The 140,545-nt window shown below is 45.3% G+C and overlaps 8 protein-coding genes and 1 pseudogene across 9 annotated transcripts; 3 read left to right on the top strand and 6 right to left on the bottom strand.

The window, feature by feature from the left end:
* Window positions 1-22,347: 22,347 nt before the first annotated feature.
* On the top strand, window positions 22,348-30,202 carry TAF8 (TATA-box binding protein associated factor 8). Of its 2 annotated transcripts, XM_077839288.1 has the most exons (9): window positions 22,363-22,407; window positions 23,152-23,402; window positions 23,707-23,863; window positions 24,804-24,902; window positions 25,557-25,619; window positions 27,286-27,410; window positions 27,758-27,905; window positions 28,243-28,385; window positions 28,848-30,202. In XM_077839288.1, exons 2-9 carry the CDS (start codon window positions 23,358-23,360, stop codon window positions 28,989-28,991), a joined length of 924 nt encoding a protein of 307 aa, XP_077695414.1. In that variant the 5' UTR covers window positions 22,363-22,407; window positions 23,152-23,357; the 3' UTR covers window positions 28,992-30,202. The 2 variants fall into 2 exon arrangements, with proteins under 2 accessions (XP_077695415.1, XP_077695414.1); XM_077839289.1 differs by lacking the exon at window positions 23,152-23,402 and having other exon boundaries at window positions 22,348-22,407.
* Window positions 30,203-36,805: 6,603 nt separating this feature from the next.
* LOC144278038 (acidic mammalian chitinase-like) lies at window positions 36,806-44,025 on the top strand. The gene is made up of 11 exons (XM_077839163.1): window positions 36,806-36,830; window positions 37,057-37,086; window positions 38,066-38,270; window positions 39,123-39,179; window positions 40,100-40,265; window positions 40,617-40,741; window positions 41,089-41,212; window positions 41,312-41,494; window positions 42,355-42,471; window positions 42,800-42,935; window positions 43,757-44,025. Exons 1-11 carry the CDS (start codon window positions 36,806-36,808, stop codon window positions 44,023-44,025), a joined length of 1,437 nt encoding a protein of 478 aa, XP_077695289.1.
* A 3,748-nt stretch (window positions 44,026-47,773) lies between these two features.
* On the top strand, window positions 47,774-56,341 carry LOC144278044 (acidic mammalian chitinase-like). Its single transcript, XM_077839175.1, has 10 exons — window positions 47,774-47,810; window positions 48,235-48,264; window positions 49,543-49,744; window positions 50,915-50,971; window positions 53,401-53,566; window positions 53,837-53,961; window positions 54,415-54,538; window positions 54,687-54,869; window positions 55,328-55,444; window positions 56,207-56,341. The coding sequence occupies exons 1-10, from the start codon at window positions 47,795-47,797 to the stop codon at window positions 56,339-56,341; spliced, it is 1,155 nt and encodes a 384-aa protein (XP_077695301.1). The 5' UTR covers window positions 47,774-47,794.
* A 5,083-nt stretch (window positions 56,342-61,424) lies between these two features.
* On the bottom strand, window positions 61,425-67,590 carry CIMAP3 (ciliary microtubule associated protein 3). The gene is made up of 6 exons (XM_077839026.1): window positions 67,566-67,590; window positions 67,066-67,208; window positions 65,897-65,995; window positions 64,457-64,590; window positions 62,069-62,186; window positions 61,425-61,493 (listed from the first exon to the last, which is right to left on the bottom strand). The coding sequence occupies exons 1-6, from the start codon at window positions 67,588-67,590 to the stop codon at window positions 61,425-61,427; spliced, it is 588 nt and encodes a 195-aa protein (XP_077695152.1).
* A 2,144-nt stretch (window positions 67,591-69,734) lies between these two features.
* Window positions 69,735-77,915, bottom strand: LOC144278026 (acidic mammalian chitinase). The gene is made up of 11 exons (XM_077839142.1): window positions 77,891-77,915; window positions 76,966-76,995; window positions 74,915-75,116; window positions 73,926-73,982; window positions 73,654-73,819; window positions 72,617-72,741; window positions 72,025-72,148; window positions 71,694-71,879; window positions 71,039-71,158; window positions 70,775-70,916; window positions 69,735-69,973 (listed from the first exon to the last, which is right to left on the bottom strand). The coding sequence occupies exons 1-11, from the start codon at window positions 77,913-77,915 to the stop codon at window positions 69,735-69,737; spliced, it is 1,416 nt and encodes a 471-aa protein (XP_077695268.1).
* A 3,694-nt stretch (window positions 77,916-81,609) lies between these two features.
* LOC144278300 (acidic mammalian chitinase-like) lies at window positions 81,610-83,482 on the bottom strand (annotated as a pseudogene).
* A 12,561-nt stretch (window positions 83,483-96,043) lies between these two features.
* On the bottom strand, window positions 96,044-105,078 carry LOC144278299 (acidic mammalian chitinase-like). Its single transcript, XM_077839569.1, has 7 exons — window positions 105,046-105,078; window positions 104,598-104,719; window positions 104,345-104,468; window positions 98,604-98,789; window positions 97,632-97,749; window positions 96,842-96,989; window positions 96,044-96,176 (listed from the first exon to the last, which is right to left on the bottom strand). The coding sequence occupies exons 1-7, from the start codon at window positions 105,076-105,078 to the stop codon at window positions 96,044-96,046; spliced, it is 864 nt and encodes a 287-aa protein (XP_077695695.1).
* Window positions 105,079-112,983: 7,905 nt separating this feature from the next.
* Window positions 112,984-124,840, bottom strand: LOC144277981 (chitotriosidase-1-like). The gene is made up of 10 exons (XM_077839035.1): window positions 124,708-124,840; window positions 124,100-124,129; window positions 122,811-123,012; window positions 122,150-122,206; window positions 121,648-121,798; window positions 120,594-120,718; window positions 118,556-118,682; window positions 116,377-116,559; window positions 116,035-116,151; window positions 112,984-113,984 (listed from the first exon to the last, which is right to left on the bottom strand). Exons 1-10 carry the CDS (start codon window positions 124,730-124,732, stop codon window positions 113,841-113,843), a joined length of 1,161 nt encoding a protein of 386 aa, XP_077695161.1. The 5' UTR covers window positions 124,733-124,840; the 3' UTR covers window positions 112,984-113,840.
* Window positions 124,841-125,733: 893 nt separating this feature from the next.
* LOC144277979 (chitotriosidase-1-like) lies at window positions 125,734-135,100 on the bottom strand. The gene is made up of 11 exons (XM_077839034.1): window positions 135,076-135,100; window positions 134,004-134,033; window positions 132,776-132,977; window positions 132,016-132,072; window positions 130,769-130,934; window positions 129,932-130,056; window positions 129,668-129,791; window positions 129,225-129,407; window positions 128,883-128,999; window positions 127,689-127,821; window positions 125,734-126,288 (listed from the first exon to the last, which is right to left on the bottom strand). The coding sequence occupies exons 1-11, from the start codon at window positions 135,098-135,100 to the stop codon at window positions 126,005-126,007; spliced, it is 1,446 nt and encodes a 481-aa protein (XP_077695160.1). The 3' UTR covers window positions 125,734-126,004.
* Window positions 135,101-140,545: the final 5,445 nt, after the last annotated feature.

Here is a 140,545-nt window from a genome sequence, read left to right as displayed (position 1 = left end):
CTGGCTTTTTTAAGAGCTAAGTATTATTTACATTTGTGGGTTATTAATTTCCAAGTGCAGTATAAATACAAGTTGCTTACGTCTTTAGTGGAAAGAGTCAAAGGCATCCAGCATTGGTCTATGAATCCTTTATCCACTCTTCCTCCCTACATTCCTCCTGTAGTTTCCATTGGAAAAGCCTCTTATATTGTATTGCCGTGAACTCTTCAACAACTGCCACTTTTTATTCCCGTTACAGTTTTCACAGTGGACGAAGAGAGCACCGTGTACAGTTTGTGCTTCATTGTGTTGAGCTGCTCGAGTGCTTTGGGATACAAATTGAATTGTGCAAAGGTGACAGATAATTACAAAACACTATGTTTTATTTAGTGAGAAGATTACTCATATGGTTTTGTTCGTTATAGTGGTGATAAGCTTAAAAAGGACATTACACAAAATAATGCAGAAACAATAGGGGAAATCAGCATATATAAAAGGAAAACAGTCTTGCTACACAAAGCCCCATCATCATACCACACAGTGGGCTAAATGCACACTGGAACCCCAACCCTTTGAGTCAAGTGACACTGCCAGTTACCCACAGGCAGATAATATGAGAGGAAGGATGGTCCTGTGGCCTAGACTGGGACTCAGGAAATTGGGGTTCAAATCCCAACTCTGTCTCAGGCTCCCTGTGTAAATTAAATAATCTCTCTGTGCCTCAATTACCCATCTGTAAAATAGACATCATCCTATCTGATATATTTCTTCTGCCCTTTGTCTGTTTAGATTGGAATTTCTTCTGGGGACTCTCTCTTACTATGGGTATGTGCAGCACTTTGCACAATGAGACCCAGATCTTGGCTGAGGCTTCTAGATGTGACTGCAATTTAAATCATTAATAACAACATATCTCTCAAAGTTTGATGTCTGCAGTCTGTAAGCTTGGCTGGTGAAATCCTGTGGAGTTTCTAATCTCAACAGCAGAAAGCCTTTTCTGCAGAGAGTAGATTTTTGCATATTCTTGCCAGAGCAACCAATCCCCACCTTCTTCAGTACCCTTAGGAAACAAAATGGCCCCAACAACAGTTGGATAATCAAGGTTTGATTATCCTTGAATTGTTTCAGCTTCAGCCTTATATCAGATGCAATAGTAAGTCTGAAAGGTAGGACACAGATACTCATCTAAATGTCATCTATAAGCACATACTCATCAAGTCAGAGACCTCCTGAAAGACCAACCACGTGTTTTGGAAACCCCCAATAAGTCATTCCACCAAGAGATGATTCGGTTTAGACACGCTGGTTTACTCAGATCATTATACTAATTTGATATGTCAATGGACAGTGTATTTCCATTTTCAGGCATACTCTTTGTTAACTACCTTCCTTCATAAGTAGTTTATAAGCCCTCCAGGGCAGGAAGATCTCTTCCTATGTGTTTGTGTAGCACCTACCACAGCAGGGCCCTGATCCTGACTAAGGCTTTTGCGAGCTACCGGCAATATAAAAAAGAAGAAATATTAATGCATTGTTGGGTTTTTTTACACCCAATGGCCACCAGACTCTCAGATGGGTTTTGCTTGATACAATTTTGTCATTTCTTTTTAGCCTGTGGCTTTTGGACCAGATCCTCATCTGCTGCAAATCTGTGGGGCTTTGTTGACTTCAGCAGGAGCGAATGCCCAGCGCGTCTCAAAATCCAGCCCAAATCAGAAAATGTGGGCTTCAGTGAATGAATCCCAGCAAGCACAAAGAGCTGAGTTTGCTTTTCAGTGTCCCATGCCTAATTGTGAGTGCCTTTGTTTGCTAGCAGCAGATAGTCAATACAAATAAGACACAGAAGAGGAAGACCCTGGGCCAAAATCTGCTGTCAGTTCTACCCAGGCAACACCACTAATCTCAACTGGTGTGTATAACTTTTAAAAGAATTCAACTCACTTGGCCCCAGAATATGCAAACCTATTTTTACCACCCGTTAGCCCAGGGCCGGTGATTATATTATAGCTACACATAACTGTTTGTTTACTTCCTGCAGGGTGTAAATGAAGAAATGGAAAATAAATGCTCAATAACGATTAACTCAGTTCACCTGCACAGATTGATGGTTGGGTGCACAGCTGACAACTGCTGTGGTGCCCTACACACAAATAGCTTTCTACTCCCCTTCTCCCATCACTTTTTGCATGTGCAAATCTGGCTCACCCAAGACCTTGCACAAGCAGCTACGGGCTGGAGGAAGATGTATCTGGCTGCACACACTGATGCTTCTTTAAACTAGGTTTGCAGACTACTGCTTTGGAGGTGCTAAGCAAATGCAGCATCTTGAAAATTGAGTTTGCGTTGGCTGTCCTGAGCCACCAAAGGGGTTTATTTAGGTCTGGCTGAGGTGCATTCTTTTTTATCAATTCAGTCTGTGCTCAGATCATAGAGAATTTTAAAGAGATTCAACAATATTGGCAAAGGCAAACACCAAATGCAATGGAGGAGAGGTAAGTGACCGAAACACAATAGTATGAAACGTTGCGCAAAACATATAAATATATAGGCCTACATGAACTCACATATCAGTGTACAGTATAAGATCTTTCTAATCCTTCTTATGGCACGTCAGCTTCTGACATGCAGGGATCAGGTAAGTGTGACTGGCTGTACATAATGCCTGTATCTTTCCGCAACAGATTTTGCAGAGATAATGGTCAGGTTCTCAAATAGCGCTGGGCAAATAACACAGTTTTGGTTTTCTGGCCATTTGAAAAACTTGAAAAGGAAAAATAAATTTCAGGCTGAACCACAACCACTGTTTTTCAAAATTTTTGGCCAATCAAAAAGTTAAAAAAAAAAAATCCATTCTGGGTAAAAACAAGCAAACACATTTCATTTCAGTTTTGAGCGTTTTTAATCAAAAATTAAAATAAAATAAAAGGAAATTTCAACCCAAAATATCAAAACATTTCCTTTCAAAAATGTCAGAATAAAATGTTTTGAATTTTTTCAGAATTTTTGCTTTAGGTTTTTTTCACTATTTGGTGAATTCGACACGCATCTGCAAACCGCGTTGGTGCTGCTGACTCTCCATTGTTCACCGAACAAAAGCTTAGTATGAAAACTTTCACCGAGTTCTACTCACTGATTTTTTGGAACATGCACGTTGGCAAATGACCAGCAAAGGGGAGGGGGAAGAAGGAAGTTCCATGAAACGCAGGTCTCTGGTATTAGTGTGATCGATATATATGGCACTGGTACCTAGAGACCCCAGGCAGGATCAGGGATCCACTGTGCTATTCCCCTCCCTGGTTCTACTTGCATTGTTTAATTTATTGGGGAGCCAGACTGGCCAATATTGGGGTTACAGGGTACCCCCTCTGCATGGATACACCCTTCCCACATGGAAATTAGGGGGTCAGGTGCCTCAGTAGCACCACAGACTCCAACAGGACTGGGACTGCAGGAGGTGACATGCATACTTGCCTCGAAGCCACATGGAAGAGCTGACATGCTGAGGAGGATTCTGGCAAAGCCCTGAAGTGCCAGCCACTGGCAGAATAATTTGGGGAAATGTCCACAAAGGGGCCCCAGCTGGGTTTTCTGCTTTCCTGGGGTTATTCCCAAGAAAGTGGTTGATCCCGGCCTTGGCGGTTAATGAAATTAAATATACCAGACCAATAAAGGCCAGAGCTTTCATCTTATCCTTTCACTGGCTTGGTGAAATCTAAACAGGGTTGGTTTGAAAGGTACTTTCCACAAGCCTTCCCTCCACCTGCGCTTGCTTATTCCCTTCCTTCCCTAAAGTAAGTGTGAGAGTGTGTGTGTGTCCACATATTTGAGTTTAGGATTAATTAGTCATTTTTTAATTAAAAACTCTCCCAGAGCAAAGACCCAGCAGTGCTTCTCTGTGAGGGAGCAATCCAAAGCATGCGTACGTCACTGAATCTCTGGGCAGGTGCACATTTATGTTTCCGTGCCTGCAAAGTGCCAGTTGAAGGCAATGGCAACTGTGGCTGCACAATTCATTGCATGATGGAGCCCATAAGGTGTGGACATATTGCATGTCGCCACTCGCATGTATAATGCTGGCCTGCAAGCCCACCACAAAGACAATTTAGCTCTTGTCTGTTCCTGAGATTAGCCCTGATTCAGCCACCAGTAGCCTGCTAATAATGTAAACCCTATGAGTAGCCAAGGAAAGATGCAATTTGTACCAATTGAGCTTACTGTCTGGTTGAGCCTTACGGGTGCAAATAGCGGCATTGTCTGACTGCACTAAGAGTTTGAACCAGTGCAGCTACATCAGTCGCTGGTTATTGATGGCTTATTCCCAAGTATAGACAGTGCTAGAAGATAGGCAATACTGCTACTAACTAAAGGCTAGGTTATGTCATGTGCAGGTGCATCGGGGACAGAATTCAAGGATCCAATAAAGGGTGTAGCAATGAGTGCTGGAACATGTGCTCGCCCATCCGCCTGCTCTTGCTCCCATTTAAGTTCATGTTTTTGAGACTCCCATGTGGGTGCTATGTTAGTAATAAAGAATGACAGAGCTTGCAAAGGGCCCAGGCGGCAGACCTGCACCAGCTCCCACTTCTGCTCTCAAATAGGAAGTTGATAAACCTCACTCAGTTGCAAAAAGAAAATCAGATTTCAAAACCTTTCTGAAAAGGGCTCCAAACCTCCCAGCCTTCCTCTCGTTAACCCTTTCATGAGGCCAACCTCCTCCCAGCTGCACCTGAGCGCTGGCGAGCGGCCGGGCCTGGGTGACATCCGACACCCCTGCGCTGTCTTGCTCAGATCTTTGGCTTTTTTTTTTTCCGAGCCGTTGCTTATTTTCTCTCGTAACGTTGCTTTTATCTCGGGGCCTATCGCATGTCAAATCTGCTTTCATCAATAATCAGGTTGGGGGTGGGAGGGAGGAAAAACTGCTGTCTCAGTTAACATGCATGCACACACACACAAAAGTAACAAGAAAGTAGAAACCTGATGCCACTGTAACCGATCGCATGGCAAAATTTGTCACCTTTTGAGTTACACATGCTCGACCCCTGGCAGGTAGATCCCAAACATGTAGGGCAGCCTGGTTTTTATCAGCATTTATCTCCCCACCCCGAAACCCCAATTCTGAGATGCACGTCCTGAGCCATACATCTCAGGAAGGAATGGTTTTAAGCTGCCGTTGAGCCTTCCATACGTTGGGCCTGTCCACCTGCTGGCATAATTTAGAGGAGCCCCAGTGGCTTCTCTAACTTACCTTATGGTAAGTATCTCCCTATGGATAGCTCCATCAGATGAGAATAGTCAGAGTGTAGTTCTCTCTGGCCACATTCCCTCCAGCTCCCGACATGCCTCTATCACCTGGCACTGTCAAGAGGACACGACATAGAGCTTTTATGCTAGACTAATGCTGCAAAATTTCCCATCACTGTGGGAATCTGATAATAGAGGGTTCTTCAATCTAGCTGATGAAGGTATAACAAGATCCAATGGCTTGAAGTTGAAGCTAGACAAATTCAGACTAGAAATAAGGCGCAAATTTTTAAGAGAGGATATTTAGCCATCAGAACGACTTACCAAGGGTCGTGGTGGATTCTCCTTCACTCTCAAGTTTTACCTCAAGATTGGATGAACATAACATAAGAACACAAAACGGCCATGCCGGGTCAGACCAAGGGTCCATCTAGCCCAGTATCCTGTCTTCCGACAATAGCCAATGCCAGGTGCCCCAGAGGGAATGAACAGACCAGGGAATCATCAAGTGATCCACTCCCTGTCGCTCATTTCCAGCTTCTGGCAAACTATGGTTTTCTAAAAGACAAGCTCTAGTTCAAACAAGAATGAATGCAAGGAAGTCCTATGGACTGTCTTATGCAGGTGGTAAAACTAGATGACTACAAAAGTCCGATCTGATTGTATAATCTATGAATTGGGGGAGACATGCCTAGGTTCCAGCCCACTTATATTGACAGTGTGATATAAACGGCTCGATCATGGTTCACAATATGGTCTGGGTTGTTCTTGCTAGACAGTGCTATGGAGTTATGATAACACTGCAACTGGTTCCAGGTGATATACTCTAAAGTCTGTTCCAGGTGGGCACAGAAAACCCACCCAGGTGGGAAGGATTCCATGTGAGCATGGGAATCTGGTACACATTTTCCTCTCCCTCCTTATCACCAATGAAAGAAACATCAGTGCAGGCTTTTGCGACTAATGCTTTTCAAATAGGATGACTGCAAGCAAGCCCCAGCTCGGATTGTTGTGCTAACTTGAATGATATTCAGTATCAGTGAATTCATCACTATGACTAATTTATATTTATAGGCTTTTCAGCAGTATTTGTGAAATGTTTCCAGGAGAGATACCACCTTCTCCCTTCTCTGATCAGCTCAGTGCCTGCCGCCGTTTCCTTCTGGTCTGGGATTGGCACCTCTGATATAGGGCTGGTGCAGAGAGACAGTGGGGACACAGCGAACAGACACAATGGCTCAGCCATTGGAACATAGGAACAGGGCAGCTGCCCTCGGTGTCAACTTTTGTGGGCGCCGAATTGCTGTGCCACCTGGCCCTAGTGGCAAAAAATGGCAAAACACCTAGGGCAGCTGTGCAGAGGATTTGCAAGACCAGAAATCCACACGGTCTGTTATCCTGTCTATACCAATGGCGGGTGCCAGCTGCTTCAGAAGAAGGTGCAAAGAAACCCATAATGGGCAATTACAGAATAACCTGCCCCGGGGAAGATTGTTCCTGTGTCCAGGCAGACAGTGGTTGGTTTGGAGCCTGAAGCATGAGGGTTTATCACACTTTTAACAATGTCTGCACCATCGTGCTGTCCAAAAACAGCATTCATGTGTCCCCAGATCCTGCCTGCCCCATACTCCCCTTGTGCATGCCGTTCCCAGCAGGAATCATTTGCCCTCGGGTGGGGAAATGTGCACGGAGGCCAATGCTGGCTCAGCATGGCTGCAGACATGCATCAGCATGCCGATCGGGCCCCGGCTCCCCTCCACCTGTGATGTAATTTGCAGTGGGCCTCTGCAAGAGGTGCCTACCGTATGACTTTCCATTCCAGGCAGACTCTGGTCAGCTAACTTCCGCCCTGTGCCCTCACTGCTGGCTGTGGTTTTCCTGGAGCACTCGCATGCGCAGCACAAACCTGAACCTGGCCCATTGTGTCTAGGTGAACAGGTGTTCGGTGCTCCCCCCCACACTCTTTCCCTCTGCTCTGTCTCTTGTATCTTACTATGATTAAATCGAACCTGTTCAACCGCCGAGCCAGATGTGGGGACCCTGCTCATTTGTTACGAAAAGGAAAAGAAAACGAGATTGCAAGTGGTGACAGTTGTTCGCAGGTGAAGTGTGACCTGCAGCCCTTCGCGTACCCCCAAGCCACAGGCTCTCTGCCGGGTGCCGTGGGAACTCTGTGCACTCACTGCAGAGAGAGCCTGGGAGCCCACCGAGCGAGTTAGGAGTCAGTTGCCATGTTAGGAGCTAGCCGCCAAGCACAGACGCCAGGCTACGCGCAAGAGAGTTGGTTTGGATAAAAGCTGTACCCCAGAACGTGAACAGACCCCCCAATCCTCAATATTCACCCAAAAGCAGACCCCATTACACCCCAGACTGAGGGACAGCTCTGCCCCTTCTGACCCTGGCACAGACCTCATCACCCCAGCCCCAGAGAGCCCCCATCTCCATCTGACCCCAGCACATATCCCATTACCCCAGCCCCAGGGAGCGCACATCCCTGTCTGACCCCAGCACAGACCTCATCACCCCAGCCCCAGAGAGCCCCCATCCCCGTCTGACCCCAGCACAGACTCCATTATCCCCAGCCCCAGGGAGCCCTCTCCCCATCTGACTCCAGCACAGTCATTATTCTCTGCCCTCTCTCTGTTAGACCCTGTCAAGCATATGCTTCATTGCCCCAAACCCCAGGGGGCTCTCTCCCCCTCTGACCCCAGCACAGACCCTGTCTCCCCAGCCTGGGAAAATCAAACTCCTCAACCGACACCAGTTCACACACTGAGGGAGCCTGTCTTCAGGGACACTCCACCTCACCCCCTGCCCCAAGCCATCCCGCTTTCACTGGCCTTCCTTTGCCTAAGCATGTTCTCACCTTATTTGAACTCTTTTAAATTCACTTTTAATGTGATAGAGAGCACCGTGGGATTTCCCAGAATGCCACAGCCAGCCAGCCTGGTCAGCGAGGTCCCTCTGAGTGCAGCCCCCCTGGGGACCAAAGCCAGATGTCTGTTTGGGGTGGGCTGGTTAGGGGAATGAACAGACTAGAGGGGAGGAGAGTCAGTAAATCTGCTGAGGCGAGTTAACAGGGGTTAAAGAGACAACTTTAGACCTAAAGAGGAAGAGATGGAGACATAAGGGAGGAGGGGAGGGAGGGAGGAAGGAAGGGAGATTATATCCGACCCCATCCCCAGAGCTGGGAGCGTGAAAAAACAGAGCGAGCAGTGAACCCTATCATTGTCTCCCAGCTGGTGCAGATCCCCAGAGACGGGCTGCGGGTCGCAGCCCTCTCGGAGCACGGCTGCTCGTCTGTGCGAGGCTTTATCAGTAGCTATTTCTCTCTCTCTCTCCCCCCGCTTACTGTCCATTTCCAAAAAGGCGGGAGATGGGCTACGCAGAATCAGCAGCGTATCCTGAACAGCTGCCAGCCACCGGCCCCTATCTCTGCCTGTCTGTGTCTCTCCAGCTTTTGACTGCTGCTGATGATGCCCCACGAGAAGCAAAACTCCTACTGCCTGGTTAACGAGTGGAAATGGGCCTCAGGCATGAACTTAAGCCCTGTGTCTAAATGATCTTGGATTTCAGAGGGGCTTGGATTCATGGTTCCCGTTAGTCCCCAAAGACTCAAGACTTCCATTGACGTCAATGGGCTTTGGATCTGGCTCTTAACAAAGATGATTGGGTAAAGGCCCTGAGCAGTCATGGGGCAAAGGGATGATGACCCAGGTCTTAGGCATATGTCCTGGAGTCTGAAGCCTCCTTTCCTCCTAAGAGAGGTGCGTGGGAGACAGGGGGCGGGTAAGGTCAAGGTCTCATTAGGGAGCACTGTGAAGGGGCTACCTAGTGGATGGAGATGGAGCCTGGATTTCCTTCTTGCCCTGGGGACAAAGGCAGGGCAGTTGGGGAAGTCAGGGCTGACAGATTACAGAGGCTGCATGGTCATCTCACTCCAGGAGAGAGGTGAATTCTCTCTGAAGCAAAGTGAGGCAGCCCAGGGTCGAGACCCACTTTTCCTGTCGGCAAATATGATGTGTGACAAACGCCCATGAAAATGCCCCATTTGTATAGACCCCCCAAGGTTGCTGGCTGCTTACGTCTGTGCTTGCCAGCGTTATCTCAGGGCTACTGCTTCCCTTATAGCAACCTATTACCTTTGCCAAAGTCCACCAGCAGCTTTGGAAACTTCTTGCTTCCCACTAGCCAGAAACTTAACTCTAAGCTTCGCAGAGGGACCCTTTTGTGCCGTAAAATTGAAATCCTGTGAGTTCCAAGTCAGCACCAGGTTTATATACAGGGTTCCAAGCATTTTGCTCATCAGCGGGTGTTATTTTATTCTTTGCTTTTATTCTTTGCTTCTTCTATTCATTTCTAGGATGAAATCTGACTGAGTAACCCAATGGGGAAATCAAACATTTGCAGGTGTGCCTTGGGGATGAAGGGTCTTTGGAGATGCTTTATTCACTCGCTGTAACACAGAGGGGTCTTTACAAACAGCTGCATGTTTATTTTCGAGGTGCTGAGCAACCAGAGCGCCTGCTGAAGTCAACGAGTGTGGCAAGAGCTCAGCTTGTTTCAAATCAGGCCACGAAGAAACAACAGTGCTGATCAAGGGGCTTTTAAACCCTCTCCACCTTAGGGTTTCCTACTCAAGCGTCTTTTCCATGAGGCCCCTTTCCTGATTACAGTGAATAAACCCCAGCCTTTGTCCTTTGTGGGATCTTTCTTCCGCTGATGGTGAAAATTCAAATGCCACCTGAAAGTTGGGGGCGGGGGAGCTGGATTTGATCAAATAAGAATCGGCCCAAACCTTAGCCCCAAACTCCAAGTGAACCTGTTTGGAAGTTTTGATAAGTTTACTTTTGTCATTATATTTCATATGTTGCTGTTGTCTCTGCATTTCCAGGATCCAGCCGGGAAAAAGACAGACCCCTCTTAGGACATTCCCAGTTCTGATTTGCAGATTTGATAATAACAGCTCTTCTCACCCACAGATCTCAGCGTGCTTTACAATGGAAGGTCAGGATTATTATCCCCATTTTATAGATGGGGAAAACAGAGGTGAAGCAACTTGCCCAAAGTTACACAAGAGGCAGAGCCAGGAAGAGAACCCAGCTCTCAGTCCCAGCCCAGTGCTCTAGCTGCTGGACCAAACTTTCCTCATATGACATAGGAGGTTCAGATTGCGCAGATAAGGTTCTGTATTGGGGTTACTTTTCTGACTCTTTAGAGGTTCACCCATCACTCCTGGAAGTGTCTCCAAACGCTCATAAAGCCTCTGGATTCCACCTCTGACAGTTCTGGCAGTGAGCCATGCTTACACTGGGCACCAACATACTAAGGTCTTGAAGTCCAGTTTACTGATATCCCTTGGCTGCTCAGAGCCCCATTGAAACACACAAAAAACTTCCTACGGCCCGGGCCTTATGGAAGAGCTCAGAAAGGCTCCTTCAGTCCAAATCAAATATATAGCTTTGTGCCGCCAAAGTTCAAGCACTTAATCGGGGAGCTTTTCCAACTAGAGTGCTCCTCCTTTGGTCAAGGAGGGTATGACTCCACGTACCAGCCACTCCGGACCACTCACAACACCCCCCGTAGTATGCTGAGGGAATTATTTATGCTGGCCCAGCTCTGCTACCCTGACTACCCCTGCATGGGAAGGGCAGGCACCTCTGCTCTGCTCAGGCAGAGAATATTAACACTTTTCCCTAGATCAGGTCACTGGGATCCCAAACCCAGCTAAATTCCTGAAGCCATGCAACCTGGAGGAGTAGGATTCCCTCCCCCAGCCCCACCCAGCAAGGGCACCACCCGCCATGTGGTTTCCTGAAGACGATAGGCAGCTCGTCAAAAGCACTGGCAAGAAACCCAAATGTGGTAAAGTGCTGAGATAAGCGGCCCCTTTCGAGTGAGAGAGCTGTTGGCGCTGGGCCTTGGGAGCAAGGCTGTCACTGCACAGGGCCGGCAACACCTTGCTCTTTGCAAAGCGATCAAAGGCACATGCAATGCGGCACCGTGGCTTGGGTGCACCTCTGGCTCAGAAGCAGAGATGGGCTTCCTCTGGCAAGCTGTCAGCCACAGGGGGAGGTGCACAAGTGGCTCAGACATGAAAGGATGCAGACATAGTCCTGTCCTCCCTTTCACTCCAGCGCCAGGTTTATCAGGGAGATGATGCCCATCTTACTCCGCATTACTCACACTTGCAGTCTGAAGGTACTTTAAAGGCTGTTTAAGGGCTGGGCATGCGGCTGAAGTGAGGCATGGGGGAAGCTGAGCCCAGCTGCAAATCTGCTAACCACAGACAATCTTGAGTCTGGTTCAGTAGACATGGGGTTAATTCTGTTCACCTCCTTGGTGTCATGGCAACAGGACATCACATTCATAACTTCACAACCAGGTATGGGCCTGGACCAGAGTCTCAGATCCAAAACTTGAGGAGGGCTGGATCCAAAGGCAAATTGTATGGCTGCCTCTCTCCCCAGTCTCTATCGTGGTTTACATCAAAACCCTGGATCCGAGGAACCTCAGACTTTGGATGGGTTCAGATCTGGGTCTAAAGGCGGCAGTTCAGGCCCATCTCTCGTCATGATACATGAGAAGAGATCTGGTTACATGGACATTTTGTCTGAGGGCTCATTCCCACAACCCAAGTTGCAAGGGGGGGGGGGGGGGAAGAATCCTGCACTGCAGCAGCCAGTTTCTGGAATGAAGAGGAGTTTGAGTCTGAATTTTCTGACCCAAATGTCTCCTGCTTACCCTGCCCCCTAATGTTTGGACCAGAAACTGTTAATAGAACATGGCCTTGAGCTCAACTTCCTCTTCTATTAACATCAGCCTGGGAGGAAATTGAAGTCTGTGATAGATGGCAGGAAGACAGAGGTATGGATCTTTGCCCAAGTGGGGGATGTGGAGTTGTGTCCCGAGTGGCCACGTGTGGACCTGTGCACCTTGTAATAAAGTTGTGACACACAGGAGGGTTGATAAGAGACAGAACTTTATTTCCTGGCCAAAGTCACCTGACATAGGTCAGACTTACTGACAGTTAAATACCCTTGTCACGTGAGAGAGGTTGGTATCCACTGACATGCTCCTGAATGGCTGCATGGAAAAGATTCCATGCCATTGAGAGGGGCTATATAGATCTGCTATGGGATTGCAATCTCTCGTCCTTTCTCAAGCTCTGCACGGTCAGCATGCTGCAGACCAAAGAAGCTGGATACAATCCCTTGTATAACCAAGACTGCACAGCAACTACTCCTACCTTTTAAAAAACAGAGGTTCTCCTCCTCTCCTGTTCCTGGGTGTTGGGTTGGACGTTGTATTGTATGGGACCAACAAATAAGTTAATATCCCAGCTCTCAGGCTCACCTCAAAAGCCAGATGACGTGAATACAGCGAATCCACAGCAATCACTGCTTCTGACAGAAACAAGAGTACTCAGGGGCACTCGGAAATCAATGATGCTTTTCAAGGCCAAATTGTAGCACGTGGGACAGTGCAGTTGAGATTTCCTTCCAGAGTTACTGTAAGAAGAATAAGCCTGTGGTTGGCCCAGTTATCTGATGGTGATACCACACATAATGGCTGAGCCACTGGTGTTTCCTGATGTCCACGAGAACTAGGGACAATTGGAAGCTAAGCCCCTCTAGCTGGAACATGTTGATAAATGAACCAGAATGGCGTCCAATTCCTTGCAAGTGGAGAAGAACAGATAAAAGATCATAGAATCCCAGACATTAGAGACAGAAATGGCCTTTATTAGGTCATCTAGTCTGTTATTAATTATTAAGCATCAGCAACTCACTCAGTGCTGTATAGGACACAAAATGCACACAGTCCCTGCCATCAAAGAGCTCAATAGCTCCCCCCCGGGAGCCTAGTGGCCAGATCTTTTTCCAGCCTTGTTTTAAATGTCCCAGGTGATGGGGCTTTCCACCAAGCCTTGCCATGCCAAAAGAAAGGCTAGGCCATGGACATGTTGACTGTTTCACTGTCAGTTCTCTGCTTCAGCTTCTGGGCTGAATCCTCCACTCCCCTGCAATCCCAGTGGGCTACTGCGATTCACAACATACCTGGTAGCAAGCCGAAGGGTTGTTTTGGGCCAGTGTCTCTGGAATGCTCTGCAGCTGTGAGACAAGAGAGACCTTTTGGTGAGGCGAGCTGGAGGAGGCTTTCCCGAGCCAGGGCGGGAAGGCAGAATCATGACTGTGATGTTGAGGATGAGGAGTTCTATTTGATGAGGCAGAGATTATAAAGATCTTTCCCATTAGAGGGAAGACACAGAGTGGGGACCACATGCCCTCCAACTGGTGCTAAGCATCTGTGATGGAGAGACTCTCCCCACTCCTCGGCTCCCTTCACTGTGTATTGTGCAAACTGATCAGAGCAAGCTGGTTGTTCCAGCACATCCACTCCTTTGCCTTTCCAAGAAGGAAAATCTTGCATCTGACCAGTGATAAGACCCACTGAAAGCTTCTTTTCCCGGTACAGCTGAGCTGATCTCATTGTAACCTTCAAACCCTAAAGCTTCAGTCAAATGAAGAGAGAGAATAGAACAGAGCACAAAACCCAGTGAGTCACTGATTAGGCAGGGCCAGCTGACCAGAGATCTGCAATAGTTCTCGGCAGTAGAGACTTGGGACAGCCTGTAGGTATGGGTTTACATGCCTGGCCGATTAGATAGGCCACTGTGACTCAGAAGCAGAGCCATGCGCTGCTTATAGACCAGAAATGCACAGCTTTTAATGTGGGAGTCATCTAAAAGATCCAGCAAACAGCAGTATCCCCAGCACCCCTTTTAACTCACAGATGCACCCTGGGGTTCCAATCTGGCCAGCTGCTGGGTCTTTACAGGGTGCTCCAGGGTCATCCTGGGAGAGTGGCGTGAGACAGCTAAGAAACCCTGGATTTATCATCTCTGATGCCTCAACAAGAATGGAGGAGAGGGGGAGTGCAGGACTGGGAGCTAGGAACACCTGATTTCTAATCCCAGCCCTGACATTGCCTCCCCTTTGTGACCTTGGGGAAATCACTTCTCTTCTCTTCTTGGTTCTTCATCTGTGAAATTGGAAGTACAATACCTACCTCACTGTGAGTATCTAGTCCATCCTCCAGCATCATACAAGCCATAAAACTTCAGCCATGCATTCCTGCATGCAGCCCAATAACTTGTGGCTGAATTAGAGCATTACCTTTTAGAAAGATATTCAATCTTGATTTAAAGACTCTAAGTGATGGAGAATTCACCACTTCCCATGGGAAGCTGGTCCAGTGGTTAATTACGCTCCCAGTTAAAAATGTGGATTCTATGTCCAGCTCTAACTTTATTGGCCTAAACTTCCAGCCACCGGATCTTGTTGTGCCTTGTCTGCTAGATTAAAGAGTCCTCTGTGTAGGTATTTATAGATTGTGATTTAATTACATCTTAATCTTTCAATCTAAAAAGACCGAACTCCTTAACTCGCTCATTTTAAGGTGTGTTTTCCAGACCACAGATCATTCTTTTAACTTCTCTCTGGATCCCCTACAATTTTTCCACACACTTTTTTTAAGTGTGAACACCAGAACTGGAGACAATGTCCAACAGTAGTCTCACCAGTGCTACCTAGAGAGTCAATATCACATCTCTACTCTTGCTCAATATTCCCCTGTTAAAACATCCAAGGATCATGTTAGCCCTTTTTGCCCCTCCACCACACCGGGATTTCATATACAGCTGGATAACAAAGCTGTGGCCAACATATCAGTGAGAATAAAAGCTTAGTAGGTTTAAATAAAAAGCTATTGATATGAACAATTAGAGCATTCAGTTACAGTAGATAGGATTAATATAATAAAAATAACAATGACAGCATGACGGTAAGTCCCCTGCTTTATGGTTCTCTCTCCTCCACGGCATAAGCCAACCACTGATTGATAGGGTTAGGAAGAAACTTTCTCTGTGGACAGGTTTCAGAGTAGCAGCCGTGTTAGTCTGTCCGCAAAAAGAAAAGGAGGACTTGTGACACCTTAGAGACTAACAAATTTATTTGAGCATAAGCTTTCGTGAGCTACAGATGAAGTGAGCTGTAGCTCACGAAAGCTTATGCTCAAATAAATTTGTTAGTCTCCAAGGTGCCACAAGTCCCCCTTTTCTTTCTTCTCTGTGGATAGGCTATTCCATACTTGCCCACTTGCAACATACTCTGAACATCTGGTATTGATACATAACTAGATGGACCCCGATCTGATCCAATCTGTCAATTCCTATGTTTGTAAAAGGTTTTCAGCAGCAGAAGGCTGAAGAAAGGATTTTTCCCCCCTAGGTTGTGCAAGGCTGGAGGGTAACAATGTCTTTCAACAACTCCAGAAGGAGCCTGAAAGTATTCTGGTAACACGCCGCCCTCTCGTGGCAAAGGTAATCAAAGTTGTGTTTTGTTGGGTTCCTCATTAGCTAGGTAAGGAAGGTGGGGCAGAGATGGGGCTACCCTGCCCCATATCCTAGTACTTGGGAAATAAAAGTGCTTGTTTTGTAGGAGATCTTACTCGATGAATACAGATTGGGACTGGACAAAAGACAAAAACAAAGGGAAGGAAATTAACTCTTTTCAGCGGCTGGGACCACAAGTCTAGCAAAGCATGCTTTTCAAAGTCTGCCTATCTAGCTATAGATTTTGAAGCCAAAAAGGACCACAGATCATCTAGCCTGACCTCCTGTGTATCAAAGGCCACAGAATTTCACTCAGTTACCCCTATATTAAGCCCAACAATTTATGCCTGACTAAAGCATATCTTCCAGAAAGCCATACAGTCTAGATCTGAAAACATCAAAGTTATCCTTCCATGTTTCTATGTGGCCTCCTTCATCATAACACCTGAGTGCTTCCCGAGAGTAAAACTGACAATGTCATGATCTAGTCACACCTAATGAGCCTGGAATCACTGTCATCCTTTACACATATGAATTGAAGCTTTACCGCTCCTCCTTTGAGATCAGTGAGCATCATGTTAACCGTTCAGCTGAAGCACAGGGAGGTTATATGAGCTTGCGTGCTGTCAACAACAGTTCAATGAACACAACCCAGGAATCTTGACTCCCACTCCTATCTCTGTCTGACTAAATCATGCAGAATATTCCCAACACAATTCAAAACATCTGACACCAAGGGTTTTTTTTTTCCTTTTGCCACAAATTAGAAAGTGGTTCCTTTTTAAATAACATTTCCCTGCTAAAATGAAAAACACTTAGGGATGAAAATGAAAAGTTTTTGAGAAAAACAGATTTTACCAGAAAAACATGTGAAAGGTGAGAATCCTGCTTTTCCCCCCTTCCAGCTAGATTACCAATTTCATAAGATTCTGGGGAAAATGGAAAAAATGACAGCAGCCAAATGCTTCCAGTGAAAACTTAGTTCACAATTTCACATGACTCTAAGTAATATGAATTTTAAGCTATGTACTTGCTTTGCTCTAATTAGGAACATACAAACTGCCATTCTATACCAGACATGGGGTTCTTCTAGTCCCAAATCCAAGACTGGCCAGTACCAGCAGCTTCAGAGGTAAGAAACTCCGCAGTGAGAATTTATGGAATAACTTGCCTATAGCGGAAGTTTTTTCTAAATCCTTATCAGTTAGAGGTGGGTTTATGCCATAAAGCATGGATAAGCTTTGTTTTTTACTGTACCATGGGGATGGATCTTGTACCTATAACACTGGGACTGTTTGCTCATAGCTCTGGATTTCAGTTGGGTCATTCGATAACTTGCTCTTCACAGAGCAAGACATGAGCAGTGAGGCCATGAAACACTACATGGGAAAAGTTTTCCAGGGCTCCTTATCCATCAACTTGCTCGCAAAGCTGAATAACAGGGCTGCATGGAGGTTTTTTGGGGGGCCCCATTCAAAAACAATTAGAAGTGGAGGAGGCTCTGGCAGCAAGCGGTGTGTGCTGGTGAGTGAGCCCACCCCACACTCACCGTGCAGCACTGGTTCCTGCCCATGGGGCTAGACCTGGCTCCCTGTGGGCAGGGGACGAAGGGTATCATGACGAAGGGTATCATGATGAAGGAGTGGCTGGGACAAACCTGAGTGTCACTGCAACCCTGTGTGCCAGGTTGCAACAGCACTCGGTTTGGGAGCCCTCTCAAACGGGGGATGAGGCAAACTGCCCCTTTCCCCCGCCAGGTGGTCTTGCTGAAGAATAAAATACCCAGTGTTTATCTAGTGCTTTTTATAAGTGGATCTCAAAGCACTTTAAAAAGGAGGTCATTATCGCCATTCTACAGATGGGGAAACTGAGGCACAAGGAAGGGAAAGTGACTTGCCCAGGTTCACCCAGCAGGCTGGTGGCACAACCAGGAATTGAACATATTCTCCCAAGTCCCAGTCAAGTGCTCTACCCACTAGACAACACTGCCTTAACCAATCACAACTTTTTTCCACGGTTTTCCCCCCATCTCTGAACTAGTGCCAAACAAAGCCACTGTAATATAATGATCTACATGCTTCGTTTCAGAGCGGGGTTTGTTTCCTGAGTTGGGTCTGGAAGGTAACTTGGGAAGGAAAGAAAAAGAATACCTACCCATGGACAGAGAATAAAGTAATGCCAGCAAACCGCACAGATGAGACTTAACTGGGACAGTCCTGTTATTTGCCTAACAGCTCCCCACAGTGATTCAATATGGTATTGCGGTTTGCGAAGTGAAAAGGTGCAGATCAAGGCGTGCAAACTGTTGCTCCAGAGAGTCAAACCTATCAAACGGGCACACAAAGGATGAGTCATACTGGCAGCATGTCAGGAGCAGGGAGGTTGCACCTAAACTGAAATTTAAATAGTGGTGATCACAGCAGCCCTCAGTCTGTGGAGTGAGCACAAGAGAGGGAGGCTGTGTGTGTGTTGGGGGGTGGGGTGACAGTTGTGGATGTGGAAGGATTCATGTGAGAGTTGTGAGCACCGACGTATTAGTGTGAATGTGCAAAAGTGATGGGCATCACTCTGTGCATGCAGACTCACGCAACAGCGTGTGCGCGCGGGAACCTCAGTACACGTGTGATGGCTTTACCAGTGTCCTTGCAGCTGCTGTCCTCAGCTGAGAAAGGAAGGTGGGGTCTGGAAGAAATACTACCTTGAGCTGTTAACAATGGCCCAGGTCCCTGGGTAAGGCTCTGCCTACTCTGCATAGCCTTCTGTTCTCTGCTATTGGTCAGAACTTCGGGTGGGGTGGGCTGGGGGAGCCCTGTTCTCTTGGTAGACAGAAGAGGCCACCAATTGTAAAACACCAGAAATGTTAAGGGAAGGCAAACAAACCAGCAGCAGGCAGCTCTGCTCTGGGTTCTACAGATACTGTGCGGAGAGCACTAATAATACTGTTGACCTGACAAGATGCCGTGTGAGTCACCAGCTTACTTGGCACTCCATGATCACCAGGGCAAAGCTGGCACTACCTGTCTAGGCCAAGGTTGCAGCCTAGGGAGCCAGATAGGAACTCAAGGACATCTGGGTATTTTCTTAAATGCAATTCACCCTAATGCTCCCTGATACAGATGGACCCGTTCTATGCAGATTTGTGCCTCTTGTGGTTACTGTAAGGAAGGTGGTACTGTCTAGTAGTCTGAGCAAGGAGTGGGCCAGGACTCCTGGGTTCTATTCCAGGCTCTAAGGAAAGTGGGTCTATTGGTTAAGCCCTGGGGATCTGGAATCCTGAGTTCTATTCCTGGTTTTGAGAAGTATTGTTGACAAGTGGCTTTATTTATGGATGTTTGTAAAGTGCTTTGAGATTCTTTGGTGAAAGAGGCAATGGACATGATTATTAAGTGTCACTCTTGGTTATTGGTATGGAATTTTTTAAATATTATAGTGGAGTTTCTCTCCCCCACCCTTTGTTGTTGTTGTTGCAGGGGATTGTTTTTGTTTTGTTACACAGAGTTTGTTGGGGGGTCCATACCAAACTGCGGTGAAGTGGTTTCCCCTTTGTGTGTCAAAGAGACTAAATGTCTTCAAACAAACAATAAAACCAGGCCTTAAGAAGGGAGGACAAAGGTGTTCACAACAGATTTCAGTGATGAGCTACCCAAACAGAGCCCTCCCTCTGCTTGTTTTACAAGACTCAGAGTAGTCTTCCTGTTTGTCACAGGGTCTGATGATGCCCTACATTTTCCTAAAATTCCCCTTTATCATAGCACTCTGGAATACTAGATATTTCAAACTATGGGAAGGCAGGCTACCAGTCTTGAGGACAGCAAAAGTTCCAATCAAGTAGAGGGAATTCTAAGGCCTGAGATAATAAATAAATAGCAATAACAACAAGAATAATTAATAATGCTTTGCATTTATATCACACCTTTCACACAAGGTTCTCAGTGTAAATAACACAGGTGGGTAGATAATATTAACATCCTTCCTGTTGCATAAATGGGGAATCTCAGGCACAACAGTGCCTTGCCTAAGGTCACTGAGTGAATTAGTGACAGAGCCGAGACTAGGTCCTAAGCTCTAAGCACTAGATAACACTCCCTCACTCTGTACTGTACCACCACCTACTTATCCCTCACAAGGGCTCCCTGTTGCATGAAATGTCTGAGTTTCTGGCCCTAATCCTCCAAGGATAAGGAGAAGCTGAGCTATTTTTTGTGGGATATTTCTCTTGGACTTAGAGACAGTTGATGTATTTACACGGAGCAAATGCACCACTGCTCAATGCTCTGGTGTGGTGCTTGATGTTCATATGCTCTCTCAGCCATCACTACTCCCATCTCGCCATATTAGCATTTCACTTCCATGCCTAACCTGGGTTTCACATGATGCTTGACAGATATATGACACACAGTGCATTAACATCCTGGCACCCCAGAGATGCGTCACTTTCTTGCTATGGATTCAGGTGTGCCATGTTACAGGTAGGTACCAGCTGTTCCATGTTATGGATGGATATCAGGTATGCCAAGCTACAGCTATGGATTCAGACATGCCATGCTAGGTACCTCATAAGCCAAGGTGGAGGTAGGGTATGAATTCAGATATGCAGATACTAGGTATGACATGCTACCTCTTGGTTTGATAGTCAGCTATTACTCTTATAAACATTACTGGCTAAGCCTGACCCTGTGCTTTAGCTCCAGGCGGTTGCAGTGAGTTGAGGTTTTCAATCCAGACTACCTAGAGCGCTCCCTCCCCAAACTGGTTCAGACCCATGTCAACAGTTAACCAGCAGATTCCATCATAAGGTACCAGCGCTAAGTCCTCTCACAAATAGCTTCTCCCATGTCCACCTGTAATCTTGGTTTATTCACGATGGTCCTGCTTTGCAGAAGTGCTGGGCCACTGCAACTCCAATTACATGATGCAGGAGCTCAGCACTTGTGAAAATCATGCCCTGTGTCTTTTGCAAGAAGACACAGACATCTCAGCTCACCAATGGGCAGAAAAGTTTCTACGCCTCCACTCCAGCACTTCTGGCAAGGCCACATACACCTGCCGTGGGCTACAGAAGTTACGGCGTCACTGGTTTGTTGGGTTCTGACACCATCTGCACAACAAGGGGATATATATCCATAATCAACCCTGCACCGAGATCTACCTCCAATAAACAATCACTCCCTGTCAAGCAACCACTTTGAAGTGTCTCCGAGGTTCTTATGTTCGGCCAACCTCTTTGGCACCAATTTTTTCCTGGTCCTTTGTTGTTTATGACATGAGATCTCTCTCTTTCTCCTTTTCAATCTACACTTTACAGTAAAAATGCAACTAAATTGCCTCCTACCTTTCTTGACGATCAAGAAATTTGCTTCACCGGACATGTTTCCTTTCAGCAATCCAGTCTGTCCTCTCCTCCACCCCCTTCTTTTTCCATGGGTTACTGTTTTCGCTACCATCGCTTCTGAAAAACAAGCGCTGCGTGGAAGCTGCATTGCAATCTGAATTGACCGAGATCAGGACCTTTAATTTCCAGCGTGGCAGCTGTTGTTTACATTTCTTTTTTGCAACAAAGTTATTGGTTCCTAACATGCTTCTCTCCCCCACACATGTAGTTAAACAGGAAGCAAGAGGTGGGAGCTGTAGAAGGGGGGTTTCCTGTTCTGTAGTTTCTGAAGCACACAACCGACTTCTGACATTCACCAAAGTTTTGATCACAAGATCTGAACACCCTAGAAGGGAAATTGAAGCTGTGCTCAGAAAGCACTGCTTACTGAGAAACAATCCAATTAATATTATGACAACCCGGCCAAGTGATTTAGGCCCTTCATATGAGCTTAATAAGAGACCTTTTTTGTAGATTCAAACTTTCCATCCGTTGGACACTGAAACTCAGCAGCATCCTTTGAGATGAAAGGTTCTGCGTAAATGTCAGATGTTTTATTGTGGTTGCAAAAGTGGTAAAGAAATGAAACTATTAGCCAAACTGAAATAAAATAACTGAAATGGCATCAACAGGGCTAACAGCAACTTCAGCTCTTTCCAGTCCAACATAAATAGCAGATTCCCTTAAGGACAACCCAACTATTCCTTGACCCCTTATGTCAGAAAGGCAGAGAGCTCCTTTCTCATGGGGGTCCTTTCATTTGTACTGCAATTAGAGAGAATGGATAGTTTCTAGACAGGTACCGCATCTCTTGCACTGCACTGCTTTCTGGCGCCGTTGTACCATCTGACTAGGGTACAGATTGAGTGGATCTTTAACACATTTGGGGGTAGATCCTGGGGTCACACCAATTTGGGGAACAGTATTTTGGGAGAAGCAACGGAGAGAAGGGCTACGGCAGAGGGTTTCCAGGATTTTCAGTAGCGCCCTGGACCAGTCCCACACAAAGTCCTGTCTTCCTGAGACTGGCCCAGGCTGTGAACTGGAAAAATAAATGAACGGTGCCCTCGCAAATTCCACCCCTAAGCCAGGCTCTGCCGTCCCTTGATCCGCAGTGAAATAGTGAACAGTGATACCCTTTAAATCAACGGGTCTGTGCAATTCACACTCCTTAGAGCTGTTTCAGGCTCTATCCAGACTCAGGTAGACAGCTCCCGCTCAGGTCCCCAGCCCTAGGGCTCCTCTGCAGCCCAGACTCAGCACGAGCTTCCCCATCGCAGCCCCTATGCCGCTGGCTTCCCCCTGCAGCCCCAGCCTCTCGTCAGGACTACAACTCCCATAATGCCCCGCGCGGCCACGCAGGCGCGTCGTCGCCCATGGATTCAAGATGGCGGACACGGTGTCCAGCGGCTCGGGCACGGTAACGGCGGATACCGGGGGGTTAAGTTTCTTGGGGAATGGCCAGCGCACGGGTCAAGGTGGCCGGGGGACCGGCTTATCCGATGCGCGTTGAAGCGGCTGCGGCTCGGGTGGGCGGCTTCGGGGCCTGCTGGGCCGAAGAGAGGGAGGCTCTGATTGGCTGACCTGCTGGAGTAGGCGGGGTTTGGAGCTGGCCTTCGATTGGCCGAAGTGCCTGTAGCCTGCTTGACCGCGGTCGCTGCCAATCACATGAAGATTGGCGTGGGCGGGTCTTAAAGGGACAGTGCATGGGTGGCTGCGAGGCGAGCCCCAGAGTGTCTAGTGCCCTGGCAGGGCTTAGCCCAGGGGTGGGGTCCCGTTGGTCGGGCAGAGCCTGGCACGGGGAGGGGATGGAGCAGAGGAGGGGGCACGTGGGGTGCCGGGGCGGGAGGACTGGGCCCAGCTCATCTGGTTTGCTGCGGACCTGCTTTCTCCTCCCTGGGCTGCTGTTTGCCCCTGGGCACGAGGGGGCTAGTAACATGCTCCTGTGGAAAAGGGGGGCTCGTTTGTCTTTGAGATCCTCCCGCAGGGAGGTGTAGAGAAACAGGAAGTGTTCTGGCAGTATGGTGTCAGGGCTGTTTTACAAGTGGGTGACTGAGGTACAGAGATATGAATGGGCGACGCACCCACAACTGCCAGTGAATCAGATAGGAGGTGCTGTTGCTCCTTACTGCTAATTTATTTCTATTATGTATTTGGATTTCAGTAGCAGCCAAGTGCTAGGTGCTACCCTAATGTACAAGACGCTGGCCCTAACTCCAGGAGCCTACAATCTGAGAAGACAAGCAAACTGAAGGAGAGACTCGTGGTTTATTTTATATTTGTTAAGTCAAGGCAGAGCTGGAGGCCTGGCTCCTAGTATCCTGCTGTAAACACTACACCGCACTGCTTTGTTAAAGTTCCACTTGCAACATGCTCACAGTTCTGCTCCCGAGCACTCCAAATTGCTCCAGTGCTGTGAGTCTAATTCTAGTCCTGTCCCATCTGGTGACTTAGCCTGACAATGCAACAGAATCAGTGTGATTCCTAATGCTTGTTTCCAATCAGTTCTTTTGCCAGACTGGAATAGGAGGGGGTGTTGAAGTCAGGGCTGAGGTGATATTGGCAGAGTTGAGGTTTGGGGAACTGGTATTAGACTCTTGCATGATATCCTTCTGTACCCTACTCCTCTGTGATCAAGTGGTGGTGTTTTTCACTTCGTTGAAGTCATTGTTGACATCTCCTGTTTTTGTGTGTGTGTGGGGGGGATCTGTTTCTATAGAGATCAGGAGGCAAACACTCAACAACGCCGGCAGATAATTATTACTTGGCTCGGAGAAGGACTCTGCAGGTTGTGGTCAGCTCCTTGCTGACAGAGGCTGGGTTTGAGAGTGCCGAAAAGGCAGCGGTGGAAACCCTGACAGAGATGTTACAGAGCTGTAAGTATCTGTGTCACAGGTGCAGCTATTTCAACCAATAAAGCAGAGATTTGAGAGGCCAGCATAGTTTCTGAAATAAAATACAGTGGTCTTAAAATCAGGTATTCCCACTGGAAATAGAAATGAGCACCCATGATACAGCAACATTGCTATAATGTAAACAGACCTGACAGATCACCAGTAGTTAATTGCTTCTTAATTACTGAAGCTTTACATTGGTCTCTTTCTAAAGTTTAGGGCAACATTTTCAAACAGGCTTCCAATCTTAAATGTATATATTTTGCAATCACTTATTCATTTGTGTAAATGAGGTAACTAGAGAATGAAAGGATGATCCAGTAGTTAAGGCACTAGCCTAGTACTTAAGAGACTTGAGTTCAGTTTCCTGCCCTGCCCCGGACTCCCTTTGAAACCTTGAGCAAGTTACTTAGTGTCTCTTTGCCTCTGTTCCCAATCTGTAAAATGGGGGTAAATAGCTCTGCCCTGCTTCAAGGGTTGGTTTGAAGATAAATACAGTAAAGTTTGTGAGGTGCTGATGCTCTAGTAAAGGGGACCGTAGACGTACCTAAGATAGACAGCTATGCACCTAACTTTCTGATTTGTGCACTCACTGCTTAGCACACATGTTTTTCTGAGTTCACAAACCTGGAGTTTTGCATGCTTGCAAATGAATGTGCTGCAAACTTGGTAGACGCTGTCTGATTATTTGATCTTAATGTCTCCATTAAATGATGCAAAGCCATTTTTTTACAAAAGAATTACAAATCCAGCATAAGACTTTGTATTCCAGAAGACCTTTTCTTTCCTTTCTAACCTCAATGAAAGGGCTCATTGAAGCTCTCATCAGGTATAAGTGTCAGAAATCAGGATTAGTCTGATATAAATCTGTAAGCCATGGTCTGTTTCAAATGTCCGTGTTCTGCTGGACATTTCTTTCCAGATGTGTCAGAAATCGGAAGGAGCGCCAAATCCTACTGTGAGCATACAGCAAGAACTCAGCCGACCCTTTCGGATATTGTTGTTACCTTAGTCGAAATGGGTGAGGATCAGACTGGTTCACAGCAAGCTCCAATGGTTGCATCATGAAGGGTCGGGTGGAGGGTTGTTTTGCTACGCTTGCTCCTGCTGGTATTGGAACATGGCTTGTTTGGCATCTTACCAGCCTGACTAAGAATAGCATTGCCTTTCAGATTGGGGCTAGTGAGATCGTGAGAGAGCTTCCCAGGGCTTACAAGGTCCATTAGTGTTACAGCAGCAGAGTGCTAGTTTCTGAGCAGTTGAGATCGGGTTGGGAGAGTAGTTTATATCTTTCTGGATGATGCTCAGTGGTATTAAATTCCTCCAGATTTCTCTGCGTCTAGTCGTCTTCAGCTGGAGAGAGAGTTACTAAACATTGAGGGTTCTGGAGAGAAAAAAGATAGACAATAGAACAGGAGGAGAGGGTGGTCTCAATGATCCAGGTCGTAGTGGAAAGGCCTCATTTTCATGCTCAGATAGGTATAAATATAGATTGAGATCATTTGGAGTTCTGTCCTATTCCCATTGAAGTAAATAGCAAAATTCCTATAGACTTCAGTGAGATCAGAATTGAGCCAAGAAGCAGTGTTTTCTATATGGGCAAGCACCCCCGTTCGTTAGTCCTTGTTTTGTTGATACTCACGTGATTTCTGTTTCCCCATCTCTTGTGTTTCAGGGTTCAATGTAGAAACTCTCCCTGCATATGCCAAGCGCTCCCAGCGGATGGTCATCACTGCACGTACGTGGGTTATCATCTAGCAAGGGAATTAATTTGTACTAAGCAAGTAAATTGGTGCCATGCAAAACAATAGTAGATAAATAATTCAAAGTAATATAGATAGATTGAAATGGTTGTTAAAGGGATTTTGTCAGGTGATGTTTGGTTGAAAACCTACGTATAGTAAAAAAACCCAGATTTTATGGATCCTGAGACCAACAGACTGTTTCCGTGGGACTTTATTTTGTTTAAAGTAACATTTTTAACAAATAAAAATCCCTCTTGAAGTTTTGTATCCTAAACATTGCAGAGTCTGGCTAGTGCACAACAACCAGAAGGTGAAATTGATGACAAACGGAAGAGAAATTGACTAACCTGTGAATCCACCAGTAATTCTGTGCCTGTAAATGTTTTTGGCCATTTCTAAAATTTTGTGGACCGTAAAATCTTAGCTTGGGGGTACGCCCACCAAATGGGTGAATGCACTTGTATTCCGCACTCCACCAGCCCCTCTGCATGCACCTGTCACGACTTCAGTGGGCGATGCTCTGGAACTACTCCCTACAAAGCCAGTCAGGACTCTGGGGGAGCCTCCTCTGTGTGAGCATACTGTCTCCGGGGCAAAAAGCTCACACAGCTTCCACCTTTCTGGGTCTGACCTTGGAGTGTTCAGCATCCCCTTCCACACAGTGTGCTCCCCACAGTGAGTCCGCACAGGCAGGGCTCCTGGGGAAGCCAGAGGGTCTTGCACCCCAATTCCACAGTCAGACGTTATAGCCAGTCAGTAAAACAGAAGATTTATTAGACGACAGGAACATTGTCTAAAACAGAGCTTGTAGGTACAGAGACCAGGACCCCTCAGTCAGGTCCATCTTTTGGGGGGCAGGGAGGCCAGAGGCCCATCTGGCCCTCCTTCCATTTCCCCCACCAGCTCCAAAACTGAAACTCTCTCCAGCAGTCTCCCCCAGCCTCCTCCACCCCACCAACTCCTCCTCCAGCCTTTGTCTCTTTCCCGGGCCAGGAGATCAGCTGACCTCTCTGTTCTCCAACACCTTCAGCTGGCACCTTTGCAGAGGAGAGGGGCCCAGGCCATCAGTTGCCAGGAGACGGGGTGTCAGCCATTCTCTGTGCAGCCCCTTTAGGGCTCTGCAACAATCACATCCCCTTATTCCACCACCTAGATACTGAAGAACTGCATAGGGGAAACTGAGGCACCCACACAGTATTCAGAGAAAACATTAAGAACATTCCCGCTTCGTCACAGCACCCAAAGAGTTTCTGTTCTTTTGAGGCACGATGGAGACGACTACCTACTGGAAGAACAGTTTGTATTCAGATTTTCTGTAACTGACAAATGATAAATGAAGGAATAGGGCCCCATTTGTCAAAATAGTTGGTACTGTTCCAGTGTTACCTCATTGTCCGTTGAACTTCTCTATATGGGGTTTGCTGTCCACATACTTATGTGGTGGGCTGAGTGCAGTTCATTGTCAATTTCAACTAATCATTGTTCCTTGGAGTGATCTAGAATGGAGTCTGAAATGGTTGCCTAGGGGAAATGGTCTGTCCCTGGTTATACTATAGATGGTCTATAGATAGAGAGATCAGCTCCATTTCTGCTTACACTCCTCTTATGCTGGGGATTGGGCTGAAAAATGAGGACTAAGTTTTTATTATTTAACTGCAGCGCCTGTGACAAATCAGCCAGTGACTCCCAAAGCCCTGACGGCGGGACAGAACAAACCCCATCCATCCCACATCCCCGGCCATTTTCCTGAGTTCCCGGATCCTCACACCTACATCAAAACTCCGGTGAGTGGAAAAGACTTTACAAAATGTCATTCATCGTCTCTTTGGCTCTGCAGCAGCAGCAACATAAGCACTGTTAATGTAAGCCTGGTACCCATTTATCTAGGATACTTTCTCATTTACTGTGAATCATCTCATTTACTGTGCCACAGGTTTCTGTATTTCTGAGCTCTGCAGCTCGCTGCAAGACATTGTTAGTTGAGAGCTCTATGTTTTGTTGTGTCATCCACTCACCAATAGTGTCTTTAACTTGAGCTGGCTGTCTTGCATCCGGTAACTCTATTACAGAGCTAGTACCTGCAAGTCCTAAGTCTGCACATCTCCTTGTTCTCTCCCTCCCTGCCCAACAGACGTACCGGGAGCCAGTTTCAGATTACCAGATACTACGGGAAAAGGCAGCGTCGCAGAGGCGTGATGTGGAAAGAGCTCTGACTCGCTTCATGGCAAAGACGGGAGAGACGCAGAGTCTCTTCAAGGATGATGTCAGCACGTTCCCATGTAAGAGCTATCTAAGATGCCCAATGCCAGACACTAAATATAAATGATTTCTTTATCTATCTTGGGTTTTTGCATGGCCCCCATGTAATATCGGAGTACTACAGACTCTTTCATGTATTTATCCTCACAACAACCCTGTGGAGTAAGGAAATACTGTTAGCCCCATTTTACAGATAGGGGACTGAGTCTCAGGAGAGGTTAAACACTTTTTGGGGCTTTTTTAATAGTATGTTTGCTTCAATGCTTCCTGATAGTTGTTGGCTTAGAAATAACACACATTTAATTGAGAAGCAAGTCTCCTAAGTTGCTAACCGCGCCCTCCTTTCCCCATCCCTAGTGATTGCTGCCAGACCTTTCACAATACCGTACCTGACTGCTCTTCTCCCCTCTGAGCTGGAGATGCAGCAGATGGAGGAAACGGATTCATCCGAGCAAGATGATCAGACGGACACGGAAAACCTCCCCCTCCACATGAGCACGGTATGCCCAGGATCAGAAACTTGGAACTCTCCATTGTGATCCTCCTTGGGTCTGATTATCCTGTCTTGCTCTTTGAATCATCATTGACATGCCTGGGCAGAGTGTCAAGCGTTGATTTGGGTACCATTTTATGTCCCCTTTGCACCAGTATAAATGACATGCAAAATGTCATAGATCTTTGTCATGCTTCAGCTCACAGAATAGAGCCTTGTGGCTGTTAATGTTGGATCCTGACTATATGAGGGAACTTTCACTGCAACCTCAGAGGAAAGAGGATTTCCCTAGAATCCTGTACTGTTCCCATAGGCATCTACTCCCAGTAGGAAACAAGGATCATCTCCCTGAGTGCTGCTCATTGTTCGTTACCCCTATTGCTCTTGGTTGTTGTGTATCTCTCTGGTCTGCAGACCCCCTCAGCTCAGCTGTTCCTAACTTCAAATATTTATTATTTTTACTTGGCAGGATGATTCGGGAGCTGAGAAAGAGAATGCTTCAGTGCTACAGCAAAATGCATCCCTGTCCGGCAGTCGCAACGGAGAGGAGAGCCTAATAGACAATCCCTACCTCCGGCCAGTGAAAAAACCCAAGATCCGCAGAAAGAAGTGAGCTGCAGCAAGCTGACTGCATGGAGGAAGAGGAGGCCCGCTGGCTGTCCCACGGAGGTTTCCTTTGCTGCTATGAGTGGCACAGGACAAAGAGGGGAGATGCTGCTGGTCGAGTGGCTGAAGCAGAAGGATGACCTCCTGTACATACCAAACTACACTTCTCCTCCCCCATCTTCCCCCTCCCCCCCCCATCTCCCACTGGCTTGGCACGGTCAGTAGGGAAGGGGCATGGAAGCCACCAGTCCTCACACTGGAATCAGCCCATCTACTCCAGAGAACACCTAGCTGCAGCTGTGACATTCCCCCTCTTCATGGGATGGATTCGTCCTGTAAGGAGGAGGCACGCAGAAGGGTTTTCACTGCTTAACGTTTCCCAGTGGACTGTGTAGAATGCAAGAATCGATGTGCTTCCACAGGCTGGTGGAGTCCTCATCTAGACTCAAAGAAAGACTTGTCCATTCCGCTCTGCCTGTCTGTATTGGTGTGCCCAGGATTCACACCATGGTCCCTTGTTGACTGTGATCTCTATTTGAACCAGGGATTGGCTTGGGCTGCTGCACAAAGCTCCATATCTTAAACTTCCCTAGAGTTTGAGGTTGTCCAGAGCTAGAGGTCCTGCCATGAAATCTAGACCCAGATCCAAAGTTGCTGAATATTCAGAGTTGTTGGTGTTTTGGTTTGGCCTAAATCCCCTTGTTCAGGAGCAATGGGCAGGGTTATGCATGTGTATCAGGGTCGTGAGGGAGACTGCCCAAGTATGCCACTTATTCTAGTGTTTAAATGTGGAGTTGCAGAAAATGTTCACACTATTTTTTAAAGTGCATTTATAGTGAGAAAATTAACTGTGGTCCCCTTCTTACTCAACAGATCTGTCAGAATGGTTCCCTCTTAATCAATAGATCAGCTTCTTGTGTGTCTTTGTCTTATTCGTGCATTTTTCTGGCAAAAGTCCAAGATTTTATGCCTGTTAACCATAGGGCTGGATTTCTCTCTGCTTTGCACAGCATCCGCTAAATTCACTGTGCAGAGGCTTTATTTGTGAGGAGAGTGTCCAGTAAGAGGCAGAAGAATACCTGGTGCGTTTTCAGTTCTCAAACTTTGTTTATAATGTTGGCAGTTAAAAGTTGATTTGTTTTTTGTTTTTAAATCTGGTAAACTGAGTGCATCTGGTGTGTCACTTAAGAGGAGGGGAATAAATACAGAGGTCCAGAATACCATGCTTTTCTGACTACAGCTGCACTTAAAAGCAGTAATCATGCTGTTTATACCTTTGCAGTTAGAGAATGTTTTCCAGCTGTCTGAATGGCAAGATCTAACAGCTGCTTCAGGCTCCCTTTCGATTCTGTTTGGTTTCAGTGCAATACAGGTCCCCTGAGAGTCTGCCAGCTGTTTGAAACCCACTGTGCTAGAAAATTTGGAATACGGAATGAGAATCAATTGACGGACTGTCTTATGGTCCATTTTGTCCTGCGGAAATAGAGGGCTTTTATTCACTGGAAAGACTCCTTTTCTTTAACAGCCAAAAAACACTGCTCTTTCTAGCATGATCAGTGACCTAGGGATGGTATAAGTGTTCACTCAAGCCTGGATCCTGAGGCCCTTACTTAACTTTCACTCAGCCTTTATTCAGACAAAACACTGGTTGGCTTCAACAGTTTTCCTTGAGTAAGGATGAGTAAAACCTGAGTAGAGAAACTCCATGCTGTAAATCCATGGACCTAGCGAGGGATTGCCCCTAATACCAAATAGCTTTCTCTGACTGCTAGTGCTAAATGAAAAGATGCCTCTGTGAAAATATTCAGCAATGGCAGAGATTACATGGCAGACGAAAACATTGCACCCATAGTGGTTGCAGAGGTCAGAGTGTCAATTGCAAATGGCTTGACCGCTTCAGACTGCCTTGTTAAACAATATTATTGTTGGAAGCGGGAAGGTTTTGCTCTGAAGCACATGTATACAGGTTTAGCTAAACCACTACCCCTCCCAAAATTGGGCTGCCCGAGGAAGAAAAGTAGGCAGCAGGTTGATGATTTTAAAGCATTTTTTAAATTAAATTTTGGAAAAATAGAAAGGAAACACTTTAGAGCTATTGAAACTGAAAGCAAAATTGATCAGGCCTTTTTTTTTTAGAAGGCATATGTGGAAAAGATCCTGAGATGAAAAGTATCAAAATCTCATTCCCTTTCCACCTCAGTAAGCCAGCTCTTTAAGCTCTCTATCTCTGCAATGAAATTGGTCGTGCTCAGCCCTTTCTGTCACTCCACTAACATCCAGCCTACTGTGCATTTGGGCAAGGAACCAGAAATCTATGGGAAATATCAGTCTCTTGGTGCTGTACCTCCCTTTCTCTGTCCATGTACCCTGTGGTTTATATAGTTGCCCTCTCACCTATCACTCTCCAGCTATCTAGAAATATATCCCTTTGTCTTCCGGTCTCTTCCCTCGGTACTAGCTGGTTTGATGATTCCTGGAACAATTCACCATGCTGCCTCATGAGACTGTGATCAGGAAGCAATGCCCCTGGCAGGTTGGCAGCATTGCCCAGCGGAGAGGGTAGGGTGCTGCTCTCTAATGCTTCAATACTTTACCCACTGGAAGAAGTCTCCTTGTCCTCCCAGCTGAAGGACAAGTTTGGCATGGGGAGGTGCTAGGGGGGAGTAATCACAACAACCTCTTCACTCAAGCCAATTATTGTGCTGAGACCCTGCTTTCAGAAAACAAGGGCTCTGTGTGCTGTGGCTGAGATGATGGAGTAAAGAAGTGTCCATGATTGGACGTGCCTTGTTTTTCTGCTAGAATCCTCTTCTCTTCAGAAGACAACCTTGGCCAAAGCAGTGGCTGTTTGTAGTTAATGGTGATGTCACATCACTCCCATGTCTAATAGGCTGAGGGTAAAAACTGGTTGCTAAAGGGAGATTCTAAATGCAAAGGCCGGAGCCTGCCATGTGTGCGTTTCATTCTGTACCATCCAAGTCAGTGGGAGATTTGCCATTGACTTCAGCAGAAGCAGGATTGGGGCCTAAATGCCACCAGGACCAACATGTAAAATTCCTTTTTCCCTGAGGTTGAATTGTTCCATCGTGGGAGGCTCAGAATCCAGCCAGAAGCTCTGAAACGTTATCCCTGGCGAAAGAGCCCTGCGCATGCCATTGTCAAGCCTGCCAGTGCATTTGTTGTATAGAAGAATGTATGTACATACAGACATTGTATATTTATAAATTTATATTTTTGTTTGGGCATTTTGGATTAGGCTTTTTTGATGATAAAAACCTGAGTTGGACAAAAGTAGAGTGAAAATAATTATTTTTAAGTTCATAATAAAAGAAGTTCCGTCTCTAATAACAGCGAGTCACTGTTGACGTGTGAACCTTGGATGCACTTAGGGATTGATTGAATGTCTATTCAGGATTAACAGCTTCCCTTGGTTGTTTGTGTTCAGCCTTTTCCTCCGTGTTCTGGAGTAAGAACTCCACCGTCCAGGCCAGCCCTGGAATTTTGCCACATTTCTGAGCTGGAGAGCAATGCCTGGTACTGAAGACTATCCCTGCTGTCACTGCACTAGCATGGACTGCATCTGGGGTCTGGTACCCCAGTGCATTATTCCAGTTTTACCCTGATCTAGTTCCGTTGCTTTCATTGGAGTTGCAAAAAAAAAAAAAAAAATCCCTGGCCCCTGCAGCTCCTTGGGTGTCTCACAGAAGAGCCTGAAAGGATCTTGTGCTCCTGTGTGAGCGGAAGTCTGCACGTGAATGCAACTGAGATTCAGTGCTAGGCATAGTCCTCTGCACTGAGAAGAAAGGAGTCTGAGACTCTGCGTGCAATTGCTCCTTTCACTACAACAGCACAGGGTAAATGAGGGTTGAGGAGAAAATGGGCATGTCTGCACAGACCGAAGGTTAAGACTGATCCCAATCACCAAGAGTGTTAATATGGTGCTTAGCTATACACTCCCCTCTTAGGCCCCCCTTACGCTATGAGGCAGAGTAACCAAGGCCAAACAGCAATGTGTCATTAATGCAGAATTTCTGTCCCCTGTGCTCCCTGTCCTGTTCATAACGTGAGGCACTGTGCACGTGAACTGGGTGCAGCATCGGGCCCTAAATTAATCCTACTTTATGTAACGCAAGGCAGTGGGCTGTTGTTAGTCTGGACTGAAATCTGCTCAGTTTCATGAAATCTGATGGGTTTCATTTCTCCTCTCTCCTGAGGGAGTGATGGGGGGAGTATGAGAATGGGAAAGCCCTTCCTCTTTTCTAATTTGCCAAGCACACGAAGTATTTGCCTCATCCATAAATATGCATGCAACGTTTGGTTTGTTCCCAAGGCCAACCACTACCATTGTTGTGAGCTGGGAGGTCATTCTGGGTATCAGGATACAAATGAGCACATCCCACATCCTGATCTGGAATCACTACATCCATCCCTGCCAGAAGAAGTAGTTCTTGAACTGCAGGACTGGGGACCCGTTGTATCTGAATAATACCTAGCTCTTATACAGCACTTTCCAGGTGTAGATTTCACAGCACATTACAAAGGAAATCCGTGTCATTATCCCCATTTTACATCTGGGAAAACTGAGGCACAGTGAGAGGAAGTGACTTGCACAAAGTCACCCAGCAGGCTCGTGGCAGAGCCAGGAACAAAACCCCAGATTTCCTCAGTCCCAGTCCGCAGTGACCTATCTGCGAGGCCACACTGTCTCCTTTGGATGGCTATACCAGGAAGGCAACAGGGAACAGGCAGCTTTATCCCACAGCATCTGTGTAGTCATGAAGAGTCACAAGGGATGAAGAGGCAGAGCCTTGAGTGTAATCACCCCATAACCGGTCACTCTTTCTAGCAAGATTCATTGCATTTTGTCCTTGGAGCCTTGTCAGTTGGGATATAAAGTACCACCACCATCAGACCTGATTAAACTTTATGTAACCATTTGATTCTCCCTTGTCTTTCCTTTGTCCCAGAGTTTATGGTCACTGCATTAATCTGCAGATACTGCAGAGACCTAGCTGGTGTCCTGTTCCTGGTGATGGGCTCCCTGACTCCAAATCTGGTTCTCAGTGGGATCAGAACTGGGGGTGTCACTCACGTAAGAATTAGGAGTGAAAGTGATAGTGCTATTGTCCAGTTAGGACACCTTTTCTTCCCAGGTTCACTGACGTGGTTACCCCACCAGGTAACCATAAAAGCATCAACTCGGGGATCGCCTACCTCCATAAGTCTGAGTTCGATGGGAGTGACCTGGACTTCGAATACCTGGGTCCCAGGGGCAGCCCGCCAGAGGACAAGCATTGCTTCGCCATCTTGATTCAGGTGAGCCACCGACGTGCTATCCCACACCTCCATCCTGTGCCCCCATCCAGAAAGGAATTTGAGCACATGCTTAACCTTCAGCATGTATTCGCCCCACTGACCTCATTAAGAGCTGTGGAGACTCAGCGTCTGTCAAACCCTGCTCTGTGACTAAGTGAAGGCCTGGGCTAGCTGTCTGTGCAGACTATTGAGAGAATGCTAGGCACCGGGTGCCTGCATGTGTGACTCATACAAGCTAGCACAGCCCATTCACTTCAGTACTGAGGAAAGCGAATGACCTTCCCACAAGAGTGACCGCGGTCCTTATTTCCCCCCTTAGGAAATGCTGGAAGCCTTTACGGCTCAGGCTGCAAGCACTGGATGCCGGAGGCCGTTGATCTCAGCAGCTGTGTGGACTGTCAGAGACTATTGATGCTGCATATGAAATAGCTGAATTAAGGAAGTAAGTATCACGATTTTCCTACGGGGAGAATAGTCCTACTGAAGTCCCATGCTGACTATTCCTTATAACCCTATTAGCCTCTGGGTACTTACAAACTGATGGTTTAATAATTGGTTCCAGTATCTTCCCAGGGATCAAAGTTAGGCTGACAGGTCTGTAATTCCCCAGGACCTTGAGATAAATCCTTTCGACTTTCTCGTTTTGCTTCAAGAAGGGTAAAAACATTTCATTGTGACTTCATCATTTCAATTGGTTTTATTTAGACTTCTATGAGTGCAGTGTTACCATGAATTGGTTATCATATCACGGAGCAGTGTGGGTAGCCTTAGGAACTGGTCCCAAGTCAAGTACTGGAGACTATTTGAGGACTTTAGGGTTCTAGAAAAGGCCTAGGGAAGTGTAATGAGTGCATCAGATCTTAAGGCTTAGTTTTCTGAAACGTACCAAAATACCAGAGAGTGACGCTCTGTGTACTGAGAAGGTGGCCCAAGAGTTTCTTGAGGCTGGCGGAGAGAAAGACACAGTATTTGATTCTGACATGCATGACACGGTTTTACAAGATGGTTGGTATGAATCCCTTCCAATCAGAATCAGAAGCAAGGGTATTCATCCTGACCGTCAACAGAGAAACATTTCCTGTGCATAACTCTTGTATGAAGTGAGATCTATTGAGCTGGAATGCTCTGAGAAGAAGAGGAGACGTTGGCAAGAAATAGAAGAGATGCTCGCCTTTCATAAAGCTTGCCTTTGGCTGGTGGAGGAACTGGACAGAACATCCAGTACTGGGGAGCACGTTCTCTGTCATGGCAGTTTAATTCTTTTTGTTTAAGGTCCTGAAAAGACTTGAGCTCTGGCCGGTGGTTCAGCACAGAAGTAGGCTAAGGTGCAGGAAAAGGGGGAGTATATTAGAGATATGCATAATCTAGCTCTCCCAACCAGTTATGCAAGCAGCGATGGGTAGCTGCTCAACAGCCTTGACTTACTTTAACGATTAGTCTATCTCCAGGCCATTTGTCACTCTCTGAAGGTTAATTGTATTGGGGTTTTTTGCACCTGGCATGCTTGGGTCTTATCAGGGCCCCTCTCTTGGCAAACCTTGTACCCACCCCCTTGTGTCTATCCCTCTCGGTCCTTATCTTTTCATGTGTTGCCAATATAGCCTGGGTGACAAGGGGATTAAAGTTTCTGAGGAGGGCAATGGATAAACAAGTTACATGAGGTCGGGGGGGGGGGGGGGAAATAAGCACCTTAGGCCAGATCCAGTGACCTAATGCACTTTCATCGACTTTAACAGGAGCATTCCCACTAACTTCAGTGGCCGTAGGTTTAGACTTATAGAGGTCCAGATTCTCCCCTGTGTTGGGGCTTCTTTGAGCCAAAAAGCTGCCGTAGCTAGCCATGGCAGGATCATCCCAGTGTAGGGGTATTTGCCAATGTCTGAAGGCCAGTGTAGCAATCCCTATGCATCCTCTGGTCTCCGTGTCTGGCACAGAGGGCCCGGCTGAGGGAAATGGGTATGGCCAGGCCTTCCCTGCACTCTGATGAGCCTCTGCTGCCATATTGGCCTAGGGCCACCTGAAGCTGTTGGCAGCCTGGAGCCCAGAATTGGGGAGGTGCAAAGGATGGAGACACTGTTGGCGACCCTCCTGGGGTGGTGTGTGTGAGTCCCCACCTGCAGCACAAGATCTAGGCAGTAATACTTTTTGTTAACATTTTAGTTTGGTTCCTTCAAAACCATTTTGAGGGAATAAGCGGTGCCTGGCATTCTGCTGGCCCTCTGCCTCGGGCGGCATTTCGCCCAGAGGGAATTGGTGCTCTCCACTCCCTTAGATAAATGGAAGCGGATCTGGTTCCAACTTCCCACCCCCAGCCTTGGCACTGGAGGTGTTGATGTCCTTGAATAAATGAGCTTTTCTATCTGTTTGTTTTATTTTGTTTGTGGTTGGGGGCCCCGTTCTGCTGTCTTTTACGCAGGTGTTTAGGTTCCACACTGATAAGGACTTGCCTCTGCCACATAAAGCACTTCTGAGTTCCCTCGGTGGGACATTCCCTTGGAAGGAAAGATGGGAAAGGTGTTGCTGTGGGTCGGTGAGTAACTCTCTCTGCCTTTGCTGACTACATCAGGATATAACTTCCCTGGATGGCTGGTCTCAGAGGCAACAGCCTTTTGCCCAGGGACAGTGTGTTCTAGAACTGGTCCTAGCAGGTGTCTGGGTAACAATGTACATGGAATAGTTTTACTTGCTCTGGGACTGATTTAAGCATTGAAAGGCTCTAGTCAAGTTTATTTTTAATGCATTCTTCCTTTTTGCAGCTTTGGCCATTCTGGTGCAGTTGCAGCTGGGTAAGAGCATCTTATTCTTTCTTTTTGTGCACAGGGTCCTGATGAAACTGCAATACAGTTAGAAAGAACAGTTAGCCAGACCTTCAGCTGGTGTCAATCGGTGTAGCTCGATTTCAGTGTAGTTATGGTTTCAGAGTAACAGCCGTGTTAGTCTGTATTCGCAAAAAGAAAAGGAGGACTTGTGGCACCTTAGAGACTAACCAATTTATTTGAGCATAAGCTTTCGTGCTGAGGATCTGACTCACTGATCCCTCTTCGTTATTCTTTAATGTTTCCCTTTGTTGGCTCCATCCATTTTTGCTCCTTCTAACAACCATTCTCTGACTTCAAGAATGGGCACGTGTCTTTCATGCAACTCGGTGTTAAACTGGAGCAAGGGGCAATAAAACCAGTAGTCTTTGTTTTCTCTAATGCTGACTGATAGCTGAGTCTACTCACCCTGGGCCTTGGTTTCTAACTAAGCAAGATTATCCTGTCGATAACATAATTGTTCTGCTCTGGGCCAAATGTTTATCTCTGCGTTGTGGTTGGTTGAAAAGGAATGCCCCGACCTTGGTGATATCTCAAAAACACTGTTTATTGCTGTATTTGTCATTGGGAACATGTGGAAACATGTCATTGGGAAGTTGCTTGAATGGGACATGTGACTGACTCCTAGATGTAGATGCAGAAAATATACATACCAGGGTAGCATTGCGTAGGCAGAATTTGTGAGTAGAAAGTGACTGTTAAATGAAATCCCCATTCACACTCAGGACCGGTGCATCTATTTGTATGATCAGAAGATGAGCAAGAAAAGGCTAGAATTTCTTCTTGTTACCTCAGTGTTCCATTGACATCAGTGGATTTACTCCTGCACCAACACTGGTGAAAGGAGAATCACACGTCTGATTCCACACTCAATAACACCGGATGTCTCCATCAAGAAACAAACCGACGTTTCCATCTTAATATCTGGAATTTGCTTTTCTCCTGCCAGGCTCTGCCTACAAACTTGTGTGTTACTTCACTAATTGGTCTCAGTACAGGCCAGAACCTGCCAAGTACTTCCCAAACAATGTGGACCCAAATCTATGCACCCACTTGGTTTATGCCTTTGCAACTATGAATCAAAATAAGATTGCCCCATATGAATGGAATGATGAAGATAGACTCTTCCCAGAATTTCAAGCACTAAAGAAAAGGTCAGCACTTTCCAATGTACAAGATTTAAAGCAAATTTTGCTTTTAAAAAATACTACTTGTTGCCAGGTAAAACTGAGATTTTTCTATTAGCAATGAAGAATTTCTTTATTAGAGAACAGGAATAGTTTAATAGATATGTAGCAGCAATGCTTTCATTAAGGGCTCTGTTCCAGAACCTTCATGGGACTTTACTCACACAAGTAGTCCCGCTGATTTTGGTGGAACTGTGTAAGTGTGCACCAGTGTGAGTCAAGGTTCCATGATCAAGTCCTAAGGGTCGATTGTATTCAACCCCGTTTTCAGATTAGTATATTTTGGATGCATTAGGTTACTCATGGCTGGAATGTGGTCTGACACAGGAGTCCAGTTCAAGTGTAAATTATTATATTATTATTTTTTACAAAAACACAGTTTTTAAACCAAAGAGGAGGTGAGGAACCCTGTGGCTGGGCATAGCACAGAAATTTAGGAGCTCTCGGTTCAGATCCCAGCTCTGACAGAGTTGGTCTCTCTGTGCCTCACTCTTCCCATCTGTAAAATGGGGATGCTAACATTTCTTTTTGTCCCACCCATTGTGTGTCTTATCTGTTTAGACTGTTGGCTCTTCAGGGCAGGGTCGGTCTGTTGCTATGTGTTTGTACAGCACCTAGCACAATGGGGTTCTAATCTGGCTTGGGGCCTCTAGGCAACACTGTTACCAATACTGAATTATGATCACCAAAAAGAACTGAATAGGTTTTCTCAAATTAAAAATAATAACAACAACAAAAAGTTCACAACTGAGCCAAGTCTCAAACGCAACCAAGTGACTGCTGCTTACTGACCTTCCTTTTTCTTTTCTCATGTCACAGAAACGACAAACTTGTAACCAGCCTGGCTATTGGAGGGTGGAACTTTGGCACTCAGAAGTGAGAACTTTTCCCTTGACTTAATGACAAAGATGATGCTGAGACCTTGACAACATACAGCCTCCTGCTGCTCCTTTGGAGTCAGTGAGAGCTTTGCTATTGACTTCACGGGGGATAGGATTAGGCTCACGATGATGATGTGAATGACCAGATGTAAACTGTGGTAGTGACTGGGTAGCTGAAGAACTGGGTATTGATGATTCTGTGGTTGCTGGTGACAATGGTTGAAGAAATAAGGAGAAGAATGTTGATGAATTATGAAAATATAGATAGTTAATGGTGATTAGACATTCATGATATGAATGGCAGGTGATTGTGGAGAATGGATAAGCAGGGGATGGCTGGGAAAAGTTAGGTTGGATATTGCAGTGGTTGGAAATCCCAAGCGGATAATGGGAGCATTAAACAGAAAATGGTAGTGTAACGATGATGAGATAATGAAGATGGGTCCTGATCCAGTGGGAGTCTTTCCATTGACTTCATTGGATGGTGGATCAAGCTGATAGTGAAGATAATGGCTAGGAAAGTGATTAAGGGTACTCTGAGTAAACAGATCATGCAGAGAATGGGATGGTGGTACTAGTGGACACACGACAATGGTAGAGAACAGGTTGGGATGAATTTTGGTGAGGATAGTTTCATGGTGGAGAAGGAGGAGGATAAAGATGAGGGCAGACTGAGATAAATACGCAGGTCTTCAGACTCTGGAGTTTGGTGATAACAGAACTTATTAACTGTGGATTATTGGGTACACGTTGCTAATGACAGCAAGCGAGGTGATTAATGGAAGTGGGTTTTAATTAGATTGTTATGTATTAAGACAATTACATTTATAAAAGAGGAACTGAACAAGTCTGCTTTGCATGTGTTGGTGGAGAGAAAAAAGGGGGCCAAGTTGTCTAAGAATTATCCTCTTCCAGATTCACTGAAATGGTTGCCTCACCAGTTAATCGTAAAACGTTCATTGACTCGGTGATCGCATACCTCCGTAAGTTTGGGTTTGATGGGATCGACCTGGATTTTGAATACCCAGGTTCTAGAGGTAGCCCCCCCGAGGACAAACATCGCTTCACCATCTTGATTCAGGTGAGTAAGTAGTGCGCTATCTCAGTTATTCTGTATATCAGCTGGAGTGAGTCAGATCTGAACCACCAAGCTGTGTATCAGCAGTGTTTACATTGGCACTGCATTATTTTAGTTCACCTTTAGTAACTTGAGTCCAACTATTGTGGACATATGGTATCAGACCTTGTTTAAGATACTGTTCCATCTTGCAAGGGCTTTGGGGACAATGAGACATGGAAGGAACCTTGTGAAGATCTTTAGGAGTGTATAGCAAAGGGCAGGTTGCGGGGCTGTTTCTAGATAGATATTCCTGCTAGACATGAATGACATTTTTACAAGAATCACTGCCAACGCTCTCATTTCCATTTTCAGGAAATGCTGGAAGCCTTTAAAGCTGAGGCTGCAAGCACTGGACTCCCAAGGCTGTTGGTTACCGCAGCGGTATCTGCTGGCAAAGGAACTATTGACGCTGGATATGAAATTGCTGAGATAGGGAAGTGAGTGGACTGGTTCCCGCATTGTGCTTGACATGCGATTGGCCTGGTTCTCTGCTGCCTTGCCCCTTGCCTCATCATTAGTACCCATGCAAAATAGGTGGGTGCAAAACGCTACTAAATCCCCATGGTAGCATTTACACTCCCTTTGGGCAGGCGTAAGTGACAGCATAAGGTTCTAGGCAATGGATATTCAGGCCCAAAGTCTTGTGTATCCTTTAGGTCAATGTGGGATGATGTATTGTCTGCTGACTCATTTGTCCATCAGGAAATCGTATTCCTAACTGTGTTTTCTTTGTTTGTTTGTTTGTTTGTTTGTTTGTTTGTTTGTTTCATTTAATTTAAACCAGGCTTCTCGATTTCATCAGCGTGATGTCCTACGACTTCCATGGAGGCTGGGATTCCTTCACAGGGCACAACAGCCCGCTCTATGAAGGCTCTGCCGACTATGGTGACTTCAAGTACTTCAACTGCGTAAGGGAACAGACAGCAAATTCCCTTTTTATTTCTCCAAGAGGGAGCTGAGATAATGGGCACTGGTGGTAAAAAGATTTTCCATTTGGATCTCTGCAGAAATATGCCATGGAATACTGGAACGATAACGGTGTCCCAGCCGAGAAGCTCCTGATGGGATTCCCCACCTACGGGCGTACCTTTAGGCTTAGCAGCAGTGACACATTTGTTGGTGCCCCAGCCTCTGGGGCTGGGTCTTCTGGGCCTTACACCCGGGAAGCTGGTTTCTGGGCTTATTATGAGGTGAGAAGCTTGAGAAAATTACATTTTGTGGCCCAGATCCTGAGCTGATGTAAACTGAGCTAGTTCCATTAGTCCTGGTTCTCAGGCGAAACTAAGATGCCTTTACTTCACTCTGGCAGTGCAAAGGGGCCGTATGCTCACTTTAAGGGCCCCTTTACACTACTAGAGAGGTAGAGGGTCCTGAGTGTAAATGAGAATCAGACCCATTGATTTCAATGGAGCTATGCCAGTTTGTAGCCGCTGAGAATCTGGCCCATAATTAGTGTTTTATGGCATGTACTTTTATGATTTATAGGTGACATATTTCTTTTTTGCTTAGGCTGGTTGCTGAGTTTCTATCTCTTGTCTAAGCTTCTCTCTCTTCCTGTACAGTGGACAGATTCTCTTCCCATTTACACTAGTGTTGTACTGCAGGGACACTAGCAGGCTAGATCTTCAGGTCTGGAAGAGCTCCATTCAGCTCTGGTCCCAAACGGGAGGTGGGGCAAACGTGGCTGTACCACTCCCCTTTGTGTCCACTTCTTCTCCCCTATTCCCCAGGCCAATGCGTCCCTGATGCCAATTAAAGTAAGGCTGCTCTAAGCTACTCTTTGCTGCTGCAAAGCCTAAGGGGCTATTCTGGGGGATTGGAGTATAGCTGTGATGTGATCACCTTCTCTTCTGTCAGCTGTGTGGCCTAGGGGCTGCAAGGAGGTGGTAAGGCAGGGTACACCAATTCTACACCACCAGAGTAACTCCTAGCTGACCGCTTAGGCTGCTGGATTGCAGACTAAAAGGGGGGACAAGATCTAGCCCATTGACTTCACCTTTTGGCTCCTGAACGAGGTCCACTGTGTGTTAACCCCATGCTGTTTTGGCAGATCTGCACATTCCTAAAGACTGCTCAGGTACGATGGATTCAGGACCAGAAAGTCCCCTATGCCGTTAAGGGGAATGAATGGGTTGGATATGACAACATGTGCAGTTATAAACACAAAGTAAGACCTTTAACATTTTAAAGTGAGCTTTACTTATGTTCTGCTCCTACTATTAGGAAGCACTTGGCTTAAATTCCGTGCATTTCAGAGTCTCTCGATAAAGGGAGATATTTTCAGCCTCGTTCGTATTGCACTAAGGCACTGTGAATGTGATGGGAATGTTTCCCAAAGCATTTATTTTTGAGCTGGGGCTTTACTGCCTAGAAGTTCTGTGATCTATGGCTGTCTAGCCAGTTACTGGTTTCACTGTGTGTGTGTTGAAATTCTTAAAGGAATTCTTAAGCAGCTGTGGAAATTTTATTGATAGTTGTACGAATTTTTTTGATAGGTCAAATACTTGAAGGAGAAACATTTTGGAGGTGCCATGGTGTGGGCTATTGACCTGGATGATTTCCAGGGCTCTTTCTGCAATGAAGGAAAGTATCCTCTAATAAGTGAGCTGAAGAGACTCCTCGAAACAAAAGGTAAGAAGGTGCTAATGAGTATTTCAGGCCTATATAATTAGGAGGTTCAGTATATATTTGTCACACTGCTAAGGTGAAATTCCCTCCTCTGCAGAGGGCCAGAACATCGACTAGTTCTCAATATAGGTATTAAGTAGAACATAAGCACTGCCTGAATTTTTGGTTTTGTGCTAGCCCTCTGCACAGAGGTGAGTGTCACCCCAAAAACACATATTTGTAGCTGGATCTCCTGTTTCCATTTGCACGCCTATAAACATGCAAGTGCTTGTCATGTGGTAAATATGAGCTTTAGAAAACTACTGATGAGGCAAAGTTCAGCATTTTGCTATGTGTGGTGTCTTAACACTGAGCCATTATATAGCACTTCACATTTTGGAAGAGCTTTGTAAGATAGTTAATCCTCACAACATATATAAGGCAGATAAATATTACTTGCCCTGTTTTACAGATGGGGAAATTGAGGCTCTGAATTGTTACGTGACTTCGTCAAGGCCATGTTAATCCAGAGGCAGGATTAGACGTCTAGACCATGTCTCTGAAACATGCTTGTCAGTGTGTGAACCATGCCCATTCTGTGCCTGATCTGCAGAGGATGTGAATCTGCTACAGCTCGTACCTGTGGGGGTGGGGCCAGTCCTTTAGCTCAAGTTATACAGGATCGTGCTCGTAGTCCAGGAGCCCCGGGTGATAAACAAGATAACAGCCATTACAAATTATGAAGCATAGCGTCCAGAAACATAGACAGGCATACAGGAATTCATGTGTAGATGAAATCTGGCTGAATCCATGTATCTTAATGACTTGTTAATTATTCATTTTAGATCCGATTGTGCCCAACTGCCCGACAGACATCCCTCCACCAGACCCCACGCCTTCTCCAGATGACAGTACAACTACCTCTCCAGTTATTCCCCCAACTGAGGGGGGAGATGGTTCATTTTGTGCTGGTAGACAAGATGGTACCTACGCCGACCCCAAAGATAATACAAAATTCTACATATGTGCTGGAGGCAGGACTCACCACTTTACCTGTGCAGCTGGCCTCGTCTTTGATGAGAGCTGCAAGTGCTGTAATTATCCAAAATATTAACCCCAGTCCCAGCTCAGAACAAACACTGATGAGTAACATACTGTAACTCGAATCATTCCCGGCAGAATCCCTCTTGCCCTATTAAAAAAAGCCAAGTGGTGGCAATAAGGCACTAATATGTGTGTTGTCTGTCTGCTGTGTGATTGGTGACCCTGCTTTTAACAGTAATAAATAATAATCTCTTTTATATAGTGTCTTCTCTATTAATGCATTGCAAAACTACATAGGCAAGATATTCAACACAGGCTGAGCCTGGCTTAGTCAGATATTTCCTAAGACATCTTTCTGTGGTTCAGATTTGTGTCCTTCTCCATCTCAGCTCATATAATTTTTAATAATAATAATTAATAGTTGTCTCACTTTTCTTCCCTCAATCTCAAAGGAAGGTAAATAACCTTATACCCATTTTACAGATGGAGAATCTCATGCACAGAGAGTGGAAGTGATTTTCCCAAGGTGACGTAGCAAATTAGTGCCCAAGCTGAAAACACAACCTAGATCTCCTGATACCCAGTACAGTTCCCTATCCCCTGGGCCGACCAAGTCCTTATTTTGGGATTTACTCAACCACTGCGTGAAGATGTCTTGTGGAACCTTCACCAGCAGGGGAGGTTCCACAAGACATCTTCACGCAGTGGTCGAGCCTGCTTGGAGAAATGTGGGAAATGAATAGCTGCGGTTGTTGTATAGCACAGCCTTGCACCCACTGGCACAGTCTACTACAAGCTATAGCTCCTAATGTATGTTAAATTATCTCAGGGTGCCCCTTTAAGCGTCAGAAGACTTCAAGATAATGAAGGTTCCTGTGGCCGTAAGTCACAATAGAACATATATTGGAAAGACAAATCATAGTAGCAAATCTCATTGAATTCAAGTGGGTACCTTGAAGCGTACATTTACCTTTCATAATGACCCTAGCTACCTAACAGACATAAAAAGCACAGCTTGGCCCTACTTCTCCTCTCACTGACGCTGGTGTAAATCCTAGAGTAACTTCACTGGGCCAAATATAAATAATAAAGATAATAGGAGCGACACTGGTAAAACTGGTGTAAAGGAGCAGAGACTCAGGCCCCTGGTCTAGAGGGGTTCTTGACAGGCCTCCTCAGAAAGAAGGTGATAAGCTCTATTCTATTCAGTTCTTATGCTGTGTCCTCATGCCATAGACTCTAGTTTAGGGTATTTTTAATTCACAGAAAGGATCCTAACAGGAAGACATCTTTGCACCTGCTACCTCTGCTTTTCGGACCAGTTCATGGAATGTAATCGCCAGGAGATTACCCTGCTGCTGCAGGTTTGATTGCATTGGCTTCTGCCAGCTGGCTGGCTGCCTGTAAAATACCAGCCTCCTAAGGAGTAAGTCTCATCTAGCCCATTGCTCTTGCTGTTCAAAGTTTTTAATGAAACCGAGGGAAATCACAGGTTGAGGGGGCTACTGTGTCATGCATGTAACTGAGGGTGGAACTGGGGCTGAAAAAATCAGACATCATCCTATTGGTCCAAATCCTCAGCTGGTATAAATGGGTGTAACACCGCTTCAAATCAACAGAACCATTTACCTTTTACAACAGCTTAGGATCTGGCCCACTGACTTAGAAGTGATCTCCGTATTTTCTTTTAAGACCTCCCATTGCTGTCTTCCCTTGGAGGCTGGAACTGAACACAGGAACCAGGCAGTCACTTCACATGAGTTTTAGGAATGGCGGGTTCATTGTCTGGGTGGTTATTTCCACTTGCGGGTCCATCGTTGCAGCAGGGAGTAGGCGTTTGGTATTTTTCGCCTCTCTGGACAGTCACAGTGTAGGCTGCAGACGAGATATCTCAGAGGAAGCATTGTTTGCTTCCCATATTCTCTCCTGAGAGTGGCAAAGGGAAAAAAAATCTGGGGGATTTATCATGACCTACTATATAAAGCTGTTCAATAGAGATTTGGGCCAGATCCCATGTGGGTGTAAATGGGCCCAGCTCCATTGACTTCAGTGGAGCTATGTCAGTTTACACCAGCTCAGGATCTGGCTCAAGATGTCATTCAGGTTGCATGAGTATAAACGAGGCTCAGTTAGGTCCAATGGGTCAGAACTTGACCAGGAGCCTTCTTTGTCTCTAACATCTTGCCATATCCTTCTACTCATCCATGAATTTTAGTCTTGGTGAAGCTGAGGAAGAAAAAGTTGAGAAGGGTGAGATACAATCATACTGGACAAAGGTGTGCACTTAGAACATGACATGGAACAGAGTGGCAATGTTAGAGGGATCTCGGACAAGATCAGGGAGCTGGAGGTATTGGTAGATGAGAAAAGATGAAGAGAGTTAAACAACCTATACTGCAGTTTGGCTCCACAGTGAGTAAAAGGAGGAGCATACTAGCCTACAAACGTATGAAAAGTGTAAACCTTGAAGGAGGAAGCGGAATGATTTAGTGCGATACCCGGTGGGTTATGCTAGGAGCCGTGGAAGAAAGGGAAGATGAATATCAGGACAAACTTCATGCCACTCTACTTCTGTAAATGGAAGGAGGCAGATAATTAGTAACTGGGGCACTTAACCAACAAGGGATGAGAGCAAGTGGCAAGACATACATTTCCATTCTGCCTCTCTTTCTCTGTCTTGTCTGTTTATACAGTGGTTTCTAGGCAAAAGACTCTCTCTTGCTATACGCCCAGCACAATCAGTTAAGCCTTTAATTGTTATGGTAATATTTAATAATAGTAATTAATGCATGGATAAAAGTGCAAAATAATGGCACCATGGTACATTGCACCACACTCTGTGGTGCCTGGCGAGCGCTCTATGCTGAATTATGCAATGTAAAAGTGGTGGAGGAGTGAGTGGGCCACTGACTGGCCTGGTAAATGGAGTAAAATTGATTGGAACTGCTGCTCTTACCTAAGCTGGTGACTGCTTTAGAACAAGTTTTACCAGCTGCCTTTTTATGGCGCAATTCTGTTATGGTTATTTCCTGAAAACATTGGTCTGATCATGGGGTTTATGAGGGAAAAATGCAGGAAGTGGGGAGTTAACAAATGCGAGCTCAGTATGTATATTTGTATGGGAGTGGATATCCTTCCTGTATATATAATAGGCAGAGGCAGGCAACAGAAAGAAGCAGGTAGCTACCCTGGGTTATGCTGCAGGGATTTGCCAGGTCAGTGGTTGTATGCAGGTCATATCAAGGAGGGGTTCATTTAATTTTAGCTTTGTTTTGTGAGTTGAATTGTAAGTTGTGGCAACAGGTCTAAGTTGGGGATACAGGAGATTCTAGAAAGGTAACTTAAAATGCATGATTTATTTTATAGGTTTGGTTTTAAAAAGATTTTTTGCCAAGTGCATTGAGAAAGTATGTCTTTTATAATCGCACGTTATACGCTTGCTTTTATGTGTGCATAGCTGCTGCAGTTATTCCCATGTGTTTTTAAACTATTGTTAGCAGAGCACTAATATTTGTTCTTCCCTGTTTCAGTCCTGTCCGCACTAGGACTACGTTCTAAAATTTTACTTCATTGTTATGTCCAGTTCAGCTCCAACAGAGGGGACAACATTGGGAGCAGTTGTACTGGGGATCACTGGAATTTCAGCTCTGGGTCACCTAGACTTATACAGTATTGAGAAGAGTTGCATCAAACATGGGCAGCTGCCTGGACCCCTGTCTACCCTGCAACTTCCACTGTTGCTCCCATGTTTCCTATACAAGTCTTTTCTTTTTTTTTTCCCCCCCCTTCCCATTTATAGGTAATTCCTGAAGCCAAAATCTGAAGCTGAGGTGGGGAAGATGCTGCTATGGGCTGGTGAGTAAATCTGATCCCTTCCCAATGACACTTTAACCATTACAGTTGGGGAATCCTTGCCCAGGAATTGAAAGCTGTGGATGAGACTCAAACAAATCTGTTGCCTTTCTAACGTGTTATGCAGGAGGTCAGACTAGATTTTCTAATGGCCCCTTCTGGCCTTCAAAATCTATGAAACAGCAGCATTCTACATGGGAATGTTTCAGCACAGACTTTGCTCTAATGGATTTTGGCTACCTTATGCCTAATGGGTAAGATTCACCCACGTGCAGAGGGCCTATGCAGCACTTTGAGGGCGCGAATGGGGGTTTAAATGGTGCTGGCCCCTCTGCACAGGAATGAATTTCACCCTAAGTGAATGGGTGCCAAGAGTACAAAGTACCAGACTGACTTATTTTCTAATGCATTTTCATTCGGTTTGCAGGCTTGGCCATTCTTGTGCAGCTGCACCTGGGTAAGAATATCTTGTTCCCTGTTTAGGTGTCTGGGGGCCGATAATATAAATAGAGACAATGGGTCAAATCCCCAAGTCCCTGTTCAGTTTTCACCCATTCCTATTACAGGCAAATCTGTCACTGAAGTTCATGAGAATTTTGCCTAAGTGAAGACTGATGACATGATAATCCTCTCCCAATGGTGCAACTCCATTGCCTTCGAAGGAGCTACTCCTGATTTACACCAGTGCGAGAGTAAAATCAGGCGCTGAATATGGACTTTAGGACTGGCAAAGGATGAGAAAGTGTTACGTAGTCTTGACAAGGGGGGGGGAAGCTTTATACTAACCTGGTGTTTCCACATGGAACGAACATATGTATAACTTAGGGCAACTTTGAATGCATCCGATGAAGTGAGCTGTAGCTCACGAAAGCTTATGCTCAAATAAATTTGTTAGTCTGTAAGGTGCCACAAGTCCTCCTTTTCTTTTTGCGGATACCGACTAACACGGCTGCTACTCTGAAACCTGTCATTAGGGCAACTGGTGTATGTTTTACTTGTTGGACTCACATGAGGCCCTTTATTGAATTATATATGATCTAAAACAAGGGTGCTGGTGCTGGGGATGTTGCCATACCCCCGGCTTGAAATAGTAATAACAACCCAAATACATGGCTTCCATGGTTTCCATCATCAGCACCCCCACTATAAAAATTGTTTCAGCACCCTGATCTAATGTGAAAATGGTGTCATTTGTCTATATTGCCAGCCACACACACCTGTAATAGATAAAGTTCCAGATGTCATATTGTCTATGAGGATGAAACATGTGTGTCCTTTCCACTACATTGTCTGCCGTGAACTGGGAAGCAAGAGAACCATGCAGAAGCACTGATGGGAATCTGGAGTACTGACTCCATTTATAGTTTGGTGCTTAGTAGCCAAGGAATGTTGGGCCAGATTTTTAAAGGTATTTAAGCCAGTGCCTAAAGATGTAGAGAAGTGTCTGACTTCCTGGGAGCTGGGTGCTTTGGAGCTTTTGAAAATCTTACTAGGCACTTAAATATCTTTAAAAAGTCTGCCCCCCACATAGGGATTTAAAGTTTACAGCCCTGAGACATCAGTCGTTAATACAGTATATACAGATGAGATCATGGCTCACGAATTCTAACCAGTTGATGGTGTAGCCATGCCATGTTTGGGGTGGCCGTCAGCCCATGAGATTCCTAGATTTATCCCACCTATGACGTATTACTAACACACCGGTGCCACTGTTTGTTCTTTTTTTTTTAACCAGGCTCTGCCTACAAACTTGTGTGCTACTTTACTAACTGGTCTCAGTACAGGACAGGACCGGCCAAGTACACTCCAGAAAATGTGGACCCCCTCCTGTGTACCCACTTGATCTATGCTTTTGCTGGGATGAATAACCATAAGATCACCACTGTGGAATGGAATGATGAAACCCTCTACAGGCAGTTCAATGCCCTAAAGGAGAAGTAAGTAACGTCTAATGTGTAGAGGATTTTAAAAACTAGTTCATTTAAAGGTGACCTATAAATGAATAACATGGGGTTTTGTGCCCCTTTTTGCTTCCCTGTGTTTCAGGTTTTTTTTCCTGCTTGTTTTTTATTCTTAGAAATAACCAGGATGTCAAAATCATATTTTCCCTTAGTTTTTAGTTGAAGGACTTTTGAGTGTCTCAGAAATGTGGATTGGGAAATGTGTTTGCAAAATCCTTTTCTTCAAAAGGGCATTTAGTTAAAGCAGCTATTAGTAAAAACAAACCAAATCCAGAGTTTTATACAGTCTAAGTACAAATAATTTCCCCTACCAATTAAAAAATAAGTCTTCCCTGGTATCTTTCATGTTATAACCCTGCTAGTTCACCGGCTGTGCACAGAGTTTCCTAGGATAGACAAGGTCTGAATAAAAAGAACAATCAGGGCCCCAACAACCAAGAAAAAACAAACAAAACCAATCAAAATGTAAACCTTTTCCAAGAGTTTTGGTCTTTGTTCATCAACAAGTAGCAAAACAGGAAGTAAATGGGTTGTTTTCTTTACAGTTCACTTGATAATTGTTGTTTAAAATTCTGCTTAAGGCAGGTTTAGATTATTCTGGTTGCCTCATCATGCCATGAAGAAACAGTTAGTCTCTAAGGTGCCACAAGTACTCCTTTTCTTTTTGCGAATACAGACTAACACGGCTGTTACTCTGAAACCTGTCAAGTAAACAGAGAGAGGTTTGCTCTGCAAAATTTAGAACTGGGTTTGCATTGCAACCCTCACCAACACCAAAGAGGTGTTCAAATCAGGAGTTCCAGAAAGGCCCTTATTATGATATTCAGATCCAAACTTCAATCCCTCAGAAATTGAGGAGGGGCTTTTTGAGTTTCAGGCCTTTGTTCGAACCCATCTCTAGATGTATAGGTGTTGAATCTATGAATGCAAATCAGTTTCATGCCAGTAGACTTCAGTGTCATGAGCAAAGGATAATGGGCAAGGTTCTGACCTCAGTCAGAGGGGTGTAAACTTGGAATAACTCCACTAAGGAAGTGTGAATAGAGAAGATTGTTTAAAAGCTGACAATAGATTTTAAAAATAAATAAATAATCATCTTTATTGACTTAATTCCTCCCCCCCCCAATACTGTTTCCTGCTTTCTAGAAATAAGAAACTTGTCACGCTCCTGGCTGTTGGAGGTGGAAACTTTGGTACTCAAAAGTAAGAACTTTTCCCTTCATTTTTTAAGATGGTGCTGGTGACGGCAAGGAAGAGGGTCCTATATTCCTTTAACAGTTGTATTGACTGTTAATGAAGACAGTGGCAATCAAAATGAGAAAGTATAACGCACAATGTGGGATAGAGAACATGGGTTACAGTAGTAATAACAACAATAATAATAATGCTTAGCTCATCGGAAAATGTCAAAACGTTTTACAAAGGAGGTCAGTATCATTATTCCCATTGTACAGATGGGGAAACTGAGACACAGAACCATGAAGTGACTTGCTCAAGGTCACACAACAGAACAATGGTAGAGTCAGGAATAGAACCCCAGCTCTTCTGAGTCCCAATCCAGTGCTTTATCCATAAGAGCATATGATTTCTTACTGCATGAAGAGGAAGGCTGATTGGCTGGACAGAACATTGGGCTGGGATTCAGATTTGGGTTCTATTCCCAGCTCCGCCTCTAACTTGCTATGTGATCTTGGGCAAGTCACTTCCTTCTCTGTGCCTCCGTTTCCCTTAACACCCTGGTTTTGTCTTGTCTATTTGGATTGTAAACTCTTTGGGGCAATGACTGACTTTTACTATGTGTTTATACAGTGCCCAGTACAATGGAGCACCAGTTTTGAGCCTCTAGGTGATACTGCAACACAAATAATAATAATTATTATTCCAGAGTCTAGATAATGGGATATATTTGGACTTGGCCAAATTTGATATATTTTTTAAAATAATTTTGATGGATAACATCAATGTTTATTTCTAAGAATTTTTAAATTTAAATTTTTAGAGTTGCATGAAATTATGGGGGAATGTCAAACAATTATTTAATGACTGGAAATGCTGAGATTCAAAAAATTAAAGCTTTATTAACTCTTAAAATACAAATTGTCAACATCACATGTCCTTATATCAACAAGTCATACCTGTTTGGACTATTCATTGGCTAGTACATTTGTAAGAAACCTAATTCAGAAGTCTAAAGCACTGGATTTTGACTTTAAGAAGTTGTCGGGCAGCATTTTTCTTACTTGGTCTATCTGTAAATTTTTATTATTATTGCTGGAAACATTTTTTTATCAGTTTGTGTGTGTATGGTGAAATCATAAGAACATAAGAATGGCCATACTGGGTCAGACCAGTGGTCTGCCTAGCCCAGTATCCTGTCTTCCGCCTGTGACCAGTGCCAAATGTTTCAGAAGAATGAACATAACAAGGCAATTATTGAATGATCCATCCCTTGCTGTCCAGTCCCAGCTTCTGGCAGTCAGAGATTTAGGGACATACAGAGCATGGGATTGCATCCCTGACCATCTTGGCTAATAGCTGTTGATGGACCTATCTTTCATGAACGTATCTAATTCTTTTTTGAACCCAGATATATTTATAGCCTTCACAACATCTCCTGGCAATGCGCAGTTCCGCAGGTTGACTGTGCATTGTGCGAAGAAGTGCTTCCTTATGTTAATTTAAAGCTGCTGTCTATTAATTTCCATGGATGATCCCTAGTTCTTGTGCCATGTTAAGGGGTAAATAACACTTCCCTATTCACTTTCTCCAAATCATTCACGATTTTATAGATCTCTATATCCCCCTAAGTCTTCTCTTTTCTAAGATGAACAGTCCCCGTCTTTTTAATCTCTCCTCGTATGGATGCTGTTCCATACCCCAAATCAGTTTTGTTTCCCTTCTCTGTACCTTTTCCAATTCTAATGCATCTCTTTTGAGATGGGGTGACCAGATCTGCACGCAGTATTTAAGGTATGAGCGTACTTTGTGTACTAACATTTTTCTGATTTAAAACTGAATCCTTCCAAGCCTGGATATATCTAAAGCCTATTGAATTCAATAGACAGACTCTCGTTAACTTCAGCAGGCTTTGGATCATGTGCTATGGGATAAATCCTACAAGGTGCTGAGCCCCTATCCAGCAAAGCACCTAAGCATGTGCATAACTTTAAGTATGTGAGCAGTGCAATTGACTTCACGGGGACTACTCCTGGACTTAAAGCTGGGCTTTGCTGGACTGGGGTCTGGGGGCTCAGCACATGATCGAGCCTTATGCTTAGACCTCTGTTTTGTTAGTAATTGATGGTTAGATGATGAAAAGAGGAGGTAATGTTGCAACGATGTGGAGGGGGAAGAGATGAAGGGAAAAGGTTTAGAGAAGAGAAATCTGATTACAAAAACAATAATGAAAAGCATTAGACATCAGCAGAGAGATAAGGCTGTTGAGATAATAGATGGTATGATGGAAACTATGGGCCAGGTCCTCAGCTGGCGGAAAACAACATAACACCATTGAAATCAGTGGCGCTACCTTGATTTACACCAGCTCAGAATCTGGCCATCTGGAAAGACTGGAGGACCAAAGGCGGGTGGGGCTAATAATGCAATCGTCAGACAAAAATGATTTCTTCCAGATTTACTGCCATGGTTTCCTCGCCTGCTAATCGTAAAACATTCATCAATTCAGTGATTGATTTTCTCCGCAAGTATAAGTTTGATGGGCTAGATCTCGACTGGGAATATCCTGGTTCCAGGGGAAGCCCTCCAGAGGACAAGCATCGCTTCACCATTTTAGTTCAGGTACAGGAGTACAGTCGATAGCCTGATCCAAAGCTCATCAAAGTCATTGAAATGTTTTAGTTAATTGCTGACGTGTAATCCTGTAACTTGTTAGTTGTGCCTGAAAAGTGCTTATTTTGACATGAGATAAAGGGTGATCACAGACAACATTAGGGGTATTCAAATTATTTGCAGACGTTTGCAAATTTTAAAAAAGGCCTAATTCCCATTAGATTGTTCTTTATCTCAAGTGAACAAGACTGACCGTTGCTCTTTGTTTTATACTTGCAGGAAATGGTAGCAGCTTTTGTTGAAGAAGGACAAAGAACAGGACGTGCAAGGCTATTGATTTCAGCAGCTGTGTCTTCCAGTAAAGACACCATGGATGCTGGATATGAAGTTGCTGCACTGGGGAGGTAAGTCAAAATGATTTCTGCAAGATGGCTAGCGAGAACATAAGGAAAAGTCTGTGCATTGTAGGGTCTGTTGGCTTGACTTTGGATGTAGTCCCAGTAGATGTCGTTAGGTAATAATCCTGAAAGTTTGTCTGTCTTGCTCTTCTTTTCTATCCACATTAAAGAATAATCCAATGAAATCAATCCCAGTGTTAATTCGGATCCTAGTCCAATTTTATCCAAACCACCAAAGTTTGGGAGCTTGGAGAAAAGGTTTCAGTTTAGATCGCTCTCTACATCAAATGTTGTTATCCAATATCTAAGGATGATCCTGAAGGACTTGCCATCTTTAACACAATCTAGCTTGTCTTGTACTTCTTTAGTCTGGGTGTTCTTAAGCCCTTCAGAGTGAAGAGGTCTTAGTCTTTTAGGAAATGGATTCCTTACTGTGGCATTTGTTTTGTTTGTATTTAGGAGTCTTGATTTTATCAATGTGATGACCTACGACTTCCATGGAAGTTGGGCGTCTGTCTCGGGACACAACAGCCCCTTGCACAAGGGCTCGGATGACTATGACAAAGTTCCTTTCTACAACTGTGTAAGAAAACAAATAACAATACAGGGCTAGATCCAAGGACCATTGAAGTCAATAGGAATCTTTCCACCAACTTCAATGGATCAGGCCCAGGGTTTGGTATTTGTCTGGGGTGAAAGTCATGTTACTGTGAAGGGTTTTCTTCCTACAGGAATATGCTATGAAATACTGGCAGGATAATGGTGCTCCAGCTGAGAAACTCATTATGGGATTCCCAACGTATGGACGAACTTTCAAGCTTTCTACTACGAATACTGGGGTTGGTGCTCCAGCCTCTGGGGGTGGGTCTCCTGGGGTGTATACCCGTGAATCTGGCATCTTGGCTTACTTTGAGGTAAGCATTTCAAGCAAGTTATATCTATCGCTGGTTCTTCCATGGCCCCCTATTACTGTAGTGTCTGAGCACCTATCTTTAATGTATTTGTCCTCCTGACCACCCTGTGAGGCAGGGCAGGGAGATTATGCCTGTTTTATAGATTGGAAACTGAGGCACAGAGAGATTTGCCTCAGGTCACACCGGGGAGTCTGTGGTGGAGCAGGGATTTGAACCTGGGTCCCAAGCCAGTGTGCTAACCACTGTACCATTCTTCCTCCATACAAGATTTCTAGAGCAAACTTGCTTTTTTATTTGTTTATACTTTTCTTGTATGTGACAGACATTTGTTGTAATGGACAGGACTATAGATTGCTTAAGTCATCTCTTCCCCCCCAAACTTTCTGTTTAAACTTAGAATGTGTCCTCATATGTAGTGAATCTGGCTCACTGGCCGTTACTGACTTTCATTTACACAGGTTTGCACGTTCTTAAAAGGAGCCACCACCAGCTGGATTGAAGCGCAGAAGGTCCCATATGCCTTCAAAGACAGAGAGTGGGTCGGATATGACAATGTGAGGAGCTTTGAGATCAAGGTGGGTTCTTGTCATTTTCACAAGATCCTCATTAGAAAGCCTTGGAAACAGGAACATATAAGTGTGCCTTAGTAGATGAGACAATGCCAACTTCCGAGCAGAGGCATGGGGCCAAATCCTCAGACGATGTAAATCAGTGTGGCCCCCTAGAAGTCAGTGGAATGATGCCAACCTACACCAGCTTGGGATGTAGCCCTCTGAGCAGACCTTGTTAGGAATGGAGTGGTAGGGCTCACGAGGAAGAAGACTCAGAGCTCAAGTGGAGACATTACGTTTCTTCCTAAAGTTTATATAATTGAAATGGCACTAAAATACTATAGAAACCTCTCCAGAGAAAGGAATTTATTTCAAGGCCTGCACTGTGATTGGTTAGACAGGCACAACTGGAAATAACAGGAGCTTTGAGTACGTTTCACCTGTTCTTAGCAATCCCAAGTGGCTCCACCACACAAGGATGATCCTACATATGTTTCACTGAAGTCTGCTTGGCACATTCTTGCTGCACTGGGCGCATATGGGGCTGCGCTGCACGCTGTACTGTAAGTGTATTTGGGTGGGCCACTTTATTGCCTAGCAGATGCTATGCTTCCTCTGAAACAATTTCTGGTTACCTGGTATCAATGGAGGCAAAGTTAGAGATACAAAAGACCTCATCTGAGCCACCCCCCTCCCAATTCAGTATTGTTCCCTAAGGCACATTACTACATGCCAGTTTTAAATAGCAGTGGACGTTGCACATAGCTGTCTGTTCTTTTTCTGCAGACCCAGTTCCTGAAGGAGAAGCGCTACGGAGGAGCCATGGTTTGGGCTCTTGGCATGGATGATTTCACTGGCTCTTTCTGTGGTGCAGGAGCCAACCCTCTTGTAGGGAAGCTGAAGGTTCTCCTTGGAAACTGAGAGCCAAATCGTTGGACAAGAAAGGAGCATAGCAGGGAGGGAAACATCATATTTATTGTCCAGGGACCTGATCCAATATCTACTGAAGTCAAGGGGAGTTTTTCTATTGGATCAGGCCATAGTTGCAGAAACGACTAAACTCTGTTTTTCCTAATCTGCTTTTTTTGGATTCAAACACCTGTAAATAAATCTTGTGCTGACAAAGCTGCCACAGTGTACCATGATGCAAGGCCAAGCTGACATTCTGGCTGTGGAGCAGAAGTTACTGCATTCAGTCTGATCCTTCAGACCCATTCCATATGTTATCATAGTGTATGTATGAACCCTCTCACAAAACACCAGAGATAATTCTAATTATGTATAAAATATACCAAGAGAGACCTAGCTCCAAACCCCTTTGTCCCCAAACCTCCAAACTCTGGTGAAATTCTACATTTAGATCTAGCCCATATCTCTGTAGTGGGTCAAACCAAAACTATCAACAGCCCAGAAATTTGGAGTATCCAGAGGTGGGACCATGTTCCAGAAAGAGTTCAGATCCAGGCTTTCAGCAGATCACATAGTCTGGCTATTCCATTTCAGTACTGCGTTGATTCTGAATCTTGGGATTACATAAAATATGCTGTCCATGTTTTGCTTTGGAACCGCGATGTAATGTGTCTCAAAATGCTGTAGTATTCCTATAGTAAGCACTCTTGGAGTCCCTTCCTTTATAAATAAATGCAACCAAAAGCAAGAAAGTATTGCCTTATTCATGATAGTGTTTTGCTTTGTGTTTGCGGCACCATATGAATTCCCTTCAGTTTTCCTTCCAACATCACAAAGACGAGCTATTTTATGATTTCATCAGTGCCTATTGCAGGGTGTCTTGCACCTTCCTCTGAAGCACCTGCTGTACTGGCCATTGTTGGGGACAGGATATTGGACTAGATGGGCCATTGCTCATGTCCGACTTTCACTTCCCAGGTGAACAGGTGTTGGGAGATCAAGTTCCCAAGCCCAAAGAGCATGAGTCATCTTTATGCAGCTGTAAAGCCAGCTGATTTGAATGAGAAACAATTATTCTGAAAAACAATTGGTTCCTTCCTCACCTGAAGGACACAACTAAGCCTAGTGTGGGGAGATAAGAGGCTAATGCTGGGATGAGCGATAGGTGAGAACAATGCTGCTGGACGGTTGGTGCTGTGCCCTGTCAGTCAGGAATAATAGCCTATGGGGAGAATGGAGAAAAATACATTGGGTTCATGAATATTACTGATACAATGCAAATTCCAGCCTTGCTTCTGTAGATATTTCTTCGGGGCTCTGTAGTGTTGTTAGCTTGGAAGAAAATCTGAGCGGCTTTTTAGCACACTACCTTGACTCTCAATGGCTGGCTAGCTCTTCTCCAGTGAATTCTTCAATCTTTTTCTAAAGCAAGTTCAAACACACAAGAGGCACCCTGGGCCTTTCAGATAAGAGCATTTTCACAGTGCTGGCATGGTGTCTGTGCCAAGGAGGAGTGGTTGATAGAGCAGGTAAGGGAGAGTCCAGTGGCTGTAGCGATTGGGCCATATGTAATCTCAACGTAATTGTTTACCTTGTTGAACTTGCATTAGTTCTTAGTATCTTGTGCATTATGGTGATACTGTATTGATCACCCCTCTATACAAAACCTTCAACTCTTTTTCTTATATAACTTGTTCAGTTACACATGTTCAGCACAAGCAAAGCAAGAGGCCAATAGGGGTACCGTTGCTTTGGGGCCCACACATCCCATACAAGTTCTGCAATTCATGGACCAGCTGTATATCCCTCTCCACTGGTAGGCAAAAGGGGAGGGACCAAATCACCAGTTGATACCTACTTTAGCAGAAGAAGTGGAGCGGGAGGAAAATGATGGCTTGATACCACCTTTCTGGCTACGTGGGGACAACGTATCAGGCTGTTTTTTGATGATATTTGTCTGTTACATCTTATGTGATGTTTCTATCGGTGGTCAATTTATTATTATTTATTTTATTACTCTGATTTATAGAACTGCCACATATAAACCAGCAAATGTGGACCTATGCTTCTGTGCCTATGTAACTTATGCCTTTGCCACCAAGAGCAACAATGAGATCGCTCCGTACGAATGGAACAATAATGTCCTCGGCCCATGGTTCAATGGTCAGTAACTCATAGTTCCTAAATCTCTGGGCCAGCTCCTCAGCTGGTGTGAACTGACATCGTTCCATTGGCTGTAATGGAGTGACGGTGATTTACACCAGCTGAGGATCTGCCCTTCTAGAAGGAAAAGCTTGATTTTTAAAAAAACAAACAGATGCCTTGCTCTCTCTAAATATATTTCATTGTTTTTCCTACTCTCTCCCACAGCAACAAGAAAATGGTCACCGTGCTAGCCATTGGAGGATGGAATGCTGGGACCCAGACGTGAGTTCCCTGAGTTGTGTGTGATGGCTAGGGATGGAAATGAACATTCTGGTGACACGTTGGTGATGGCTGTTGATGGTCCCCTGATCAAGAGCAGAGCCGGAGCGGGTGGCGTTGATGGGGATAATGATAGCGAAAAGATAGGTGATGGAGGAAGAGGAGGATGGCTATGGTGATGAGGAGAGTCTAGGGGGATGAAGATTAGGATAGTGATGAATAAAAGAGTCTTCATGTGGCACTTAACATGTTCCAAAGATGAAATCTACTCCTGTCCAGAGGGCCAGCACCAAATAAGCCCTCTTTTTGGGGGCCTAAATGGGCTCAGGCTGGCCCTCTGCACAAAGGGAACTTTAAAGGTGATGACCATGGTGAAAGAGACACTTGTGAACCATGTGCAACTCTGATGACAGATGAAAATGATGGCAGAGACAATGAAAGGGAGGCTGACTTGGGCTGGGAAGGCAGGGAGCTGCATTTACAAAAGGGGTGACCAGGAAAATAGACAGAGGAGTTGCTGCTGATGAAAAGTAGGGTTGGGAGTCAAAGTGAGGATGGTTTTCCAGTCTAACTAAGAAATCTGTTCTTCCCAGGTTCACTACCATGGTGGCCACAGCCGCTGTCAGCAAAACTTTCATCAACTCCGTCATTGGGTACCTCCATCAGTATGGGTTTGATGGGATCGACCTGGACTTTGAACATGTTCTAGGGACTCCCCCCCGAGGACAAGCATCGCTTCACCATCTTGGTCCAGGTGAGATGCCAGTGTTTACGTGCCTAAAATAATGGGGCTCTGCCTGGCAAGGGGCCTTTGAGTGAGGTAAATATTAAATAATAATAATAATGTCATCAATCCCTAGGGTTCTGAGGAAAGATTAAAGCTAAAAGAGTGTGTAATTTTAATTCCACAAGTCCCAAAGAAATCTAACACATTGAAATAAATACATCTAACTCTCTGGAAAGCTTTCTCCATTGAGAGAATACCTGAAAGATTTTATGTAGCTGACTTGGTACGTTCACTAGCTGAGTTATTCCCCTATGACAGTGAAGGCTCTCAGTAATGTGACCTGTGCACAAAATTTCCAGGTGAATTCCTGTAACTTTACTGAAGAGTAGCAATCCCATGAATATTGTACTGCAGCTGTTGCACAAACGAAAATGTACTGAGGTCCATGGCTTCTGACTGAATGTATGAAAACGATATAGTGACTGGTATAATGGGACTTCCCACACTATGCACAAACATTACCTCCTTGCCCCTGATATCCTAGCATGAATTTAGATAAATTATGCCGTCAAGAAAAACTACGCATTTCTGAGGGTGTGTAATAAGAGGAAGCACAGTTACTATGAGGACTGATAATATGTTGCTTAAGAAATATCAGCAACTGCCACTAAAGCCTCTGCGTTCAGAGCTATAACCTGCCAGCTTTAGCGTGACAAGGGATTACTCTTGTATTATAATGGTTTCAGAAGGTAATACAGGCTTGGCATGGAAATTATCTATCCATCGTCGGGTTTTATGCTGCTGTCCCTCATTGTAGCATCTGAGCACCTTCCCTGTAAAATCAGGATCAATAACAAAGTCTCCAATGGACTCTATGGAATTTCTGGCACTTTTCCCTGTTTGGGGTAAAAGCTCAGCTCGGGACTGGGTTTTTGTTTCTATTTTTTTCGCTAGATTTTATTAATTGCATTTGGGGAAGGGGCAGGAGGGCTTATGGCTAGAAGGGGGTATCCGCGTTGGAGGATCATTCCAGTGGTGGAGTTACTAGTTTCAAAATCCATCTATTCTTTGAGAGACTTGCAAGCATGCAAGGGAGTGGGAAGAAAGAACACAGGAAATGGATAAGCATGTGCATCTTCAACCCCTTCCTAACTCTTCCTCCCCCTCCCCCAAACACCTCCAGGTCATGAATTCCAGCTTGTATTGTAGATATGCCCTGGGGCAGCTTGCTTTTCTAGGGTCCTCCAATAAGCAGGACGTTGCTAGAATAAAAAAAAACCCAACCCCTTCTATTTTTTATTAACACTAAGCAGACTTTCTAGATCCACAGTTGATGACCTTCTGACAGCATCTGTCTTCCATCACAATCTCTGTGAAAGAGCAACAAATGGTATGGGCCAGAACCTAAACGGCATTTAGGAGCCTAACTCCTATGGATTTCAATCTACGTGACGAGGATCCTCAGGCTTATGAGGTGAACATAAGCACCTGCTGCTGGCTGGAAATGCAGCACCAACACTGTTAGCCATGCCAAGTTTAGCCACTGGGCCTAATCCTCCACTACTTTGCTTATTCCTGCACATTCTGATTTGCTAGCCTTTTAAACCCACCTTGCACTACTGTCAATCACAGCGCAAGACCCAGCGCAATAGAGAATCAAACCCACTAGCACCAAAAGTCAGACTTTTATTAAACTCCGCCCCCACACACACGGGCCACATACGCTTTGACACTGGAGCATGTTCCAAACCTGACGTGTTTTTTTTTTTAAAAAAAGTGAAATGACACCAATTAAGCCCTAATGGAAACACTGGTCAGTTCTCTATGAAGCAGCCTGATTTTGGAGTCCGAGTAGCATAGGAGAACTAGTTTTACACCCCGATTCTTGGTGCAGCTAAAAACAGAATTGGAAAGGAAAAGATACGCTCTGATGGGTAGAACTATTCAGCTGTAGTATAAGCTCAAGTAGGCCAATCGATTCCGATGTTTCCTGAATTCTTTATCTGTAATCAGCTAAAACAGAAATAAATATGGATGGATGTAACAGCTTTTAAAAGTAGAGCACATTGTAAAACAGCGCTAAAAGAAATAGGCAAGTTTAAGAAGCTCCAGAGTGAGTCGGGAGTGCGGTTTGAATTCTGAATCTCTATCGCTTGAGTTACAGGACTAACTCTCATTAGCTGTTAGCAATATTAGCCTCTATGTGGATTAGCATTAGAGGGAAACATGAGACATTGCCCTAGCATATTTCATGAGGTTCTTTATATCCTTAGACTGGAACTGTCCTGTCCTAGATAACTTACAGTTTACTGTTTCAGCCCTCTCTCCAGACCCATTCTTCATAAATTAGTCCCTGCATGCCCAACCATAACTTCATTAACAGTCATGTTTCTTTCCCATTGCTTCTAAGCCTCTTGGATTTCTAGTAATTTTCCTCTCTTTCTCTATGTACAGCGTGCTGCACGGGGAGAATGACATTAGTCCCTCTGGGTAACTGTACGGTTTCCTTTGTCTGATGCCTTGATCAACCAAGTCCCATCTCAAAAGTAAAGAATAACTATGTGGATACCTTTACATAAATTCCATACCTGTGTTCTTAGAGTCCTCCTCTCTAGCACTGGTACTAAAGACCAATCTGGAGACCCAAACTTCATTGGCCAGGTGATTTTCTTGTGTGGCAGCTTGTCTGCTTCATAAGTTCCAGGTCTAAAGGAAGATGAACACAAAATAGATCTAATTTCTGCAACTGATTTAGACAAGGAGTTTATACTCTGCTGATTTAGAAGTGCCACGTTGATCCACGAGGAGATGTGCATGATATGGTCTTTGGTTCATCACACTGGGATTCTAAATCTTGAGTAGTCATCACATAAAAATGGCCATACTAGGTCAGACCAAAGATCCATCTAGCTCGGTATCCTGTCTTCTGACAGTGGCCAATGCCAGGTGCTTTAGAGGGAATAAACAGAGCAGGTAATCATCAAGTGATCCATCCCCTGTCATCCACTCCCAGCTTCTGGCAAACAGAGGCTAGGGGCACCATCCCTGCCCATCCTGGCTAATAGTCATTGATGGATCTATCCTCCATTAATTTATCTAGTTCTTTTTTGAACCTTGTTATAGTCTCGGCCTTCACAACATCCTCTGGCAATGAGTTCCACAGGTTGACTGTGTGTTGTGTGGAAAAAATACTTCCTTTTGTTTTTTTTAAACCTTCTGCCTATTAATTTGATGACCCCTAGTTCTTCTGTTATGAGGAGTCAATAACACTTCCTTATTTACTTTCTCCACACCAATCATGATATTATAGACCCCTATCATATCCCCCCTTAGTCGTCTCTTTTCCAAGCTGAAAAGTCCCAGTCTTATTACTCTCTCCTCATACGGAAGCCGTTCCATACCCCTAATGATTTTTGTTGCCTTTTTTGGAACCTTTTCCAATTCCAATATATCTTTTTTGAGATGGGGCGACCACATCTGCACACAGTATTCAAGATGTGGGCGTCCTATGGATTTATATGGAGGCAGTAGGATATTTTCTGTATCCCTTCCTTAATGATTCCCAACATTCTGTTCACTGTTTTGACTGCTGCTGCACATGGAGTGGATGTTTTCAGAGAACTCTCCACAATGACTCCAAGATCTCTTTCTTGAGTGGTAACAGCTAATGTAGACCCCATCATGTTATATGTATAGTTAGGATTATGTTTTCCAATGTGCATGACTTTGCATTTATCAACATTTGAATTTCATCTGCCACTTTGATGCCCAGTCACCCAGTTTTGAGAGATCCCTTTGTAGCTCTTTGCAGTCTGCCCGGGACTTAACTATCTTGAGTAGTTTTGTATCATCTGCAAATTTTGCCACCTCACTGTTTCTCCCTTTTTCCAGATCATTTATGAAATCGATTAGGCACTGCTATTGGGGCAGTCCCTGGTTACATCTCTCCTCTCTCTATTTGATCCAGTCCTTCAGACTCAGGGTACGCTGCAAACATATCAAAAGATTGAAAAAAAATGAGATCCCTGCAACAAATTCAAGGTGGAGAGAGGTTCATGGATGCTGATTTCTAAAGGCATGCTTCTAAACATGCTATGTGAAAAGGAGATCTGTAAAACAGACAACATAGTCTCTCTTTTTTGCTGTGAATATTTCTTGTCTTACTATGATCTAAATAATCAAAGCAACAGAAATCAGACTGTTACACTACAGATTGTGACTACAAACCACAAAAGCTGACTTTGTCCACTAAAATATATCTATGCAATAGTAGCTTTAACTTTAATCTTTTTCTGTTGCATAATGTTTCTGTTTCCAGAAGTATTTTTTGGAGATCACCATAACCTTGCTATTTTTTTCCAGTCTGTTGGTGAATATGGGGCAGTTTTTTAATGCTCATGAAAATGAAGAGCTTAAGACACTATCTGGAGCCCGATGTAGGGCAGCACTGATGCTGTGCAATTTCCTCTGTCATGCTCAATCAATGGGCTTTAACGCTAACATGTTTAGCGCCCTTGCTATTGGAGCCCTGAGCTTATCTTGAGTGGAGATTCCGTTTCACTGAATTGTGCCAAAAGATTTCCTGGTTTTGTGCTGTGGTTAAATTGAAATTTACATTCTATTTTGTGAAAGCAGGATTTTGGACCTCATCCTCCACTTGTGTTAGTGACATCTTAAGTGATCACAATGTGGCATGTGTGGTAGATTCCCATCTGAAGATCGATTTTGTGCTTTTTTTGGAGCCATTTGCTTCTATCGATAAATCTGGCTGAAATTTACCGTGTCTTGGCAACATTGGAACCTCAGGGTGTAGGGTGTCTTTATACACTCTAGGTGAGATTTTCAAGGTACACAACACAGGGCAGTTAGGGCACGCAGTTGCCTACCTCCCATTTGTGCCTTTGCAATCCTATCCCTTAATGCCTAGGCTGGCTTTTACCTTGCTACTAAAGGAGTGAGAAACAGATTTATGGTACCCAGGGAAAAACTCTCTATCCAGAGCCTTCTGCGGAAATCGTGATGACTTGACAGAAAATGGGGCGTAGGCAGGCTGGAACTTCTGGTCTTTGACCCATGCTGATTGGTGTGTTCCAGGACCAGGGGTGACAGTCTATTTATCAGGCAGCAGATTAAAAAAGAAAAGAAAAGAAAAGAAGTTAGCACTGGGGGCCTGATGCTCATTTATAGTCTAGCTGCTCTCACCATGTCAAGGGGCCTTAAAGAGCTTGCAAATGTAAATGTACGCACGCTGCCAAAGCAGTGTAAAGTGGTTGGAGTGTAAATAAGAATCAGGACAGGACAGGACCCATATATTTTAGGAAGTCTGTAATTCTGTTCTGTTTTTGGATTGCTAGAGATGCTTTGGCCGAAAAGCACAAACCTTAAAGCTGGGCAGTTTTCTTGGCGGCGTCAATGAAACTTTCCTACTAATCTTATATCGGTATGTGCCCTATCACTCCTAAAATTATTATCTTCTGGGAGCAATGAAGGGATCTGCAGGTGTGTAGGGTATTTCTGTGGAAACCTGCAATTACCGAGCCTCCAAAGTTTGGTCTGTGTTTGTTCCTTTAACTGATTCAATCTATTTCTGAAGTGCCCATCATCATTGTATCTAGACACCATCTATAATTCATAAACAACATCTATTTCTGATAAACATCCTCTTGGCTGAGGAAGGTAAGAACAAAGAGCTACTTCAGCAGGTTAAGAAGTTCATGCAATGAAGGTGACAGAAGGATTCCTTGTATTTGGTTACTTTATCAGCCGTAGAGGGGATAGTTGAATACTTTCCTCACGCTTCAGCATATCAGAGTAATCTCTAATGAAATATATATATATATATATATATATATATATATATGCAACTGAGGGAGAAATTCAGCACTGGGCAGAGGATCAGCATAAGATCCATCCATTGCTTAATTTCTGTTTCTTAGGTGGAATTTAAGTGGTGCATTGAGCTAGCCTTCAGCACAAAGGTGAATTTCACCCAGAGTGAATAAATTTCTAAATTAGCAATCCTTGTAGAACTATCTTATTTTTATAGAGCTGTGACTAGTAAATGAAAAAGGAATTTTTCCCCCCAAAAAATTCAGAGTAAGACTCCTTTTAGGTTTGTGTGAACCAGGGATCAGAATTGCCAAAGAGCTCAGCACCCAATGTGCACCAGGCATGTTCAGTGATTCTGAAAATTGGGCCACTTATTTAGGTGCTTAAATGGATGGAGGGATGCTTTGGAAAATCTGGCCCTACCTGCTTAATTCTGTCATCAAATATCTGCAGTAGCCAGCAAAGTGAATGGAAATTGGGCATACATATCACAAGCACTTGTGATGGAATTACAGTGCATTTATTTTTTTAACCACCCACAGGAACACGCAGCAGCCTTGACGCACAGTAGAGTGTGCTTTCCTTACCTTGCAGTCTGGTGGGAAACGTAGGGATGTTCTTGCTCCCAGTACATAACCTTTGAGGCTCTCTGGTTTATGAGTCAAGGCATATATCATGCTACTCCTCTGTATGTAAAAAGCAGAAGCATGTTTAGTGCCAGTTACGATGTCATTCATGTCAGTTTATGGTTTAATGCATTTGAGCAGCTAGAGACCAACCTGTTGTTAAAGTCTCTTAACTCAAGAAAAGCCTTTTTTCAATTGTCACTGTCACAGGTGGGATGGTCTTGTGATTAAAGCAGGAGCCAGGGAATCAGATGTGGATTCAATTCCTGGCTGTTTCACAGCCTCTGTGTATGATTCAGGGGAAGTCACTTAATTCTCTCTCTGCCTCAGCTGGAAAATGAGGGATAATAATGCCTTCTTTTGTTTCTATTGGGTACAATTCAAAATGGGACTTAGGAGTCTACCCCGTTTATGTGCTCTTGAAAAAAATTCCGCTTGTCTCTAAAGACAAAAAGAAAAAGAGTACTTGTGGCACCTTAGAGACTAACCAATTTATTTGAGCATGAGCTTTCGTGAGCTACAGCTCACTTCATCGGATGCGTACCGTGGATACTGCAGCAGACTTTATATACGCACAGAGATCATGAGACAATACCTCCTCCCACCCCACTGTCCTGCTGGTAATAGCTTATCTAAAGTGATCATCAAGTTGGGCCATTTCCAGCACAAATCCAGGTTTTCTCACCCTCCACCCCCCCACACACAAACTCACTCTCCTGCTGGTAATAGCCCATCCAAAGTGACCAACTTGATGATCACTTTAGATAAGCTATTACCAGCAGGACAGTGGGGTGGGAGGAGGTATTGTCTCATGATCTCTGTGCGTATATAAAGTCTGCTGCAGTATCCACGGTACGCATCTGATGAAGTGAGCTGTAGCTCACGAAAGCTCATGCTCAAATAAATTGGTTAGTCTCTAAGGTGCCACAAGTCCTCCTTTTCTTTTTGCGAATACAGACTAACACGGCTGCTACTCTGAAACCTCTCTAAAGACAGTTTTCCAAGGCCGGGACTGTCTCATTGAATACATTAAATACCCCAGGCCAGGTGAGACTCAATCTTGGTTGGCGACACAAGCTGGCTCTTCATCCTACTACCCTGGGATGGGAGCTCTACTGCAGAAGACTCACCTCTTCAGTGTGGTAACTCCCGGGCCCACGACAGGGGTCCCCAAGGATGGGGACCAGCTGGTTCCCGAGTCTGTCTGGGGCATGGTGAAAGGGGAACATTTTCCTGGCTTGACATGATCCAAACGAGTTTCGCTTCTGCACCGCTACAGATGCAAGAAAGAAGAAGGGGATGGAGTTAGAACAAGCACGTGGCGACCTGCCCCCCGCCCCCCCCCCCCCGCGTGGGGTGTGATTTAGCCACAGGCGGTGGCTCTGCTCAGCATCGCCTGGGGAGCCCCCGGGGGGGGGGCCCTGGCCGGACATGGGCGAGGGACCCCCCCCCCCCCGCAGGTGCCTGGGCTCGGTGCGGGCGGGGAAGCCCCTTCCTCCCCCCCGAGGTGCCCGGGCCGGAGGCTGGCGGGGGTAGGGGACCCCCCCACCCTGGGAGGTGCCCGGGCCGGAGGCGGATGGGGGAGCCCCCCACCCCGGGAGGTGCCCGGGCTGGGCGCGGCTCCCCTCACCGGTCAGCTCCCACTCCCAGATCATGCCGCCGGCCCGTGTGTACGGCCCGTTGCCATGGCCACGGGAGGGGGCGGGGACTCCCGGGCTCCCCGACCGGCTGGGGCCGCGCCCGCGCCCCCCGGGCTGCTCCGCGCTCCTGCCCGCGGGCGCCCAGCGCCGGGCTGCGGGGGCGCCCACTGGCCGCGGCGCCCTGCCCGCCGCAGAGCCGCCCTGCCGGGACGCACCGCACAGAGCAGCGATTTGCCGGCGGAGCCAAAAGACAACAGCAGCCCCGGCGGAGCACCGCGGGTGCGGGCTCTGAGCCCGGGCAAGGCTGTTTTGTGGCGGTCCTTCCGCGGACTGGCTCGCTGCGCTGGTCTCCTGCTCGCAGTGAGGCTGGGGGTGGCCGGCGGCTGCTCCGACCTGACCCATTCCTATCCCCTGGCCCCAGCCTGCAGGGTTGGGCTGAGGTTACCCAGCGAAAAGGTGTCAGCGGAGCAGCCCTGTTAGTCTGTGTCCGCAAAAAGAAAAGGAGGACCCGGGTGCACCCCATGAAGTGAGCTGTAGCTCAGGAAAGCTGGTGCTCAGATAAATTGGTTCCTCTCTAAGGTGCCACAAGTCCTCCTTTTCCTCTAGCAAAAAGGGACTCTCAGTAAAGGGTCTGAATAATATGCATCCAAGCCACAGAATAGTCAGATGAGAAATACCACAGGGGGCCAGATCCTATCAGCACCCCGCCTTGTTTAAAAGCAGGGGTGCTGGAATAATGTGTAAAGTGGGGGGGGGGAGGAGGAGGGTGCTGAGAGCCATTGAACCAAACTGTAAAACCCTGTGTATGATGGAAATCACTTCAGGCCAGGGGGTGCAGCACCTATGTTTAAAAGCATCCCTATCCTACAGCCTCACTCCCTGGCGCACACACTGTTTTAGATGCTTTCTAGATAGATGTCTTATAACTGGCAGTAGTTAGGCAGCTGGCATGCCAAGACCACTGCCTATCATTCCGACCAATATTGTCTCATTGTTTCCCCCATCTGGCTTTGTCTCAAGCTGCTGTCTCTTGTTTTATTAGATGGTCCTCTCTCAGGTGGTGGTGGGGGGGGGGGGTGGCAAGAATCGTCTTTTGGTTCTGTGTTTGTACAGCACCTAGCACAATGGGGTCCTAGTCTATGCCCAGGGGTCCTAGGTGCTATCACAATACAAAAATAATGATAAAAACAGAGCAGAATAGAATAGCAACATCTCCAGCATGTCTTTTTTTTCCAAAGCAGCAAACTAAATCTCAGTTCTTTCAAATTTTCTCATATTTTCCCCTCCCCCATGCTTAAAAATCAGTCTTAGTCTGGGTTAACTCTGCCAGCATTTTATTTCTTATCTCACCTAAGTTTGAGGCAGTAGGAACTGCTGTCATGGCTGTCAAAATGTACAGTTGGCATGAGTGGGCAGAATGCTGGATTTGGCTCCTTTTGGGAGGATTTCTTCATTTGACTTATTGGCCAGAAATTTCACTCTGTTGTTAATTTGGGTGCTGCTCCATTGCTGGGAGCAACTATAGGAGTGCTAGACAAGACTCTCGCAGCTTCTGGTGTTTTTACTGTTGTGTTTCATTCTGCTCAGCAAAGGTCTAGCTGACGGTGTGATAAAAACAGTTTTAAATGGCACATTTCACACTTTGGGACACATGCATTTTTCCTTGAGCACAATATTGGTTGGTTAGTGATTAAGTCTTTGGTTTGGTATTTAGGAGCTCATTCCTGACTTTGCTATAGACCACCCTGTGTGACCTTGGGCATGTCAGTCTGTCTCTCTAAGCTCCCCAAAATGGGGATAATAAACCTTCCTTTACCTTGTCTTGTGTGCTTGTGTGTCAACTGTAAACTCTTTGGGGGCAGGGACTGTCTCTTATTGTGTGCATGTACAGTGCCTACCAAAACAGGGCCCCGATCTCAGTTGGTGATCCTTTAATACAAAGAATAAAATTTCTGTGCCCAGGGGCAAATTAAAAATGACACATTATCTAAAAATAAATCTAAAACAATAAAAAGTGAGGCTGAAGTCACTGTCCAGCAAAACAGACAAACACATGAGGGCTTTTGCTACAGGCTTTTATTTCAGAATTTTGGTGTTTCAGTGATATGCATAAAGCTATAGGGAATTTGGATCAAATTCATCTGCTTGGAGATCCTGGTTTATGCCCAATTGCAGCAGCTGCAACTCGTATCAAAGACCAGGCCAGTTTGGCAATGCTGCTCATAGGTGATGCCATTCAGACAGTGCCAGAAAGCATTCCTGTTGTTGGCAACAGGGTAGAGGCCATTGGCTTTGCCAACACAGAACCCACTGCCACTACCAGAGCTTCCACTTCCACTTCCTCCGCTACTGGGAGCCGCTGTGATTGGAGAAATGGGCTGAGCAGGAGCGGTGCAGCCTGAAGCAGAAAATGATGTACAGATCGGTCTATAACGATCCATTATTTTATAACATGCCCAGTCACTCTAGTATCTGACCATGGTTATTAGATGCAGTGCTTAGAAGCAGGCAATACCATGCACAGTCTGCTGTCTTTGAGAGGGACAGGCCCTCCTCCCCCCTCTCCCCCCTGTGCGCTGGCTGAGCCTCATGATGACTGCATCAAACACTGGAAGAAGAAGGATCTGATTCAATTCCCACTGACAGCCATGGGAATCTTTTCATTGGCGTAAGCAGGTTTTGGATCGGGTGATCAGTGGGTACCTCCTTGATGGATTCAGAGGTTCAGACTCACCTCTGTTGTAAACCTGTTGCATGCAGTGGAATTACTGGGCAATCAGGGCCCAGAAACGTAAAATAATCAAGCTTCAAGTAAAAGGAGATTGATCTCCAAGGGGATCCACTAGAGCAGGATTTTTTCCAGAACACAGATCTTTAAAGGGCTCTGCCAGATGGCAGGGGCATCTGTAAACTAGCTCAAGCTAGGTTAGCAACAGCCGGGAGTCCCCTTAGTAAACAAGTTCGTTTGAATCACAGCAAATCTGGTCTCTCTAAAGAGCCGTGCTTTGATTGGAAGGTGGGGTGGGCAGTCACAAAAGGAGAATTTAATGGAAGGTGAATTGTAGGCAGGGGTATAAAATTGCTTCTTTTGAGAGGGTGTAGCTCAGCATTATATACTCCAGTGGGCGTATTCAAATTCTCATGTACATCTGAGGAAAGGGTGCTAATTCTGGGAGCCTGTCCTGCTGGAGTCACTCACTTGTGCTCTGCAGTCCAAGAGCATTCTTCAGGGTGCTGATCAAGGGGAATTTGCCCTGGTTGCAGAACGTGCCAGTGAAGTCATCCAGGTCAATTGTCCATACCATAGCACCACCAAAGTTGTTCTTCATTAACCACTGTGCCTGTTAAGGGCCAGGAAAGAAGCCAAGATCAGTCCAAACCCCACAAAAAAGAGACTCAAGGAACTACAGTGATGCAGAATGGGATCCCACTGGTTTTGATAGGTCAGAGGGTCCCATCGTACCTTGATGTTGAAGCTCTTGATGTTGTCGTATCCCACCCACTCAGTGCTTTGGTATGCGTAGGGGACATTTTGAGGGGTATCCCACACTTGAGTGGCTCCATTCTTCAGGAAGGTGCAGATCTAAAAATAGGGGGGTGAAACAGAAACAAAATCTTCCATCACTGCTGCAACCAGATAGCCAATGGACAGAAAACGGAACAGCAGTTTTGAAGCAACAACTCTTGTACAAAGCAGATTCACTTGTTTTCATCTCATACTTTATGGGTGGCCCTTGTGGGCTCCTATACTCGGGTGCCTGTTCTTAGCACATAGTAGACAGATGTCAGCTTTTTATTGTCAGTCACTGAGGAGCTAAGCTATGAAATTTAAATTCGTGTTTCATACTCTGCTTCCAGAGGTCTGGGGCGTATGGTTCCTGAGTTTTGGTTTGGGCCTAATTCTAGCACTAACTAAGCAGAAAGAGGAAAAACAGTTAATCCATGATGGGGGTTGATTAAGTATTATTAATAATAGATGTCACAATTGCTTTTCTGTATACTCATTTACAATTATTCTGATAGAAGTATTTATAGTCTGATTTATATGCCTTGTGATGGGCTGAGATTGTTTTAACAAGCAGATATTTTTGTTCACTGCAACTACATAGCCCACAAACCTCATAGTAAGCCCAGAACCCAGACTGTTTTGTGTAAGGTCCAGCAGGCCCCGGTCCTGAGGTTGGAGCGCCGACAGCAGTGTTGGATGGATTGCTCAGGATGAAGGTGTGTCCATAGGTTGGGAATCCAACAATAAGCTTCTCAGCTGGGGCACCGTTGTTCTTCCAGTAATTCATGGCATCGTCCTATAAAAACAGTCAGTGAGTTACAGACTCTGGATCACAAGTGGCAGGTAAATTCTTCCATCACTGCAGTTTTCAAGGATCAGTTCTTTGTTCTTAATTTCCTATCATTATAGGCCTTAAAGGATCTTGGTCAAGATATACTTACAATATTGAGATAGATATTGCTGCCAGTGTCAGTGGGGCCTTGAAACAGGGGGCTGTTCTCTCCAGTGTATCCCTCCCAAGAGCCATGGAAGTCGTAGGTCATCACGTGAAAGTAGTCCAGATACCTGAGGAGATAAAATTACCTTCGCTATTGTCTTCATCTCGGAATGATTCATTTCCTCATCAACAGTGGCTTTTCAAAGCCTAATCAGAAGCAGTGATATAAACAGCCCCTGTATTTTTAGTGTCTACTTTAAAGATTCTCTGTAGATAAAGGATGGATTCTGTTTTAAGTGCCAAAAGTTCACTACAGATGCCAAATTTTTCAAACTTCAGTGGCTCAAGTCAAGTACCTAAATCCATATTGGTCTGAGTTTTCAGAGGTGCCGAGCTCCAGAGCTCCCATAAGTTTTAGTGAGTGCCCAGCACCTTTGAAAATCAGGGCTTTCTTTATTTAGGTGCCTAATTTGGCAGCCAGGCTTGAGGCTTTTGGACATGAAGCTGGTTTTCACAGTGAAATATATTCGTTGTCTCGAATGTGGCCTGTGCTTTAAGCGAGGGATGAAGAGTATATCTGAAAGCATGATACTCACTGGCCAAGCTGAGGAATCTGGTAGCCTGACTCAATGTTAGAGAGCCCTGCAGCCACAGCAGCGGTGACCAGGAGCCTGGGTTTGTTAACCTGTTTGGCTTCCTGCTCGAAGGCTTCTAGCATTTCCTAAGGCAGATTAAAAAACAACAACCCATAATTGGTTAGGAGCAGCAACACTGAACACTGGTCGCCCTTGATGTGCACCTGGTGAATTAGAAATGGCCCCATTCCCTCCTTGAGAATTCTTACTGCAATGAGTAGGACCATTAGACTGCTCGGTTTTGTCCACCCATGTTTTGTTAATTCTGTCTGGCAATGTGAAGAAGACGGGTAACATTTTCAAAAGCGTCTAAGTGAGTTAGGCTCCTAAGTGCCAATTTCAAAAGTGACTTAGGCACTTCAGAGCCCAAGTCCCATTGATTTTTCAATGACGTTGAGACTCCTAAGGGAAGATTTTCAAAGGCACTTAGGCACCTAAAGATGCAGATAGTTGACTGGTCAGATTTTCAAAAGCACCTAAGTGGGTTAGGTGCATAATTCCCATTTAAATTAAGAGGAGTTAGGTGTCCAGTGTGCTCATGCATTTCTGAAAATCACACTAGGTACCTGTCTGAATTTTTACACACCTAGATACTTTTGAAAATTTGGGTCTAAGTGTTTAAGTCACTTTTGAAAATCGGGCTTTAGCTTCTAAGTCACTTACACACTTTTGAAATTTTCACCCCCATCCTTAATATTCATCAGCTGTGAAATTACAAGTACTAAGGGCTCTTCCATATGATCATAAACCTACAGCTGATTTATGGTCAGATCCGCCATTCTTATCTATGCTATAGAATCCCATGGAGATTTGCTGAGCTGAATACTAATTAATGAATAAATAATTCTGCTAATATCACCAGTATTTGGTATCCTATATGCGTTTACGTTTTACATGCATCTCTGGAGCATTTGTAGTGCATTGTACAAACAATGTGACTTTTTTTCTTCTTCTTACTGAGGTTTCTGTCAGCACCGAGGAGCTGGCTTCCTCCTTACCTGAACAAGGACGGTGAAGAGGCTCTTATCCTGAGCTGGGCTGCCTCTGGAGCCAGGGTATTCCCAGTCAAAGTCTAGCCCATCAAATTCATACTGGCGCAGGAATGTGATGACAGAACTGATGAAGGTCTGGCGAGTCTCGGGAGTGGAAACCATCGCAGCAAACCTAGGGAGAAAAAAGGGGAAGGGAGTCTGGTTGTTGCCTCACTCACTCCCTCAAATGTTCAAAATACCAGGATGCAGTCAGAGAGAAAGGGATGGGTTGGACTTACGGAGCTGTTCCAAAATTCCATCCTCCGATAGCCAAGAGGGTCTTCAGCTGTCCGTTCCTACAAAGATTGAGATGGGGGGGGGCGGTATGAATAAAGAACAAATGGAGGAATTCTGGTTTGGTATGTCCCACTGTATTGTAATTGCTGTCCTGAGATAGAAGAGAGACTAGTGTGCTCTGAGATTCGTTGTGTTGCCTTGCCTTACTCAGTAATACTTAGCTCTTTATAGAGGTTCTTTTATAGCCATAGAGCTCAACACACTTTACAGAGGGATAATCATCTCATTATCCCTGTTTTACAGATGGGGGAACTGAGGCAAAGAGAGTAGAAGTGACTTGCCCAAGGTCATACAGCACGTTAGTGGCAGAGCCAGGAAAGGACTCCAGATCTGATTCCTATCCACCGTGTCATATTTCACCCCTAAGTGAGCCTTAGAAATTGATAGGCCATCTCCCAATTGATCACTCATTGGTGAAATTAGCTCAGTTTGATTTAGATATGTATTTAATGGGAACATATTATATATAATATACATAAATAGACTATACACTTGGGTATATTGCTTTAAGTTCCCAGAAATATATTTTGGATATAGGATCATAGTAACTGAAGGTAAATAACGATCTAGACATGGATTCTCTTGAGCTGCTGTACCATCTCCCTCTACAACAATACCTCAAATCTTCAAGGGTGGTTACTATGGTGTTTTGGGATTATGCCTAGCACTTTAGAGCAATCAAAGAAGACACTGTCTCTAGGTTTCACGCTGAGCCCAGTGCAGGCTGGTCAGGACTTTGGGAGCTCAGCCAGCACTGTGCAGATGCCCCTGCAATGCAGACATGATCCATAAAGCTAGCAGTCATGGGTGCTTCACTCTGAAGTCTCAGTGCCTTGTTCATAATAATGCAGAGGTTTTTAAGGATCTAGTACATACAGTCAGGTGTTAATGCACAAATCTATCTTTAGTCTCTTGTCATTGGGTTACTCACTGGTTTTTCAAACCATTGAAGGATTTGTAGAGAGTCAGGTCGTTCCATTCGATGGTAGTGATCTGATTGTTCTTCATGCCCGCAAAGGCATAGATCAGATGAGTACAGAGGCATGGGTCAATGTTATCAGGCATGAAGCGCCCAAGGCCTGGTCTGTACTGGGCCCAGTTGGTGAAGTAGCATGTCAGCAGATAGGCAGAACCTGTTTTTGGCCAAGAGGAGGGGGAGATGGTACAGGGATATTTGTTATAATAAACTACGCCGGTTCATGAAAATGAAGCATGGCCACAGATAGGACTCTTTCTGGCTACACCAAGGGGACCTCAGAGTAGAGATGATGATGAGGAGCATTCTAATCCTTTAAGACCCAACTCTGAAAACACTTACTACCGGACATGGTGCTTGCTGCTTTGAGGTAGTTTCAGTAAAGTCAATGCCGACAAAATAAACCCTCAGGAAAAATGCAGGACTTTTGCACAGTGTAGAAACATAGGAATAGAAGACAAGGAAGGCTGCTGCATAGCTTCTTCAAACTCCCCCATTTAGGCCTGGTACCAGTGTCTGTGGATCCACAATTCATAAGATGTAGAAGGTAGGAATGAGCCCATGAATGTCCAGGTAATGTCTTGATGATATAATCCAGATATCCTGATTTGATCCACTGAGGATACTAATGCTGGAAGCAACCAAGCTACTAATGGCAAGGTTGGATAACATTGCTAATTATGGGTTTCAGAGTGACAGCCGTGTTAGTCTGTATTCGCAAAAAGAAAAGGAGTCCTTGTGGCACCTTAGAGACTAACCAATTTATTTGAGCATGAGCTTTCGTGAGCTACAGCTCACTTCATCAGATGCATACCGTGGAAACTGCAGTTTCCACGGTATGCATCTGATGAAGTGAGCTGTAGCTCACGAAAGCTCATGCTCAAATAAATTGGTTAGTCTCTAAGGTGCCACAAGGACTCCTTTTCTTATTGCTAATTATGGCAGGCAAACAGTATTATTTGAATTCTTAGGCATCGGTCTATTCTATTAATATGAGAGCTGATAGAAAAGGAGGGAATTAAAAAAACAAACCCTGTTTTCCCCCTTTATTCAAATCTGAACATTTATCATTTTGAAAAGTCAACATTTTCAATTTCAAAAAGTGTCACCAGCTGTTTGGGTGATTTAAAAAAAACGAAAACCCAAAAACAAGACTTCAAAATTTCAACCAGCTCTAGTCAATATCAACTATGGGCCCAATTCTCCACTCACTCACAAGGGTGTAAATCAGGAGTGATGCCACTGAAGTCAGTCGCATTACACTATTAGTAAAACCAGTGTAAGTGACAGGAGAATTGGAGCCTGTCAATTTTATGTGGATCTTATACCTTTTACCTTTAAAACAACAGAACAGCTCATCAGTTTTGTCTGGCAGAGAAGGAAAATGGAGCTTGGTCACTGATTGAATGTGATGGCTTAATGCACTCAATTTAAGTGTGCACTGATTAAATTATGAACGCCACGCATTTGAATTTTGGGCTCTCCTTAAAGCCCATCTTGCTCCTCATACAGTGTAGGTCTGTAAGGAACCAAGGGATGGGTTATATCTAAGAGTTTATGTTTATCTTATGCTTTCCTGTTTTCCTATACTTGCCATTGTGGATGAGCTCTCCTAAGAACACAAGCACGGCCAGACTGGGTCAGGCCCATGGTCCATCTAGACCAGTATCCTGTCTTCTGACAGTGGCCAGTGCTAGGTGCCCCAGAGGGAATGAACAGAGCAGGTAATCATCAAGTGATGCATCCCCTGTCGCCCATTCCCAGCTTCACAGAATTGTTTGTTCACCATGCTCTATGTATCTCTATCTGTTCGACTGCTATCTCCTGTAGAGGGGCTATGTGAGTGGGATGTAGATGGGACGTCACTGTTTTGTTTGGATCCATTTTAAATGCGCCTCAGACATTGCAAATAGCTATATAGGGCTTAATTCATGGGTGGGACACAATACCAGTAAGATATGGCAAATATCAAAGAAAGAACAAAGTCATTTAAGAAAAATACTCACCCAGCTGAGCATTCAGCAAAAGTGTTAGACCTGTCAAGAAAAGCAAAAGTAAAGAAACTATCGGAATAAAATGCAAAATGCACAAACAGTTCACAAGCCTAGGGCTCAAATACCTCCAATCAATTCTAGTCATAAGATGCCATATTGCACTCATGAATAAGACCTTCCCAAGGACGTACCTTGCAAACAAGTGGTCAAATCCTGCCCATGAATAAGTGATATCAATGGAAGTTGTAGATATTCAGGGATTGAATTTAGCATACATCATTCATGGAAGATTGAGTCAAATACTGTAGCTGTATTTATCAAGAAGGTCAGATAATTGACCGATAAGTCCTGAGGATAGGAATGATCACATATCATATCTCAGGCTGTTAAACTGATGCCATAGGAGGTCAGGAAGGAATTTTCCACCCTATGCACAGCATTGCGCAATTGGTTGGTGCATCATTGGGAAGTTCTTTGACCTTCTTCCAAGCACAGGCATTGTCAACTGCTATGGGCAAAGCACTAGTCTAGATGAGTGGTTTTCAACCCTTTTTCATTTGCGGACCCCTAAACAATTTCGAATGGAGGTGCGGACACTTTTGGAAATCTTAGACATAGTCTTTGGACCACAGATTGAAAACCACTGTTAGAAGGTAATGACAACCTTTTGTGGACCCCTTAGACACAGTCTGCGAACCCCCAGAGATCCATGGACCACAGGTTGAAAACCACTGGTCTAGCTGGACCAAATGGCTTGATTTAGTACGGTGAATCTGATCTTCAGCACATGCTCCAATGCAGCACAAAATGAGTGCTCCGTAAGGACCTACTGATGTGCTACGTCTCTTTGCAGTTGCAGCTTAAAGTGACCAAGAATAGAGCTGCACAGTTCTTGTGAAAAATATGCACCAATATAAAATAATACGCATGGACTTACTGGTGAGGAGGATCAGCTTGGCCATGATTTACTTCTGTACTGATCCAATGACGTTTCTCTCGTTCTTTTATACCATGTAGCCTCCTTCTTTATCACACAGTCACCTTGTTACCAAACAGACACAAACGATGCGGTATCTAACAGAGTTTAATGGTTAGCTAATGGATAAATCAACAAAACTTTCCAACCTTCCTTTGTAATAAAATAGATTCCAATTTTCTAGGTAACCTATCTTGTGTAATAGTCCTGCCAATGTGGAAAGGGCAGACCTAAGGAGATATAAAAGATAAACATGCATTTTCCAATGTGCTGGTTCTTATACTATTTTAATGTCCCTAATGAAAATGTATTGTAATGTATTATTTGCAATGCAAATAACCTTTTAATAGGTTTGTTGAATGTTACTTGATCAGTGGTTCCCAAACTTGTTCCGCCGCTTGTCCAGAGAAAGCCCCTGCCGCGTCCACAGGTTCGGCCGATCGCAGCTCCCCCTGGCCGCAGTTTGCTTCTCCAGGCCACTGCGGGCTGCGGGAAGCAGCGGCCAGTATGTCCCTCGACCTGTGCTGCTCCCATTGGCCTGGAGCAGCGAACCGCGGCCACTGGGAGCCGCGATCGGCCGAACCTGTGGATGCAGCAGGTAAACAAACTGGCCCGGCCCGCCAGGGGCTTTCCCCGCACAAACGGCGGAACAAGTTTGGGAACCACTGGTCTAGATAAAACAACTGTAAATATTGTTATTTGAATGAGATTGGAGATGCCAAGAGAACTAAAGACTTTATGTAACTATTGTGGTTTATTTAAACACTGTTAAAATCATAGACTGTCACTCTAAATGTCAGGGTTTTTCCCTGGGCCTGCTTACAAGCGAGGGGACTCTGTAGGGAAGTGTGCAAACTAGGTCTAGCAGCAGTCAGTTTGAAACCAGCCAGCCTAAAGTAAGGTGGAGTGAGCTGTACCTCGCTGTTTTAGGGAGCAGCCTGCTTTGTCTCTCTCTGGTGTGTTATTGTTTTGAATTCTAAAAAATAAAGTCATGTTATGTTGCAACCTTCCAGCAAGAGTACTTATGTTTTTATATAATTTCTCTGTGTGTATGCTATGACATCCACAGTCTGCTTCCTTTAAGTGGGAGTGGGACTTGAATCCCACTTCAGCCCAGAAATCAATGGAGTTAAGCAATTTACTAATTGTAAAATGAGATCAGAATTGGGCCCAGTATCTCCATCTCTTGTGCAAAGTGAACTGACTCCCCATGTATTCTATTTGGCTGAGTTAGATTGTAGAAATAGGCAAAAACCAAAATGTGAACTGGATTAATAGATTATAAACCACAAGGGACCATTGTAATTAGTCTAACTTCCTGTCTCACACAGGCCATTACACTGCCTTGAATTAATTCCTGTTTGAACTAGAGCAGATCTTATAGAAAAACATCCAGTCTTGATTTAAATATTGCCAGTGTCGGAGAATCTAGCACAGCCCTGGATAAATTGTTCCAATAGTTAATTACCCTCACTGTTAAAAATTTGCACCCTTATTTCTAATCTGAATTTGTCTGGCTTCAATTTCCAGCCATTTGCCCTTGTTATAACTTGGTTTGGTGCTTTGAGTTGTCAAGTTCATTTGCAACCTTAGCTCGTACTGGAAACCCATTGTCATGGTTGAGGGGAACTGCACGTTATGGCCCAGCAAGGGCACCCATGCTAGGCTCCCTGCTCCTCAGCTGTCACCTCTCTTGGGTGGAAACACCTGACCAGGGTTTCCCCAAGCTGCTGAGTCCCTGGCGTACACTGTGAGTTCCCTCAGCAAGGCAGACTGTCCAAAGAGGCCTTGTTCCTGCACTTTGGTGTTCTCCTCAGAGCCCATAAACGGCTGGGTTGCCAACCTTCCAGGATTGCCTGGGAGGCTCCAGGAATTAAAGATTCATCTTTAATTAAAGATTATGTCATGTGATGAAATCTTCAGGAATTCGGCCAACCAAAGCTGGCAACCCTATAAACAGCCCAGGATTCTAAGTTACCACAGAGATTTTTCTAAGCAAGCACATCTATTGTTCTGGTGAGAGCATTGCAGAGAAAACCTATTAAAACAATTAAATAACCTATATAGATGCTAATAAGCTTACCAGAGATCATCCCCTCAGTCTCCATAAGAGCTCTGGTCAGTGTCAGTCCTTGCAACCCTTCCCTAAAGATTGGGGTCCTCTCCTACCTTGGTCACAAGGTCCTGTCTGTTTGCTGGGTCAGAAAGCAGGCCCAGAGTCAGTTTAAACTCAGGTTATTTATCCATTTATCCATTCTGTTGGCCTCTGGAGAATCCAGTTTGAGCCAATATAGGTGAACCTTCTCAGGGGTGGGACCTCTCAGGAGGTGTTACAGCCTGAGTTAATTTGCCTCATCACATCCCACTGTTCTTAGTTCCTGAGGGGGCTTTGTTTTCCTCTTCCCCATGGAATTGCATACAAACCCTGGCCCACAATGACACAAAGACTTAATACGATAAGACCTCCCAAAGATACTTCAGGAAATTGCCCTATCTGTCACACCCATGTTCACCAAAATCAAAGAAAGGATTCCCTTGAACTATGAACCGTGGCTCTGCCATCAAGCAGCCGACATAACGTTGTTCACTGCAGGGCCATGGCTCTTTGTCATATTATAATAGATCACACTGCTTAAATATGTCTGTTGTGGGGAATGAAGTGTGTGGTGTGGTGTGGTGGATCACCTGGATTTTCAGATGCGAAGGTCTCTGTCAACCCTTACATTAACAGGTTTTCTCTACCTACCTACCTACCTGTCTGTCTATCTTCTATCACTATAGTATCTGTTGGTGAGATTGCTGTGTCTGTATTTTACCCGCAAAACAATATGTGCGGTATAAAGCTTTGATCTCCTTGTTAGACGCCACCTTTAAACTTAACTGTGTCAGTCTATATGCCAGGGGGGTGGGAGGTGGGGCTGCAAGACAGCTGAAGGCAGAGGATCCTACAGAGTGAGACACTCTGCCTTCTGTCACACGTGGCGATTTTTGTTGTTCTTTCATCATTGGTTGTTGGTTTTTTTGGTCCCAAGAAACAAATTTTAGTTCCTGAATTCATATTCGCTGAAGTTTGGGCTTCTGATTGCTTCATTATGAAGAGGAAACGAAACCATTACATTCAGATTTGGATCCAGTTTCAGCTTCCCAAAGCATCCCAAAGTTTAGGCAAAGTTTATTCACTCCAGATCCACAGCAGCCCCGTGTTCCCCGCTCCTAGGTCCTCCCCACAGCTCTGTGAGTAGAGCTCAGTCTCGATCCTGCTGTTCCAGCCCCTGTCTAATTGTGGGCAGACACTATCAATCGTTCTGAACTGCGAACTGTTTTTGCCTTGTGACCACACTTCAAAAGACTGAAAGCCATGTTTTCATATCCTTAATCATGACTTGAATTGAGCGAAGTCTCAGGGAGATGAAAAGCTGTAGTGTTAGTCCCCTGTGTCACTTAACATCTGACTTTGCACCTAACTCTATGGCATTCCCACAAAGGGGAAAGGGTAGAAATGTTCTAAAATAGGGAGTTGTAGATAGTCACTTGTCTATATGTTATTACTCTTGAGAGAGTGGCTATTCAGGGGTGCATTGAATCAGGCCAAAAGCAACATTATAGACCCCTGCTAGCATGCAGATTCTCATCTCTGTGTGCGACCAGGGAGTTAATTCTGAGAGCCCGTCCTACTGGAGTTACTCACTAGCGCTCTGCGGTCCAAGAGCATTCTTCAGAGTGTTGATCAGGGGGAATTTGCCCTGGTTGTAGAACGTGCCAGTGAAGTCATCCAGGTTGAGAGACCAAACCACAGCGCCTCCAAAGTTATTCTTCATCAGCCACTGAGCCTGTTAAGTGCCAGGAGAGAAGCTAAAATCAGCCCAAATGCTCATGCTGAATGGAAGCCTCGTCTGGCATTAGTTACACCAGAAGGTCTCATCATACCTTGATGTTGAAGCTCTTGATAGTGTCATATCCAAGCCACTCGTTGCCCTTGTAGGCATAGGGGACATCCTGAGGGGTATCCCAAGCCTGGGTGGCTCTGTTCTTCAGGAAGGTGCAGATCTAAGCAAAGTGGAAGTGAGGATTTTAACAAGTGTCCTGTAAAAGAGAACTGTGACAGTTTCTTTGACTTATTCATTAATTATGACCATAAGTATCGTCTCTAAGGATTTGTACTCCTTAATCAGCTTCATTTAAATTAATTTAAATAGCGCCAAGAGATGATGTGGAAGAATTAGACACACTGCAGGGGAAAGAATTCGAGTAGGCTCCCTGATTGCTTTACCTTGTGGACTCAATAATTAATAATCCGTTAATTTACCCTTTGTGTCTAATAAGGCATTTATGGTGTGCAAGGATGAGGGTGCATTTTATTCTGTTTCTGATACATTCAGCTGAAATTAGCTAGGGTAATATAGTCTATTTTTAAATCAGGCAGAATAAATCACTAAAAATAAGGTATTCTGTGAATCTAGATCCTTGTTTCTCTTCTCTTGTCCATGAACAAACTGTAATTTTTGATGAATTAGTTAGCTAGTTGCAATTAGTCAATGGGATCGTTTGTTAGACCTAATTTCAGCGTATGACGCACTGGCTAACAGTTCTCCGTGAGTATTAGTGATTTAATATTTGTGTGGTATGAGCGAGCACACATGCCTCATAGTAAGCCCAGAACCCAGACTGTCTTGTGTCAGGTCCAGCAGGCCCCGGTCCTGAGGTTGGAGCGCTGACAGCAGTGTTGGAAGGGTTGCTCAGGTTGAAGGTGTGTCCATAGGTTGGTAATCCAACAATGAGCTTCTCAGCTGGGGCACCAGTAATTCATGGCATAATCCTATAGGCAACAGACGAGTTAGTCTCTCCAAGGACTGTTAATTGCCATGTTAATTCTTACACCTCTGCAATTGTAAAGGCTGATGTCATTACAGACCGAAAGGACCCTGGCCCTAAGCTTTCAAGATATACTTACAACATTGAAGTAGACATTGCTACCAGCGTCAGCCGGGTCTTTGTAGAGAGGGCTGTTCTCTCCACTGTATCCTTCCCAGGAGCCATGGACGCCATATGGCTGTCATACGTGGAAGTAGTCCAGATACCTGTGGGGATCATTACATACATCTATCTCCAGTCCTTTTTAACCCACTGAATGGTTCGTTGTCCTGTTAGTGCTGGCTCCACAATGGTGACACTGGTCATGCTCTCACTTCCTGAGTGCCTGGCTTCTCCAAAGCCTACCCCTCTTCTCCTGCACGGTGGTTCTACTCCTCTTTGGGTCTTGTGCGTCCTTAGGATGGGATGAGGATTTAACCCATAATGCCCATGAGTGCTTAGAACTAGGTGGTAGGTGCAGGTGTGTGCTTGAGGAAACCCCTCATAGGCTCAGTGCACACACCAGAACAGGGGTGACCTTATGACTTGCCCTGCTATTCAACATCTGAATATCAGATCCTTTTCCGATGTCTAGGATGTCCATTTATCTTCTGAAGTGGAACTGTCCCCATAACACTATCCAAGTGTTGGTAATGACTAAGATAGAGGTCAAGTTCTGACCTACCTATTCAGTGGACGCATCTGATGAAGTGAGCTGTAGCTCACGAAAGCTTGTGCTCAAATAAATTTGTTAGTCTCTAAGTACTCCTAAAATAATACAGAATATATTAAAATATCCTCCTGTCCCAAAGGGGAAACAAAAATAATAATGTATTTTCAGAATAAAAAAACCTCCTACCTATCTGTGCATTCAGCAGGCGTGCCAACCCTTTAAAGAAAAAGAGAATAATTATCACTTTAAACCTGGGACTAGGCAACCACTTGACTTGTATCTGGGCTTCACCTAAAATATCTCCTGAGCCTCATTACTGTGCATTTTAGAGTATGGTGTAGTAAAGAAAGCAATTCTCTTTGGTTCATTGACAACTTTGAGTCTTCATATCTTTGAAGTATATTTTACAATTCGGCAGCTGTTTAAACAACACTGGAAATGCATATGAAAACAATGGGAATATCAAGAAGTGTGTTTATTTTTGCTTTCTAATGTTTGCTTTCTAACAGCAAGTGTTTAATACAACAAATGTTAGTTTCTAAGGTGCCACAAGGACTCCTTGTTATTTTTGCTGATACAGACTAACACGGCTGCCCCTCTGAAATAAAATATATATAACTCATATCACAGATTATTATAAAGTATCATTATTATTAACACGTAGCTCTTATGAAGAACTTTTCATCCACAGAGCTCAAAGTGCTTTACAAAGGTGGTCAGTATCAGAGCACAGAGCAGGGAGGTGACTTGCTCAAGGTCACTCAGCAGGCCATGGCAGAGCTATGAATGGAACCCAGGTCTCTTGAATGCCTTGCTGGTGCTCTATCCACTAGGAAACACTGCCTCCCTCTTTGTCCCTTGCAGTAGCCCGTTTTCTCTCCAGTTATGCATGTGGGAAAACATCTTGCTGTATTTTTAATTAACATTTATATTTACAAACTTCCATTTTCCTTTAACTAGTCTCTTTGTAAGTCTTTTAAAACATCTCTCTCTCTCTTCTTTTACATTTTAGCCTTGCTCAGAATTTTTGCTGCGCTTGTTTTTAAATTCTAGGTGCAGTGCTACTTATCATTCCCTGATACTGGGGTTCTGGGCCATACATCAGCTGGAGAAGACACGCTTGTGTTCACTTTGATAGAACTAGCAAACTAGCTTTATCGTGAACGGTGGGAGTGGTTAGCTGCCCCAAGTACATGCCACTATAAGAGAAGTTACAGAACTGGACTTACTGGTAAGAAGTATCAGCTTGGCCATCTTGCCTCTGTACTGATCCAGCATTGCCTCTCTCTGGCTTTTATGTCATACTTCCCTCTGGGCCATGCTATCCTACTATCACCAAAGCCAAGGGAAGATTCTGGCATTTGATGATTAGCGGCATGTAACACGTTCTAAAATGGAAACCAGTATCTGTGGTACAGTGGACCCGTTTGAGAATCTGAGTCTAAGAAAACAGTGTTACCAGTCTTTATATTTTACAGAGCTGCTGGACCCTGGTAGAAATAGATTACAGTGTTACTGTTGTTGGGAATGCTTGTTCTACTGATTAATTTTAGATTATATAATAGATTACACAGTACTAAATAGTTACTGTACAACCACAGATATTGTGTTATATAATCTCCGTATACAAGGCTTTTCTAGTCTGGCTGGAATCAAGAAGGTGTAGGATTTTTATACACAATTTAGTTAATCAGCTCACCTGAACCATTTTTGCCAACTAAAGGCACTTAGGGTCTAGTTCTGCTCTCAGTTACATCTATTTAAGACAAGAATAATGTTATGAGCTGGGTGACACTTCATTGTGGGTTGAGTTAAAACCTTGCTTAAACTGAGGTGTGATTGCGCCATTCATTTAAGGTAGTTGTAAGAAAGCTTTGGGGGCGGGTACATCTAAAACAAGGCACAGAAGCTATCTCCATGTAGGCAAGGGGTTGTCAGCAGGATTGGGTGTGTGGGAGGTGTGCGAGAACACACAGAAACTGAGAACAGACAAGAAGGGAGAGAGACAAAGTCGGTGAGGAGTAATATCTTTTATTGGACCAGCTTCTGTTGGTGAGAGAGACAGAGCTCTTTGTTAGGTCGAGGTCACAGCTAAATGCAAGGTGGAATAGATTGCTGAGCGTACCTAAAAAGAAAAGGAGGACTAGTGGCACCTTAGAGACTAACCAATTTATTTGAGCATAAGCTTTCGTGAGCAACAGCTCACATCCGATGAAGTGAGCTGTTGCTCACCAAAGCTTATGCTCAAATAGTCTCTTATGCCTTAGTCTCTAAGGTGCCACAAATCCTCCTTTTCTTTTTGCGAATACAGACTAACACAGCTGCTACTCTGAAACCTGAGCATACCTAGTTAGCCCATATTCTAAGGGATCATTCAAGGTAGAGTGGTCTGTTAACACTTCTGCAGTCAATAGGGGGTTAGTGGGTTACAGACTGTTGTGATAAGCTGTAAATCCAATGTCTCCGTTCAGTCCATGATTCTTCAGGTCCCAGAGCTGAGGGAGAGCTCTGTGTGGTTTGAAAGCTTGTCTCTCTCACCAACAGGAGCTGGTCGAGTAAAATGTATTTCCTCACCCACCTTGTCTGTCTAATATCCTGGGACCGACACATGGCTACAGCTACGCTGCATACAGGAACAGACAGAGGCAAAAAGCAAGAAAGCCAAGCAGTAGCTTGTGAGCACAGTGGGTACATCTACACAGGGATAATAAGACTGCAGCTGGCCCGACTCAGGTGGAGAGTCCCTCGAGTTCAGGCTCCAGCCTAAGCCTGAACATCCACTCAGCTATTTCTAGCCCTACCGCCCCAGCCCTGCCAGCCTGTGCCAGCTGATCTGAGCCAGCAGCGGCCATGCCATAGATCTTTCACCGTGTGACCCTTGAAAAAGCTAGAGAGAACGCTCTGGGGTCTGTTGGCTAAAGAGGCTTGAACCTATGAGCTCAGAAATTGCTCCTTTTGTTCGTTCCTCCTGCGCTCGGAGAAGCAGGACTTTGTCCGTTCCTTGTGTGATGGGGTGTGCTCCCCACGCTCGCCCTGAAGGGGTTAACATAGGCCAAAGGGGCCAATTAACCTATTAGGCTGCAAGCTGGGGGGACATTTAGGATGAGAGTTGAGCCCTAATTAATTGAAGCTCAGGCAGGGCTGCTGTGAAACCAGGGAGCTGGCAGGAGGAAAGGGGCTGCAGTCACTTTTCCTAGGACAAAGGAGAGGAAGGGATTTGGACCCAAAAGGAGGGGTTTGTCTAGCAGACCCAGAGGAAAGGGGATTGGCTAGAATGGTGGAGAACGAGAGCCTGGGGTATGCAAGGTTGGAAGTAGTCCAAGGGCGGGCAGGAAGGTTTGTGGTTGCCCAGAGCTTCACTGCTGGAGACAGGGCTCTGGACTGGAACCCGGAGTAGAGGGCGGACCTGGGTTCCCCTACCAGCCACTGAGTGAGTGGCACAATCTGGGCAGTGGACTTGGAGGCTGTCTGGGGCCAAGCTTTCTAGCTGCTGAGGGAGTGGCCTGGCCAGGGCAGTGGGCTTAAGGATTGCCTGGGATGGCGAGGAAGATGTTGATGTTACTCTGGAAGGGGAGGAATCTTGTGACTTGGCCGGAGGGCTGAGCCATGAAGATGAGGGCCTGCAGCTCCCGAGAGGGCCCACAGACCAAGGAAGCGAGACGGCAGGCTGAGGAACTACAAGGAGAGGGCGTCGGGCTGAAAGAGCTAATCCCCAGAGTGGCCAGGAGGAGGTGCTGACAAACGATGAGTAGAGGCGCCCATGACACCTTGTTAAAAAATAAGATTGCATCAAAAAGAGTACCAGACTTCCAACGGGAACATTCCCATGGCCCAGAAATCGGATTCGCCACTTGGGTCAAAAAAAGGGCAACAATGACTTCATTGTTGTAAACAGAGTATCATACGTGGCTGGCAAATAAAAATACACAGCCCTATCTTTTCCTTTTGCTGGAAGCTGTTTTCTATACAGGTGGCAAGAGCAAGAACTTGGTCACAAGTGTTCCTATTAGGTCTAAATCCTGCCTGGTCATCACCCAGAGTCTGCTCTGCTGTGGGAAAGATTCATTGCAGAATTAGTCTCTCCAGAAGTTTCTAAGCACAGCTCATAATTTATATCTGCCAGGAGTTAGCTGGAAGGGAGTGGTCCTTTCCTGGTTTTGGTATAGCTGTTGCCCTAGTTTTCTGCCATAGCTTGGGCATCAAAGTTTCTCCTCATTTACCTTCCCACAATCTTAGAATCATAGAAATGTAGGGCTGGAAGGGACCTCAAAGTCATCTAGCCCAGCCCTCTGCACGGAGGCAGGACCAAGTGAACATAGACTATCCCTGACGAGTTTGTCCAACCTGTTTTTAAAAACCTCCAATGCTGGGAATTCCAAACCCTCCCTTGGAAGCCCGTTCCAGTACTAAACTATCCTTATAATAGAAAGATTTTCCTAATATCTATCTTCAATCTTCCTTGCTGCAGATGATGCCAATTTACTATGAGTCCTACCTTCAGCGTGCATGGAGAACCATTGATTGCCACCCTCTTTATAACAGCCCTTAACTTATTTGACTATTAGATCCCCCTTCAATCTTCTTTTCTCAAGACCAAACATGTCCAGTGTTTTCACCCTTTCCTCATAAGATTTTAACCTGGGTTTTTTTATTGTTTGGGTTGCTGTCCTCTGGACTCTTTCCGATTTTGTCCACCTCTTTCTTAAGGCATGGTGCCCCAAACCGGACATAGTAGCTTAGCTGAGGCCTCACCAGTGCCAAGCAGAGCAGGACAATTACTTCCCATGTCTTGCCTACGACACGCCTGTTAATACACCCCAGAATGATATTAGTCTTTTTTACAACTGCATCACATTGCTGACTCCTATTCAGTTTGTAATTTATAACCCCCAAATCCTTTTCACCAGTGCTAGCACCTAGCCAGTTATTCCCCATTTTATATTTATGCATTTGATTTGTCCTTCCTAAGTGTAGAACTTTGCATTTGTCTTTATTGAATTTCATCTTCTTGATTTCAGACCAATTCTCCAATTTGTCAAGGTAGTTTTGAATTTGAATCCTGTCCTCTAAAGTGCTTGTCACTCCCTCTCAGCTTGGGGTCATTCACAAATTTTATAAGCACACTCTTTGCTCCATTACCCAAGTCATTTATGAAAATATAGAATAGTACTGGATCCAGGACTGACCCTGCAGGACCCCAATAGATACACCCTCCCAGTTTGCCAGCAAGTCAGTGATAACTACTCTGTGAGTATGGTCTTTCGAACAGTTTTGTACCCACCTTATAGTAATTTCATCTAGACCGCTTTCCCTAGTTTGCTCTGAGTGTGGTTTGCCATGAAAAGGTCTGTTCCTACTTTGCTCCAAGGTCTGTGGGGGATGCAGTGTATTATAATGGTCCCTTTTTGCTGCTTGCCCTGCATTTCCCCAGATGTATCCCAGCTGCTCCCCACGTGTCAGATAGCCTTCGTCATGTTTGGCTGGTACGTGATGTCTTTGGCATCCCAGATCCAGGCTGCTGTTTCAGAGTGGCTCTGGATTCTTGACAGAGTTTTTGTTTTAAAAAAATCTGGGCATTATGATGCTATCTTGAATGTTCAGCTCAGCTCCCTAGCTCTAGCATTCTTGGGTGGCAGGTGGCGCTTCTCCCCTGGTGTCTGGCCATCCTGACCAAACAGCCGACATGAGTAATTCCAAGTCTTGTAAAGTTTGTTTGCCTTGAAACTAACACATGCCTTGCTTGGTCAATGCTTTCTGTGTCTTTCCATGATTTTTGTATTGCTATCAGATCGAGGATCTCATATTCGTGTTCAGTTACCACATTTTCATGCTCCAAGGCTTGCTCTGGATAAGAAGCTAGCTATAGACATCTAAGTCCCTTTCTCGTGGCTTGCAACGCTACAATTTACATGTATTTTCAGTAGCGGAGGTGAAGGCATTTTAAGGCCACTAGAAATGATTTTTTAAAGTGCTCTCCAGTGGTTTATGGTCATTTTCTACTTGAATGGTTTCTCATCCTTGAACGTACTGGTCAAACTCTCGACACGAAAATGCTATTGCAATACATTGCTTTTCAGTTTAGGCATATCTCTGCTCAGATGGTGATACTGACCATGATACAGAACTACCTGCTGTCCCTTTTATATGAGTGATGTTCCAAGCCTGATCTCACTGCTCTCACATTATAGGGTTGCCTCTTCAGTCACACGGGGGTATTTCAGGATGGGATAACTGGTCACCAACTCCTTGTGGTGACTGCATCATGCTGCAGTAGCCATGTCTATGTAGCCTCCTTGCCCAATAGCCACAAATGTCCAAGCTCAGACATTGGAACATGAAACACAAGCAATATTAGTGAAAATAGTGGTGTAAAAACACAGCATAGACCCTCTCAACCTTGTCCTATGCAGTGTTTTGTAATAAACCGAAGTGACAGAGAATTTTCACCGGGTCACCTAGACTTAGTTGGAGACCCTGGGGGAAAAAACACAAAGGATTTTCAAACCATCCCATATCACGCGCTGATTCTGAACTCACTCAAAAGCAAATTCATAAGATTAAGTTATTTTTATGTAATGCAGGTAAGAGAGCAGAGCCTCCTGTGAAATTTTTTCCAACATGCTTTTCGGGTGGTGCAATAACGAAAGCGATTCAAAAACAAAAATTGGAAAAATACCAGTAAACTTCGCATATAAGGTCTGTTTCTTTATATAAATCCTTTGTCCTACTTGCCCTTGTTACTGAGCTTAGTCTGGACATTGTGGGAAGGTAAATGCAGAGAAATGTAAAGATCAATCAGCATAGCAATGGCTTTGTTCTATGAAGGAGATGGAGTGATATGGAGTATTGTTTTTCAGGCTTGAAAAGGTCAGAATTAAAAGCTAAGGTTGGCATTTGAAGGTGGCGTTGAAATAGGCATGTTTCATGTTTTCAACACAAAATCTTATTGTAGAGAGATGTGAATTTTGCTTGATTTATTGGGTCATATTCTCATTGACACTAAGCCCACTTGACACCACATGGCCAGCGTAAAGGGGCCTTAAAGTGAGTATAAAAAACATTTGTATGAACTACCCTGCTAGTCTAGTCCATTGCTAATACATCTCCTTTTATGTTCCTGTGCTCAGGGACAGGAATCTGGTATGCTGCCATGAGGATTATGATGACTTTCTCTTTGTTTGACCCCCCTCCCCACAACATTCTACATCTCTGATTTCATAGACCTGCAGGAGCCATCTCATTTCTGGCACCATGTTCAGTGTTTGAGCATAAAAAGAGAGAGCCAAGACAGTGCACATTTCAGGCGTTATTCCTTTCTCCACCTGTACCATTTTTCTCATCAAGCATTTTCTTAAAGTTTTCTAAGTTCCTAGACATAAGCATACTGTCTTACCACAACGTCCATATTGGAAAGCTAAGGAAATAGCCCTTTTCTCACATTTGAGACAGCAACATTAAACATGAATACCATAACAGAATGTTAAATATAAATGCCTATTACACTCTCTCAAAACTCTCTCATCATGTATATATAACTTAAAACAACTCCTTTTCTCTTAGCTTGGGAACTAAGGTATTGTCTTCTATTGCACAAAGTCCTGTGTAGACTTGCAAGCAGTTTGATGTTAGAGTTGGGGGGTGTCTTGTGATGACTTGGTTCTTCTGCACTTGGTTATTCTGGTGGAGTGGTGTTTTAAGAGTCTGTTCTAATACCTACCGGTCACTTCTCAGTCCGTATTCCTCCTGTGTCCTGCTGATCGAGTGTCAGCTGTGTGTGGACTTCACCATACTTTGTGTCCATTTTTATGTCTTGTGTTCATAACGGGTGTATGTATTTGCAGCATCTGTGAAAGACATGCCCCTTCACTGCTATGCCATATGAACAAAGATTTATCTGCTCAACACCTGTAGCTTATTTCCAGCTTCATTATGGCCCAGCCAACCCTTGGCTAGTCAGTGTTTCAGCTGGTGCTGTAAAAATCCACAGGTCTAGAACCTGGGTCTTCAGAGCTGGGGACAGCTGATATTCCCACATTGCCACAAGGAGGCTACACAGAGCTAGCTACAAGGAGCACTGTAGAATTAGGTCCCTCAGGAAGTACCACCCAAAGGGTTGAGAGAGACAGGAGCCTGCAGCCTTCTAATTGGCCCATGAATGCTGTTTAACCCTGCACAGTGCTCCAGGAAGCTGTTTGGGCCATCGTATAGATCATTGGCCTGCTGTGACTCCAGAGTTCACCTTGTTTTCTGATTGCCGGTCTCTGACCCCAGCCTGACTCTGATCCTGACTCTTGCGTCCTGATTTGAGCATGGTAACCATCTCTGGTTTCTGACCCTGACCCGTACCTGTTGATCCTGGCTCTAGTAATTACTCTGATCCCCGCCACTGCTGCCTTGTGGCTACCCTTAACTATTTGTGGACACTGGCCCAGCTGTGACTGCTAGGCCAGACCACACCATCTATGTCCCGATCCCTTACAAGGGCCAGTTAAGTTGGTGCTTTTGTGATAGGAACTAGGAAATAGGCTGAGACTGCTAATTCATTTCACATGGGCCACCAAAAAGCTGTTAGAGAGGTCATATGACTTGGTCAGTGTCACCCACCAAATCAGTGCCAGACTGGAAATAGAACCAGGAGTTTGGAAGCCCAATTATCAGTTGGTGTTAATGAGTGCATCTCTGTTGACTTCAGTGAAGTTTTGCCCATTTGCCCCAGCAAAGAATTTGGAGTTTGACTCCTTGTCCCCTACTCCATGCATTTCCCAACATCCCCCTATTAGACCAGACGGCACCATTGGTCTTTGTTTTCTGGCCAAGCTTAGACACTGGGAGCATGAAACACTAGCAATGCTAGTGAAAAGGGTGTTGTAAAAGCATAGCATAGAGACCCCCAAGTCCCTGTGCCCTGAAACATTTTGTAACAACCTGTAAAATGAAATGACAGAGAATTTCCACCAAGTCATCTAGATTTCATTTCATTAGACCCTGGAAAAAACCACAAAGGACCATGCTGGGTCTGAACTCACTCAAGAGCAGATGAATAAGACACATAGGCAATCATTTCAAATTATTTTTATCTAATGGATGTGAGAGGGCAGAGCCTCCTGGGAAATTTTTCCCAACATGCTTCTCGGGCAGTGCGGTAACAAAAGCAGTGTGCAAAAAGACGTACTGGGGAAAATACCAGTAACCTTAATGTATAAGGTCTGTTGCTTTATATAAGTCCTTTGTTCCACCTGTCCTTGTTACGGAGATTAGTCTGGAAATCAATTGTTCTCCATGTCCACTGCAGGTAGAACAAGACATAATGGCCCTAATCTGCAGCAAGGGAGACCTAGGTTAGATATTAAGAAAAGCTTTCTAACTCTCAGGGTAGTTAAGCTTTGGAATAAGCTTCCAAGGGAGGTTGTGGAATCTCTGACATTGGAGTGTTAAGAACAGGTTGGACAAACACCTGTCAGGGATGGTCTAGGCTTATTTGGTCCTGCGTCAGCGCAGAGGGCCGGACTAGATGATATCTTGAGGTCCCTTCCAGCCCTACATTTCTATGATTCTGATTGTGGGAAGGTAAATGAGAGATGTGAAGGTCAGTGAAGGCAACAGTGGCTTTGTACAATGAAGGATACAGAGTGTTATGAAATATTGTTTTTCAGGCTTGGATAGGTCAGAATTCAAAGCCAATCTATGCATTTGAAGGTGGAGCTGATACAGGCACTATCAAACAGATATAGTTTGACCAGAAATTTTACCCAAATGCCCCTGTGTTGAGCCCAATGACTTTAGTTAAACTAAAACTTTTTAATCCTTGGGAAATGAAACGGTGGTGTGCCCAGAGACGAAAGCATCACCAATGCCTGTGATTCTTGCAGTGGCAGGAAACTGATTAGGTGAGACATGCCTAGCTGTTCCCAGTAGGTTATCAACACCCCATGCTGCAGAGGAAGGTGGAAATGTGAAGCATGGCTTCTACTAACAATAATATTGTAATCATGCCTAGAGGACTCAATCAGGACTTAGGCACTGGTTGCACACTGAGGACAAAGACAAAGAGGCAATGCTCAGTATTTAACTTTAATCCTTTTTTCCCCTTCCAGAAATAAATGGTAACAGACAGAGAACAAGTAATGTGAAGGCTCATGAAAAATGCATCCACAGTAGTTAGTAGAGATGGGCCCAAGCTGTGGAGTTCAGTAACCAGAGCAGAATCTAAATCTCCCCAAGGTTTAGGTGGTCTTTGCAGTTGATGGCCCAGTCCAGCCCAGCCCAGCAAGAGCTGAAGTCTGGGTCTGAATCTAAATTCCAACTTCCCCCGTGCTCAAAGGGTGTTCAGATCTGAAATTGCGCACGCTCAAAATACACCGCTTCACTTGTAAGTCCCTGCAGCGTGTGCAAAGTACGCAGCTTCCTGCACTGCAGTTACCTTTTGTCTGCCCAACTCCATTACAGGGGCCAGTGACTATGCTGGACGGGCTGGAACGAAGCATGGGGCAAACCAATATTTTGCTGTGCAACATGCCACTCCACTAAGAAATCCTTTTGCTTTGCTAGGGTGTTCACCTCATTTCAGATCCCTCAGGCAGACTTTCCCCATGGCCCCAAAATGGTGAGGAAGAGAAACTATAAGGTGTTGGCCCTACTGAGGTAGAGACAATTCCAAATGGAAAAAGAGGAAAGATGCCACAGGACTGTTTGATTATGCACTGATTATTAGAGCAAGGGGTACACACTGATTCTATAAAAGGGCCAGACTTAACGGAATGAGAGCGACACTTCTTTCCACTGAGAATAATCAAGCCATGGAGCAGATGCTTTAAATCAGCCAGGGAGCACATGGTGTATGTCAATGTATCTTCATAGAAAGGAGTTAGAAATTATTGACATGATTGAAATACTGCTTGGTACGACGGCTAGCTGCACTCGTGGTAGAGGAGCCAACATTGGTTTCCTGATGATTTTCTGTGTTCTTGGTATAAAGACAATTGTAATCTGCATAACTAGATTCTGGTATGGCTTTGCGAAGTACTTTTGGAGATTAGAATTCCTCTTTCTCTTTTGCACTTTCTCTTCTTCTTGCCCATTCTGCCACTCTCTGCTTTCTCCCATCAATATTTCATAGTTTTATCTATTATCTGCTGAATTTTTGCTTCCTTTTTATATATAGTAGGTTTCAAGCCTAGATTTTCATAAGCAAATGCACCATGCCATGGGTACATAGGGCATTATATTAATAACACATAATAAATATTATTGCTATGCTGGGGTTTGGTTGAAATTGTTGGGTGTGATAGCAAGCTTCCGTTCAGGCTAAACCAGGGAACAAATGTCCCTTTGTTTGGTGGTAGAAGAAACAATGGAAAACCAACACCCAATCACTAGACTGCTTGCTACCCTGGGCAGTGGCTGGGCCATGTGGGCCAAGGGCTTTCTCATGGATCTGAGAACAAACACAGAGTTGGCGATTACTTGGATTGCAGTTGTGTGTGAGAGAGAAGCAGCAGAAATACCAGTGGAGCAGACAGAGGAGGAAGCCAAGACACCACCAGAGACATGTGTGTACTGTGAATGTGGGAAAAGATCAGACAGCTTTTGGGCAGAGTGCTGGTTGGAAAGAGGCTTGGGACTGGGAGCAAAGAAACTGACTCATGCTGTTTGAGTCCTACTCTGTTTAAGGAAACAGAACTTTGTCCATTGTTTGTAAATAAGCATGATTGCATGAAAGGTACCTGACCCTCTATCATCAATTTCTCCTCTTAACCGAAACAACCTGTCAGACCCTGAATTTTGGCTAACTGCTTGGGCCAAAAGGGGCAACATTATTAATAATAGAGCTTTCTCTGTTCATTCCCTGGTCTAACCATATAATGGTGAAGCCTGCCAGTATTTCTAGTGTTCCAGTTCTTTATGCAGGTAGTGTCGCATGGAGATTTCATGAAGGCTTTAATTCAGCCTGGAACATACTGGGAGTAAATGAAGAAGGACTAGTAAAATTACTTTTATTGTCTATTTCCAAGGAGGCTTTTAAAGATATAATGTTATTCTGTGCAAAGAGGGTGTCTATTTGTTCTGGGCCGATTCTTAATGCCATAATGCAAAATAACACATAGCTCTTACATAGCGCTTTCATGTGTAGATCTCAAAGGAGGCCAGGATCATTATCCCCATTTTACCGATGGTGAAACTGAGGCAGGGGGGAAGTGGGGTGACTTGCCTAAGGCCACACAACGAGTCAGTGGCAGAGCTGGAAACAGCCTAGAAGTTCAGCTTCCCTGGCCCGTGGTCTGTCCAGTAGGCCAGACTGTCTCCTTTAAGCTCCCTTCTCAGCAAGCCAGGAAAGGGAAGCAGTCTCCCTCCTTCATTCACGTACCATATTAGTGGGAATGTGTATCACAAAACAGTTTATTTAATGGCTGTTTAATCTATGTTGCCCAAAAGGCTAAACTCTGCTCTGTTAGCCCAGCGCTACCTTTGTGCGTACACAGTGACAGAGACCACAAATTGTTATTTTAATGCAATGCGCATTTATTGATCATTCTCTCGTCTGAGGTCTGCAACTGTTGCCATGAGCTCTGCGAATCTAGTGGGGGTTCTCTTCATGCCCAGTTGCAGAAGGAGCAGCTGGAGTCGAAGACGAGGCTGGCCTGGCAGAACTGCAGGTAGGTTTTCCTGCTCACGCAGTGGTAGAACGCGTGGTTGTTACTGGGATCTGGGTAGAGGCCATTGGCTCTGCCGGAGCAGAAATTGCTGCAGCTGGAGCTGCCGCTGCCTTTGGAAGGAGCCGCCGTGGCTGGCTGGTTAGCACTGGTACCAGGGGTGGTTGCTGGAACCTTGCAGTCTGAAAGAAAGAAATGCAAAGGGGAGGCATTAGAATGTGCTTTCTTCTAAGCGTCTGAGGCATGGCGGTAGACGTGCCTCTCGAGGAGGGAGTTAAAGGAGGGCAGGGTAGCAGCTTCACAGAGGTGTTTGGGGAGGTTTTTCCTTGCCTGGGGGATGTGGAAGCAAGTGCAAAGGTGCATGTGGGATAAGGCAGCAAGCGGGTGCGGAAGGCTGGCCTCACTGGCAGAGCAGAGGGAGCAACACAACAGGATGCGAGAGCAGATAAGAAGGTGGGGAACAGAGCCGAAAAGGGGTTTCAAGGGGAGGACAAAAAGCTTGAATTTGGTGTGGTGGAGAAGGAAGAACATTCAGAACAGGGTGGGGCTGGCGTGGTCCGAATGACATGCCAGGAAGACGGTCTCAACAGCAGCTCTTTGAATAGACCTGAGAGGGGTGTCAGCATGGCCAAAGAGGAGGAGATTGCAGGAAGTAAGACAGGAGGAGATGCAGGCCTGGAGAAGAGTTCAGACGAATGCTGGTCATCTCACTCCATGCCTCAGGCACTGGGGTGTTACTTCCTGGGCGTGGTGACACCCAAGACAGATTTCAAGGAGTTCATCAGAGGGTATTTGCCTTCTCCACAGAATGTGCCAGTGAAGTCGTCCAGATCAATAGCCCAAACCATGGCACCTCCAGAATTGTTCTCCAACAGCCACTTTGCCTGTGAGAGAAGATTTTTAAGCAGAGTTGTAAATGCATCAGTAAAGATACTCTAAACCATGCTTTCCCTTGTGTTGAAGTTATATCTTATCTGAAGGTTTCAGGGCCTCAGCCTGCAGTCTTTGCTCACATTAAAGACTGGACGTCAATGGGAGTAGATAAAGGGCTGCAAGCTAAATCTTTAAATAGCAACAGAGCTGGCATAGAACCTGATTCAAAATCTATTCAAGACTCCCATTGACTTCAGTGGGCTTTGGGTCAGATTCACAGCAAACTAGAGCAATACGTATCGGATGTAAATTGTGCACTTTATCCCAAGGTGTTAACACTGTATAGTGTTGGTACCCTGATCATTTCTGGCCTGAGCCTAGGAACCTGTAAGGAATATCAAGGGTCTCGGTTCACATCTAGTCCTGAGAAGCGTGATGAAACAGAGGGGAATTCACTCTTATCTCAGTCGATCGTGGGATCCTCTAGGCTGAGGAAGAAGCAATGTGGAGATCCTGTAAGACGTTAACTGGCAAGGATAGTATGGAATAGTGGCCTCTGTCCCACGCTCCAGAGAGCAGTGTAGCTCTGTAGCCCGATACAGGGATGAAAGCCCTTACCCGGAGCACAAAGAGATGATAGACAACAGGTTTATCTTGATGGCGAAGTTCTTAGGGTTGTCATAGCCAATCCACTGATTTCCTTTGTAGGCATAAGGGATGTCCTGAGGGGCATTCCACACGATGGTGGCTCCAGTCTTCAAGAAGGTACAGATCTGGGACATAAAAGTTGTTTGTTAAGGTGGTCCAGGAAGGTCTGTGACTCTGTCCTAACTGATCTAGAGGCCTATATCTGACTGTTCATTCAACTCCTTAGTCTCTTTGGACTGACCCAGCACACTGCATCCTGTAGGTCCGACCAGGCTAGTTTTAATGTTCAGGAATACCACCAGCTGCAGACATCCGCTGGAGGTCTTCCTCCTGCTGTCAAGAAGCCACTGTGATTCAGAACCTCATGTCACTAACATTGCATTAGGAAAAGGAGAGGGTCTCTTAAAAACCCTGGGCACTGCTTCCTGTCTCCAGTTCCCTGATTCCTGCTTGAACCACTAGGCCTGACTCCTGTCCCAGTCATTAGGCCTGTCCACTCACAACCTGGTTGTGACAGGGCTACAGTTTTGCAGTCTTCGGTGGAATTGCAAGGCTGCAGGTGTGAATCAAGACTGAACACTATTATTTAGTAGTTGTATTGTGATAGCGCCTTGGAGCACCTTCATGGACCAGGACCCCCTTGTGCTAGGTGCTGTACAAACACAAAGATGGTCCCTGCCCCAAACGACTTGCAGCCAAAGTAAATATGGTCATGGTTCCACCCAGTGAAGGTATTACCAGTCTGCTGGCAACACTATCTGAACTCACCAGAGCAAACAACCCCTAGAGCAGCTAAGCAACATTTTTGCGGTGATGGCGTAAGCTCATGTGTGTTATAAAACATAGCTGTGTCGTTCTGTTCCCAAGTGTCTCTATCAGAAACGTTGTTTTTGCAGACACGTCCTCCAGTAACAATACTGTGCGAACGCCCATAGCTAACAACCATTCCGATTCGCCACACCTGTTTTCATAGTTTTACCTCAAAGTAGGCCAGGGTCCCGGCTGACTGGATATAAGCTCCCACGGCACGTGGGCCGGATGTTGGGGCAGCCAGGCCATGGTTGGAAGGGTTGCTGAGGGTTAAGGTGTGGGCATAGGCCCCGAATCCAACCATCAGCTTCTCAGCTGGGGCGCCATTGTCCTTCCAGAAGTTCATGGCATAGTCCTAGAGGAGACGGCGCAGTGAGCCAGTCAGGGAGATGTTCCCAAGCCATGGGAATCACAGAATCATAGAATATCAGGGTTCTGAAGGGAGACCCAGCCAGAAAATGATGGTTGGCTCCTGGTGGTTGGAAGATTCCCCGGGCTCCAACACGGGGGTGGAGGAAGGATGGAAGGCAGGAAAAATGGGGGAATAACCAACTCTACAATAACACTGGTCAAAAATTTTCAGATGGAACGTTTTTCTGTCAGATCATGCCATTTCATCAAAATCAAAGCTTTCTGTGGGAACATGTCAATTTTGGTGAAATTCCATCTGGAAAAGTTGTGTTTTGAGCTTATCAGAGTGGAATGTTTCAATTTTTCATTTCAAAATGACTGAAAAAAGTCAAAAATAGAATAAAATGTTTTGATTTTATTTAAAAAACACAATGTTTCGAGTGACCTGACATGAAACTTTTAAACAAATTTCATTTCATGGGAATTTCAATTTCCTTTTTATTTTTTTCCCCACAATTCAGAAAGAAAACAAATATTAAAAATGCCAGAATCTCCCGCAAAATGGAAATTCTGAATTTGACCAACTCTGATCTGCAGCCACAGTTATCACTTACTTTCAGTGAGCATGTGTAAGGGTTTTCATGTGCCTGATGCAGGAAACTGAGTGAATGTCAACCCAGCTGTCCAGCGTGGCTCTCAGCTAAAGCAGCAAATGCTAATATGAGTTATTCCAGAAACATGGCTCCCCATCTTTTGCCTAATGTATGAGTCCTTATGTGAATCTATCTTATCTATCTCATGTTGCAAGAAAATAAAACGTTGTCCATTTACTTCTAAAGAGCCGTTCAGTGCAATATCATGATGCTTGGCAGAATCTGATATTTTAAAAATCATTTTGATATATAATCAACTTTTATTTTAAGCATTTTTTTCTATTTTTATCTATTTACATTTTCACAGTAGTGCAAAATTATAGGGTTTAAGCATTTTTTATTTGTACTGATTTAAATTTTCACAGTTGTGGGAAGTTATGGGCAGGTCAGACAATGATTATTTAATAACAGCTGACGCTGAGTACTAGGGTGGTGGCATTTTCCATTTACGTTGGTGTTGCAATACATTGGTTTTCTCCAAGCCTGGAGTAGTGAGTATAGTTGGGTATATGGACTATGCCCATTGAAAGTCTAAGGGGCACACATGGCATACCTCCCACTCAGCAGATCCACTGGCAACCAGAAGAGGTTAATATGACACAGAGTTTCCTCCAGGTGAATTATAGTTTACTAGTGGGTGACTGCTCCATAGGTCTTTGATATATTGAAAACAGAGAGCCATATCCTGGCTTTTACCAGTAGCCTGCTAATAGGGTGACCAGATGTCCCGATTTTATAGGGACAGTCCCGATATTTGGAGCTTTGTCTTGTATAGGCCCCAATTACCTCCCCAACCCTGTCCTGATTTTTCGCACTTGCTGTCTGGTCACCCTACCTGCTAACTGCTTACCCCCTGTAGCTCTAAAAGGAGACTGATTAGCCACTGCTTTCAGTGGAATCGGTACCGGGGAACATAAACTGCCAACATTCCTTTGCCTTTGGAAATCTCTTCCCAAGCATTCACTGACTGGACCAAGATAAGATTATGCTGAAGACCTTGATAAGATACAGTTATGGGCCAGCTGTGGAATAACCCCAATTTGCAGAGAGGCGATGAAGCTTATCGGGGGGCGAATAATAATAATGGGGCTTGGGATGTGATAATCAGACTGCTGCAGCCCTTAATGAGCTTGTGTTTACAGAGCTGGAGGTTCCTGCTCCATTTACAATTGATTCGTGTGCTTTTCTGTTAGAGGCTTGAGGTGGACATTTCACCCACCATTATTTCTGAGGAAGAATTTGGGGGGTGGGGGGTGGGAAGTCCATCTCCTTTCCTATTGCTTCATTTAAACAGTTTTCACTCCTACTGGTTTGGTTCACTTGGGTGACACAATACGCAGTGTAAGGTGAAAAAGGGTGAGGAGCGTGTTTGTGATGCTCTCTGCCTTGGGCAATTCTGAGGTGAAGGGGCCCTGTTGGCCATGGCTTTATTACAAAATGAGAGGAGAGGAAACCATTAGTGGATGTGCTGGTGAAAGAGAGCGGGTCTGCCACACATGAGTGTTATTTTTGAGCTGCATGAATGTTCCCCAGCATGTCTTCAAACCCTTTCCCCATCCAAAGAAAGAAAGCGAGATGTCTTCCTCGTAGTGCATTCATAGCTTCACACTCTGTCAACTCAATTGCCGGAGCTCAGCTTTGCTTTCACAGTTCCTATTAGAGGATATGTTTTTTTCTGGTTGCAGAACAAGCCAGCAAAGTCATCCAGGTCCACTGCCCAAATCATGGCACCTCCCAACTTGTTGTTCTTCAAATACTGATCCTTACAGAGGGGGCAGGGAGAAAACCCGTGAAGAACCTCATTAGGTGCAAAAAGAACACGAGTACTTGTGGCACTGTAGAGACTAACAAATTTATTTGCGCATAAGCTTTCGTGGGCTACAGCCCACTTCATCGGATACATAGAATGGAACATATAGTAAGAAGATATATATATACACATACAGAGAACATAGCCTCTTATTCTACCTTTTCATGTTCTCTGTATGTGTGTGTATATATATATATTCTTACTATATGTTCCATTCTATGTATCCGATGAAGTGGGCTGTAGCCCACGAAAGCTTATGTTCAAATAAATGTGTTAGTCTCTAAGGTGCCACAAGTACTCCTGTTCTTTTTGAGGATACAGACTAATACGGCTGTTACTCTGAAACCTGATTAGTTGCAGGTGAGACACAATATTTGGACCCCTCTGCGCTATGGGTGAAATCCACCAGCCCCAGGCCTATGCAACTCTCAAGCAGGGGCATCATTTGCTATGGGGCAATGGGGGCCGTTGCCCTCCCCCCAGATCTTGGTTTGCCCACCTCCCAGACTTTTCATAGGTCCATATGCTCCATTCCCCCGGCCCTTGCTGGATATAATACAATCACATATAATGCTCTATATGCTGACACAACTCTTCCCATCCCCCAGCCTTACCCCCTCGCCCGGAATTTTTCTGAAATGACACCCCTGCTGTCAAGTCCTACTTCAGTCTTATTTTGGGAGCTCCAATGAAAGTTAAATGTTAAGCCTCATGCTGCCTCTGTGCACTGGGAGGCATTCCCCCCCCGCATCCCGTTTTCCTCTTTGAACATGAACCTTTTCTCTTTCCCAAGGCAGGAAGCTGGTCCACTGGCTGCATTTCACTGGCAATGTATATTGTTGCCCAGGGTATAGCGTGTGTCATTGTGCAGGGGTAAGGAGGTGAAGGAGTGCTGGAGTAATCTCCTCCATGAGCACTTTTCTAGTGAATTCCTGTGTCAAAGGGTGTCCTGCCCCTTGATGGGCTGAACGGCTGGGGCCAGCCAGCGGTGCTCATTAAGCAGGTGCAGCTGCAGAGGGGACAGGTGTTCCCTATAAAAATCTGGATGTCAGTGAGGAAGGGGGATTAGGAGTGGCATGGAGTTCCCTGGGAGGGGAGGCAGTGGGAACCGGCTAGGGAAACAGGGCCTCCAGGGAGAAAGCCCTGGGATGGGGAGGTAGACAGGGAAGAATCCTGTAGAAGGCCATGAAGCAGGAGGGACTAAGAGGGGGAAAGGGGAAAAGCCCCTGGGTGCTGTATGGGCTGAGGAATTGTTTTTGTGCTTGTCACCTATGTTTGGTAAATAGAACTGTGCCTAGAAAGAGATGCTGGGTTTGGCAGTGGGTCCTTGGTGGGCGGGGGATGAGCCAGCATTTTGCGCCCCTCGAGCTGATGCATTCCACAACTGTTCTCCCATTGCATTTTTATAACCCCAACAGAGACGTGGCAGGGAGTGCCTTGGTAGGATCCAGATGTGGATCCAGGTGTGTCTGACTCCATCAGCAGCTAGAAAAACCAACCCAAACCTCCCTTCAATTTGGTGATGGGTTTTTAACCAGAGCCTGGAATAGATCACTGTAGAGAGGGGAATGGGGGAGGAGGGGTCACAATCGTAAGAAGAGCAGACTTTACCCTGCTCCTCCTTAAACACACTTACTTTGGTTATAATGCTTTGCTCGTCGTCATACCCTGCCCACTGGTTTCCTTCGTAGGAATATGGGACCTCTTGCTCCACAATCCGCTCGGTGGTGGCACCTGGTGTAAAAGTACAGATCTAAAAAAACAAACAAAACCACACCACCAGTTGCAGACCGGAGAACAATGTCATTGCTGGGTCACTCTCAAGGTGTTGTTGGAAAGCCTGACGGTCACCCGGAAACGACAGCCATGAAGGTTTAAGATATTCACATTGAATCATAGAATCATAGAATATCAGGGTTGGAAGGGACCCCAGAAGGTCATCTAGTCCAACCCCCTGCTCGAAGCAGGACCAATTCCCAGTTAAATCATCCCAGCCAGGGCTTTGTCAAGCCTGACCTTAAAAACCTCTAAGGAAGGAGATTCTACCACCTCCCTAGGTAACGCATTCCAGCATAAGGATGATTTCCTGGGTGCGAGGGCAAAACCTTGTGAATTAATCCCAACGGCCGGTCCCAATAGAAAGAGAGACATTGATTCAGCTGCATCCCCAAATCAGGGCAAGATTAAATAGAGCAGCATCCTCCCTACCTCAGAATAGGCCAATAATCCTGCCTTTTGAGTGAATGGGACAGGTAATCCAGGCCCAGAGACGGGCACGCTGATGCCTGTCTTGGAGGAGAGGGTGAACGACCGTCCATAGGTGGGGATTCCCATGATGAGCTTCTCAGCTGGGGCACCCTTGCTCCTCCAGTATCTCACAGCATAGTCCTGTGGGAGGGGGTATGACATATGGTTTATAATATATTATGCACCGTAAACTGAATTTACAGTAGGGTAGCATTGCTGGCATTTGCTTAATGATTGGCTTCTTGTTCTGCTATGGAAAACCTAATCCTACAATCAGAGCTCTATGACAGCTTGCATCCTAATATTTCTGGGCATGGATCTTCTTAATGGTGGCAAACGGTTCTGTGGTCTGGGAGCACATTCCCTACAGGCTGAAGTGGCAAAGGGTTTCCTCTGCAGAGAGAATCTCACTGTCTCGTGCACCAGTTTGGTCTTTTTGTGCTGTGTATTTGCATGGCTAATTACTCATCCAGCATGTGCAAACTCATCAACTTTGCATCAGCAAATTTTGCACGTGTCTTTTTGATGGGTCACTGAACATTTGCCCCTAGATGTTAATTCTACTCTGTAATGTTAATGTGATTTCTGATTACTGGAGATAAAGAACTGTTCTGCAGATGGGTGTCTACACCCATGGAGATGGCATAAACAAATGGAGAATTTCCTCATTCATTTCTATTTGCTTGGGGTTGTGACACACAGAGTCCTAAGGATTTTAGAAGGGGATAGTCTCATAAATGTTGATTTATTGTTGGAACACTGATCACTCACATTCCTGATCCCTCAACCCCATGATCCATTTGTTATGGTACCAGAAATCTCCCATGAAATTCATAAGTTGACACTTACAACATTACAGTAAGAAGAGGATTTGGAGTTTTCTTTACCCTGGAGAAATGGGCTGACATGTCCTGTGACTTTTTGCCAGGAACCATGGAAGTCAAAGGTCAAGAGGTTAAGGAAATCTACAGCCCTGCAGAGGAGAGCACAGAATGAGAAGGTGACCTGGGGAACGGGTGCAAATGCAAAGCATCTTGGATCATGGCTGAACATGTGGATTAATTACTCTGTGCAGAATTCAAGTGCGGCTGTGTGCACTCACTCTGAGATTTTGTCGATTTCATAGCTTGCCTCGATTAGTGCCCTCACAGCTCCCACTGTTGCACTCAGTATGAGCTTCTGCTTCCTTGTCTTTTGAGCTTTCTCCTGAAATGCTTTTGCCAGCTCCCCCAAGACATTTCATGATATGGGATGGGCTGGGTGCAATTGCTCTGTTTGTGGTGGCCCAGAGAATGGAGGTTCACGGTGTCAATATCTGGGTTCTTCGACCTTCCTTTTATGGGTCTGGCTGTTACACCCACCCCAATTTACAGGAACTCAGCAGCCATGAAATAAAATAGGAGAGACAAGTTCTTCCTCTTTGCTAGGAAGGGATTTTCCGATGTGGGAATGACTGCGCAATCTCCTTTCTGGATGGGTGGAGGTGTTCCCGTTCTCCACATGCCTTTTGGGAAGTCACTCCCATAGGAAAAACCTGAAACACTGGTTACCTTGCAGATCAGCACCTTGCCTTGAGGGCACATTGTTAATCAGTAGCAGAGCTACAAACAGAAGCCAGGAGTGCTGATTCCACACTCCCCCGCTGTAACCACTACACAATATTCCCTGCACCGGATGCATTTGTTCACTGTTCTCATCAACACTTTTCACTGTATATAATATTACATGTAAAAAATACATCAAAAGTATCCTAAGGTTGCAAAGTCAAGCACTCAAAAGTTAGGAAATATCAGAATTAAGGCGGACCTGGCAACCTTAACTCTGCCCTCTTGTGTGTATGCATTACGCTATAATCCTCAATTATATGATCACATATATTTCCCCCCCTGCCTCACTGAGTACACAGGATGAATGGTGCTCACTGAATGCCCAGCTAGTCAACATTTTGTTTTCTCCTCCTTACTCAGCATGTAGCCTGAAGCCTTGTTTACTTACCTTGCTCTGAATAGAGAATTATTAATTTCCTCATGGCCTTTTCTATGGTGTTCATCATGATAATATCTGAGAATGTCACAAACATTACCTGATTGATTTTCACAATACCCTGTGCAGCGAGGGGATACTGTTATCCCTGATTTACAGGTCTGGAAATGAGGCACCGAGAAATTAAGATCAAAAGTGCCCATTAATTTTGGATGACCTACTTGAGGCGCATGACGCCTGATACGTCAGAGTACATAGCATTAAATAGCACTTTGCATTCTCAAAGCACAGCTCCCAGTGACTTCAGTGGCAGCTGGGAATGCTTGCTCCCAAGGTCTCAAGTTGGGCATCCAGAACACACCGTTAACGGACGTGTGGAAAGTTCAGTTTAAGGGAGTTGCCCAGCAACTTATGGGAACTCTGTGGCAGAAGCAGGGATAGGACCCAATTCTGCAAGGCAGCATGCAGTTGCCTTCATCATGAGACCCTCTTTTCTCATCTTGCAGTCCCCTGCCTCATCTATTGCACACCGTCTGACTTCTACAACAAAGGAGGCAGGGTTTCTACAGGCATCAGCCCCCTTCACTACACACCCCCAGAGCAGATCTATCCTGTGCACTGAATGAGGCAGAGGTCCGGTGGAAAATATAGTAGGTAAGCATGTCATTAAAGACTTATCGTACATACGAGGGGGCCAAATGAAGGGCGCAGCGGTTGACGTTGGAGAAGTATAATGGAGCCCTGAAGGTCCCAGGGGTCCTCACTGTTAAGTAATTTGGATGGTAACATCTTTGGAATAGGAACTAGAGCTGAGCAGGAACCAGAATTTCTGGACCGTGAACGAATCAAAGAAGGTTTGCTCAGAACTGTAACAAAACGTCAGATATGGAAAAATTTTCACTGAATGGATATTTAAAAAATATTCTGTCTGTCCAGCCAGCTCCCTGCCTCTCCTGCAGCCTACGTGACCAGCTGCTAGGGAGCCAGTGCCCAGTAGATCCCAGCCATCCTACAGCCCCGGGCCAGCTGTAGTAGGGACCATGTCTATGTCTACTGTAGTACAGCTCCTAGCACAATACCATAACATAGATATTTATTAATGTCACCCTAAGAGAGTCCTCTGTTAGGACCTTTGCAAATCCAAACTGCTGTCAGCAAATGCCAAAGGCACTGACGGTCTTCACATGGTATTTTCTTTACCCCACATAGGTATATAGGGTAATATAGGGGCATATTAGTAAGATCCCTCGGGAAAATGAAGTTAGAGGCTGTTTCTTTGTTAAATCCGTTGGGGATTATTTACCAAGGGGAATCTTTACTGTGGAGATTTTAGGGCACGATCCCAAACTCAGGAGCTGCTGTCCTCTCAAGTCAGAGTGCCAGCTGACAGATGTTAAGACACTGCAATAATTCCAGTTCTCCTGGAATAATGGAACAACAAAACTAGATTTTTTTCAGATCATTTTCTCTGCTGGTGTAAATGGACACAGTACCTTGAAGTTAATGGAGCACCGCTGCTGTTTGCCAGCTGAGAATCTGGCCCTTCTTATCTAACTGGCTATCTGGACGCGTAAATAACCACACTGGGAGTGTAGTCATGGCAGTGACATATGTAAATTAGGTGCACACACTCACACACACTTCAGCTAGTGCAATTACGCATCAACTTTTCTGGAAATCTGGCCCAGCATTTCATATTTCTATGCAAGGTGACTAGAATGCAGAGCATGCAGTCTAAAATATCAGACAATAATCATCACTGAGTGGTTTGGTTCATTTGAAGACTCAACTTATTTCTTGAGAGAAAGGATCGGAAGTTTCTTCACACCATCCTATACTGCCAACCTGTGGAACCAGGAATTTTGACTGGAAGTCCTTTAGGGGATCCAATATTAGACAGAAAGTCTTCGACCCATCTTCTCAAGGGGTAGGTGCTTAGAAAAAGAAATTTTATCTGCAGCTTTTAGGATGAGACTGAGAATGCCGGTTTTGTTACCTTCTCAAGGAACAGCTTCAGCTTGCAGATTTCAAAGAGTCCACTGCATGCATCTGATGAAGTGGGCTTTAGCCCACGAAAGCTTATGCTCAAATATATTTGTTAGTCTCTAAGGTGCCACAAGTACTCCTCAGTTCTTTTTATAGTAATTCTAGTTCTCTTGTATTTAGGCGTCCATGGAGACCTTCAGCAGCTAAATCAAGTCTATTGTTCTCAGACCTTTAATTACTAACTAAAGAGCTGTGCTTGTTTACTTAGTTTGCGAGCTCATCTTGAGAGGGAATTGAACAAAGCTTTATGCTAGATTTCATACAGGGTCCTGCAAATGACAGGGCAAGACACCCATAAGAAATTACAGAGGAAAGTAGGGCTGGAATCCCATATCTGTCCACTCCATCACACCCTACTGAAAGCAGTTATAATTTCTCTGCGAGTATCTGCTTGTTGACTGTTGCTCCCTTGGCCTGATCTTGGAGGGTTTGTAGTTTTGGGTAACATATAATTCTTTGCTAAGCATGCTTAGCACATTATGAAGTCTGTGACAGCAAGCAGGAGAACACACATAATTGGGTTTTTAGGCTTTTCTATGGTTAAAGGCTTGTTTTTTTTAGTGGGAGGCCTTGTGGGAGTAGTCATACCAAAGGCTGAATCTTAGCTAAATGCTGGTAGGCCCAAGAAGATAAGCCCAGATCACAAATTCTGAACTTTCATTATGAGACACAAACAAGTAACCATGAAAAATACAGTAGACCACAGAATTCTGCAAGAAGGGAGCATGTGTGTGTGTGTCGCGGGGCGGGGGGTGCCTTTAGCAATCTGGTAATAAGGCAGTAACTGGGTAGTTAGACCACAATAACATATAGGAGTTATTAAGAAATGAGTGATGTAGTTTAGCAATATTCACAATTAAAGGCATAGCAATGGAAAGCCGGAACGCCGTATGTGGATAATGGGCAGGTATCAATCTTGTTATAGTCATGGAAATTGATTAGCTGTGGTTGTATATCTGATAATGTACATAAAGGAGTATGGTATTTTCTGTATTATTAGAGCTAGTGGCTAGAGTCTATAGAATGGTTATCAAAAAATGAAAGGCCACCAAGAGTATGTCTACACTGCAGTTAGATACCCGTGACTGGTTCGTGCCAGCTGACTTGGGTTCAAGGGGCGCAGGCTAAGGAGCTGTTTAATTGCCATGTAGACTTCCGGGCTCAGGCTGGAGCTTTGGCTGCAGGACCCTGTGAGGTGGGGGGGTCCCAGAGTTTGGGTTGCAGCCCGAACACTGCGAGCCAGAGTCAGCTGGTGTGGGTCAACGACAGGTTTTTAATTGCAATGTAGACATACCCTAAGTGTTCTAAGTCCCATAAATCATGAACAGCTTGCTTGTCTAATTAACCTCATGCATTCCCAAAGAGATTCTCTTCTGCCCTAAGACAATCAAAGTGTGAAAAATGTCAAGCCAAAAATAGTTTGTTTGTGTGTGTGTGTGTGTGTATGTGTGTGAGAAATGTAAAAGCCAGGATGCTCTATATGGCTGAAATGAATGTTTCCTTTACTTAATGGAAATGAGTTTAAGGTTCATTGGTACCCCTGTATTTTATGAGCAGCATAGATGTCTTGACCCCATCCCCAGCCAAAATCCCAGAATCCCCACATCCTGCTCAGGTGTCACAGCACTTACAAAGGCGGTCATTAGCATCATTATCCCAATTTTCAGATGGGGAAACTGAGGCCCGGATCAGCTAAGTGACTTGCCCAGCCTCACCCAGCAGCCCAGTGGCAGGACAGGGAATAGAACCATACCACTGTGTCTGCTTCATTGGGGCATTACGGGGATTGAACTGGGTGATGTAGATTGAGGTCTGCTGGTGTGCAGGAGAACGGGCATCAGCTCGCTGATACAAGCCTGTGTGGGAATCTGCCCTTTGAATCAGAGACAGATCCGAACCAGATCATCTGATCCAATACTCTCCCCTCTGAAATTCACATCTGACCCACATTTTGGCTCTGGCCCATATCTACTCTCATCTGTCACTTCGACCAGTGGTTCTCAACCAGGGGTACATGTACCTCTGGGGGTACACAGAGCTCTTCCAGGGGGTATATCACCTAATCTAGATATTTGCTTAGTTTTACAACAGGCTACATAAAAAGCACTAGCGAAGTCAGTACAAGCCAAAATTTCATACAGACAATGACTCGTTTATCCTGCTCTGTATACTACACACTGCAATGCAAGTACAATATTTATATTCCAACTGGTTTATTTTATAATTATATGGTAATCAAAAAGTGAGCAATTTTTCAGTAATAGTGGCTATGACACTTTTGTATTTTTATGTCTGATTTTGTAAACAAGTAGTTTTTAATTGAGGTGAAACTTGGGGGTACGCAAGACAAATCAGACTCCTGAAGGCGGTACAGTCATCTGGAAAGGTCGAGAGAGCCACTGACTTAGAAAATACTATTTCTTTAATTTACTTTTCACTTGAGTGTGTGTCTCTGTGTGTTCACACAGGCTGGAAGTGACCCTAATGGAAGACACCTGGGATAACTCTCATTACCTTCCCCAGCTGTAAAGGGATGAGTGAGGAAGCATCTTGCAAGCTGTGATCGGTGTAGAAGGTGGGTGTGTGAAATCAGAAGCCCTTAAAGACTGCATGTGGGAGTTGTGGGGTATTTATTTGGGGGGCGGGTCTTTCCCCCCTTTCTTTATTTCCCACACAAGCACTCTGCTAGGGAAACTTAGGGAGAGAGGTTGGAGCTGTGTTGCCCACAGCAAAATGGAATGCAGTTTAATGTAGGAGAAAGCAGGCTGATCTTTATTCTCTGCATTGCCAACAGGCATTTTCTTTCTAAATGTTATGCACTGTATGCATCCAATGAAGTGAGCTGTAGCTCACGAAAGCTTATGCTCAAATAAATTTGTTAGTCTCTTTGTTACTCCTGTTCTTTTTGCGGATACAGACTAACACGGCTGCTACTCTGAAACATGCACTGATTTGTAAGTCTAGATGCTTACTCAATATTTGGCTGGCCAGAGGCCTTTTTCCTCTTAAGTCAGAAGGTGGGGAACTGTAGGCAAAACTCACAATCCTATAAAATCACTAGAAACCAATACATCTAAAGCTTCTAACAAAGAGAACAAGGACGATGTGGCGGTTAATATGCAGGGCGGAGAGTCAGAATCTAGGTCTACTTAGGGTCATTGAAAAAGTAAGGGGATAGCACAGAGTGGCTGTGAGGCTTGATTCATCTGTGGAAAGCACTTTGATCTCATCAAATAGAGGAGACCGCTCAGATGGCAAAATACGACCCTCTTTCTCTTTAAATCGTTGTCCTGTACTTTGTCACTGGGGGAAGTTTCAGATGCTGGAGGCAACTTGGCAGTTACTTATTGATTCAAAGATTAGTCTCTAAGGTGCCACAAGTACTCCTTTTTAAAAAGATTTTCCTATCTCCATTCACAGGGGAAGTTTGTGAGGAAAACCAGCTGTACAAAGCTAATCTCATTTGTAGCCAGAAGTGTTTTGAATGCCCTGAAAACCCAGCATGATCCGTCACCTGATCAAAAACCCAGGTTTGTCTGGGTTGGTGGACTATACAAACAAAACAAGTATCCAGCTTTATTCTATTTTATCACTCCTCTTGCAAGATAAGCTCAGCATTGCTGCAAATAACAATCTCAGGGTCCACCTAATTCTAAGGGGTAAAGGAAAGAGAAAGTTCCTTTGGCTGTATGCTTCCTGGGTTTGCCGTTGAACTGCTTGCTGATCTCTCACTACAGGAGACAAAATGAAAGCACAAATGTAGAAATGCAGTTTGACTCTGGAGGGAGGGTGGTGGTGGTGGTGTGTGTCGGGGGGAAAAGGTGTGGCTTTGAAGCTGTTGAGTCTGGAGGAGATGAGCAATCTGCCTCTAAAAATATAAGCAATCCATAAAAGACTCTGGCAGAATGTGATTGTGCTCTTGAGGGACATCCCCAGAATCTGTGGCAAGGGATCCCACATTTTCCTAAATTAAACAAACATTTTTAAGTTGACTTTTTAGAAAAAAATCAGGTCTCTTTTAAAAGCCGGGAAAGGGGGGGGAAATAACTGGAAAAAACAGGGAGGACTCACTCCCAGGGGGAGGATTTAAGACTCCTGTGAACACTTAGAGAAAGAAGCAAGGAAAAGGAATGTTTCTTTGTGCACAGGGGAAGTAAACTACCTACCAACAGGCCTGTGAACAGGGTGATGTTGCCACAATGATGATGAATCATAAAGCCACTTTTTTATAACACGGAACAGACATTCTTACTGGGATAAGGAAAACAGTGTTATTCCAAGAGACTTATTTTTCTTTTTCTCTCACTTAACTGTAGCGTTTCTGCCTTCAACCCTCCCCGGTTCCCTCCTGCCTGGCTTTTGTTATAGATTGAAAGAAATTAGACACAGATGAGTCTATCCATGCAATTCAAGTCACCAACCAGTAGGTGTCAGTGTTGCTTGCTCTTCTATATCAATGTGGCAAAGAGGAGTTTCCCTAGCTGGTAGAAGTTGCATTTTTCAACCCAGAAGAAAAGTTCTGTAATACTAGAAACAGTGGTACAAGTCCCAGCTTTGGCTTCCTGAAAGCTGCTGCATCTCTAGAGGTTGCTAACCATTCATTGTTCCAAAGCAAATCAAGATCCTGAAGTTGTCCAGGGCCCTCTACAAATGCCAAGTTGTGTATATTAGTCTTTAGAAAAGATAAGTGGGTCAAGACAAATGCAAATCATATTTAGGCAATTTCTAGAATGCAATGTCAGTAGGCTGCTATAGTAGCATGTGATTTTTATCCATAGTTGATTATAAGGAAAAAGAAGAGCTACCAAATGGACCTTATCTCCCAGCCAGATGCTGAGTTTTGGCTCCTTCAGAAATACAATCAATGATATGAGGCCCCTAATGTTTATACTTGATTTAATTTCTCTCTCAAAATGGCCTGCAGAATGAAAACTCTGGAAAATAGCTATGCTAAGCCATTGGCTACAGATGAGACACAAACCTTGAAATATTAAGCTAAGTTGTTTGTTTTAGCAGCCATGATAAGGGCCGGACCTCTTTGTGATCCGGAAAAATTTCTCTTTCTAGGCTAGATCCTCAAAATGCATTTGAGGAAATGCAGGTACAGACAGGAAAACTACATGGCCTAATAAACTTACTGTTGGCACAACCAACTGTATTCAAGGCCAATTGCACCATTTTGGAAAGAAAAGGTTTTCCTTTGGACAATCACTCCACTGATATATTGGACAAAGTTTGTGATGGGGAGAGTGTCAATTGCCATAGCATCAGATTATTACAAACACTGACTTCTGTGTCGTGTTTCCTGTGAGCCATAAAAGAAGTGTCTTGTGGCATGTCTCTGTATGTCCCACCTCTTAATCTACCAATGTTTGTAAAGTACCTATCATCCTGTCTGTGTGATGTGAAGGAGCAGAGAAAGTTAGTCAGAAGGGACAAAAGAAAAGGAGGACTTGTGGCACCTTAGAGACTAACAAATTTATTTGAGCATAAGCTTTCGTGAGCTACAGCTCACTTCATCGGATGCATTCAGAAGGGACAGTCAGTTTTCTCTTTATCCTGCTCTGTGACATGGTCACTGGCTTCTACCTTAGAGTGCATTGCAAGATAGTCTGATTCACGGAAGAATGGTCTGATGAAGAGGTGCGTGTACGTGTCTCATTCTTGTAACCTTCAGTTCAAAGTGCAAGGATCATCCTGTCCCCTATTAGTGAGTTCAGCGCCTAGGGCTTGCTGTTGAGAAGGATCCTCTGGCTTCGTTAAATCCTTGACAGCTACGTCCATCATGAGTTAGATTTTTAATCCCCCAAAGGAAATTTTGTCCTATGGGAAATTGTGCTCGGTTGATCAGATTGGCTAAGAGGCAACCTCTCTATCTCTGACCCCATTTTGTGTGTGTGGCCTTCAGATGCTGATTTTTACTCAAGTGGTTCTGTGTTAAGCAAGTATAGATCTTTGGGCTTCTTAGCATATAGTTTATTAATCTATACAAGCAGGAAAATTTAAACCCAGATCCAGTGTGTTTGTGGTCCCCACCTTTGTCTTTATGGTGGACAGTTTTAGCTATAAAGCAACTTAAAAATATGAAAAGAAGCAGCCACTTGTGCATATAGTTAATAACAAATGTTACTGTCTCTGCTTAACAGGGGTTTTTCTCATGTCTGCTGCCATTCAAATTTTATACAATTGTTATCTTAAAGACACCCAAGCAAAGCTAACTCAGATCTACTGGCAAAGTAAATCAATATGCTTCCAAAACCTCCAGTGATCACTTTCCTTGTATATATTGGCAACTTTTGCACTTCAGTGCAATCACTCATTGTCTGCCAGCGCTCAGCTCACTCTTCAGTGTCTGTATGAGAGGGTAAGCTCCTTGATGGCAGAAAGAGCCGCTGAAATCGTCCAGATCAATGGCCCAAACCATGGCCCCTCCCAAAGCACGATGCTTCAAATATTTAACCTAAGGGAGGGAAAGGGGAAAAAACAGAGGGCGTGAAATGAGGCACAGACATTTAGATGCCCCTGTGCTATTTGAGCTCCGTCAGGTGGGCATCTCCTTTCAACATGATACTAAAGTGAGAAATAGCCCTGACGAGGAAAGAGGGGTGAACGGGACAGCCTCTCTCCAAACTTTTTCTAAGATCTTGAACTCTCTTTCCATTTGGGCAAAAGCCTCTTGAAACAGGCTTTCTTGTGAATCATATTTCACACCTGTTCCCTGCTTGACCTTCCTCTGGGATCTAAGGGAGGGATTTCATTGTGTTAGTGCAGAGATTCTCAAACTTGATTGCACCGTGACACCCTTCTGACAACAAAAATTACTACATGACCCCAGGAGGGGGGACCAAAGCCCAAACCCCACCGCCCCTGATGTGTGTGGGGGAGCCCAAACTGAAGGGCCTCCGCCCCAGCCAGGGGGCCTGTAACCTGAGCCTTGCCACCCAGGGCTGAAACCCAAGGGTTTTGGCTTCGGCCCCGGGCAATGGGTCTTAGGCTTTGGCTTCAGCCCTGGGCCCCAGCAAATCTAAGCCGACCTCGGCAACCCCATTAAAACAGGGTCATGACCCAGTTTGGGGCCCCAACCCACAGTTTGAGAACCCCTGTGTTGGTGAGTACTCATAAGAGCATAAGAACAGACATATTGGGTCAGACTAGTCCAGGCCAGTATCCTGTCTTCTGACAGCAGCTAGTGCCAGATGCTTCAGAGAGAATGAACAGAACAGAGCAATTATTGAGTGATCCACTGGTTGTTCAGTTCCACCATTTGGCAGTCAGAGGCTTAGGGACACCCAGAGCATGGGGGTGCGTCCCTGACCATCTTGGCTGGGTCCTGTCTGGTACCCACATGTTGCGGGTGGCATTGGGAGTTCTCTCCAGCATCTGCTTTTTACACTTAAACACTGGCTCTGAGAGCTGCATTATTTCCCTGGGCAATTTATCTTGTAAAATAGGGCTTCCGAACCCAGATGTCAGTGTTGTGGTGAGGCCTGGCTACAGCGCAACGTCCCTTGTCAAAACGCAACAGAGAGCTCCGAAGTACAATAGGGGTGTGTGATCCACGTTGAATTGACTGGGGAGAAGAATATTCCCCCTAACTTGATGGGTGGAAATCCATAGCTCAGTCTGGCACTAATCCTAAGCAGCCACTGCTGCGCTATATGTGTGCGGAGGGGGATGGAGACTTGCTTTCTCTCAGGACAGCAAGAAAAGCATGACCCTTCCTCCCCTCATGGCGCTCATAAACAGAGCAGCCAGCTGACCTATCTGTGGTAGGTTTATCCGACTTTTCATCAAGCCAGGCTGTTTTCCGTTGCCTGCCCTTAGAAAGCCGTATGGCCTCATACTTGATACTGACAGTCCTCCTCATGTTGCACTCAGTGTGTCATGCACAGACATCCACCCCCACAGTTCCGCTGCCCCAGATGCATAGAACTTGTTTCCTTAGTTCTGATCTGAATGCTCAACCCAAGGCAAGTTGGAAGATTTAGACGTACCCAGGCATGCGAGCACCAGCACAATGTTTACAATAGGTTTTGGGGAGGAGGGTGGTGGCAATTCTTTCTCCCCCCCCCGGCAGAATTCAAACAGGTATACTCTTGATTTCTGTTCATTTCTATGCTGCCTTTTGGGCTGAGGACACAAGAAGCTGTAGCCCAGAAGAACAATATTTTCCCTGAAATGTGTGGTAAGCTTAGAATGGAAAAGTGGGAACGGGCAGCTCCCACCGCACCTAATGGTGTTTGCTTGTCGCAGCAATAGTCACATTCCTCCAGCTACTTTTGTTTAATGTTCCCATATGGACCTGGCTGGCAGAACCTCAGCCTGAGTGGCGATGGGAGCCTGATACGGCGGATGAAACCTCATGCATGTTGCCTAAAATGAAGCTGTTACTGTTGTCATGTGACTTGGCTGAGTGGCCATACCTCTCAGCGGGAAGTAGGTGTCTCGCTCATTGGCGCCAGACGTCGGGTCACTCTCGGCCCAAAGCAAACGGTTGGGGCCCTCCTTACCTTGGTTTTAATGCTCTCCACGTCATCGTACCCTACCCACTGGTTCCCTTTATAGGAGTAAGGGACCTTCTGCTCCTCAATCATCTCCGTGGTGGCACCTTGTTTAAAGGTGCAGATCTAAAACAAAACACATCGGAGGCAGGATGAGGCTGAGGGTATTGGGTCGGAGCCAGCATGACAGGGGAGGAAATGAAAGTAGCCTTTTCCTCCTCGGCGTGCAGACTGAAACCATTTTCAGTTAGAAAACTGAGCACGGCTTCCCTTTGATTATGCAAAATCGCAGATTATTCTTACAGCTGCTTCCCCCAAAGTACGCCCAGATGGAACAAATACGCCCCTTACCTCATAATAGGCTAAAAATCCTGCTTCTGAAGTGAAAGGGCCTGGCAGTCCTGCCTTGGAAGCCTGGGCCCCAACGCCTGTATCCAGCGTGTCAAGGGTGAAGCTCCGCCCATAGGCTGGGATTCCCATGATGATCTTCTCCCGTGGGGCGCCCTTTCTCTCCCAGTGTCTCACAGCATTGTCCTGTTTGAAGGAAATATTAAACGTGTATTTGGCAGCCTAAACTGAGACCTTTTCCCCCCTCCCCCCCTAAAAAAAAATAAAATAAAATGGTCCCCTCAAGAATTGAACTCACAATCCTGGGTTTAGCAGGCCAATGCTCAAACCACTGAGCTATCACTCCCCCCAAAACAACTGTTTCCCCGTGTGAGGAGATCAGGATGTTCTTTCTTGCCACCATGTCCTCTTCTCTTTCTGGCCTCACCATTTGGACTGCTAAATTGCATGATAATTTTGTGTATCAGAACAGTGGTTCTCAAACTTTAGCAACCTGATGACCCCAATTTTGATTTAAAATTGTTCTTGGACCTAGGGTTGCCAACCCTCCCGGTTTTGCCGGAAGTCTCCTGGAGTCAGGCTCTATCTCCTGGAGGCTACTGAAGCCAAACTGGGAGATTTTAGGCACTGAAAGTCTGGCAGCACAGTGGGGCTAAGGCAGGCTCCCTGCTTGCCCTGGCCCCATGCCGCTCCTGGAAGCGGCTGGCACATTCTTGTGGGCCAGGGGCTCTGTGTGCTGCCCCCTTCCCCAGTGCCCCCATCCCCATCCTGCAGGCTGGGAACTACAACCAATGGGAACTGCGGGGGTGGCGCTTGCAGGCGTGGGCAGTGCGCAGAGCCCCGTGACCCTCCCCTAGGGGCTGCAGGAATGTGCCAGCCGCTTCCAGGAATGGCACAGGGCCAGGGCAGGCAGGGAGCCTGCCTTAGCCCCGCTGCGCAACTGCCCAGGAGCCGCCCGAGATAAGTGCCTGCTGACCAGAGCCTGCACCTCTCACCTCCTCCCACACCCCAACCCCCTCCCAGAGCCCTCCCCCCCTCCCGCACTCCAACCCCCTGCCCCAGCCCAGAGCCCCCTCCTGCACCCAAACTCCTTCCCAGAGCCGCACCCCTCACTTGCTCCAGCACCCCAACCCTCTGCGCCAGCCCGGTGAAAGTGAGTGAGGGTGGGGGAGAGCGAGCGATGAAGGGAGGGGGGATAGAGTGAGTGGGGCAGGGCCTCGGAGAAGGGGTGGGGCAGGGGCAGGGGCGGAACCTCATGGGAAGGGGCAGGGCAAGGGTGTTTGGGTTTGTGTGATTAAACAGTTGGCAACCCTACTTGGACCCCAAAGCTCCCCGCTCAGCCCCAGGCCCTGCCCCTACTCCACCTCTCCCCACCCCTGCTCCATTCCTGCCCCTCCTCTTCCCCGCCTCTTTCCACCCCCTCCCCTGAGCGTGTCCCATCCCCGCTCCTCTCCCTCTCTCCCAGCGCCTCCTGCATGCCAGGGAACAGTGCAGGAGGCGCTGGGAGGGAGGGGGAGGCGTTGATCAGCGGGGCCTGTGGACCCCCCGGAATATCCTTGCGGACCCCAGTTTGAGAAACGCTGTATTAGAGCAAAGGGGCCAGATTTCTTCTCTTGCTTAAAGCTGTTTTGACACAACTGCCACTGTTGGGCTACAATGGAGTTACTCATGACTTTCAACTCGCATCTACACTGGGACTGCCAAACTCCTCTCCTGCGTGATCCAAGCCAGACTTAAACCCCAGACCACACCGGACTTACCTGGAGACACTAAATATAGTTTAAAAAAAAGACACATTACTGTCCTACACTATCTGCCACCACGTAACTTCGGGCAGCTGGTTATAGCCCAACACCAGCATCCGAATATCTTCAGGAGAGCTGGAAGGATGTGGTCCTACTGTTGATGAACCTCATCCCTCGTGCCCCGTCATCTGTCGACACTGAAAATACCCCTTGACCTGCTTTCCTGTGTTGTAGGAATGTTGGCAAAGTACAGGGCTGTTTGTACTCAGGCATGTGGAGGAGTCACAATCACGAGTCTCTCTGTCTACTTGGTAGCTAGCTCAGTTACTGTGGAAACAGTTCCAAAGCAAGTCACTTCCTCGCTTTCAGAACTTGTATTGCTTGTAAAACGTTAGGTGGATGAGGGGAGGAGAGACAAAAGGATCTTTGGCACTTACAACATTGTTGTATGCAGCACTTCTAAGGTCTTTTCTTCCCTTGTTAAGAGGACTGACATGTCCTGTAGTCTTCTCCCAGGAGGCCCCATGGAAGTCATAGGTCATGAGGTTAATAAAATCCACAATCCTGCAGGAAAGGAAAAAGAGAATGAGATAAGTTACGTAACCCAAAATAAACATCCTCAAAATGGCACACAGGAATAATGTGTGGCGAGGGATCGACAACCTAATATTTACATTCGGATCTGGATTAGGTTTAATAATTTTGAGGCTGAACTGGAATCATAGAATCATAGAAGATTAGGGTTGGAAGAGACCTCAGGAGGTCATCTAGTCCAACCCCTTGCTCAATGCAGGACCAACTCCAATTAAATCATCTCAGCTAGGGCTTTGTCAAGCCGGGCCTTAAAAACCTCTAAGGATGGTGATTCCACCACCTCCCTAGGTAACGCATTCCAGTGCTTCACCACCCTCCTACTGAAACAGTTTTTCCTAATATCCAACCTAAACCTCCCCCACTGCAACTTGAGATCATTGCTCCTTGTTCTGTCCTCTGCTACCACTGAGAACAGCCAAGCTCTATCCTCTTTGGAACCCCTCTTCAGGTAGTTGAAGGCTGCTATCAAATCCCCCCTCACTCTTCTCTTCTGCAGACTAAACAAACGCAGTTCCCTCAGCCTCTCACACAATGAGTGTGTGGGTTTGGATCCACTGATAAGGTGGAATCTCTTGCAAACTGTCCTCATAACATTTCATCCCAACATGTCTCATCTGACAAGATCTGCTGACTTTGTCTGTTGGTGAAACTTCTGCAATCTTGAGAGGTGGAAATAGTGTGATTTCATTCTGCCCCGAACTCAGCTGTACACAGAAGAAAAAAAGAACATGGACCCTTTCTGGCTCTGGCTTGAACATGGAAACAAAACTCTTGTGGCAGGAGCATTCCTGACATGTGATTGAGTTTCAGAATCCAGATTCTAGTTTTAGCACCTCTAACAGCATACAAGGATATGAAGCATTCTGGGTAACTGTATATGGCCAAGTATGTTGATTATGTACCTTAAGAACTGTCATACTGAATCAGACTCAGGGTCCATCTAGTCACTATCCTGTCTGATAGCGGCCAGCACCAGATATTTTAAAGAAAGGTGCCAGAAAATCCATTGGGGAGATTTGTGGAATGAATCTGCTCTAAGGGAAGTTTCCGTCTAACCTTGTCAACTGATGACTGGCTGATGGCCTGAGCTGTGAAGATTTATATCTCTTAAAACAAAAAAACTAAATGAATGTAGTCTAATCCTTGTCATTTATCTTGTGGCAATGAGTTCTCCAGGCTAATCTATATTGTAAAATTTCCAGCGGCATTCATGTGATTTCATGTTCCCCTTCTGTTCCATGATGAGATGGTAAATAGGAGCTGGCAATCTCACCTTTTCTATACCATTCACTATTTTATTTCTCTGTCATAACCCCTTTTACTCATCTCTCTAAGCCAGTCTCCAATATCTCTTTATGGAACTCTCTCCAGGTGTCTAGTTTTTTGTTGCCTATATATATTTGCATGTGTATGTATTCATAGATCTCAAAGCACTTTCCAAAGGAGGTCAATATTGTTATGTGCCCATTTTACCCATTGGGAAATGGAGGCACAGGAAGGAATTGACTCGCCCAAGGTCACCCAGCTAACCAGTGGCAGTGCTGGGAATTGAACCTAGCTCTCCTGAGTCCCCATCCAGTGCCCTACCCACTAGGCAATATTGCCTGGCAGAATCCCTGCTATTTCTGCTCTATCCTTTTTTGAAAGAAGGTGACCTGCATTGAACACAGGGGATGTACCACTGAATTATATAATATCATTGGAGCAGTTTCAGGAAGATTCTCTTCCTCATTTGTCCTAACTTTGTTTTGCTTTTTTTGACAGCTGCTACCTGAGCAGATGTTTTCATTGAACTGTTCACGACGATGCTCAGGTATTTTTCCTGATTGGTTACAGCTTCTCTAGAAGCCTTTGTAAAATCGTGTCACTGGATACACTTACTTGGAGACTTTGTCGACTTCATAGCCTGTGTCAATATTTATCCTTCCAGCAGACACTGCAATACTAAGTAGAAGCTTCTCTTTTCTGGTTTTCTGAGCTTCCTTCTCAAATGCCATTGCTAGTTCCTAGAAGATATAAGTAAGCAGCTCACCTGAATATCCGAATTAACATAGGCACGTCCCACATTGGATTAGACTGGGGGCACATCTAACCCAGCATCCTGTCTGACACTGGTCAGTACCAGCTGCTGCAGAGGAAGGTGCAAGGAACCCTGCAGTGACGGTTCCATGGGTGTTCCTATCTAGCCTCTCTGAGGTTAGCTTCTGATTTGAAGTTAGGAGTGTTTAGATCCTTTCTTAATGCCAGGTTTCAGAGTAGCAGCCGTGTTAGTCTGTATCCGCAAAAAGAAAAGGAGGACTTGTTGCACCTTAGAGACTAACAAATTTATTTGAGCATAAGCTTTTGAAAGCTTACGCTCATATAAATGTGTTAGTCTCTAAGGTGCCACACGTCCTGCTTTTCTTTTTGTAGATCCTTTCGGAAACTCCTTGTGGGTTCTTTTAACCCTGATTCGTTTACTTCTGGATCTTCTTAGGATCAGTATCAATGTTCCAGCTCCTTAGTACTAAGCCCACGTTTCTCCATCTCCCCAGGCTGGAGCACATGGGTTGTAGTGAAAATGAGACCCGGAAGGGTCCCCGCAACAGTGTGCCTGGAGGGAAAGGAATTGGGCTATGATCCTAGCGTAGTGGCTGTGCAGCAGGATTTTATGGGCATTGTTCAGACCTTCCAAAGTCTGACACAGCATGACTGTGTTGTTGCTTTCCTGGGTGATACTTCCTAAATGTTCATGTGTTTCTGAATTCCCCTTATGTCCAAACTCTTTCTGAAAGTGGTTCCGTCTTCATGAAAGACGGACAAAATTCACCTCCCCGGAGATCCACTGGGTGTGTGATGTGCTGGGTGCAGTAGGCTATGAGCTTGACATGTATGTTCTGCCATTGTTGGGTAGCCCTTTTGCAGACTGTGACCACACCCCCTGGTTTTATTGTACCTGAATCAGAGAAGTGAAATGTCTCTTATCCTTCCTCCCTGGGTAAATCCAGGCTACGTCGAGTCCGTCAAACTCATGCGTCCGGAGGAATTGTACCACAGAGCGGACAAATGTCCAGCGATTAGCAGCCGAAGCAGCCATGTGGGAGAAGCTGGAATGAAAGTGACATGTCTTCTGTATTCATGTATATTGTAGTATAGATTCCCAGTACGGTTTGAATTGGCTGCACTCAAAATACACACTTCATAGCTTGCAAACTGTCTATTACAAGGACAATAATTACACAACAGCGAAGGCACACTAGACGTGCCCAAACTCCTTTACATCTGCTCTTGCGGGAACCAATTTCCCCCTTCCTCAACCTCCAGGTTTATAAGCTAAAAGCCTTCCCAGAGCTGGAGGTGGTGGGTTCGAGTCCGCCGCTGTTCTGAGCAGGTGTGTCATGAGGGTAGATTAACTTCCACACTCAGAAGTGGAATAGTAACGCAGATCCCAGTATTACCGTTCGGTTCCCATGTTTGATCCTCCAATGGCCAACAGGGTCTTCAGGTTCCGATTCCTGCAGGGGGAACGTGCATTTAAACAATGGAAGGTTGGCTTGGCTGTCCTATGGGGAATCTTTCACTCGACAGACTTAGTTTCCTTCCCATCCACTCCCCCCGTCTGCATGGAGGTGGGTGTCGGGGGCAAGGAAGGGAGAGCATGGCACTCGGATCCAGCTAGCACGGTGGTCCCTGTGGGACTGCCTTAGCTAAAATAGGTTGGAGAGCTTTGGATGATCTAAACTATGCCCAGGGTGGTTTCAGGCCAGGCCTCCCCAGGAGTAGTGGAAAGCTGGCTGACTCGCCTGCTCAGGCTCTGCTTAGCTGCAAATCCAGCTCCGAACTGGCTGCGGGCGAGATGTGGGGAGCAGCTGCTCCCCTCCTCTTCTGTCACGGAACTGGGTTTGAAGTGAATGCTCAGCTGTGGAGTTTTGTTTAATTCCCCGCCCCTGGAAGCTTTCTGTTGCTTTCTGGCTATATGCACTCTATCCCCTGAGGATGACACGATACTCCCTGGGAAAACTCTTACCCTTCGATCAGAGGGTGAGCCTTCTCTCCCGCAGCCAGCCTGGCGGCGAGACCCCAGATGCAGGGAAGCAGGTGTGCCCCCGTGTTACTCACTTGGCTTTAAGGCCATTGAAAGCCTCGAAAAGTGTCACATCATTCCACTCCACGGTGGTGATCTCGTGGTCGCTCATGCCGGCAAAGGCATAAATGAGGTGGGTGCAGAGATGGGGGTCGATGTCATCAGGGAGGAATCTCCCCTCCCCAGGCCTGTACTGGGCCCAGTTGGTGAAGTAACAAACCAGCTTAGAGGCAGAACCTGGGGAGACAGTGAGAGGACTGGGTGCCATGAAAACCTGAGATCACTGTGCTATCTCTCTCACCCCCAGGGATCTCCCAACAAGACAATACCCAAGGGGCCCGAATGGCCTCTTAGTCCTCTAATATCAATACAGCTTTGTGAGTGGATTGCGGTTTCTGTTGCATTTCCTTTGGGGCCTTGGGTAGACAGTGATGTATTATGAGAGGCCGTAACATGGCATGACTCTTATGGGGCAGCGCCATGATAGACTCTTCCTGGGGGTGCCCAGGCCCCACCTGATAAAATAACCAAGCTGTGATCTGCAGGATGAATCAAAACATACTGAGCCTTATCGTGCCTATGGCAGCTTGCGATGCTAGAAGGTGCATTACTTGTAATGCGATAGCCGGGTGAACAAAAGCCAAAGGAGGAGGAATCTTGTCTTGAGTTCTGAAGGATGAAAGCAGCTCTGCGATCCACTCCCCCTGTCAGTGACTAAGGATCATGGTGCACCTTTGTGCAATGCAATGCTAACAGACAGGACTGTAGCCTGCAGAGATCTGGGATTTATACCTGAAAGCCATAGATGGAGGAGTCAATATTAACCACAGAGCACTGAAGTGGGCACGCTAGACTGCCCATGCTGTACAGTAAAACAGGGGTCATTAAATCATTGGAAGAAGGGGGGTGCATCTGTCTCTCTGCCATGGGTGTAGCTGGGATTGAGGGGGAGGCAGAGAAGGGGAGGTTTTGGCTGGTGGTCGTCTCAGACAGGGAGGCAGTGGACGTGCAGCCAGAATGATCCCTGCAGTTCCTTCTAACCTTGCAAGTTCCCTCCTTCCTTTTCAAATGACTCCATGTCCTTGCAGGCAGCTTGTACCCATGCAGGATGTGAATAGGCCTTGCACAGCTTTTTTGGAGATGTTTTTAAGGAGAAGGACTTTCCCCTTATGCTTTTGAACTGCAGGGCCCAGTACAAGAATCAAAAATCCCACCCAAACTGGACTTACTAAAACCCAACAACTTTTCTTCCCCATCCCATGTGATCAATCACGTTTCTATTGGCCTCTGTAAAACCAGGGGATAATGTAAGGTGGCTACTTACCGCATTGTAGAGACAGCAAGAGAGCTAAACCTAGAGAAATACAAGAACAAGGGTAAAGACCTATCTTTGAGATGGTGTGGATTATATGAGAGTAAAGTAGCATTAGAGTTTTGGATGATAAATACCCCACCTCCCTACTCCCAAAGAGGCATATGCACATGTCTAAGAAATCTTCACAATGGCCTTAACAACACCTCTTCTTGCACCTGCAGTTTGTGGGTGCAATTTAGGCCACTTAAATGTCGAAGCATCTGATTGCAAGCACAAATTGCAGATGCGAAAATGAAAGCCAGAATTTGGAACTCTCTCTTTCTAAAATCTCTTCTGAAAGTTTAAGAACTTTTCTGCTTGGCCCATCACAAAATTTTAGATTGTTTTAAGCATCTTCAATTACTTTCTTGCTTTAAAATTTGCTTTGTGGTGGCCCTGGTCACAATCCATTAACAAATGAGTCTCCAAATACATCCACCCCAACTGCCTGTTTCATTGAGATTTCCCCAGTCGGGAATCCCATCGTGTCCACTTCACCAAACTGCCATACAATTTAGGGACTATTCAGTGACACCCGGCACAAGAGTTAAACTACTTGTCACCAGCTCCAGTCTTACCAGCCCAAATGATTGCCTGTCCCATGCTGGGTCATACAGCTCTGCTCTGGATTCTCTCACTGTGGTGTGGAGGAAACAGTATCTGACTGCAAAATGGTTGGTCTCTGCTTTTCATTGCCACATTTTATACCTGTCTGACACAATAACCCTGATTTACGAAAACTCCGCAAGTTCTTTTTCACAAAGGAACCGCCTTATTTACTCTGTCTCTCCGAGAACTCAGCTGGCTATTTTTAGTGAAGGAATTCTTGTGCAATTTTAGCATGCACCGTGTGTGTGCACGCTTGTGTAGGTTTTGCAATACCTACCATCAGCCTGGCTCTGTCCTGATGTACAAACACAAATGGTGCCGAGGCAAGGAGCGGGAGATCTTGGGTACAAATTTCTGTGGTTTATTACTCTTCTTGAAGATGTAGAGCAAAGACTCTTTAAATAGTTTCATTGTACTGGAGAGACTTGTGTAATCTCTAAGCCTCATTCCTTTATCATTGCATGCAAGTTCTCACTGCAGCAAGGCTGGCCCCAAAGGGCCTCAGACCCTGATAAGCCTGGTTGTTTTTTTCCACTTCTGCTACTGTGGCTACTTCACCAAGGGGAGGGTGTTACCAGAAACTGTTTGGCTCGCTTTGACACCCGTGGCAGACTGGACTAGTAGCAGATTGTGTTCTCCTACAGACACTCCAGTACATCTTGAATTTATCTTGCTGAGCTCTCCAAAAGGAATAATATGGAGCTGAGATAAAGCATTATGCTTTACTGTACTGTCTAGTGAACCACACGTCAAACTCTAGGGTATTGTATTGATGTAAGGAGGCCATAAATCTCATCCTTTCTCTCCTCCCTGCCCCATTTTTCAGTAGCAACACGAGCTTATAGGGCCTGACACTTCTACCCCATAGACGAAAAGTACGACAACTTCATTTAGAAATGAAAGCTTTATTTTCTTGGAACAAACAAACATGAAATAAGGACAGAGGATGAAGCCAGACTCTAAAAGAGACCAGTGCAAAATGAAGAAATAAACGCATGACAGTTTGAGAATCTGTCAGCCCTGCTTGTTAGTGCCAATATTTTGCTCCCACTCACTCTCCTCCCTAACTCTGACGTGCATTGCTGAGATAGTTGTTGCTCCTGAAAGTAATTCACCAAGGATAGAGAAGAAGGTTGCTGGGTACACTTGAAATATAGACCATCTCCTAAGCTCTGATTTGATGGCGGAGGAAACTAAACTATCTGAGTGGATACAAATCGATCTCTTATTTAATTCTCCATGAAGGTGATTTGAGGCTCTTTGCTTTTAAGGCCAGTTGCAACATTTGCATAAGTAGTCGAAAATCAACCCTTCCGGGCAGGACATTCGGAAGGTGCGCCTGTTGGCACATATGTAGAACATGGCGTTGGCCTCGGGGACGGCATAGATACCATTGGCCTTATGGAGGCAGAACCTGCTGGTCGTGGAGTTGGTAGCTGTGGCAGGGATAGATGGTAGTGTAGTGAAGCTGAGGGCTGAGGAGGAAACAGTTGGCGATGATGTCGTGGAGCTGATAGTGGTTTCTGAAACAGGCGTTGTCTGAATCAGCCCTGCGGGGGCATTAACAGAAGGAACAACGTTATCGGCATCTACTAGTCAGAAAGAAAATGGAACGAAGGGAGACATTTTATGGTCAATCCCTTGGAGGTTTTAGACAGCTTGGTGGTGGGTTTAAATGGTTGTTAGGTGACACGGGGCTTTTTATTGTGAAATATGAACGAGCGATGATGTAAAGGTGCCGATAGCTAGATCAGGGGCTCTATAGGGCAGAACAAACCAACAACAGGACAACCTTTTGATACGCAGCAGTTGTAGTGGACACAGCATAAAGTCCACAAGGATTCTAATTCTGAATCAAATAACGTAGAAAGTGATCTGGTGAATTACTGTTTGTGCGATAAATATGGACTATGTTATGCGACACTATTCAAAGACTTTTTTGGGTACAGACACCTGTAAAACTAAAGGTGACTTAATGCTGAAGTATAAATACATGGTGGCTGGATAGATTATTGATAGCACCCCAAAGTCTCCTAGGATCTTGCTCTGAAGAGTTTGCCCAGGACATAGGGGAGGAAAACAAGTGAGGGGAATGGGATATGTAAGGACAAATGTTACAGCAATGCAGTGTGGCTATTTACTTTAGGCATGCACAAACCATGGCAGTATTTCTGGTTGATCTTTTTTTGTAATGTATCTTAATAGGGTGGGGTTGAAAGTTGACGTGGAGGGTTGTCTGAGAAATGAGTTTCCAAGAGGGATACAAATGTGTGAAGGTGGTGGTCTGGCAGAGCAGAGAGAACAGGGCACATGGGGAACAACATGGAAACAGGCCTGGGGGAGAAACTAATAAATAAGGCTGTTACCAGAGGCGTGCTTTAAAGTAAATCAGATTTGGGCTAATCAGATACAAAGCTATGATTCTGGGGAGGGGTCTCTGATGTGTAATTTCCCAGTCTGCTTTTGGCAGGTTTGGTGGCACGGATCATGAGCGTTAGATGCAAACTCTTCCAATTCTCTATATTTCCCTAGTTATGTGGCTTTTTTCCCCAGTATTCACAATGGGCTTGCATGAGTGCATTTTAGGAGGCATAACAACATGGCCAATGCATAGATTTTAGACAACTTTCTTCAGGGTGTTTTGTGTCCCAGGCTCCCTTCTTTAGGCTTGGGCCCTGCAACAGTGATGCAGCTCCAGCCTTTGCGCGCTACATCAAAAGCTGGACGTGGGCATTTAAAAGAAAAATGGTCCATTCCATAAATGTTTTTGTCATTAGGGCTTTCCCTGGGGACCCTGAAAGCATTCAGAGGAGGCTGAGGCTGTGGTGCAAGTTTGCAATTCATTCTCTCTCCCCACCCCACACAAATTCTCTTGCCCAATAATAAAAAGACCTGTGTCAAGAAGATATTGCATTATCTGTGTGGGGCAGACCATGAACTCATGTGTTACCGCATCTCAGTTCTTTCTTCAGAGTTTGCAGAAGAGGGTACTTCCCCTGGCCGCAGAATGAGTCGCTGAAATCATCCAGGTCGATGGCCCAGACCATGGCCCCTCCCAGACTTTTTTTCTTCAGATACTGAACCTGGGAGGGGAAAAAACTCCAAAACTGTGACATTGGATGCTGGTGGGAGATGGAAGTTAAAACATCTCGCCTCTGTTAGAACTCCAGCAACTGTTATTGTCTAAGGAGCCTCTTGAAAATCCAAAACAATCAGCTATGAGGTTGAGAGGTGGATGGGAGAAGGGGCAAGTGCATGCTAAAAGCTTGCCTATGCTTGAACAAATGAATCTCCATGTAGGCAGGAATCCCTTTGGGGCGAAGGGTGCTCATGTCTGGGATGTTTACAGCCCTGTGCTACTTCCTGCTTGGTCTGAAATCTCATATGACCTTAAGTTCCTGTTGCCAGGGTGGAGCAGATTGCAAGTCATGGAACTTCCCTGCCCCAGAACATTGTCTGGATCCTCTCTGCTACACTTACACGCAAGGAAAAGATTGTGTGTGCTCGTGGGGGGGCCTGTTTGCTGAATTCACCTGCTGACAGGCCAAATTTGACTGATTCCTCCCGTGCAACATCACTGAGAGTAGTTTCTATGTTTTTCACCTGCAAGGCTTTTGAACTCCCCTGGCAAGGGGACAAGACCCAGCTGTGGCACACAGCTCACTCCCTTTCTCGTGTATCACTATGCACCCCAGGTACTAAGATAGGAACAGAGGAGATTCTCCATTCTAACTCGGTCTACTCCTCCACTGCTCAGGAGATGCATCCTGCTCTCACTTGGGTGTTAGCCGCCAGACCACGCTTCCACTCACAGCACACCACATAAGTCATCTTCTAGTCTCATCTTTTGCTGTGACTTCAAGCGAGTCACGTTCCCTTTCTGTGCCTTGATTTCCCCATCTGTAAAATGGGATAACCCTAGCCTTCCCAGAAGGTAGGCGGGACTGGAGGCTTAACAGGTTAACTTTGGTGAAGTGCACTGAGATTCTCAGAGGCCAAGTGCTAGGGACGCACAAAGCATTGTCTGCTGATACGCACAACGAGGCAAAGTGGAGCCCATCTCTCTGGGCTACGGGAAGGTTCTGACAGCCCCCCTCCAGCCTTCCACAATGTGTGGCAAGAAGAATACATAGGAACTGCTTACTTTGGTTTTAATGCTCTGCTGGTCGTCATACCCCACCCACTGGTTCTCCTTGAAGGAATAAGGGACTTTCTGTTCCTCGATCCTTTTGGTGGTGGCACCTTTCTGGAAAGTACAGATCTGAAAAAAATACAGAAATGGAGAGATGGGAAGAGACCATCGAGATTGGCTGCCTCTCTGAATTAATACGGAGGGGGATGCCGATGCTCCTGGGGAATCTTACGAATATTAGCATGTTTGGCAATAGAAGGATCAAAGGGGCAGTTTCAAGGCACCATATTTAAATCACAGTAGACCCAGGACCATTTAATGAGCCGCTTACAGGAAAAGTGAGTTCTTCCCTACCTCATAATAGGCCCAAAATCCTGCCTCTCGAGTGAAAGGGCCGAGTGATCCAGGCCCAAAGACAGGGGCACCAACACCTGTCTCGGAGGAAGAGAGGGTGAAAGACCGTCCATAGGTGGGGATTCCCATGATGATCTTCTCAGCTGGAGCACCCTTGTTCCTCCAGTATGTCACAGCATAGTCCTGTACGAGGGGATCAGACATGAAGTCTCTCCATGCGACCGGGGCGCTGGAACAGTTTTTGGAGTTTGCAACCAAACTGTGATACAGCCACTGAATGTCTGTTGTCTGGGGCTTGTGACGCAAGTTCTGATACTTGCACCGGGGGGAAGGATGATACTTGCAGGTTTGTTGGAAATGTGACTTTTCAACCATTTCCTGCAGCTGAGCTCTATTTATTTGTCAGGACGGAGGGGTCACCAACAGAGTTCTTTGATACTTACCGTGTTACTATACACAGCGGATCCAGTGTCGGTCTTCCCTTTGTAGAGAGGACTGACGTGTCCTGTGATCTTTTCCCAGGAACCGTGGAAGTCATATGTCATGAGGTTAATGAAGTCTAAGGCCCTACAAAGGGAGAATAAGGAACGAAGATGACATTGATTTCCCCTCTGCAAGAGAAGCATTGCAAAGCATCCTGGTCCAAATAGAATTTGGTCCTGTAGCTTGACTGTCCTCTGTAAAACTGCATGGCTGGATAGACTCACTTTGAGATGTTCTTGACTTCATAGGCTCCATCCATGTTTTCCTTCCCAGCTGCCACAGCAGCAGTCAACAGTAGCCTCTCCTTCTCTGTCCTCTTGGCTTCCTCCTTGAATTCTTCAGCCATTTCCTGATGGGGGAATAATAGAAAGCCACAAACAACCATCAATTATCCCCCTTTTAATTGTGCCTTCCATCTTTATTTTTTCTTTAAAAAAGGCAAATCTAAACTAAAGGAGAGACTGCACATGTCTGACAAACACAGTTAGAGAAGGGTCCTGAGCATTCTGGTAGCTGTGGGTCACGCCAATTAGATCACATATTTGATCAATGTATTAACGTATTCAGGGCTGATGCTGTGAATGATTTGATTCTGCGAGGCACAGGTCTTGATGATAGATTCCAGGAAGCACGTAATCAAAGTGGCTGATCAATCTCTTCTGACACTGTGGCATTAAGTGTCTGCTCATCTGGTGGGGATTCCTAGAGCCAGCCGCCAGCAGGCTAGGAAGTCCAATCCCTGACCTTACCTGTATGCCCCTTGATCACACTCTTCCCCCACTCTTTGGAGATCTCTGAGCTAGAGACGAGCCCAATCCTTGGATCCAAAAAACATGGTTCAGATGGTCGAACACTCTGGTGACTTGATTCCGTCACTTGTCTGACCCTTTCATATGTAAACTGTCTGTCTCTACTTTAGAGAGCGCTCCAGCTTTGACTTCAACTCTGCAGACTGCATAGCGTTTGCAGGTGGAATGTGAGGACAAAGCACACGTCCTGAATCCTTATATCTCTGCCTTGGCGGTGGAGGGAGGGGGCTGTACTTCTAGGTCTTACTGTACCTGGACCAGAGCAGTGAAACGCTGTTTATCCTCAGGTGGGCTTCCCCTTGCACCTGGATATTCCCAGTCTAGGTCCAGACCATCAAATTCATACTTGCGCAGGAACTCAACCACAGAGAGGATGAATGTCCGCCGATTACCAGGCGTGGACACCATGCTGGAGAACCTAACACGGAAGTGACACGTTAACTACCCCATCCGTGCCGCTAACCACCCGCTGCGGATTTGGGGGCTAGTTTAGAGTTGCTACGTCCAGAAGGTAAACTCAGCAGCACAGAGGGCTACATACAGCTGGGAGAAAACCGGTGCAAGGCCACTGGTGCTCACAGGGCCATATTCAGCCCAAGTTCACTTTAAATTCCAGCCCATGTCACATCCAGAGCAGGAAAGAGACTTTCTGTCTGCAAAACAGTATTCTGAATATTGTTTGCTATGGAGGAAGCTTTCAGGGAGAGCTTCAGGTTTAAAGCTTTACAAATGAATATAAAAAAATCTAAGTTGCTAAACACTGATGACATGAATTGTTGTCAGCACCAAAGACTTCACAGCTGCTAGGAAGTGTATTGTTGTCAAAGACCACGAGAGATTTGGAAACTTCCCAAAATGTTACCACCCAAATCTCAGTGCCAGACACAGTATTTGAGCTTCTGCCTTCCAAGACCACCTCTTCATGACAACAAGGCCAGAATGAAGATTCTGAGGCAACCTCAGCAGTGACAAATTTTAGTCAAAAATGGGCGTAAACAACCCCCAGGCGAGATCTTGTTCTTAAACCAGTGTCAAGCTGGAGCGACTCCACTAACTCCCGGTTGTACTGAACATTGATGTGGGTATCACGAGGCGGTGTACAGCTGATACTGATTGCCTTTGGGGACTGAGCTCTGAAATAGAATACTAATGAACCGGGCTCTAGTCTAGGGGTGAGGAAACCCAGATTTAGTTCCTGCTGCGTCACCGACTGGGTGGGATAGCGGGAAAGTCACGGAGTGTCTGTGTCTCGGTTCCCCATCTGTACAATGGGGAAAACAGAGGTGTTGAGGCTAACTACAGGTGTGTTATGGGGCATTCAGATACTATGGCAATGGTGGTCTTATATGTGCGTCATGTAGGTAGACAGAATGCACAATCTCCTTCCTCCATGCTACTGTTCTGACTCTCCTGGACTTCACAGGATTTTGAGGTTTAGCATAATTCACTCCCCCCACCTCACGCTTTGCATGCAGAAAACAAATATCCTCTCATCTTACTTTTCAGAGCCAAACTTCCAACCACCAACGGCCAAGAGGGTCTTCAGCCCAGGATTCCTGGGGGGAGAAAAGGTTTTATTAAAAGCAGCTGAAAAAGCTCACTTTCATGGTATCCCTCGCACTTGGACTTGCAAGTGTTCTCCGATCTTAATAAACACAGACATAATCCGATGCTTAATCTGGGGGAAAGCTTCCATACTTCTGCAATGTAAACACCCTCAAACCTTCCTATAGATAAACATGAGGAAGGAGAAGTTGGGACATCCCTGAAGTTTAAGGAACTGTCCCCAGATTATGCGGAGATACTGAATGGTGGGTTTTTTCCCCCTCTATCTTAGCTGCTGCCCCAGTGCTTGATGATACATTATATTTTGCTATAACCCTACTGAAAACTTGTTCATGTCCGTTCTGTGTCCGAGCAGATCTGTCAGAGAAGAATCCCTCTCAGACGCAAGAAGTTGGGCTTTTTCACACTTATGGTGATGTCAACATGAGTTCTTCAAACTGTCACATTCACTCTTCTCGTGGAGAGGATAGGTTAAACTCTAAAGTCCTTGGGCCAAGGACTGACTTGGTCTTGTACACAGCTGAGCACATGATAAATAACGATTCCAAAGGCGTTTTCTCCCTCGGTGAAGCTAGAAACAGCCTTAGCTTAAATCCCAGGTCTGCCTCCTCCTTCAGGATAAACCCAGAGGCCCTAGTCCCTAGGGGTGAGACCCCAGCCCTGGGAGATAGGCCCCTCTCCCCTTTTACTCACTTGCTTTTGAGTCCGTTGAAAGTCTTGTAATGCTGCTCATCGTTCCACTCCACAGTGGTGATCCGGTTGACGTCCATGCCAGCGAAGGCATAAATGAGATGAGTGCACAGGTTGGGGTCAATGTCCTCAGGAAGGAAGCGCCCCTGGGCTGGTCTGTACTGGGACCAGTTGGTAAAGTAACAGACGAGTTTGCAAGCAGAGCCTGTGGAAATAGGAGAGAGGTGTCAAGAGGAGACGAGGATTGAGGCAAGAAATCAAAATGCGATGCACCCCTTCAGCTGGCTGATAACATGGGACCTCACAGACTGTCTTGAGTTCATTAGTATTCATCAGTATTCAAGCTCTTGAGTCATGGTTCCCCAAACCCAGAAGGACCTGGAATTCCCTTCCAATTCCTTTCCTGTCTCTGGGGAATGGGACTGGTCTGCTTTGGTACTGAGGTGACGAAAGCTTTTGAGAAAAGCTGGGTTGCACATCTTGGTGTAGAAATGGTCATGCTAGGCCTCACTGCCGTTTTGCTTTGTACTTTGTCCCACAGCGGTGGCCCGTGGCCACCCCACTGAGAATTGCAGTACAGCAGTGATACAGGACTTTGGACATCTAAGACATGCTAAGTGTTACAGTTCCAGAAGACAGGTCTCAGAGTAGCAGCCATGTCAGTCTGTATCTGCAGAAAGAAAAGGAGGACTTGTGGCACCTTAGAGACTAACAAATTTATTTGAGCATAAGCTTTCGTGAGAAGAGGGTCTGTTGCGCCCGATTTTTGAATGGAGACAGGAAAAGAATCGGCTAAGTAGGAGCAACCTCCGTTGCCTTTGTTCTTAAAGTGAATGTGTCCCCCAGCGTATGGGCCATTTGTGGTCGTATGGGACAGTATGGGAGAGCAGCTGTTTGTTTGCCACTGCCCTGCAAGCAGCATTGCATCTGAAAGTAGCTAAGTTACACTCATGCAGGCTGTGGATGCGCTCACAGAGGTACCGTTCATACAGGTAACTGACTCGAGCTTATTAGTAGCATCTAAACCCCACTGAAGTTAATGAAACTTCAGTAGGCTTTGGATCAGGCTCACAGAGACCACAGAGACTTCAAAAATTAACCCTCTGAACAAGGAAACAGCTTTACTGAATCCTAGCTAAACACTGGGCCTTATTCTGTTACCCAAAGTGATTTCTTTTCTGCTGCCCATGACTCTTTTAAGAAATGGACGATCATGGAAAAGGTGACTTACTGCATTGGAGAAACAGCAAGACAGCTAAACCTATGGCAAAATAAAAACAAGAGAAGATTAGGAGTTCTTTAGAGACTAACAAATTTATCTGAGCATAAGCTTTTGTGAGCTACAGCCTACTTCATCGGATGCATGCAGAGAGGATTGTTATTTAAAAATCCCTCCCGCAGACCTGCTAACTTCCAGCCTCGTGTTCATTAGTGGTAACTGTTACAAGGTTAAAATGTGCAGAAATGCAGAAATTCTCCTACTAGAAAGAAGTTTACAGTCCATTGCATAACTAATGACCACACATATCCTCTTGGACCCGTTATTACTGAGACCACTAACGTATGCCACTGCACCTCTGTTCTGCTTCCTTGTTCCCCACCTGGAGAGGGGTTGTCTTTTCCCTTACTTGTTATTATGGGACCTTGGCTCCTGACTGGGGCCTTAAGCACTACTGCAATACAAATAAACTCAAAACCAGAGGGAACCACATGTTGCAAAGTCAGTTCCAAAGACAAAGTCGCTCTCAGTCTCCAGCCTCGGCACGTGGCAGCAAAGACTGTCCATGTTATAGCTGAGCGGAGCTTAGGTTCTCCTGTAACGTACCCAGGAGAACTAAAAGAGAACTACCTTGAAAAGTAATTTAAGTAATTTGCAGGGAGAGGTGGATTAAGAGCACAGGACTGAGAGCCAGGAATTCCTGCGTTCTAACGCTAGCTCTAATAGTCTGCCTCTACGGCCTTCAGAAAGTCCCTTAAAGTTTTCCCCGCTGCAAGATGGAGGATAATATTACGTTGCCTTATGGGGGTGATATTGTTCCTCTTTTCCACCAACACCACTGTAGTCAAGCATCCCAGCATTGGTTAACCCAAGAAATGTTGGGTTTCAGTTTAGACAGTTGCAACTTTTCTCTCACCCACTTTTTAGTAGTGGGTGTTCTGCAGGATGCCATTGGCCTAACCCAATGTCTCATCCACGCCATGGGGGAAGAATACATGGTACAGTCTCACATCCAAATCCCATAAAACTCAACAGTTCTGTTCAGTTACATCCCACATAAATTCATCTCCAGTTGCAAACTTACCAACCCAAACAAACGCCCTGCCCATGGTGGCTGCAGATGGTCTGGGCTGGGTTCTGTAGACCTGGGATGTGCCTCTGGCTGCAGATTGATGCTCAGCATTGGCCTGGGCTCAGGCTGTCTCTTTATAGCTGATCACACCCATGCAGGGCAGCTGTGTTGAACTGAGAGGAGTGCATGTCGCCAGTCTTCAGTTAAAGGATTTTGCCATGTGCAGAAATTTTGCTCAATCGCCTAAATTTTCAAGGGCAGGTTTTGCAATTGCACTAGTGATCACTGAATCACAAGATTTTAAGGATCTAAAGTCATTTCTTGAGGCACATGTTCTGTTTGACTAATTATACTTTTGATTCACTGATCCTTGGCAGGAGCCCTGCTGTAGTTAAGAGCAGCCCTGTTAGTATATGGTGCACAACAAAAAGAAGGTTTCAGCGTAGCAGCCGTGTTAGTCTGTATTCGCAAAAAGGAAAGGAGGACGTGTGGCACCTTAGAGACTAACCAATTTATCTGAGCAAAAGCTTTAATCCTATAACACCCAGAAATAATGCTACGTAGTCTTGCGTGCTACCTACTGGCACATTATGTAGTAATTATTTGCATACATACAGACATCTCTCTTGTACGGAGCACTCCTGTAACACTAGTAGATGATGTGGCTTTTAAGGAGTTCCTACAATACATTCTCTGAGGGAACTCACCCTTGTGTCAGAAAAAGACAAAATGATCAGTGCCTCTCGGCTCCCTGCAATTGAGTCAAGCGCTCTCAAAATATTGGAAACCATGTAAAGGCTTGGCTAAAAACCAGGACCTATTGATCCCATAGCTCTTTCTTAAAGGTGGATAGGAATCTGCCACAGTGTTCCAAGCTGAAATTTATAGCACTATGGGCCAGCTGCTGCCGTTCACCCCAGAGGTGGCTGCATTTCAGTGGTGGGCTATGCACCCTTAGTTCTAGCACGTATGCTCCCACCTGTAAAATGACACCATGAGGTCATCTATTTATTGTGCCTCAATCACTCCCAGATCAAACTTGCTCAGTTTACAAGTGAAAAGATACTTTTACTGACTGCTGGGGTCACAAACTCGCTCTTGAATCTAGAAATCCGGCTGGGTTCCTGCTGTCTGACATCACAAGGAATAAGGATTCTGCAGGCGGAATTTAGCTGACCATTCTGTTGAATGATGCACAAGACAGAATAAAATCTGGATCTTCCTCCCGTGGCTGCAACAGCTCTGCGGGAGGAGAGAGCAAACACCTGTCAGTAAGGCCAGCAGATGTGACTTTTAAGACCTACAAGGAGGATTAAGACAGTGGCCTTTTCAGTCACTTTGTTGTTATTACACTAGTGACTCTGCTAAAGGCAGGTCTTTAACCAGCTTGTGAAAGAAAATAAAGCCCTAAAACAAGTCTGGAAAGTGGAAATCTGTTTAGGACAAAAGCTAATTACCATATCTTTGCTCAAAGGCAAGAAACCAGTTGACTTTATATGAGGCTGGAGACCTTGTCACTGGATGCATCAAATAACCCTTTATGCACTGTATAGCACCAGGAATGTATGCGAACCTAGGAAAAAATCCAGTCAATGGAGAACAGTGATTGGGATTGCCTTGGATATAACTAAGCAATGAGTGTCTTGCAGCCTGCCAGGGGAAAAGAGAACTTAATTTTTGATGAAAGCAAAGTATCAGATTTATCTATGCCCTCCTCCTCCGGGAAGAATTAGTAGGGGAAGCAAAAGTGGATGGGAATCTGGGAGGCAGTGACCATGAGTTGGTTGAGTTCAGGATCCTGACACAGGGAAGAAATGTAAGCAGCAGAATACGGACCCTGGACTTCAGGAAAGCAGACTTCGACTCCCTTAGGGAACTGATGGGTAGGATCCCCTGGGGGAATAACATGTGGGGGAAAGGAGTCCAGGAGAGCTGGCTGTATTTCAAAGAATCCCTATTGAGGTTACAGGGACAAACCATCCCGATGTGTCGAAAGAATAGTAAATACGGCAGGCGACCAGCTTGGCTTAACAGTGAAATCCTTGCGGATCTTAAACATAAAAAAGAAGCTTACAAGATGTGGAAGATTGGACAAATGACCAGGGAAGAGTATAAAAATGTTGCTCGGGCATGTAGGAATGAAATCAGGAGGGCCAAATCGCACCTGGAGCTGCAGCTAGCAAGAGATGTTAAGAGTAACAAGAAGGGTTTCTTCAGGTATGTTGGCAACAAGAAGAAAGCCAAGGAAAGTGTGGGCCCCTTACTGAATGAGGGAGGCAACCTAGTGACAGAGGATGTGGAAAAAGCTAATGTACTCAATGCTTTTTTTGCCTCTGTCTTCACGAACAAGGTCAGCTCCCAGACTGCTGTGCTGGGCAACACAGCATGGGGAGTAGGTGGCCAGCCCTCTGTGGAGAAAGAAGTGGTTAGGGATTATTTAGAAAAGCTGGACGTGCACAAGTCCATGGGGCCGGATGCGTTGCATCCGAGAGTGCTAAAGGAGTTGGCGGCTGTGATTGCAGAGCGATTGGCCATTATCTTTGAAAACTCATGGCGATCGGGGGAAGTCCTGGACGACTGGAAAAAGGCTAATGTAGTGCCCATCTTTAAAAAAGGGAGGAAGGAGGATCCTGGGAACTACAGGCCAGTCAGCCTCACCTCAGTCCCTGGAAAAATCATGGAGCAGGTCCTCAAGGAATCAATCCTGAAGCACTTACACGAGAGGAAAGTGATCAGGAACAGTCAGCATGGATTCACCAAGGGAAGGTCATGCCCGACTAATCTAATCACCTTCTATGATGAGATTACTGGTTCTGTGGATGAAGGGAAAGCAGTGGATGTACTGTTTCTTGACTTTAGCAAAGCTTTTGACACGGTCTCCCACAGTATTCTTGTCAGCAAGTTAAAGAAATATGGGCTGGATGAATGCACTATAAGGTGGGTAGAAAGTTGGCTAGATTGTCGGGCTCAATGGGTAGTGATCAATGGATCCATGTCTGGATGGCAGCCGGTATCAAGTGGAGTGCCCCAAGTGTTGGTCCTGGGGCCGGTTTTGTTCAATATCTTCATAAATGATCTGGAGGATGGTGTGGATTGCACTCTCAGCAAATTTGCGGATGATACTAAACTAGGAGGAGTGGTAGATACAGTGGCAGGTAGGGATAGGATACAGAGGGACCTAGACAAATTGGAGGATTGGGCCAAAAGAAATCTGATGAGGTTCAACAAGGATCAGTGCAGGGTCCTGCACTTAGGATGGAAGAATCCAATGCACCGCTACAGACTAGGGACCGAATGGGTAGGCAGCAGTTCTGCGGAAAAGGACCTAGGGGTGACAGTGGACAAGAAGCTGGATATGAGTCAGCAGTGTGCCCTTGTTGCCAAGAAGGCCAATGGCATTTTGGGATGTATAAGTAGGGGCATAAGCAGCAGATCAAGGGACGTAATCGTTCCCCTCTATTCGACATTGGTGAGGCCTCATCTGGAGTACTGTGTCCAGTTTTGGGCCCTACACTACAAGAAGGATGTGGATAAATTGGAGAGAGTCCAGCGAAGGGCAACAAAAATGATTAGGGGTCTGGAACACATGACTTATGAGGAGAGGCTGAGGGAACTGGGATTGTTTAGTCTGCAGAAGACAAGAATGAGGGGGGATTTGATAGCTGCTTTCAACTACTTGAGAGGTGGTTCCAAAGAGGATGGTTCTAGACTATTCTCAGAGGTAGCGGATGACAGGACAAGGAGTAATGGTCTCAAGTTGCAGTGGGGGAGGTTTAGGTTGGATATTAGGAAAACCTTTTTCACTAGGAGGGTGGTGAAACACTGGAATGCGTTACCTAGGGAGGTGGTAGAATCTCCTTCCTTAGAAGTTTTTAAGGTCAGGCTTGACAAAGCCCTGGCTGGATGATTTAATTGGGGATTGGCCCTGCTTTGAGCAGGGGGTTGGACTAGATGACCTCCTGAGGTCCCTTCCAACCCTGATATCTATGATTCTATGATTCTCCTTTATTGTAGAATCTGATAATCTGTGATTTTTCTTCCTACATATTGGTCCATAGCAAACCAAACCACCAGGGACAACTGCCATGTGATCAGCCTGCCTGGACTCAAGGGCAGAAGCCTCTGTAGGTTCTGGACTGTAGCTTCAGTATATGTCCATATCCACAAGATGTTCGCTTTTCCTTGGCTTTTGAATTCGCAGGAAAACTTGCAAACATTCAGAACTCACTGAGAACCCACAAGTCTGTGAGTTCGACATTTCATAACTCAAAAATCATTATAGATGAGCCATAAAACATAGCTCCTGACCACATGTGGTCATTAAGTATTCCATTGCTCTTTCCACCAGACTGAGTATTAACCCCAGTGTCTTGACCTAACTCCAGTTTTGGTGCGTTCCCTTTTGCCTTCCTAAACTTCCTCTGCAGGTTCAATGGGAGACAGTATCTTTACACACTTTTTGTTCTGTAATGTTGCAGTTTGCTGTTAAACGGCTGCTGTCAACTGGAAGTGGCTGATTTTCAGTGAAAGGTGAAGTAATCTGATCCTCTCTGTATAATTTGTATATCAACTTGTGTCTAAAGCACTTCTGGATTAAAAAATAGATTTAGCAGCAGTGGTAGCGTGAATGGAGAAGGGAATTCAAATACTACTGGGAGAAAACAAACTGCTGTTGTAGGAAAAATCTGTACTAAAGCTGGTCAGAGAAGGGAAACCTAGTGTCACCAAAAACCCCTTGAAATTGGTTTTCACAGGGTTCAAAATTGACCAATTTTTCACTACTTGGAATTTTTTGTGATTTTTTTTTAACAAAATGAGAGAACTGGAAAATAAAACTTTAGTCATTTTTGAAAGAAAAAGAAGGGAGACGGGCAGAAAGCAAAAGGGTAAAAACAAGAAAAGGAAGGGAAAAAAATTCAGATTTTGTCAAAACTGTTCAAGTTTGAAATCAAAGTTCTTAAATATTTAATTGGATAAAAAAAAAGACCATTTGTTGACTCTATTTTTTTAAAAACTGCCCAGTTCGAATATGTGTAAATAACACCGGATTTGCACTTGATTATAGGTTTTTGTTTAATATTTATAACATTGACTTGATCATGGCAGATGTATTTTCTAATCTGCTCTCTTCAGTGTTTAAGTATATAATTACAAAATAGAATAGGATTCAGTGATAGGACCCTGTGCGTGAAATGAATGCAAATAAATGACACAACACTGGATTCTTCAGACGTTTGTTAGTTCAGATGTGCAGAATGCCTTGAAGCTGAGGAGCACTGTGTTGTGGATGATGTATCACTGTTTGCAGGCTCTTGCTAGTTGCAATACCATACTCTTAGTTAATGCGAGGCGTCTGTGAATCAGTGTTCCAAAAGAGGAAAAGGCAATTGCCTAACTTAATCTGTGTGATAAAATCAATGAAACAAGGGACCACCCTAAAAAAACCCAAAAAAGTTGCAAGTCACAGGCTGTGCTATCCAGT

This window comes from Eretmochelys imbricata, chromosome 21, assembly GCF_965152235.1.
Source record: "Eretmochelys imbricata isolate rEreImb1 chromosome 21, rEreImb1.hap1, whole genome shotgun sequence".
NCBI lineage: Eukaryota > Metazoa > Chordata > Testudines > Cheloniidae > Eretmochelys > Eretmochelys imbricata.
This window is presented reverse-complemented; position numbering and strand designations above follow the sequence as displayed.

What these genes read in the sequence shown, in the direction of transcription:
- LOC144278026 (XM_077839142.1), bottom strand. Translation starts at nt 77,915, where the DNA reads ATGGCCAAGCTGATCCTCCTCACCA. An exon ending in TCAAGAGCTTCAACATCAAG is followed by an intron (nt 70,917 to 71,038) that starts GTACGATGGGAC and finishes GGCCCTTAACAG; the next exon opens with GCACAGTGGTTAATGAAGAA. An exon ending in TCTTGGACTGCAGAGCACAA is followed by an intron (nt 69,974 to 70,774) that starts GTGAGTGACTCC and finishes TTTCTGCTTCAG; the next exon opens with GCTGCACCGCTCCTGCTCAG.
- CIMAP3 (XM_077839026.1), bottom strand. Translation starts at nt 67,590, where the DNA reads ATGATCTGGGAGTGGGAGCTGACCG. An exon ending in GTTTCCCACCAGACTGCAAG is followed by an intron (nt 64,591 to 65,896) that starts GTAAGGAAAGCA and finishes CCTGATAAATAG; the next exon opens with ACTGTCACCCCTGGTCCTGG. An exon ending in GATAGAGAGTTTTTCCCTGG is followed by an intron (nt 62,187 to 64,456) that starts GTACCATAAATC and finishes ATCTTCCTTTAG; the next exon opens with ACCTGGAACTTATGAAGCAG.
- LOC144278044 (XM_077839175.1), top strand. An exon ending in TCTTGTGCAGCTGCACCTGG is followed by an intron (nt 48,265 to 49,542) that starts GTAAGAATATCT and finishes TTTTTTAACCAG; the next exon opens with GCTCTGCCTACAAACTTGTG. An exon ending in AAGTTCCTTTCTACAACTGT is followed by an intron (nt 54,539 to 54,686) that starts GTAAGAAAACAA and finishes TTCTTCCTACAG; the next exon opens with GAATATGCTATGAAATACTG.
- LOC144277981 (XM_077839035.1), bottom strand. Translation starts at nt 124,732, where the DNA reads ATGGGACAGGCAATCATTTGGGCTG. An exon ending in TTCAATGGCCTTAAAGCCAA is followed by an intron (nt 122,207 to 122,810) that starts GTGAGTAACACG and finishes TTCCCCCTGCAG; the next exon opens with GAATCGGAACCTGAAGACCC. An exon ending in TGGAGAGCATTAAAACCAAG is followed by an intron (nt 113,985 to 116,034) that starts GTAAGGAGGGCC and finishes TCCCTCCCTTAG; the next exon opens with GTTAAATATTTGAAGCATCG.
- TAF8 (XM_077839288.1), top strand. Translation starts at nt 23,358, where the DNA reads ATGCTCACAGTTCTGCTCCCGAGCACTCCAAATTGCTCCAGTGCT. An exon ending in GACAGAGATGTTACAGAGCT is followed by an intron (nt 23,864 to 24,803) that starts GTAAGTATCTGT and finishes ATTTCTTTCCAG; the next exon opens with ATGTGTCAGAAATCGGAAGG. An exon ending in TGTTACCTTAGTCGAAATGG is followed by an intron (nt 24,903 to 25,556) that starts GTGAGGATCAGA and finishes CTTGTGTTTCAG; the next exon opens with GGTTCAATGTAGAAACTCTC.
- LOC144278299 (XM_077839569.1), bottom strand. Translation starts at nt 105,078, where the DNA reads ATGTGCCCTCAAGGCAAGGTGCTGATCTGCAAG. An exon ending in GCAAGGTGCTGATCTGCAAG is followed by an intron (nt 104,720 to 105,045) that starts GTAACCAGTGTT and finishes GTCTTGGGGGAG; the next exon opens with CTGGCAAAAGCATTTCAGGA. An exon ending in CCTCTTCTTACTGTAATGTT is followed by an intron (nt 98,790 to 104,344) that starts GTAAGTGTCAAC and finishes CGTCTCCTCTAG; the next exon opens with GACTATGCCATGAACTTCTG.
- LOC144277979 (XM_077839034.1), bottom strand. Translation starts at nt 135,100, where the DNA reads ATGGGCAGGGCGTTTGTTTGGGTTG. An exon ending in CAGGGCGTTTGTTTGGGTTG is followed by an intron (nt 134,034 to 135,075) that starts GTAAGTTTGCAA and finishes ATTTTGCCATAG; the next exon opens with GTTTAGCTGTCTTGCTGTTT. An exon ending in TGGAAGTTTGGCTCTGAAAA is followed by an intron (nt 130,935 to 132,015) that starts GTAAGATGAGAG and finishes CTTCCGTGTTAG; the next exon opens with GTTCTCCAGCATGGTGTCCA.
- LOC144278038 (XM_077839163.1), top strand. Translation starts at nt 36,806, where the DNA reads ATGGGAAAGGTGTTGCTGTGGGTCG. An exon ending in GTTTCTGGGCTTATTATGAG is followed by an intron (nt 41,495 to 42,354) that starts GTGAGAAGCTTG and finishes CTGTTTTGGCAG; the next exon opens with ATCTGCACATTCCTAAAGAC. An exon ending in TGTGCAGTTATAAACACAAA is followed by an intron (nt 42,472 to 42,799) that starts GTAAGACCTTTA and finishes TTTTTTTGATAG; the next exon opens with GTCAAATACTTGAAGGAGAA.